Source organism: Hylobates moloch, unplaced genomic scaffold (assembly GCF_009828535.3).
Source record: "Hylobates moloch isolate HMO894 unplaced genomic scaffold, HMol_V3 SCAFFOLD_19, whole genome shotgun sequence".
In the NCBI taxonomy this organism is placed as follows: domain Eukaryota; kingdom Metazoa; phylum Chordata; class Mammalia; order Primates; family Hylobatidae; genus Hylobates; species Hylobates moloch.
Window position 1 is genome coordinate 63,092,570 of NW_026652294.1, and position 129,911 is coordinate 63,222,480.

Genomic DNA, 129,911 nt, shown 5'->3' on the forward strand with positions numbered 1-129,911 from the left:
TATTTTTAGACGGGGTTTCACCGTGTTAGCCAGGATGGTCTCAATCTTCTGACCTCATGATCCGCCCATCTGGGCCTCCCAAAGGGCTGAGATTACAGGCGTGAGCCACCGTGCCTGGCCAGCTCATGGATTCTTACAGTACAAATGATAAGAACTCAATGGCCTGACCTAAATTTTAATTTCCAGATTTTTAATCAACTTTAAGACATTAAACTAATATTAAAATAAATTTATTAACAAATATACTGTAATTACCCAAATTATTTTATTTTATTTATTTATTTATTTTTTTGGAGACTGAGTCTCACTCTATTGCCCAGGCACTCTGGAATGCAGTGGCGTGATCTTGGCTCACTGCAACCTCTGCTTCATGAGTTCAAGTGCCAAATCATTTTATATAAAAAAGAAAACAAAACACTGAACACTAAGCATAACTTTAAATTATTTCTAGGCCGGGCACGGTGACTCGGCCTGTAGTCCCAGCTCTTTGGGAGGCCGAGGCAGGTGGATTGCTTGAGCTCGGGGGTTCGAGACCAGCCTGGGCAATGTGGCACAACCTTGTCTCTACCAAAATTCAAAACAAATTTACCTGGTATGGTGGCATGCACCTGTGGTCCCAGCTACTCCAGAAGCTGGTGTGGGAGGATCACTTGAGTCAGGGAGGCGGAGGTTGCAATGAGCCGAGATTGCGCCACTGTGCTCTAGGCTGGGTGACAGACGGAGACCCCTCTCAAAAAATTAAATAAATAAATAATCTTACACCTTAATTTAATGTATGCACTGGCTATAGATTAGCAAGATGTGCAAATCTTTTTTAATGATTACATATATGTATATATATGTGCCTTTACTTATGCATATATATTATTCAGCCACCTTAAAATGTATTAAAGTAATATTTATTTGTTCAAAGGAAAAAGCATTAGCAATATAGTTCTTGGTATTCTACCTTTTAATTTATCTTGTGTCTGAAAAATTCATAATAGATTACTTTGGTTACAGTTTGTAATAATGAGAACCGTTAAACAGAAATAGGAGTATGCATTCAAAACAATAAATAAGGTATGCCTATCTGTTTTTTAAGGGTATCATTGCAGTTTATAAAGATGTTTATTTAATAACATAATATATACATTGTTTTATTTAATATGCTGATGAAGTTAAATTTTTTTAAGTTAAATATGTTTTTTTTAAGTTAAATATGTTTTAAAGCTACAATTTAAAGCCTTAGTTTAATCACTTGCTGGCATATTTACATATTTGTGTATGTCTCAATGCATATCTATAGAGTTATATAAAAATAAATTCGAAAGAATTATTTAAAATTTTAGCCGGGCACAGTGGCTCACGCCTGTAATCCCAGCACTTTGGAAGGCCGAAGCAGGCGGATCACCAGGTCAGGAGATCGAGACCATCCTGGCTAACACAGTGAAACCCCGTCTCTACGAAAAATACAAAAAATTAGCCAGGCATGGTGGCAGGCGCCTGTAGTCCCAGCTACTTGGGAGGCTGAGGCAGGAGAATGGTGTGAACCTGGGAGGCGGAGCTTGCAGTGAGCCGAGATTGCACCACTGCACTCCAGCCTGCAAAATAAAAATAAAAATAAAAATAAAATAAAATACAATAAAACAAAAATAAAAATTACTAGTAAACACTATTATTTATCGTTGTGTTTCCTATTTGTTACGACCATGTATAGCAGACTCCGTCTCAAAAAAATAAAATAAAATAAATAAATAAATAAAAATTTAAAAGACGAAAGACAAATTTGAGGGCTTACATATCCTTTACTGTAAATTTTAATATGGATTGAAAACAAAAAGTAAAATTAAGATCTGCATTTTCTTCCCTTAACCTAGTTATTCATGCTCAGATAAACAGAAATTATTTTTTATTCCCTAAATATTCTGTTAACTCTCTAGACTTCTTAAACATGATGGAATCATTTTGGCAAGGAATTTTTTAAAGTTAGATGACTAGGAATCAAGGGCCGGGAGCGGTGGCTTATGACTGTAATCCCAGCACTTTGGGAGGCCGAGATGGGCAGATCACGAAGTCAGGAGTTCGAGACCAGCCTGACCAACATGGTGAAACCCCGTCTCTACTAAAAAAATACAAAAATTAGCTGGGCATGGTGGCATGTGCCTGTAATCCCAGCTATTCAGGAGGCTGAGGCAGGAGAATCGCTTGAACCCAGTTGGTGGAGGTTGCCTTGAGCCGAGATCACGCCACTGCACTCCAGCCTGGGTGACAGAATGAGACTCCATCTCAAAAAAAATAAAATAAAATAAAAATAAAAATTACTAGTAATCACTATTATTTATCTTTGTGTTTCCTATTTGTTACAACCATGTATAGCCTTTGAATAAAATGGCTTATGCGTATGTCTAATGTCCTCTGACAACTCTTTTTGATTATGTCTGTTCCAAATTCAGTTCCCTAATTCAGAATAATCAGACTGTAAAGTTTTCTTTTCTTTTTTTTTAAAGATTTTATTATTTTCTTTTCTTTTGAGACAGGGTCTTGCTCTGTCACCCAGGCTGGAGTGCAGTAGTGTAATCTCAGCTCACTGCAACCTCTGCCTCCTGGGCTCAAGCAATCCTCCTGCCTCAGCCTCCGAGTAGCTGGGACCGCAGGCGTGCACCGCCACTTCTGCTAATTTTTGTATTTTTTAGTAGACGTGGGGTTTCACTATGTTGCCAAGACTGGTTTCGAACTCCTGAGCTCAAGCGATCCACCCTCCTCGACCTCCCAAAGTGCTGGGACTACAGATGTAGTTAGCCACCATGCCTGGCCTGTAAAGTTCTCTTATAAATCAAAACTTTCTTTGAATTTACTGGAATAGCCACCAGTTCAGCCAGAGTCAGTTTCTCAATTTATAAAAGAAAAATAGTAGAAATAATTAGGCATGTGTGACATTCTCTAAATTTTAATTACGTGTGGCCAGGCCCGGTGGCTCACGCCTGTAATCCCAGCATTTTGGGAGGCTGAGGCGAGAGGATCCCCTATGGTCAGGAGTTTGACACCAACCTGGCCAACATGGTGAAACCCTGTATCTACTAAAAATACAAAAATTAGTTGGGCATGGTGGGGCGAGCCTGTAGTCCCAGCTACTCAGGAGGCTGAGGCAGAGGAGAATCGCTTGAACTCGGGAGGCGGAGGTTGCAGTGAGCCGAGATCACGCCATTGCACTCCAGCCTGGGTGACAGAGCAAGAGTCCGTCTAAAAAAAAAAAAAAAATTGGAATACATTTGGAAATAAAATTTGAAATAAAATAAAATTTGGAATAAAAAAATTATTAATATTGTTTCATGATTGTGAATGCTTATGTGCTAGTTACCAATTTAATATCATCGCTCCATTGCGAATCTACACTATTTTGCCCTGATTCATGATCAGTCCTGAACCCTATAATCATTTTTTTGCCAACAGATAAAATGTTATGGTTCATCGACAGAGGGCGCTAGAGTGACACTGCATGGCCACGGCTGCGGAAAGACACTTTTCGGTTGGGCTCCAGCCCTCTTATTTTTAGTCTTCAATACACGAGCCTAACAAAGTAGCTCTAGCTGTGCCCTCAGTCTATATAGTCCCTCTTCTTAAGGCGACTTTAGACCAGGTCCAGCTACCTATATCCTCTGGCAACAGCTGACCCTTTCTGCAGACTGGCCCAGCCTGCCTATCCCCACTAGCAGTGGTGAATCACTTTTATAGGCCCCTCTAGCAAGTATCTTCACCATTGCCAGGCTGTGTGGCTGTGTTTGTAGTAAACATGTCTTCTGGCCGGGGCACGGTGGCTCACGCCTGTAATCTCAGCACTCTGGGAGGCCGAAGCGGGCGGATGATCTGAGGTCAGGAGTTCGAGACAAGCCTAGCCAACATGGTGAAACTCCGTCTCTACTGAAAAAACAAAAATTAGCCAGGCGTGGTGGCGCAATCCCAGCTACTCAGGAGGCTGGGGCGGGAGAATCCCTTGAATCTGGGAGGCGGAGGCAGTAGTGAGCCAAGATCGCGCCACTGCCCTCCAGCCTGGGCATCAAGAGCGAGACTCCGTCTGAAAAAACAAAAAAAAACAACAAAAAAAACATGTCTTCTTTGAAGAGGTCTGAATCCCAGCCCTGGGGTGGTGGTTGCTGAGAGGAGCCCTTTCTCCTCTTTATGGTTCATTCTTCTCACCCTAGAGGGATGCGCTGTTTTTCTGCACTTGCTGCTTCTGGATTCTTTAGAGTCCTTGTTTACTCCTTTTTGAATTCACTCACCTCCTGCTAGTTAATAATTCTTTATATTAAACTTTCCCTGCTCAAAAAACTGATGTGGTTTCTGTTTCCTCTGTGGTCCCTGATTGACATATCTTAGAAATATAGTTTTTTCGTGTACAAATATTGGTACAATAATTGTCTCCAAAAAGATTTTGTATCAGGTTATTAAGTTCCAATGCCTTGTCGATCAGGGACCACTGTAATATACCTTGTGGCACAAATTTAAAAGCCCTGGATTCTCCTTCTTTTCACATGCTCCTATTCCCGGGATAATCATTGACTATATGCTTATATATTAATTTTCTGTTACCCCTCAAGAAATCATTCGACTGTCTTCTATTTTGATGATGTTCTGATATTTTTCATCTTGTGGAAGAGACCTCAGAGAAAAATAGCCCTTAAGCCTTAATGAAAAGAACCCATATAAGTTACTATAAACATCTAACACTACAACAAAACTCTGGGGTGTTGATGCTTACAACCATTTCTCTCAAGTAAAGAGATTTACTCATCCTTAAGTTACAAGAAAGCCCTATGGGCCAGAAACCGCAAGATCATGAGGAGACCGTTTCCACCCAAGACTTTCAGATCAAGATGACTGCATGAAGTAGATAGCTTCCATCAGAGACTCACTCAATAAGACCTAGATGACTGGAGTCAGATCGTCAGGCTTGCATCAGCAGGCTTTTGTTTGTTATTGTTCAAGCTATTTTCTTTCTTTCTAGTTACCCTGAAGTTTTGGATTATTAACTTTGATACCTATAAGGTCCTTATCCTTAATAATGTGTTTCGTCTCCTTAATCACTCCTTGGTAAAAGTCTAGTGCTTGGCTATAATTTTTCATATTTGGCTAAAACACAAAATCAAACTAACTATTGGGTTTATATTCTCTTTACAGGTAGGTGCTTTCATTTTCCTTTTATATTAGTTCTGTGTAATAAATCAGTAGTCAAGTTATTCTGCTCTGACAAAAAAAAAAAAAGAAAGAAAAATAAATTAATTCTTTCCTGGTAATTGGAGTCAACCACTAATTGACTTTTTGTTAGAGTAACACAACAGGTCAGACATCCAGAAATACAAAATCCCCCATCATGTTCCCCTCCATGGAAACAATATTCAGGGACTATGTAATAAAAAATTTGGCAATTTGGCAGGTCTTTGTCCCAAGCTCCAGGGAGATATTTCCTTTTTTTTTTTTTTTTTTTTTTTTTTGAGACAGAGTCTCACTCTGTCGCCCAGGCTGGAGTACAGTGGCATGATCTCGGCTCATGGCAGCCTTCACCTCCTGGGTTCAAGCGATTCTCCTACCTCAGCCTACTGAGTAGCTGGGATTGCAGGCGCACATCACCATGCCTGGCTAATTTTTGTATTTTTAGTAGAGACGGGGTTTCACCATATTGGCCAGGCTGGTCTCGAACTCCTGACCTCAAGTGATCTGCCTGCCTCGGCCTCCCAAACTGCTGGGGCTGGGATTACAGGCATGAGCTACCGCACCTGGTTCTCCTTTTTTTTTTTTTTTTGTTTTGTTGTTGTTGTTTTGTTTTGTTTTTGAGACAGGTTCTCACCTTTTTGAGGCAGGGCCCAGGCTGGAGTGCAATGGTGCTATCTCAGCTCACTACAACCTTTGCCTCCTGGGCTCAAGTGATCCTCCCACCTCAGCCTCCCAAATAGCTGGGACTACCGGCACACACCACCATACCCAGCTAATTTTTGTATTTTTTGTAGAGTTGAGGTTTTGCCATGTTGCTTGAGCTGGTCTCAAACACCTGGACTCAAGCAATCCACCCACCTCAGCCACCCACAGTGCTGGGATTATGGACGTGAGGCGCTGTGCCTGGCCCTGGGAGATTAATTTCTAAAACCTTAGAATTGTCCAAGTGATCTGAGTATCTTTGTTATTCATTGTGGGCCCCTCAAATCACACCTGATAATTTCTGTTAGTGAAGTGCTTCAGATGTGGGCTATCCCTGCCAGAAAGACCAACCATGTGATTAGAGGGTTGGAACTTTGAGCCATGTGATATCAGCTTGACCTTTGAGAAAGAGGGGCTGGAGATTCAATTCAACCACATGCACAATGATTCAATCAATCATCCCTGCATAATGAAACCTCAATAAAAACTCTGGGAACTGAAACTTGGGTGAGTTTACCTGGCTGGCAACATGCCTTGATTATTTTCACACTTTGATCCTGGGTAGGTAACACATCCCTGAGGACAACGGAAGCTCTGCATTCGGATCCCTCCCAGATGTCACCTGATACATCTCTTCTTTTGGATGATTCTAATTTATATCTTTTTGCTGTAATAAAATTATAACACATATACAACTTTTAGTGAGTTCAGTGAAACTTTTTAGTGAATTATCAAACCTGAGAGTGGTTGTGGGAACCCGTGAATTTATAGCCAGCTGGTCAGAAGTGAGAGTTGCCCTGGGAACCCCCAAACTTGTGGCTGTTATCTGAAGTAAAGGCAGTCTTGTGGAGAACTGTGCCTACAGACTTTGCAGTTTGACAAACTCATTGTGGGAAACTCTTGCAGGAGCCAGCTTTTGCAACCAAAAGAAATCAGTCCTGGAAAGGATTTTTAAACAGATGAGGTGTATTTAAAGATAATTTCACTTTTACTGATCTTACAAGAAAGGCACACTAGTGGGCTTAAGCACAAGCCTTATTATTATTATATATATATTTTTTTGAGACAGTCTCGCTCTGTCACCCAGGCTGGAGTGCAGTGGCACGATCTCAGCTCACTGCAAGCTCAGCCTCCTGGGTTCACACCATACTCCTGCCTCAGCCTACTGTGTAGCTGGTCTCGATCTCCTGACCTCGTGATCCACCCGCCTCGGCCTCCCAAAGTGCTGGGATTACAGGCGTGAGCCACTGCACCCGGCCTCCCCAAGCCTTTTCGTGTTTGCTTTTTTTTGTTTTTGTTTTTGTTTTTGTTTTTGTTTTTTTTGAGACAGAGTCTCGCTCTGTCGCCCAGGCTGGAGTGCAGTGGCGCAGTCTCGGCTCACTGCAAGCTCCGCCTCCCGGGTTCACGCCATTCTCCTGCCTCAGCCTCTCCGAGTAGCTGGGACTACAGGCGCCCGCCACCACGCCCGGCTAATTTTTTTATATTTTTAGTAGAGACGGGGTTTCACTGTGGTCTCGATCTCCTGACCTCGTGATCCGCCCGCCTCGGCCTCCCAAAGTGCTGGGATTACAAGCGTGAGCCACCGCGCCCGGCCCTTGTTTTTGTTTTTGTTTCTGAGACAAGGTCCCACTTTGTCACCCAGGCTGGAGTGCAGTGGCATGCAAGGCCTCCTGCCTTGGCCTCCCAAAGTGCTGGGATTACAGGCACAAGCCACTGCACCCAGCCGTTTTTTGCTTTAGACCTACCTGGTGATTTCTTTATCACAAATATCATTTCTTGACACCAAACGACACTTATGAAACATTGCAAAATATTACCTCACCATCTGACAACATAGGGGTAACTCCATAGGGGTATTATCACCAAAAACAAGGTTGCTCCCTTGCACCTAGTGTTAAATTGGTGGGACAAAATCTAACTGCTACTAGCATATTGGACACAGATATGTTATTTGACCAACTGATGCCTGCTTTCAGGATAGGCCCTGATATCACCTAAGGTTCATTTTCATCAACAAATTTCCATTCCCCACCCCCTAAACATCTTTAAATAATTTAATTCAATAAGGAGGAAATCTGGGCCTTGATTTGAGTTCAAAACCTAAAAACTGAAGGGGAATTTTTGACTGCTTTCTTCTACACAAAGGCTCTTCATGTTATGCTTTCTTTTTTTTTTTTTGAGACAGAGTCTCGCTCTGTCGCCCAGGCTGGAGTGCAGTGGCGCAATCTCGGCTCACTGCAAGCTCCGCCTCCCGGGTTCATGCCATTCTCCTGCCTCAGCCTCTCCGAGTAGCTGGGACTACAGGCTCCCGCCACCGTGCTCGGCTAATTTTTTGTATTTTTAGTAGAGACGGGGTTTCACCGTGGTCTCGATCTCCTGACCTCGTGATCCGCCCGCCTCGGCCTCCCAAAGTGCTGGGATTACAAGCGTGAGCCACTGCGCCCGGCCTGTTATGCTTTCTAAGAGGCCTGAAAAGTCAGACTAATACTACATGCTATAGTTCAGAAGATAGTAAAGGAGTTCCCTGTCTAAGGCCAGGGCCTTACCTAGGAATTTTATAAAATGGGACAGACAATGTTTCCAAATAGACAGGAATTAGATATAATATGGGTTTCTTAGAGGAGAACATGTTGCTGCCCTGTCTCAAACACCAAGAAGATTTCAGAGTGGAGTTCAAGAAGACAGAGAGTATATAGATCTCAGACTAGTTGCTCTATGCCTTCAACAAAAATGCTTCCTCTTTCTTTTCACTTTTTTTCTTGGTTTTACCTTTCTGACCCTCTTCTCAACTCTAGAGGAAAGCTTTTATTGCCCTTAGGAATGACCAAGCATAGCCTATTTGTAGTGTAGGTTTGGGGCTACGGGTATTTTTTTTGTTTGGAGACAGTCTTGCTCTGTCGCCCAGGCTGGAGTGCAATAGCACTTTCTCGGCTCACTGCAACCTCCACCTCCTGGCTTCAAGCGATTCTCCTGCCTCAGCCTCCCGAGTAGCTGGGATTAATACAAAAAAATTAGCCAGGCGTGGTGACACGCGCTTGTAGTCCCAGCTACTTGGGAGGCTGAGGCAGGAGAATTGCTTCAACCTGGGAGGCAGAGGTTGCAGTAAGCCAAGATCTGTGCCCACTGCCCTCCAGCCTGGGTGACAGAGTGAGACTCCATTTCAAAAAAAAAAGAGACGTTCTTCGTCGAGAGTCGTCGGGGTTTCCTGCTTCAACAGTGCTTGGATGCAACCTTGGATGGAACCCCGCCCCGGCCAGCCGCAAATAGCCGGCCCTCCGTCACCTCTTCACCGCGCCCTGGGACTGCCCCAAGGCCCCCGCAGCCGCTCCAGCACCGCGCAGCCGCGGCCACCGCCTCTCCTTAGTCGCTGCCATGACGATCTCTTCCACCTCACAGGTGCGCCAGAACTACCACCAGGACTCAGAGGTCGCCATCAACTGCCAGATCAACCTGGAGCTCTACACCTCCTACTTTTACCTGTCCATGTCTTACTACTTTGACCTCAATGATGTGGCTTTGAAGAACTTTGCCAAATACTTTCTTCACCAATCTCATGAGGAGAGGAAACATGCTGAGAAACTGATGAAGCTGCAGAACCAAGGAGGTGGCCGAATCCTTCTTCAGGATATCAAGAAACCAGACTATGATGATAGGGAGAGTGGGCTGAATGCGATGGAGTGTGCATTACATTTGGAAAAAAATGTGAATCAGACGCTACTGGAACTGCACAAACTGGCCACTGACAAAAATGACCCCCATTTGTGTGACTTCATTGAGACACATTCCCTGAATGAGCAGGTGGAAGCCATCAAAGAATTGGGTGACCACGTGACCAACTTGTGCAAGATGGGAGCACCCGAATCTGGCTTGGCAGAATATCTCTTTGACAAGTACACTCTGGGAGACAGTGATAATGAAAGGTAAGCCTCAGGCTAATTTCCCCACAGTCGTGGGGTGACTTCCCTGGTCACCAAGGCAGTGCATGCATGTTGGGGTTTCCTTTACCTTTTCTATAAGTTGTATCAAAACATCCGCTTAAGTTCTTTGATTTGTACCATTCCTTCAAATAAAGAAATTTGGTACCCAAAAAAAGAAAACAAAAAATTCTGGCCAGGTGCAGTGGCTCATGCTTGTAATTCCAGCATTTTGGGAGGCCGAGGTGGGAGGATCACTTGAGCTCAGGAGTTTGAGACCAGCCTGGGCAATATAGTGAGACCCCATCTTTATACAAAAAGAAAAAAAAGAACTCAACAACACCATCTTCTAGAAGGATCTAATTGACATTTATTGAATATTCCATCCAACAAAAAGCAGAACATACAATCTTTTAAAGCACCCAAGTAACATCTATAAGATAGACCATATCCTGAGCCAGAAAAGCCCTCAGAAAACTGAAAAATATTGAAATCACACAGAGTGTATTTGTTATCCCTATTTACAGATAACATAACTGTTTATGTAGAAGATCCCAACAGATCTGCAAAACATAGAGAAAGGAAAAGAAAAAGAAAAAAAACCTTCTAAACTTAATTGGTCAGTTCAGCAAGGTCTGAGACACAAGCTAAACTGTAAGAAATCAACTGTATTTCTATATCTAGCAATGAACACTGAAATTAAAACAATCACTCCAAAAAATAAAATACTTAGTTGTAAATCTAACAAAACATGTGTGGGACTTGTAGGCTGAACACTACAAAATGGCAATCAAAGAAATGAAAGAACTAAATTAACAGATATACTGTGTTCAAGGGTTAGAAAACTCAACCCAGTAAAGACCTAAATTTTCCTCAAATTTGTATGTAAATATATATTTTTCTATATCATATATAATTATATATAATTAAATATATATATTTCTATAATGTTTATATATTCTATATAATATGTAATATAGAAATGTATATATAATTAAATTTATAATATATTTATAAATTTAATTCCTATCAAAATCCCAGCAAGCTAGGTGTGGTGTATACTTGTAGTTCCAGCTACTCAGGAGGCTGAGGCAAGAGGACTGCTTGAGCCCAGGACTTCCAGGCTATAGTGCACTATGCTGAGTGATCAGGTGTCCAAAGTCAATATGGTGACTTCCCAGGAGTGGGGGACCCCCAGGTTGCCAAAAGAGTGGTGAACTGGACAAAGTTGGAAATGGAGCAGGTCAAAACTCCAATGCTAATCAGTAGTGGGCCTTTGCTTGTGAGTACCCAAAGCATTCCAGCCTGGGCAACATAGTGAGACCCCATCTCTTACAAAAGAAAAAAATCCCAGCAAAACTTTTACAGATACAAACAAGCTTATTCTAAAGTTTTTGACAAAGGTGAAAAAGCAATTCAAGAAAACAAGAGTAGCCTTTTCAACAAAGGTGCTAGAGCATTCAGATATCCATAGACAAAAAAATGAACCTCCACTTAAACCTTACAAAAATTAACTCAAAGTAGATCACAGCATTAAATATTAGACATTAAACACTAAAGTTTTAAAGAGAAAACAGAAGAAAAATCTTTGGGATCTAGGGCTTAATGAAGAGTTCTCAGACATGACAACAAAAGGATAATCCATCAAAGAAAAAAATCTGATAAGGTGGACTTCATCAAGATGTAAAACTCTTAGTCTGTGAAAGACCTACAGGGAACACGAAAAGACAAGTTACGCATACAGAGAAAATACTTGCAAATCACGTGTGTGACAAAGAACTCTCACCTAGAATATATCAGGAATGCTGGAAACTGGGTCTCTTGCCACAGCAACATGAGTGGGAGCACCAGGAACCCAGGGTTGGAGCAGGATGCCACGGATTGCTTTAGCCCTTTTCCTGTTTAGAAAAAAAAAGGGCAGCTCACTGCCAGTGCTCATTTGATTTTACATAAACAGGCTCTTTGGGGCTGAAGCAAATCTGACTGATTTTTGATGTGAAAATAAAATATAAAAACCGTTCCTGAAGTTATTTCTAAACAGAACTAACATAAAAATAGTCTGAATCATCAGAATCGTCTATTTCGGGAAAACCGGATTTGTCAAATGAATCTTCGGGCAACAACTGTTTGAGAACGATGTTAACATCCCATGTAGGAATGCTATGTTTTCTAGGATCTGGCATTTTCAGTGATCGAGAATCACTATATTTTGCAAATGGAAATACCACTACTAAAAACAAAATGCTATAAACAGAGTGATGTCTTTTGTTTCCAAAGTCAATATTCTAGAACCACGTGAAAATAGTAATAAAAGCGAGATATTTTGTGGCAAAGTTGTGGGTAAACGTTGCAGCCACAAGTGCTGCTGGAGAGTATTCTCAGGGCAAATGGGAAAGGGGTTAAGAAAATGGCACACAAACTGGACCTGGAGGAAACTGCCAGCTTGGATAAGGCCAAGCTGAAGGCCACAGAGATGCAGAAGAACACTCTGCCGACCAAAAAGACCACAGAGCAGGAGAAGCGGAGTGAAATTTCCTGAGAGCCTCGAGGATTCCCTACGCCTGTCATCTGTGAGCCCCCACTTGAGACGTGGAGGAAGAGCCACCTGCAAGGTGGACACGCCCCACGAGCTGCGCTGTGAACCTGGGCCCTCCGCACCATGCCACCGACCTGTGAGTCTCTGAGGGGACCCGCAATGGGACTGACAAATTCTCCGGCTTGCCCCGGGATGTTATAAAAAATTATTTGTGGCCGGGCGCGGTGGCTCATGCCTATAATCCCAGCACTTTGGGAAGCTAAGGCAGGCGGATCACCTGAGGTCAGGAGTTTGAGATCAACTTATCATGGTGAAACCCCGTCTGTACTGAAAATACCAAAATTAGCCAGCTGGATTCCCAGCTACTTGGGAGGCTGAGGCAGGAGAATGGCTTGAACCCGGGAGGCAGATGTTGCAGTGAGCCAAGATGGCGCCACTGAACTCTAGCCTGGGTGACAGAGGGAGACGCTGTCTAAATAAAGAAATAAATAAGTAAATAAATAAATGTATGAAAATTATTTGTATGAATAATGAAAATAAAACACAACTTGTGGCAAAAACAAAAAAGAATGCTTGAAACTCAACCGTAAAAAAAACACTCCAATTAGGAAACGAGCAAAGGACATGAAGAGACATTTCATCAGAGGATGTACAGATGGCAAATAAGCACATGAAAAGATATTTAATATCACTAACCATTTGGGAAATGCAAATTTAAGACCACGCTGTTAGAATAGTGTAAAGAAAAAATAATGACCATACCTAATTCTGGTGAAGATGTGGAAAAACAACATCTCTCGCGGCCGGGCGCGGTGGCTCACGCTTGTAATCCCAGCACTTTGGGAGGCCGAGGCGGGCGGATCACGAGGTCAGGAGATCGAGACCACGGTGAAACCCTGTCTCTACTAAAAAAAATACAAAAAATTAGCCGGGCGTGGTGGCGGGCGCCTGTAGTCCCAGCTACTTGGAGAGGCTGAGGCAGGAGAATGGCGTGAACCCGGGAGGCGGAGCTTGCAGTGAGCCGAGATCGCGCCACTGCACTCCAGCCTGGGCGACAGAGCAAGAGTCCGTCTAAAAAAAAAAAAAAAAACATCTCTCATACATCATTGGAGACAATGTAAAATGGCTTAGCCACTCTAGAAAATAGTTTGGCAGTTTATTTTAAAAAACTAAGTGTGCAACTAACATACACCCCAGTAATGATACTTCTGGCCATTTAACCCAGAGAAATAAAAACTTATATCTACACAAAAACTATACATAAATGTTCATCAAAGCTTTGTTTGTAATAGGGGAAATCTGGAAACAACCACGATGTCCTTCAATAGGTGGATGGTTCCACAAATTGTATACATTCATACCATGGAATCCTACTCAGAAATAAAAAGCAATGAACTATTGATACATAGAAAAACTTGGATGGGTTTTAAGAGCCTTAAGATGAGTGATGAGAGCCAATCTCAAAAGGCCACATACTGTATGATTTAATATATATAATATTCTCAAAATGATGGAATTATAGGGATGGAGAAATGATTAGTGATTGACAAGGGTTAGGAATTGGAAGGAGGAGAAAATGACTCTAAAGGGGTAGCACTAGGGGTCTTCATGGTGGTGTAATAGTTCTGTATCTTGATTGTGGTGGCAGGAATCTACAACGTGTGATAAGTGACAGATAATTATACACACACATCGTTCCAAGATCAATTTCCTGATTTTGTCATTATACTATAATTCAGATATAACCATTGGAGGATATGAGTGAAGGGTTCAAAGGACCTTTCTGTATTATTTTTGCAGCTTTCTGTGAATCTATAATTATTTCAAAATAAAAAGTGAAAAAACACAGATCTACACACTGTAGGTTCGAGAGAAAGTTTTTGTTTAAGGCAAGGAAAATCTGCTTTGTTTATAGATATTATGAAGGTATCGAGAAAAGGATGAGCAGTGACAAATACAATATTTGCAGTGTTTACTCAGCCTTTTTTCTAACACATGGCCCCTACGATGCTTCATTTTCTTCTCTTCATACACCCACAGTGAAGTTTTTTTCCAGAATTCTATTTCCTTGAGTTTGTATTGTGAAAACAAAGGTATAGTAAATACATGATACTCGGCAATATAGGGCATTGCCTTTCCCCCACTCCTCAAAATAGAAAGAATTAACCTTGGACAGTGTGAGGGAAATTCTTTACTTTTCCATCGAGGTAGCAGGGACAAAGAAAGACAGGTACTACTTTGAGAAGAGCTTGATGGCAGATCTTCTCCGTGGGGAAAAGGTTATCTGCTAAGACTGAGGATGATTCAAGGTTAAGTGTGAACTTGAGAAGCATTAACATGACTTGAAAGAGTCATAATGGGTTATACAATGGAGAGGAAACAAAATTTAATGAAGGACCAGTTGAGTGATCTTAAGAGTTCAGTGGAAAAGTGGTAAGATACTTTATTGAGCTATATTAATCTTTCTGATTCTTTACATTTTTTTGCTATCTGTACGGCTACCAAGACATTCAAGGGATCATCCAATCAGGATGCTCTGAAGATGAGGAAGCTTTCATATGTACCCAGCGCAGCACATCAGCCAACTTCTTGTGAACTTCTAGAAGGAGGAAGGAAACCCTACAGTGAGACTGAATTTCCTGCTAGTCAACAGTATTAAAGTCAGAGTTATTTGTCATAATAGATAAAATGTTTCTTATATAGCTGCTTTTGTGAAATATGATTCAAACTTGCCACATTAATATGAATTTTAACTTAAGGGACCTACATGATTTTGCTGCATTCTTTAGCAACACTTGTGGCCTAGGAAAGAGAAAGCAGAAATGGCCCAGTTCTGCCTCTTCTATCTTTTGAATTGTATAAAAAGAGTGAGAGACTCCCACAGGAGCAAAACAAACATAGCATTGATAAGAAATATAGAACATTAAAGTGTTTCTCAGTCTCCCTTCAAATAAACAATTTTGTTTGTTTTGAAACAGGGTCTTGCCCAGTCACCCAGGCTGCGGTACAGTGGTAATCATAGCTCACTGTAACCTCGAACTCAAGTGATGGTGGGCTCAAGTGATTGTCCCACTTCAGACTCCTGAGTAGCTGAGACTACTGCACGTGCCACCGTGCCCTGCCAATTCTTTTAAGATGTTCTCACTACTCATCTCTAAGATTTGTCATTAGAGCTGGTAAATAAATCATCTTTGCACAGATGAAGTGGTATAAACTGGTTAAACTTGATTCTTAAAATGTAACTGGAAAGTTTCCCATGAATACTAAATATTTCCAGATACACTGATTAAAATCCAGGGTAAAAGTTTAAGTGATTCTCTTAAATTGAATGTGTTATTCAATAATACACAGTTGGCCCTCCTTATCTGTGGGGGATTGTTCCAGAACCCCCATGGATACCATAATCCATGGATACTCAAGTTCCTTAGTTAGCACTCACAGGGGGAGGTGGGATGGAAGGGGTGCGGTGAGGAGGTGCCAGATTCTGCATCCGCGGATTCTACCAATGCAGAATGCAGGTACTGTTTTTTCCATCAGGGTTGGGGTTGGTCGAATCCATGAATGTAGAAACTGCTGATAGAGAGCCAACTGTATTTCAAGAACCTATCATCACATAATATTTTTTTCTAGTTTATCTTTATCTTATAAAATGTTTAAGCGAGGCAGTGGTGCGTGCCTGTAATCCTGGCTGACACGAGAGGATAATTTGAGCCCAGGAGTTTGAATCCAGCCTGGGAAACATAGCAAGACCTTATCTCTAAAAAAAAAAAAAAAATGTTAAAAAATTTTACCTTCTAGTAAGAAAAAATTAAAATATCTACCAACTGCCAGACTGAGTAGTATTTACCATCTCTGCCTTTCACTTTCATTAAATATTATACTTAGAAAAAATCTGATCATGACTCATCTGCTTAAGAGAAACATTTCCAATATAATTTTCCTTTTTTTTTTGAGACGGAGTCTCACTCTGTCGCCCAGGCTGGAGTGCAGTGGCGCGACCTCGGCTCACTGCAAGCTCCACCTCCCAGGTTCACGCCATTCTCCTGCCTCAGCCTCCCGAGTAGCTGGGACTACAGGCGCCCGCCACCACGCCCGGCTAATTTTTTGTATTTTTAGTAGAGACGGGGTTTCACTGTGGTCTCGATCTCCTGACCTCGTGATCCGCCCGTCTCGGCCTCCCAAAGTGCTGGTATTACAGGCGTAAGCCACCGCGCCCGGCCTCCAATATAATTTTCATAATGAATAATGTATTAAAATGTGTAATATATGTTGATTTGGTCAATTATATATGACTAATTTTAATGAAAAACAATCTGAGGAAAAAATCTATGTCTTACAATCACAAGAAAAAAGTGCACTTTATAATTTCAATTTATATACATATTACTGTTATAGAGAACTATGATGGGTTCCTCAATAAAGTACTTTCTTTTTTTTTTGACAGAGTTTTGCTCTGTCGCCCACGCTGGAGTGCAATGGCATGATCTTGGCTCACTGCAACCTCTGCCTCCTGGGTTCACGTGATTTTCTTGCCTTGGCCTCCCAAGTAGCTGGGATTACAGGCACGTGCCACCACGCCCGGCTGATTTTTGTATTTTTAGTAGAGACGGGGTTTCACCATGTTGGCTTGGCTAGTCTCAAACTACTGACCTCAGGTGATCTGCCCACCTTGGCCTCCCAAAGTGCTGGGATTACAGGCGTGAGCCACCACACTTGGCCCTAAAGTACTTTCAAATATAAAATGTATTGGATTACAACAAAATTCTACAGGGCAAGTAGAATGGAAATTAGAGTTAAAGGAGAATAAGCAAACATGGAAAATTTTTAAATGCTAATAAATTTTTCTTAAAGAACAAGAATTCTTTATTCCTTAAAATAAAGATGTATTTATTCACGTTTTTCAGAAAATGAATAATAGTGGCTATGAAATCACTGTGGGTATTTATACTACACTTCATGTAACATTTTTATTTTAAAATATCTCTAATGTGCTAGAAACTGCATCTTTTGGAATGATTAAAATGTTGAAAAAATGTTATATTTCAACTTAAAATGTTTGGCAAGGGGAACTATAGCAGCAAAAAAATGTGAAGACTGTTGTCATAGGCATCATGTGAGGCTGGAAAGTGGGATATGCTGAGTGAAGTGGGATGCAAAAATGACTAAAGTCAAGTTAACTGAGAAAAAGAGGTTCAATGGATAGAACAGTGCTGGAGAGTTGCCTGGATTACGATCACAGCAGAAAGCTCCAAGTTTAAAATCTTGGAGATAAAAGAGTTCTCAGTCAAAATATGCAGGCCTATGCTCTAGAGGTATTGATTTTTTGAAATTGTAAATATATGTTCCTTGGAGCAAGGAATGTGTTTAAAACACTACAGATAAAAATGCAAATTTAAAAAATCCATCATATGATTATAAATTATTAATACAAAACTCTCTAAGTAAAAAATTGTATACCACCTAAATGTGCAACATTTGAAGACTATTTAGCTAAACTATAGTATAGCCAGTAAGTCAGTCACTAAAAACAATATTTATAAATAAGGGGATAGAAACAAATCTTTTTCGTGTAAGAATTCCAAAGTATATATAGAGACAGATATTCCCCTATCTAGGAGGTGAAGCTTCATTTCTGGGTGCCCCTGACCCCCGCCGGGAGTGGGCTAGACTTAGCAACTGTTTCCAAAGAATAAGTAAGGAAAGAGAAAAATAGTAACTTTATAGTGGAGAAACCTAACAGCATCACCAAAATCGTGATGAAGGTTAATATTACGCGTTGTGTCATGTTCATATCATATAGCTGATACGATGTGACCAGAAGGACACTTTACTTTTGGGGTATTCTTTCCAAAATCCCATATTACCAGAGTAACCATGAGGAAAACATCAGACCAATTCAGATTAGGGGACATTCTACAGTGTATCTGGCCAGCACTCCTCAAGACTGTCACGGTCAGGAGAATCGCTTGAATCTGGGAGGTGGAGGTTACAGTGAACCAAGATCGCGCCACTGCACTCCAGCCTGGGCGACAGAGCGAGACTCCGTCTCAAAAAAAAAACAAAAAAAAAAAAACCAAAATTAGCCGGGCGTGGTGGCGGGTGCCTGTAATCCCAGCTACTCAGAGAGGCTGAGGCGGGAGAATGGCGGGAACCCGGGAGGCGGAGCTTGCAGTGAGCCGAGATCGCGCCACTGCACTCCAGCCTGGGAGACAGAGCGAGACTCCGTCTCATAAAAAACAACAACAACAACAACAACAACAACAACAACAAAAACCCAAACCAGGCCAGGCACTGTGGCTCACACCCATAATCCTACAGTTTGTGGAGGCCAAGGCAGGAGGATTGCTTGAGACCAGGAGTTTGAGATCAGCCTGGGCAACATAGGGAGACCTTGTCTCTACAAAAAATAAAAATAAAAAAATAGCTGGGGATACTGGTATGCGACTGTAGTCCCAACTACTCCAGAGGTTGAGAGGGAAGGATCACTTGAGCCTAGGAGCTTGAGGATGCAGTGAGCCGAGATCAGGCCATTGCACTCCGGCCTGGGCAACAGAGCAAGACCCTGTCTCAAATAATAATAATAATAAAAGACCAATGCAAGAAGAAGAAGAAAAAAATCCCCGAACAGCAAAGTCAAACCAGTAATTTGTCATCCAGCAGTCCTTAAAAGTGAAGTTTTCATACAGAACTTTTCCCTCTACATCTAGTTGGATTTTAGACCCAGTCATAGCATAACCCTATACATACATGGAAGACACTTATTTTTCCCCCTAGGTTGTAAATATGGCTAAGATACTGATATCATGCACATTATATATTTATGATCTAATTTAATCCTCACAATAGCCCTCCAAGGCAAGTGTCCTTATTCACACTTCACTGATAAGAAAATAAGTACATGAAGTTAAAACAGTTGCCTAATAGCACGTATGGAAAGTAACAGAGCCATGATCAGAACTCACACTTGACTCCAACGCCTGTGCTCTCGTTTCTTATGTCATATCAAAGTTGTAACTATTAGTTTTTTCTCTGTAATTGAACATCGAGCATGTGAGTTACTTTTTCTAAATATTAAGATACATTAAATTTGCATTTAAAGTAAAGCCTCTGGTGTCTGTCTGGCTATCAGAGCTCAACATCACATCCCCTGCTTATCAATGAGCTCATAAGAAAGCACATTGCCAAAATGTTGGATGGTACAATATTTACCATCACTAGTCCTAGGTGACGGTTTTCCAGGAAAAAAGAAAGGGGAGTTCCATTATCAAATAACTTTGGACTTACGGCTAAAAACCCATTTTAGAAATTCATAAAGCAAATTTAATATATTAACAGCTCTGAAATGTCTTACTTTAAAGAAAGCCATGCAACTTTGACTCTGCATTTCTCAAATTCACTTGTCTATAGAATTTCCTTTTCCCTAATTTAGGCCTTTTAACTTCTCAAGCTATACTATTGTTCTCAAAAACACTCTGAGAAAGCTGATTTAGAAGAATCAATGGTACGAAGACAATAAAAGACATCAGTAGGTTGGTAGGTCTACTGACCAGAGCAAGAGATCATTCTACTTTCAAAGCTACACACTTCACACACCAAAATCATGCAGTAAGAACACGGAGGAAAATGAGAAAGAATGTAGACAAAGGAATAAGATGAAGAAGGGAAAAAGGCAAAATCAGGCAGCAGAGTCAAAGAGGAGTACGGCATACACACACGTGGGTAAGAGAAGCCTTAACTGAGACTAGAGATGGAGATGTAAGAAAGAAGCAAACCAAGTATCTGAGATGAGAAGTAATCAGGTCATCCAGTGATTTTTAAAAAAATCCCACTGGAGGTTGGGCACGGTGACTCACGCCTGTAATCCTAGCACTCTGGGAGGCCAGATCACCTGAGGTCAGGGGTTCGAGACCAGTCTGGCCAACGTGGCAAAACCGCATCTCTCCTAAAACTACAAAAAAAATTAGCCGGGCATGATGGCACATGCCTGTAATCTCAGCTACTTGGGAAGCTGAGGCAGGAGAATCGCTCGAACCCAGGAGGTGCAGGTTGCAGTGAGCCAAGATTGCACCACTGCACTCCAGCCTGGGCAACAGAGTGAGACTCCATCTCAAAAAAAAAAAAAAAAGGCTGGGTGCGGTGGCTCACTCCTGTAATCCTAGCACTTTGGCAGGCTGAGGTGGATGGACCACTTGAGGTCAGGAGTTCAAAACCAGCCTGGCCAACATAGTGAAACCCTATCTCTACTAAAAATACAAAAAAAAACAAATTAGCCAGGTGTGGTGGTGGGCACCTGTAATCCCAGCTACTCGGGAGGCTGAGGCAGGATAATCGCTTGAATTCAGGAGGTGGAGGTTGCAGTGGGCCGAGGTTGTGCCACTGCACTCTAGGCTGTGTGACAGAGAGAGACTCCATCCCAAAAAAAAAAAAAAAAAAAATTCCCACTGGAACGGCCCACAGTCTAGGCAGTCTTCACAAAAGGCACCAATAGTACTCACAGGTCAATTGTCAAACTCTGTCTTTGCCTTGCTTCTTTCTAGTCTTTCTAAGGAGCACTCAAGATTCCTTAAGACTTCTCTTATCTTGTGTACTGAAAACAACTCTCTTCTAAACACTGGTAAACCAGCTTAGCAGTAAACCCAGTCACCAGCTCATAAGCTAGTACATCTTGGTTTTTGCCTACCAGGGAGTCAAAGCTTTGAATGCTTATTGATTTTCATGGGAAGCAAGACCTAGATTGGATTTATGACATCCCCAACTAAACTAGCTCTTTGATTAATGCTCTTTATTTTCCCCCATATTCTTGCTAACTTCCCACTATTTCCCTGTCATAAAGATTAACATATAACACATGAGAAAACAGTTCAATGCCTGTTCATACCAATAAATTGAAGGTGCATCACTAACACTGTGTATTAAGGTAGGAAACTGTATAAAAGGTACGAAAGAAGAGATTGTTGCTAATTTTTTAGAATAAAGATCTCATTTAGAAAAATTTTCATTAAAATGGTTAAAATGAATGTATTTGTAGTGAATGAAAAATCTCACTGCTCTTAAAGGGTTAATCTTTAAGTACTGTACAAGAAAAATCCATAAAGTCAAAACAAAAGCACTTCCATGTGTCATACTTACCTGCTTTCTCATCCTAAAGGATTAATGAGTCTGTTGGGGTTTTTCACTTGCCCCTCCCTCTCATTCATTCAGTAAATATTTTTGAAAAGAAATTTTTTTTTTGAGACAAAGTCTTGCTCTGTCACCCTGGCTGGAGCGCAGTGGGGTGATCCTGGAACACTGCAACCTCCACCTCCCAGGTTCAAGGGATTCTCCTGCCTCAGCCTCCTGAGTAGCTGGGATTAACAGGCACACACCACCACGGCCGGCTAATTTTTGTATTTTTAGTATAGACAGGGTTTCACCATGTTGGCCAGGCTGGTCTTGAACTCCTGATCCACCTGCCTTAGCCTCCCAGAGTGCTGGGATTACAGGCATGAGCCACCGCGTCTGGCGCTTTTTTATTGAGTACCTGCACTGATGAATAAGATAGTGCCTACTTCTAAGCAGTTTACAGATTAGTAGGAAAGAGTGTAAATAAGAAACTATGTTATTCTAAGATTAGGTCACATCCTTTCCAGAGGTGATTTTTGGGTTGAGTTTTTTAGGACCAGAAGGAGTTAAACAGAATGGTCTCGTGCTGGGGACAAGCTGGGGAATGGCATGGTGTGGAGGGAGGTTGTTAGGAAATTTGAAGCTGGGAATACTTTCAAGCCCAAAGGCGAAAGGTGGAAGAGTAAGTACTAGGCTGCTTTTCCTTCCAGCATCTTTTTCTAATTATAAGCCACTCCTCCTTCAGCCTTGCTGCCTCCCTGCCCCACCTAGAGGCGACGTGGGATCACAAAAAAGGCATGGGCAAGTAGCCCGAGGGGCTAGAATGTTGCCTCAGCCCCTGGACTAGATGTGTGATCTTGGGCAAGTTGCTTATCTTCTGTGAGCCTATTTTCTCATCCGTGAAATGGGGATAGTGGCACTTGGGTTAAATGAGAGAATGTAGGCCAAGTTCCTGCCTCAACTCATTTGGATTTTCCTGCCCTCTCCCCTTGCTTCAGTTGTTTTGGAAATTATATTCTCTCTCCTTATAACTTTCTCATTGCTCCTCTGATCTCCATTTTGGTATACTTTTTCAAGTATCCCCACTAAGAAGGCTGACTATGGGGGAGGGCTGCACCAAGCATGGCTGGAAAAGATCACAGCTGGAAAAGAGCACAGAAAAGCTCTCCAAGTGGCTAGGATGTGCCCAGCTTTCCTTCCCCGTTCCCTGCCCTCCCCTCCCCCTTTCCTCTCAGATTCAGAACTGTTGCTCCCAGGGATCCTGGGCTTTTGTTCTCTAGAAGCTTAAACCACCACCTGTTTTGCCTTTATTGTTTAAAGGGTTATCTCCTGTTGTCCACAAACTACCACAGGTTGAAACGGACAAAACTTAAAAGGCAGCAGGAGCTAAGTATGGTACTTCCTTTTTTTTAAACAACAACAACAAAAACACTAATACTAAAACATCAATGCTTTTCCATTTTCCCTTTTTTCTTTTCTGAGGTCCCCCCCAACACTAACTACCCCCTCTATACCTGTTAATCCTACCATTAGTACTAATAAAAAGTTATCTTTAACATTAATTATAACTTATTATATGTCTGTTTTCCTTAGTTTGAAGTTCTTACAGTCTGAGGTATCCTCTAAAGCAGTTTCTCAAACTTGAATATGCATGAGAATCACCTAGGGATCCTGTTAAAAGGCAGATTATGATTTAGAAGGCCTGGGGAAGGGCTGAGCTTCACCTGAGCTCCCAGGTAAAGCCCTTGCTGCTGGGCCTTGGACCACACTTGAAGCAGCAAGGCCTTATAGGGTTTAGAACAAATAAAGTGCACACACACACACACAAATGATTGCTGGATGCTGCTTTGGTCTCTCTTACTCTGTATCGTGAGCTTTTCTTCAATACATCTTTTTCCACCTTTTCCTATGCATAATTTATAGCCAACACCTGACAATCATTCCTTTGTATAATTACTTAGTTGTGCTCTTCCTTCCCTTTTCTTAGTCACCATTCTCACTGAGAAATGCGTCATTTCATGAGTACTCCAGTTATCTCCAGCCTCTTTCTACTAACATCTACCTTGAAACATCAAGAACTGGTTAAATAATCATTTTTACCCCTTTCTTGCCCAGCAACCTATAGTAGCTTCCTACTACAAACATTAAATTCAAATTCAGAATGAGAAGCTTCAAGACATTTCACCAGCCCTTCCTTCTCCTCTGCCAATTTCTCTTTTTGCTCCACTTGGAACTCTCTGCATATTGCCCAGGTATACTTAGTTTCTCGAAACTCTTTGCAGGACATTTTACTTTGGAACTGTCTTCTTTCATTCCTTTTTAAAGAGCTGCTGTATTGCTTTAAAAAAAACTCTCAATTTTTACCAATTCAAAAAAAATTTTCCTAATTCATTTCCAGTTGAGTCCCGTATTGAAAACAGTATTATCTAGGTGCTAATACATGTCTTATTATTCTTATTTTTATATGCCTTAACATTATTTTAAAAAATATTTTCAGCCTCTCTAAAGGATCAAAAAATTAATCTTTAAAATCCCTTGACGAGCATTTTAAGAGAGAAAATATTTGAGGTTTAGTAACACTTATACATTGTACCACCTACCAGCTCCTATTCTACTAGGGAAATAAAATTTAGATGCAGCTAAAATTTAGTTAGGGCCCAAACCCACATCCTATCTAAAAGGCTTCTGTTTTCCTGTCATTGTTTTCTACCCTTCGCATTTTGCATTCAGTAGGGTTGCATTTTTAATAGTTCTTGGTGATTCAAATGTAAAAGAAATGAAATAGGGCTCTCTCATACTACAATTTCAAGGAAAAGGAGACTACGAGGCCCATTCAGCGAGGTGCAAGAGGCCTAGATGCAGCACACCCTGCAACCGCCGCATGCTCCAATTTCATCTTTGGGTTTTCGTGCAGCTCCTCTTTCTTGGATGATGCAAACCGCGCAAAAGCAGCATTCAAACCTCCCCACCCTGGGAAACGATACAAGAACATGAAGCTTTACTGCCAGTTTCTCCCTAACACGCAGCCAAGGGGTAGAGGCCCGGATACCCGCCCCCAAACCGCGTCCACAACAATCATTTCCTCCCTCCCCGCCTTTTACATACAGTACACATACAAATACACACACGCAGAGAGGCCAGCAGGGGCGGGCCGGACCCGACCACTCCGCAAACTGCAGGGGGAACTTGCGGCAGGCCGAGCTATTTTCGCCCAATCCTTTCTTCTTCGCTTGCGTCTTCCTCTCCATCTGCATGCACTTGCTACACGAAAGCGAACTTGGGGACGTAGGGTTTTCAGAAAATCCGCTTCAGAGCCACACACCTTCGCCGGGTGCTGCATCATCCCCCCTCTCTCGGTAAACAGTTGGTCGCGCCCCAGTGCTAGCGGGCGCCGAGCGGGAGCCGCGCGGGAGCAGCGCAGCTACGGCGGCGGCAGCGGCGGCGCGGTTGCGATTCCGAGCCGTTGAGACGCCTCTGCGGCAGCTGGTGGCGCAGGTGGCTTGCGTGGACGCGGGTAGAGGCGACCAGCCAGCAACCGCAGCGTCGGCGCCCGCGGCCCCGGCAGGTGAGCGGGCGACGGGGACTCGCCCCGCCCCCCCTCGGTGGCCTCGCTCCTGGCTGCAGCGGGGAAGTGGACGCGGCCCGCCCGGGAGCCAAGGGGGCCGAGGCTGCAGCCGCTGGGCAGCAGGTTGCGGGGGAGGCCTTGCGTGGGCGGAAGGGGGCCGCTTGCCTCTCGGAATCCCTGCCTTTTTCTCTCCCATGTACCCCCTCCCTTCTGGGGCTTAAGCTCGGTGGAAAAAGCCCGGAGAAAGATGGGGCAGGCAGACAGGAGACTTCTGGCCGGGCAGCATCCCTGCCTCAGGTGGTGGCGTCTCTTCGGTGGCGGGGCGGGGGACCTGCCCCAGCTCGGAGGCAGCGCACTGGCGGGGGAGGAGCGGGAGGCGGCCCTCCCCTCGCTCTCCCACCCCCACCCGTCGGCTCCCCTCCCCCTCCCCTTGCGGCCCCTCCCTTCGGGGTTCTTCGCTTTAACCGCCCTCCGTGCTTTCCCTAGCAGGCGCGTCGGGACGCCCCGAGGCATCCTCCCCCGCCCGCGGGCCCGGGACCTGGGCCCGCGTCCGCCGCCCGCATCCCCGCGCCGCCGCATCTTCTCGCCGCTTCCCGGGCTTCGGACCCCCGGTCTCGCCCCCGAAACATGACTCGCGATTTCAAACCTGGAGACCTCATCTTCGCCAAGATGAAAGGTTATCCCCATTGGCCAGCTCGAGTAAGTGATTTGTAGCCCTCGCGCTTAGCAGTGCTACCCTCTTCCCCAGAGGCCTGCTGCCCACCGTGTGCCTTCGTTTTTTCCTCTGTTCTTTCTCTCCCTCGCTTTAGTCTCGTTTGTAACCTAACCTTTCATTTTAGTTTTTTGCCCAATAATCTCCCGTGTAATTATAAAAATCCAGACGTTTCTACATACCTGTGTATTTCCCTATGGTTTATTGGCAGACTTGGACAGATTTTCTTCCTAGGAAATATTTAAATGCGTTGCTAGTTAATACTCCATTGTAGGTGAAATAAGAATGAATTTTTGTTTAGAAATTAGTGAAACATTGACATTTCCGTAGTTTTGTATCAAGTACAAAATATCGATGGAATTTGTGCAGATTACACACAAACTCTTGGATGTCAGAGAAGTGCGTATGTGGTTAAATTGGATTTACAGGGTTAATAAAAAAATGGCTTGTACTTGATGAGGCCTTCTGGATTTGCTTGTTTAATACAGAGATTCAGGACTGGACATTCTTGAAAGTATTACAGTAGTTTAGCACCGAGGAAGGGCCAGAAAATTCATTTCCCCTTTTTTATTTGAGGTGTTTATGACCTTGAAGAAATTGTTTTACCTTTTTGTTTCCAACAGGCAAAAAGGAGGTGTGGACCAGATTCCTCAGTTCACATCTAGTGGTACAGAGAAATGATTAAGGACCCAGGGTTTTTTGTGACATTTAGGAATTGAGACTGTTTAAAGATCTACGCTCCATTTTTAGAAAAAGGGGTCTTTTTGTTTATGGTGGTAACCAGGCTCTGAAACAGTGATAGGAGCTAAGATATGTTGCAATCCATTGGATTAGGTAAACTCAAGATCCTTTAAAAATATACTTACATGGGGTTCTGAAGTATTTTTCCAAACCATTTATTTTCGACTAATTTACTATCCTTTGAAAATGTATTTCTTAAAAATAATTCTGTAGTTTTGGTTATGTCAGCAGGGGAATGGGGGAAAACACCCATTAGATAACGGAGTCCTGTCTAGGAGCTGAGAGTGCCATCCAAGTGTAAAATGATCACTGTTCCTTGACTTTCTTCCATCCAGCTGCTTTACGTAGACTCCTGTTCACAAGTTTCCATCCAAAGCTTTTTTCCTTGCCTATAAAGTCTGCCTTTTCGGTGCAGTCTTACTTGAACAATCCTTAGTCGTAATCCTTGTCTATATATTTGACATTCTAATCTATTCCTTTCGTGATAATCTTTTGTTTTAATTCTTACTCTGTGTATGCTTTGACTTCCAAATACATTGTGAGCCTGAGGGCAACAACCTTAAATGGAATTTCTTTATATCCTCCATAGTCCATAGTACATATGATGCACCTATAAAACACAATTCACGTTCAAATGGAGCCTAGGGAAACTGATCAGGTTTAAGGCCCCTCTAGTATACTTTTTCATGGTTTTCGAGGTATCCTTGTTTATTTTGAGGTGTTTGAAAATCTGAGGTTGTCTAATAGATCTGTATTCTGATTTGCATGCCACAGTGAAGTTAAAAGCCAAATGAAATGTTTAAAAAATCTCCCAAATCACCCTCCCCACGCTCATATGTTAAGTGACTAAGAGTGCTACTGAAAATAAAGTAGGGTAGCCTTTGGAAGACCAGAGTGTTTTCCTTATTTAACAAGTTCTACATTTAACAAGTTCATTTGGATTGGAAGGGAAGTGTTTGTCTTTTCCCTTTTCCCCATCATTTTTTCTGAGAAACACCTCCATTTAGTGTTGGTGTATTTTGTGTCCAACAATTAACATTCCTTTTTCTATCTTCTTCCTTCTTAGAAATTTGAAATCTTTGCTGTAGAGTTTAGAGTACATATTTAAAGTCTGAGCTGTAAAGGTGACACCTCTTGTTGCAATTTTTGCTTTAACATTTCTGTCTACATGTCCCAAACTTCATTAATTTTTAAGTCTTAAACATTCATGTACATAATCGTTTACCAGTAATAATCATTTAAAAAATCAACTCAAATTTTGCCTGGCATTTGTTAAAGGCTGTAGGTGCTAGGTATTTGCATAAACTCTTAAAGCTGTTTGCTAGCAGAAAGAAGCATATGAACTGGGTTAACAGAAATGGTCTCTTAAGGGATTAAGGATTTTTGCAATTATCGGGACCTTCCCACAAAGTTGAGATAACAGGTGTGATCTTCATCATATAAGTGGGGAAATAGGTCCCTAGAGATATTGGGTGGTAATGATTGGTGTGTGAAAGCCTTTAGACTTCCCTCACAACCAGTTCAGTCATCCTCATGGTCTTTTCTGCAACACCGTAATGCTTACAGAGGATAGTAGGTCCTCTGATGGTCAACCCCTTTCTTAACAAAGTCAGCTGATTTTCAAATTGAAGTGTTTTTGAAATTATGAAAATTATCACATTTAAAATAGATATGTTGTTAAGTTCTTATTTGTGTGTGTGTGTTTTTTAAAGACAGAATCTCACTCTGTCACCCAGGCTTGAGTGCAGTGGCGTGATCTTGGCTCACTGCAACCTCTGTTGCCCAGGTTCAAGTGATTCGCCTCCCAAGTAGCTGAGATTACAGGCACCTGACACCGAGCCCTGCTAATTTTTGTATTTTTAGTAGAGACCGGGTTTCACCATATTGGTCAGGCTGGTCTTGAACTCCTGACCTCATGATCCACCCGCCCCGCCCTCGCAGAGTGCTGGGATTACAGGCGTGAGCCACCGCGCCCGGCCGACATGTTGTTAAATTCTAGCTAGATAGTACTGCTTAGTCCTGAGGTCTGCTTTTCCTTTATTGATAAGGGAAAGTAACAAGTATTATGGATATATTAGACGTGACAGCACCTAATGATTTCTTCCTTACATAATTTAAAATGTTGAAAGAGCAGTGAAAAAGGAACAAGTAGCCTCATGTGATTCAGGCATATTAGTGAAGGATCTTTTCATAATAAGTTTTTCAGACTTTGGGGGGTACTGATTTAAACTTTTGTCAATGTCTGCTTTTACATTATTCTGTTATTTGTATAGATTTCCTGCAGAACTAACATTTAGGGTTGTCAAATAGGTTCAGACTCCTTACCTGAAATGATATGATTAATAATTCAGAATTTTGGGATTTTAGGAAGGCAGGGAGAGTATGTATGCCATATATTTTGCTGCTGGTGCGGTCTGGAATAGCATATGATAATCTTAATATTTCTGCAAAGAAACAACAGTGGAAACAGTAGGTGGATAAAAGAAATGACTGATACCCTCAACGTCAGTCCAGGTTTTTGCCACCAAATGAGTTTTGACAGAAATGTTGGTTTTCAGAGCTTCTTGGGTTTCAGATTTGGGGATAGGAGAGTATGGGCCTGCACAGCTGGTCCATTTTATAACAGATCCCTTTTGGATGTTGTGCTCTCGTTTATTCAGGTAAATGTTGAGGTGTGTATGATTTAAAATATTTTAATTTTTCTCACTTTTCTTTTAGGTAGACGAAGTTCCTGATGGAGCTGTAAAGCCACCCACAAACAAACTACCCATTTTCTTTTTTGGAACTCATGAGACGTAAGTCCTGTTAGCTTTAAAGGCAAATCAGAGCTAATTTAACAGGGTTATTGGGCAGTAGACATTAATTCAAGGGGGAAATCGTAACGTAATAGGAAACTTTAAAATCTTTTAACTTTGGAAAGAGTCTTTAAGTCTCTATTTTTAAGGTAGCATTTACAGATGCTATAGGTTTATTTTTTACTGGAATTGATATTTCCTTAACCACAAAGGAAAGTAGAAATTCTCTCAGCAATAAGAATGGTTGATGGATGAAAATATATAAGGAAAGTTTTAATAAGTGATCTAATATTCCTATGCAGTAAAATAAGTCCTTTTTATAAGGACTACTTGGTACCTAATTTTTGGTTTTATGATATCAGATATACAAACTGTGTATATTGTGGGGAAGGTGAGAAGAGGAAGTCTGGCTAGTTCCCTGCGTATGTTTATATGGTCCCTGAAGCTCTGCTGCCTCTCGTGGGTATGTGGGCAGAGAACTGATGTGGTGAAGCAAATTTTTCAAAAATTGCAGCTGAATGTTGACGTATGTTACTGCCAAGTGCATGGGATCACTCTGGAGGCTACCATTAATTTCCCAAAGAGTATTCCTATGTACCTATAATTTAATGGCCTTACAAATACTATATAATCTGGTTGATTTTGGACTTGAAGTTTGGAGTCTGTCATAATTTTGGTAGTCTTGTTTACCTGGGATGAGGAGAAACAAAACTATTGCTATTCTGATTAGAATTATGTATTCCTTTTTTGTTTTTGTTTTTTGAGATGGAGTCTCACTCTGTTGCCCAGATTGGAGTGCGGTGGTGCAATCTCAGCTCTCTGCAAGCTCTGCCTCTTGGGTTCATACCATTCTCCTGCCTCAGCCTCCCGAGTAGCTGAGACTATAGGCACCCGCCACCACTCCTGGCTAATTTGTTTTGTGTTTTTAGTAGAGATGGGGTTTCACCATGTTAGCCAGGATGGTCTCGATCTCTTGACCTTGTGATCTGCCCGCCTCGGCCTCCCAAAGTGCTGGGATTACAGGCGTGAGCCACCACGCCTGGCCTAGAATTATGTATTCCTACGAGTGGCTACAGTGGCAATATTTGGTTTAAAGTTGCTTAGCTAACTTTCACACAATGTCTTTAATAGCTTTATTGAGATGGAATTTAAATACAAAGAAGTTCACCTGCTTAAAGTGTATAAGTCAGTAGATTTTACTAGATTTACTATCATCTTTTGATGATCACTTTCCCCTCTCCAACCCTAAACAACCACTAGTCTACTGTCTGTATAGACTTACCAGTTCTGGACATTTTATTTGAATGGTGTCATACGGTATTTCATAATAAGTTTTCAAAAAAATGCAACTTTGGATCCAGAATTGGTTTGGCCTTCATCATAATTAGAGTTAGGTTCAAGTGTATTCTATATATAACAATAGAATTTTTAAGAAGTGATAAATTTCTGATTCCATGGGATACTCTAAAGAAACTCTTCAGTAAATTTAATAGAGGACAAAAGTATCTTTTAATGGAAAATGGTGCAGTGTATATTAGAGTAGGGTTTTTCAAAGTGTGTTGTCAGGTCTAGCACCATTAGCATCTTGTGGGAACTTTAGTTAAAATGTAAGTCTCTTGGCTGGGTGTGGTGGCTCACACCTGTAATCCCAACACTTTGGGAGGCCAAGGCAGAAGGATGACTTGAGTTCAGGAGTTGGAGACCAGCCTGCAACATGGTGAAACTGTGTTTCTACAAAAAATACAAAAATTAGCCGTTTGTGATGGCACACACGTGTGGTCCCAGCTACTCCACAGGCTGAGGTGGAACCATCACCTGAGCCGGGGAGGCAAAGGTTGCAGTGAGCCAAGATCTCACCACTGCAGACAAAAAAAAAAAAAAAAAAAAAAAAAGGCAAGTTCTTCGGCCTTACACTAGACCTACTGAATCAAGCTGTGAGTGTGGAGCCAAAGACCTGTTTTAATAAGCCTTCCAGATGATTCTGATTTACGTTGAAGTTTGGAAATACTGTAGTAATGTGAATGGACATTCCTTAGCTTTTTTCAGTTTTATAAGCTTAAAATTCTTTAATTCTGATTTTTGCCTGAAATGGAACAGATTTTTTTTTTTTTGAGACGGAGTCTAGCTCTGTTGCCCAGGCTGGAGTGCAGTGGCGCAATCTCCGTTCACTGCATGCTCTGCCTCCTGGGTTCACGCCATTCTCCTGCCCCAGCCTCCCGAGTAGCTGGGACTACAGGCGCCCGCCACCACGCCCGGCTAATTTTTTGTATTTTTAGTAGAGACGGTGTTTCACCGTGTTAGCCAGGATGGTCTCGATCTCCTGACCTTGTGATTTGCCCTCTTCAGCCTGCTAAAGTGCTGGAATGGAACAGATTTTATACTTCTATATATCCTTGTAGTCTTACAGAACACAGAGTCCATTCTTACGTTACTATTTTAAATGTAGAAGAGGTAAGATTATCCCTTCCCCTGCATTTAAAAGGATTTTCATATTATAAATGTATGTACACTTTAAACCAAAACTAAGTAACTAAACTGTTGTTTGGTTAATAGGTAATTAGGTAGTTAATGAAGACAATGAATTACTAATATTCAAGAATTTAGGATATATTCAAGGAATTCAAATGAATTTAACTTTAAAATTAAGCTAACGATACCAAATTTTCATTTCAAAATGCACTGGTTTTTGCCTTAGTGTTCTTATGAGTATACCATTTATCTTTGGAAAAGCAGTGCTGCCCCATATGTATGTTGGTCTGGTGGTGACTTCTTTTGTACTTAAGATTAATTTTTGGGCTAGGCGCGGTGGCTTACGCCTGTAATCCCAGCACTTTGGGAGGCTGAGGCAGGTGGATCACGAGGTCAGGAGTTCAAGACCACCCTGGCAAATATAGTGAAACCCTATCTCTACTGAAAATACAAAAATTAGCCGGGCATGGTAGTGCGCACCTGTAGTCCCAGCTACTCGGAAGGCTGAGGCAGGAGAATTGCTTGAACCCGGGAGGCAGAGGGTGTGGTGAGCCGAGATCGTGCCATTGCATTCCAGCCTGGGCGATGGAGTGAGACTCTGTCTCTAAAAAAACAAACAGAAAAATACTAATTTTTGGAAACTAGGTCTCTGATGATCATTTTTCCCCTCAAAATTTGGGAGCGTAGTTATTTGAAGTTTTTTTTTTTGGAGACAGAGTCTCATTCCATGGCCCAGGATGGAGCACAGTGGCGATCATAGTTGACTGCATCCTTGAACTCCTGGGCCCAAGTGATCCTCCCATCTCAACTTCCCAAGTAGCTGATACCACAGTAGCTGGCTAATTTTTGTATTTATTATTATTATTATTATTTAGAGATGGGGTCTTGCTACATGGCCCAGGCTGGTCTCCAACGCCTGATTTCAAGTGATCCTCCTTCCTTAGCCTCCCAAAGTGCTGAAATTACAGGCTGCTTGATTTTTTTTTTTTTTTGAGATGGAGTCTCCTCTGTCGCCCAGGCTGGAGTGCAGTGGCACAATCTCGGCTCATTGCAACCTCTGCCTCCGAGATACAAGCGATTCCTCTGCCTCAGCCTCCCAACTAGTCGGGATTACAGGCACCCGCCACCACAGCCAGCTAATTTTTGTGTTTTTAGTAGAGACGGGGTTTCACCATGTTGGCCAAGCTGGTCTCAAACTCCTGACCTCAAGTGATCCACCTGCCTTGGCCCCCCAAAATGCTGGGATTACAGGTATGAGCCACTGTGCCTGGCCTGTTTGAACTTTTTAGTTTGGATTTTGCGTAAATAGTTTAGTCTGCTAACCAGGGGTTAGGGAGATATGGGATAGGAAGAACATACAAGAAGAAAAGGGTATTTGGAAATTGTACTAATTCATAACTGGTTTATAGATTAAGATTTTTTAATTGTTAATTTAGAGCAGAATTCTTTTGTTGCGTTCTTTTCCTGGCCTACAAACATCTGATTTTATTTAGTACATTCATAGTAAATGCTCAGCAATCAAGTTTTGAATATTAGACAGTGAGCCCTGTGACCATGTACTAGATATTTTAAACCTAACATATTCAGACAGATTTTTAGTAAGTGGGAATGACATAGACTCAATTCTTGCTGAAGCCAAGTCTTGGTATTATCCTTGATTACATATTATAGTCTTTCTCCTTCCTTTCTACATCTAGTCAGTCAGCAAATCTTGTTCTTTGCCTTTCATATGCATTCGGATCTGTCCGCTCTTGGTCATCTTTGCATAATTCAAGTCCATGCGTAATTACTCCTGTAAATAATGTCCTAAGCTGGGCACACTGGGACATGCCTGTAGTCCCAGCTACTCAGGAGGCTGAGGCAGGAGGATCCCTTAAGCCCAGGAGTTCAAATCTGGCTTGTAACATAGTAAGACCCTGTCTTGGGGGGTAAAAAAATTAAAAATAGTGCCCTTACTCTATGTTGGTTTCAGTTTCCACTCTTCATATACAGTTGGCCTGCTGTATCTGTGGGTTCTGTATCCATAGAGTCAACCTGTCACAGATTGAAAATATTTGGGGGAAAAAGATGGTCATGTCTGTACTGAATATGTATAGATTTTTTTTCCTTGTCATTATTACCTTAATGCAATTTAACAACTGTATATCATTTACATTGTATTAGGTATTATAAGTGATCTAGAGATGATTTAAAGCAGTGGTGGAAGACAGTTTTTTCCAAGGGGGTTTGGGGGGATGGTTTTGGGATGAAAACTGTTCCACCTCAGATCAGGAGGCATTACTTAGATTCGTATAAGGAGCAGTCAGACTAGATCTCTTGCATGTGCAGTTCACAATAGGGTTTGTGCTTCTGTGAAGATCTAATGCTGCCACTGATCTGACAGGAGGCAGAGCTCATGTGGTAATGCCTACATCCTGCTGTGTAGCCTGGTTCCTAACAGGCCACGGACGGGTACTGGTCCTTGGCCCGGGGGCTCGGGACTCCTGATTTAAAGTATATGGGAGGGTGTGTGTTTTATATATATATGCTGTTTTATATAAGGGACTTAAACATCTGTGAATTTTGGTATCTGCAGGGGTCGAGGAAGGATAATCCACAGTCTTACGGATACAGAGGTACAACTGTCTAGTCAGAGAGATCTTTATATCCCAATCAGATCATGTCATTTCACTGAAAACCTTCAGTGACTCCCTATTTTAACATTAGCAATGAATCAAAACCAAAAACTACCTACAAATGCTATTTATAAAACCCTATACGAACTAGCCCGTGCTTACCTCTCCAGCCTCAGCCTCATTACATTTTTCACTGCTTTTTTCTGTTGTACAAATAAGCCTCATCTTGTCTCAGGTCTTTTGTTTTCCCTTTCCGGGGAAGGTTATGCCTTTGGATATTTGAAGTCATTTAAATCTTAGCTCACATCCTCCTCCTCGTGTTTATTTTCCCCATTGCAACAGTGACTGAATTTTTTTTTTCCTTTTTTTTTCACCCACACTCAAAGAGCTGGATCAGCAGAGACCTTGTCTATCTTGTCATCATTAACTTAAGTGCCTGGCACTTAGTAGCTGTTAAATAAATATTTGGTGATTGAAAGCTTTGTGCGCTAGATAAAGTCATTTGTTGATAATGCATTTGCTGTCCATTAGCCAATGTTTATGTAGAGCAACTAGATCAGAAGTTTGATTTTGAATCCTGACTGCCATTTACCTGCTATATAACCTTGGGCAGGTTACTTATATTTGTGTTTTTTCTTTCTCATTCGTAAAGTGGGCATATTATCATCTTGCCTCAGAATCTTGGGATGCAAATAAGACATGACATGAATAATGCTTAGAACAATGCTTGGCATGTATTAAACACTAAATAAATAGCAGCTATTATTTATTTAAAATGTTCAGCTTTGGCAAACTTTTATTTCATTTTGGGAACAAGACTTGTGGGGATTTACCCATTTTTCCAAGATTTCTACTAGTAGTATTTATTAAATTGAAATGCAGCTCAGTTTGAGTTTTGGTGACTAATTACCTTTGCTAATTCAGGGAATATTCCTACCTAGCTTTGTATCTTAGAAGTCTAGAAAATTTAAATAAAGATATTTTGCTGTTTTTTCCTCCTTACTCCTCTTAATTGTCTTAATGCAAAGAAGTTGGGTGCTCAGTTTTAGTAACTTTAAATATACATCACAGGCTGTTTTAAAACCCGTCTAATTTATAGTTTTAGGAGTGAAGGTCAATGCAAAGGTACTGATAGTGGTCACAAGAAGAAAAAAAGTAATGAATCTTAGGATTTTTTTCTTCTACACTAGTTCTTCTATACAAGTTTCATAGCTGCATGTATTGGTGTGGGACTTGTATGATTTCTCTTAAATTTTACACCAAATAATGAGATGGACTGTTTATTCATCTCTTTTTTTTTTTTTTTTTGGAGACAGAGTCTTGCTCTGTCGCCCAGGCTGGAGTGCAGTGGCAGTGGCGTGATCTCCGCTCAAAGCAAGGTCCGCCTCCTGGATTCACGCCATTCTCCTGCCTCAGCCTCCCAGGCAGCTGGGACTACAGGTGCCTGCCACCACACCTGGCTAACTTTTTGTGTTTTTAGTAGAGACCGGGTTTCACCGTGTTGGCCAGGATGCTCTTGATCTCCTGACGTCATGATCTGCCCGTCTCGGCCTCCAAAGTGCTGGGATTATAGGCGTGAGCCACCACGCCCAGCCCTATTGATCTCTTTTTACCAGCAGGTTCATGACAAATAGTGCATGCATATTCAATTGTCTGTTTAATCATTTTTCTATTATAGACTAATACATGCTATTATAAAATATAGAATATTTGTAATAAACTTTCGTATTTTGTGATTTAGTAATGTGGAAATGAAGCAGCAAGTTAGAGTCAATATGTTGTTAAAAATGGAATTTTTCTGTTTAGCAATATTACTTGGCAACACTTAAATGAGTTTTGAGCTTCATATATTTGGCTCTGATTTCCTGTTTTGTGTATGTGACTTTTTTTTTTTTTTTTTTTTTTAGACAGAGTCTCTCGCTCTGTCGTCCAGGCTGGAGTGCAGTGGCGTGATCTTGGCTCACTGCAACCTCTGCTTCCCGGGTTCAAGCGATTCTCCTGCCTCAGCCTCCTGAGTAGCTGGGATTACAGGGACACGCCCCCAAGCCCAGCTAATTTTTGTATTTTCAGTTGAGATGGGGTTTCACCATGTTGGCCAGGATGGTCTTGAACTCCTGGGCTCAAATGATCCTCCCATCTCAGCCTCCCAAAGTGTTGGGATTACAGACGTGAGCCACTGTGCCTGGCCTGTGACTTGTTTCTTTTAAGAGTTCTAGTTGTGTAACAACTGAATTTTTGTGTGTGTTCTTGTGGGTATACATATTATTCACTAAAAGTGAATTAAGAGAGATAACTGTTTGTCTTTGTTTATATACCGTTAGAAAAATTGGAATGCACATGTACACACTTAGGGCTTCAAAGTGTGTGCCATGTAAGAAACACATTGTAGGATTTGAGCTGCCTCAATATTATAAAACCAGTATTGAATTCAGTTAATGATTTCTTGTTTTCTTAGAATGTTTTACATCAGTCTTGACTCTTATAAGCTTTGACATTGGTATTTGAGGTCTGAGTTCGTACATATAGAGAAATAGCATGAATATTTTATTAGGAGATGTTTCAAAGACTGTATTACAATGGTTAAAGGAACGTCCAAAACTTCTTTAAGGAACACTGCAAGTTGAGACTCCGCTGTTTTAATAGGTAGGTGACCTTGCCTGAGTCAGTCTTCTTGAATTTCAGTTTTCTAATCTTTAAAATGAGGTTTTTGGTGATCCCTCAGTTTCCTTTCAGCTCTGGAATTTGGTGGGTAAGTTACCTTGAATGTGTATCTTCTGTTGTTAAAATTTTTAAAAACAATATAAAAGGAAACAAATCCTTTTTATTCCTGTTTTTTAGAAATAATCCCTAAACCTGGTAATATTTTGATGTATTTTTTTCAAACTTGTCTATGCATTTTTTAAAGGATCTTCCGTCGTATATAGTTATGCCCTGCTTTCGTGTGCATGTGTGTGTGTATTAAGCATTTGGTATGTTATTTTAAAGTGGAATGCCCTGAAGAATGAATCAGTCAGACCTACTGTTAACATTTTGATATATTTCAGACTGACTTTTACAATTTTTTGGTATTTGATATTATGTATAATTATATCCTGCATTTACTTAGCATATTAAGGATTTTTTTATATGTAATTTTATTTTATTTTATTTTATTTTTTGAGACGGAGTCTCGCTCTGTCACCCAAGCTGGAGTGCAGTGTTGCGATCTCCTCTCGCTGCAAGCTCCGCCTCCCGGGCTCATGGCATTCTCCTGCCTCAGCCTCCGGAGTAGCTGGGACTACAGGCGCCCGCGACGCCCGGAGAATTTTTTGTATTTTTAGTAGAGACGGGGTTTCACCGTGTTAGCCAGGATGGTCTCGATCTCCTGACTTCGCAATCTACCCGCCTCGGCCTTCCAAAGTGCTGGGATTACAGGCTTGAGCCACCGCGCTTGGCCTTTTATATGTAATTTTAAAGTGGAATGCCTTGAAGAATGAATCAAAACCACAGATGCATAAGGTTGTGCCCTTGGGAAGTAGTATAGTGATGTCCACTGAAAAACTAATCTGGTCCCTGTTCACTAAACCTGTAGGACTGCGTGCCCAAGGAATATATTTTTTTTCCATCTGCTGTCATTTTTGAGTCTCATTAAGAGTTCATCAGTCTTGAGCATATCTTACTCTTTGTTTTTTTGTTTTGTTCTGTGTTTTGAGACAGAGCCTCACTCTGCCACCCAGGCTGGAATGCAGTGGCACGATCTTGGTTGGTTCACTGCAATCTCTGCCTCCCAAATTCAGGTGATTCTCCTGCTTCAGCCTTCCTAGTGGCTGGGATTACAGGTGCATGCCACCACGGCTAGCTAATTTTTGTATTTTTAGTGGAGATGGGGTTTTGCCGTGTTGGCCAGGCTGGTCTCAAACTCCTGACCTCAGGTGATACTCCTGCCTTGGCCTCCCAAAGTGCTGGGGCTGGGGTTACGAATGTGAGCCACCATTCCCAGCTTGACCCGGTTATTCTTAGAATGTATTGTGAAGATAGGTGCAGAGATTGAGCAATATGTTTATTATAGCAGTGTGATTTTATAATATAAAATTTGATATGGAAAATGGCCCAACAATAGGTTTAGCTGTTCGGTGAAATACTGTGTAGGTGTTAAGTAATTGTTGACATAAAAAGATACTCATTTTAATTTGAAGAGATCTACTTTTGAGTAAGTTTGTATCATATACATTGAAATTGCATAGTTATATATGTATATATACAAATAAGTGGGCTGAAAACAGTAGATTTAGTTGGTGAAATTATGGATTAGTTTTCTTTGATAGGATATGTTATTGTCAAAAAATTTTAACAGTTTTATTAAAATATAATTCATTTCTCCAAAAAGAAACCATGTATCCATTAGCATTTACTTTCCATTTCTACCCAGTCTTCTTTCCCACCTTGGCCTAGGTGGCAACTAACCTACTTTCTTCCTATTCTGGGCACTTCATATAAATGGAATCAGCCAGGCATGGTGGCTCACACCTGTAATCCCAGCACTTTGGGAGGCCGAGGCAGGCGGATCACGAGGTCAGGAGACCAGCCTGGACAACACGGTGAAACCCCATCTCTACTAAAAATATAAAAAGTAGCCAGGCATGGTTGCACATGCCTGTAATTCCAGCTACTTGGGAGGCTAAGGCAGGAGAATTTCTTGAACTTGGGAAGCAGAGGTTGCAGTGAGCCAAGATAGCGCAATTGCACTCCAGCCTGAGTGACAGAGCGAGACTGTCTCAAAAAAAAAAAAAAATGGAATCATAGAACGTGTGGTCTTCAGTGGCTGGCTTTTCTCACTTAGGATGGTGTTTTTCAAGGTTCATCCGTGCTCTAGCCTGGATGTGATAGTACATTATTACTTTTTATTGTCAAATACTTCATTATATTGATTTACCATATTGTATTTATTCATCACTTGATAGACATTTGAGTTATTTTTACTTTTGGCTTTCATGAATAATGCTGTGAACATTTGTATCCAAGTTTTTTTGTGAACATAAGTTTTCATTTCTCTAGGAGAAAATTCCTGGGTCAGATGTAACTTCATGTTTAATGTTTTCAGAAAACTCAGACTTTCCAAATCAGCTGCACCGTTTAACATTCCCACCAGCAATTGTATGAGGGTTCCATTTTCTCCACATCCTTGCCAATACTTGTTATTATTTGTTATTTTTTGGCTGTCTGGGTGGGAGTGAGGGTAGTATCTTGTCATTTTTGATTTACATTTCCTGGATAACTTAATGATGTTGAATTATGTGAACTAAAAAAAATGTGTGCGAAGTTAAAAATCTTCTGTACTTAACATGAATTTACATTTGTAAAAGTCTTTTCAGTTGGACATAGATATTTAATTTTTGGTATATTAAGATACGTGAATTTATGTATGACATCAGTTGAACCATAGTGGTTAATAATGCAAGGTACAACTTGTAAATCTGAATCTGGGAGTAGGAGCAAGGGGTGAATTTTTTTAAAAAACCTACTTAGCAAAGTTAAGAATAAAAACCAATTGTAATGAAAAGGTACATGTAAAATGAGGTGGTGTGAATAAAACTAAATGTAAACATTACATTTTATGAATGAGTATAGTTCTGTTAAGACTTTCTAACTGTTTTAATAAACCACTTTGCTATGTCTTATTTTGTGAGACAAAGCTCAAACAAAACAAGACCAAGTAATGATACAATGTCACAAAGAAAGCAGGAATGGCAATACTGCTGTTAAAAGTGGAATTTAAACTCAAGGCTTGAAGAGAGGAGGGTATATGTAGGTAGTCCTTAGCTTTACATAGTTCCTATGGGCACAAATTTCAATTGACATGACTTAGCCAAATAACAGTCCACTAACACCATGGTTAAAATTTCTCCTACCCTGCCATATTAACTGTAATTGCATCAATTACAAAATTTGCTGCTAGTCTTTCAACCCACAAATTAAGATGTAAATTACAGGTGCATATAATGTCACTTTGAAAGTTTCTTGGTGATTGGTCACCATACATTAGTTTCTCAAAATCATGCACAGTGGGTTGTATAGTTGGCCTCTGTCTCCTAATGATGTCCCCATGTGACAGTTTACCAAAATAAACGAGGCAATTGGTCAACAAAGATGATAGTGCAGCAAAAATCACAATGCTAGATGGGAAATTTGAATTTAATATAAATGGAATAATAGAATAAATAGCTTACCTTGTGAATATAGATGGTTTGCAGTTGGAGAGACACTAATTGTCCAGCCAGAGAAACTTAGTGAAGGCAAGCTTATCAACATAAATGAAAAAGGTAGTTGTAATGGAAAATATGAAGATATCCTATTAATAGAAGTGATACCAACAAAAAACATTGAGGATATTTCACATCATTGAAAGCATGAAGGATAAAATATTGGAATGTGATCCAAACTTAGGAGTATGACAATTTGCCAAGGCATAGAAGATAGATTCATTCCATATCATAATTAATATCACTAGAAGAAGGCAAGCACTGTTCAAACTATTCTTGATAGATTTTTTTATACAAAGAAATGATACACTTTAATCTCAGTGTTCCTAATGTTTTAAGTTACAGCATACTAAGTTGGTATTGGTTGTACTATTTCATTTCCTTATGCGTTTACATAACCGTCAGTAATAGACTGCTTAATGTTCTGACAATTTTTAAAGGTCACAGAACAATCGTAACTTTTCCCATTGATTATTAAGATTGCCTTGCATGGTCATTTTTAAGAACTGCTTTTTTTGAGGTTAAGAAAAATGATTCGTGTAAAAAAATTTAGCTTTTATACAGTAACTTTGTGGTAGATCAGTCTTCAGTGGCTTTTAGACTTAGAGCCATACCTTTAAAAAAATATATACACATTTGAGGTTTTAAAACATTTTCCTGTAATTATTTTTGAGGTCTTCCTACTCCTGAAGTTCCTGGTGACCCCAATTTTGAGCCCTTTGGGGATTTTAAATTGTAAATGAGGGTGCTTAAGATTCAACTTCTTTAGTTGTCTTTTTAACTTCCAAATTTTATTTTTGTCTTTGGCTTTAAGAGTTAATACTTTTAAAATAATCTCTTTACTGTTGTTTTTCTGGTTTTTCAGGAGAGAAAATTTGTGTTGCATTGGGTTTGTTCTGACCAGAAATATGTTTTCATGGAGGTTTAACTCAAGTCATTTACTTGGAATTTGAAACCTGTTACATAAGAGGAATGTTGTACTGTTATAGCTAAATGTGTTAATTTTTCTAATTTGAGATTATAGACAGGAATTAATGATGTCTAGTAAAATCTTCGGTTTTTGATGGAATGAGATGATTTCAGTTTAACTCCAAAGTAAATTTGGTAAATTATTGGTTTGCCTTAATCCTAGCATAATAATATTACTTTGAAAATGGGATGTGCAGTTAAAATACATGGATACAATGAATGTTACAGAATTTAAATAATAAAGCTGACTTATATATACCCTGATTTTTTATACATATGTGTATATATAATTTTTTTTTTTTTTTTGAGACGCGGTTTCGCTCTTGCTGCCCAGGCTGGAGTGCAATGGTGTGATCTTGGCTCACCACAACCTCCGCCTCCTGGGTTCAAGCGATTCTCCTGCCTCAGCCTCCCAAGTAGCTGGGATTACAGGCGTGCGCCACCATGCCCGGCTAATTTTGTATTTTTAGTAGAGACAACGTTTCGCCACATTGGCCAGGCTGGTTTCAAACCCCTGACCTCAGGTGATCTGCCCGGCTAGGCCTCCCAAGTGCTGGGATTATAGGCATGAGCCACCACTCCCAGCCATGTTTAAATAGAACTCATAAGTCTTTTAATTGAAATTTTATTTTAGAGCCTTTTTAAAGTTCTAACTAGAATGTTAACTGTACTCATTAGTTGCCTAATTCTTAAAGAATTTTAGCAGATAAGGAATTTGTGATATATATCTAATGATAGTAATAATTTTAAAATTTAGTACATTTTAGAGGAAATAAGTATCAGTTCCATTTTCCTGTTGCTTTGGGGAGTGTATGTCTATCAGCTGTCGTAGTAAAATTATCAACATACTTATGTCTAGCTTTATAGAACTGATAGACTTGTATATGACTCACTGATGTAGGGAGGAGATGTACAGGGTCCGTCCTGGATAATGTATCTAAATATATATGTACAGGTGGTCCCTGACCTACTGATAGGGTTTGGCTCTGTGTCCCCACCCAAATTGCACCTTGATTTGTAATAATCCCCACATGTCAAGGGCAGGACCAGGTAGAGGTAATTGAATGATGGGGGCAATTTCCCAAATGCTGTTCTCCTGATAGTGAGTCTCATGAGATCTGATGGTTTCCTAAGTGTCTGGCATTTCCCCTGCTTGCACTCTTTCCCTCTGCTGCGTCCCTGTGAAGAGGTACGTTCTACCATAATTGTAAGTTTTCTGAGGCCTCCCCAGCCATGCGGAACTTTGAGTCAATTAAACCTCTTTTCTTTATGAACTGTCCAGTCTTGGGTATTTCCTCATAGCAGTGCGAGAACCGACTAATATAGTCAATTGGTACCAGAAAGTGGGGTGATGCTGTAAAGATACCTGAAAATGTAGAAGCGACTTTGGAACTGGGTAACAGAGGTTGGAACAGTTTGGAGGGCTCACAAGAAGACGGGAAAATGTGGGAAAGTTGAGAACTTCTAGAGACTTGTTGAATGGCTTTGACCCAAATGCTGATAATGATGTGGACAATGAACTCCAGGCTGAGGTGGTCTCAGATGGAGATGAGGAACGTGTTGGGAACTGGAGTAAAGATCACTCTTGGTCTGCTTTAGCAGGGAGACTGGTGGCTTTTTGCCCCTGCCATAGAGATCTGTGGAACTCTGAATTTGAGATGATTTAGGGTATCTGGCAGAAGAAATTTCTAAGCAGCAAGGCATTTAGGAAGTGACAGAGCATAAAAGGAAAATTTGCAGCCCGATGATTCAGTAGAAAAGAAAAACCCATTTTCTAGGGAAAAATTGAAGCTGGTTGCCAAACGCTAATCACCAAGACAATGGGGAAAATGCCTCCAAGGCATACCAGAGACCTTCCTAGCAGCCCCTCTCATCATAGGACCAGAGGCCTAGGAGGGAAAAATGGTTTCCTGTGCTGGGTCCAGGACCTCCCCTGCTGCGTACAGCCTTGGGACTTGGTGCCCTGTGTCCCAGCTGCTCCAGTCTTGGCTAAAAGGGACCAAGGTATAGCTGAGGCTGTTGTCTCAGAGGGTGCAAGCCCCAAACCTTGGCAGCTTCCGCATGGTTTTGGGTCTGCGGATGTGCGGAAGACAAGAATTGAGGTTTGGGAAACTCTGCCTAGATTTCAGAAGACGTGGAAATGCCTGGATGTCCAGGTAGAAGTCTGCTGCAGGGATGAAGACTTCATGGAGAACCTGTGCTAGGACTGTGTGGGAGGGAAATGTGGGGTTGGATCCCCGACACCGAGTCCCCACTGGGGCACTGGCTGTGAGAAGGCCACCATCCTCCAGACCCCAGAATAGTAGATCCACCGACAGCTTGCACTATGCACCTGGAAAAGCTGCAGACATTCAACACCGGCCCAAGGTGGGGTGTGTACCATACAAAACCATAGGGGCAGAGCTTTTTAAGGCTGTGGGAGCCCACCTCTTGCATTTGCATGATCTGAATGTGAGAGATGGAGTCAAAGGAGATCATTTTGGAACTTGACTGCCCCTATTAGATTTCCGACTTGGATGGGGCCTGTAGCCCCTTTGTTTTAGCCAGTTTCTCCCATTTGGGATAGGTGTATTTAGCGAATGCCTGTCCCCCCATTGTATCTAGGAAGTAACTTGCTTTTGATTTTACAGGCTCCTAGGTGGAAGAGACTTGCCTTGTCTCAGATGAGACTTTAGACTTGTACTTTTGGGTTAATGCTGGAATGAGTTAAGACTTTGGGGGATGGGGACTGTTGGATGGGCATGGTTGTGTTTTGAAATGTGAGGACATGAGATTTGAGAGAGGGGACGGGCAGAATGATAGGGTTTGGCTCTGTGTCCCCTGGCAAATCTCACCTTGAATTCTAATAATCCCCATGTGTTAAGGGCGGAACCAGGTGGAGGTAATTGAATGATGGAGGTGGTTTCCCCCATGCTGTTCTTGTGATAGTGAGTTTCATGAGATCTGATGGTTTCATAAGCGTCTGGCATTTTCCCTGCTTGCACGCATTCTCTCCTGTGGCCCTGTGAAGAGGTGCCTTCTGCCATGATTGTAAGTTTCTTGGGGCCTCCCCAGCCGTGTGGAACTGTGAGTCAATTAAACTTCTTTTCTTTATAAATTACCCAGTCTCTGGTATTTCTTCATAGCAGTGTGAGAATGGACTAACACACCTACACTGGTTCAACTTAGATTTTTTGACTTTAGAGTGGGTTTTTCATGGTATTTAAATGGATTTCCGACTTTAGATATTTTAGATTTACAGTGGGCTTATTGGGACATAAGAACTGTCTGTGTATATATGTACACACACATGCAAACAGTTGATTCCATATTTTGGATTATTATTTGTGGATTCCATATTTGTGAATGTACCTACTCACCAAAATTTATTTGTAAGCCCAGATCAGTAGTACTTGTTGTACAGGTCATTCACAAACATGCACTGAGTAGCGGAAACATTTGAGTCTCCTGATACAACACATTCTTAGCTGAGGTTGTGCAAGGGAATGCTTGCCTTCTTTTTTCAGCACTCATACTGTAAGCAAGTATCTTTTTTGCAGTCTATTGCCATGCATTTTTGTGCTTTTGTTGATCATTTTGCTATTTAAACTAGCCCCCAAGCATAATGCTAAAGTGCTCTTTAGTGTTGCTAAGTGCGAGAAGGTTATAATGTGCTTTACAGAGAAAGCGCGTGTTACATACGCTGTTGGCTATTTCAGTGTTAATGAGTTAGCAGTCTGTATTAAATAAGGTGTCTTTAAACAGAGACGCACATAAAATGAATTTATGTATTGATTGGTTCATGAAAACCTTGTGATTACAGGAACCTAACCCCGTATTTCCCCTAGGAGCAACGGTTGAGTATTTGCTAATTCAGTTTTCACAGTGACTTTATAGAACATTACTACCACAGATAGCAAGAATTGATATGAATGGGTTATAACATGTCTGATTCCCTCATTGAGTGAAATAAAATTCTTAACATACTCATTGATTATTTTAAAAACACGATAGTTTTGTGAGTTTTATAATATATGAAGTTATTTTGAAGTGAAACTATATTTGGGGTGCAGTTAAATGTATTGATTAATGCTAATGTGTCAAAGTTTGTAGTTTAAAAAAACCCAAATTTATTGAATTAACCTTTTTTTTTTTTTTTTTTTTTTTTTGAGACAGATTCTCACTCTGTCGCCCAGGCTGGAGTGCAGTGGCGCGATCTCAGCTCACTGCAACCTCTGCCTCCCGGGTTCAAGCGATTCTCCTGCCTCAGCCTCCCAAGTAGCTGGGACTACAGGCACACGCCACCACACCCGGCTAATTTTTGTATTTTTAGTAGAGACGGGGTTTCACCATGTTGGCCAGGCTGGTCCCAAACTCCTGACCTCAGGTGATCCACCCGCCTCAGCTTCCCAAAGTGGTGGGATTATAGGCGTAAGGCACCGCGCTTGGCGATGTAACCATTTTTAAGTGTATAGTTCAGCAGTGTTAAGTACATGCACATTGTGCAGCATCTGTGGTTTTACTTAACAGGATTATAGATTTAAATAGTAGCTTGTTACTGAATTTAATAAAAGTATTTGGATTAATTGCCCTTTAACTTATATAAGATTTGTAATGCAGTTTAGGTTATGTATTTTTGATAATTGCATAATAGGGTGTCTTATTTAATAAATTATATATTTGAGCTTGCTTTGCACTCACATCCTCCTCACTTCTTTTTTAGTGCTTTTTTAGGACCAAAGGATATATTTCCTTACTCAGAAAATAAGGAAAAGTATGGCAAACCAAATAAAAGAAAAGGTTTTAATGAAGGTTTATGGGAGATAGATAACAATCCAAAAGTGAAATTTTCAAGTCAACAGGTAAGTCATATAACATAAAATTTGGTATTACTTATTTAATCCTGGGGAATAATCACTATCCTAGCTGTAGGAAAATAAATACTAAAAGCCTTGGGAATTTCATACTAGCTTGTTGTGTTCTTATTTGTGAGGTTGAACCTTAGACATTTTATATCAAAACGAATTGACGAAATCATTATTTTGTGTAGTTAAACAGATCTCAAGAAACTGGGAACTATTCAGTTATTTAACTCCTGATAGAAGGTTTAATACATCATTGAATTTAAAGCTGTATGTACTGTTCTAAATTTAGGTTTTGCAACTTACATGGTGTGTGCCTAAGCTTTCTTATTCTCTTTAACTAATTAATTAAAAAAAAAATTTTTTTTTTTTTTTGAGATGGAGTTTCGCTCTTGTTGCCCAGGCTGGAGTGCAATGGTGCAATCTTGGCTCACTGCAACTTAGCCTCCCTGTTTCAAGTGATTGTCCTGCCTCAGCCTCCCAAGTAGCTGGGTTGCAGGTGCCCACCACCATGCCTGGCTAACTTTTTGTATTTTTAATAGAGACAGGGTTTTGTCATGTTGGCCAGACTGGTCTCAAACTCCTGACTTCAGGTGATCCACCCGCCTCAGCCTCCCAAAGTGCTGGGATTACAGATGTGAGCCACTGCGCCCAGCCTTTGATTTCTAAATCCGTAGAATGGTATTAGAATGTGAACCTCATGAGTTAAATTAGTATGTGACAAATGTACTTATAGCACTATGCAAATTATATTTATTGGTGTCAGCAGCCACCTTATACCTTCTTTTCTGTGGTCTTTCCTATGGGTCCAGAGCTTTTATTAATTTATATGTGATACTAAATTTTCATGGAGTGGTTTGCCTTTATCCAATTTGTATTGTTTTTTTTCCTGCAGAAAATATTGGTTCTCTTACTTTTCCTCTGTGCTGGTATTGATGTGATTTAGAAAAAGATTTTTTTATTTTTTTTGAGAGGAGTCTTGCTCTGTCGCCCAGGCTGGAGCGCAGTGGTGCCATCTTGGCTCACTGTAAGCTCCGCCTCCTGTGTTCACACCATTCTCCTGCCTCAGCCTCTCCGAGTAGCTGGGACTACAGGCGCCCGCCACCACACCCGGCTAATTTTTTGTATTTTTAGTAGAGACGGGGTTTCACCGTGTTAGCCAGGATGGTCTCCATCTCCCGACCTTGTGATCCGCCTGCCTCGGCCTCCCAAAGTGTTGGGATTACAGGCCTGAGCCACTGTGCCCAGCCTAATTTTTTGTATTTTTAGTAGAGACGGGGTTTCACCTTGTTAGCCAGGATGGTCTTGATCTCCTGACCTTGTGATCTGCCCACCTCAGCTTCCCAAAGTGCTGGGATTATAGGCTTAGAAAAATTTTTTATATTGTCGATTGCATTCTTGAATTGTTGCATATATTCCCAAATGAATGTTCCAGAACTCTTATGATTTAAAATAAACAGATGGCTTTATAATAGGATCAGAGAGCTATGAGAGGAGGTTTTTATGAAGATAATTGGGACAGTTTCTCATTCATCAATAAATGTCCTCTGTTTAAGACCTGAGGTCCAAAAACTGGGAAGAGCACAAGTAAACCTAAAGAAGGGAGGTAGCAACAAAGTGGAAATTCTGCAGCTTTTTACTTTTTTTTTTTTTGAGATGGAGTCTCACTCTGTCGCCTGGGCTGGAGTGCAGTGGCGCCATCTCGGCTCACTGAAGCCTCTGCCCCCTGGGTTCAAGCAATTCTCCTGCCTCAGCCTCCCGAGTAGCTGGGATTACGTGCGCCTGCCACCGTGCCTGGCTAATTTTTGTATTTTTAGTAGAGATGGGGTTTCACCATCTTGGCCAGGCCAGTCTTGAACTCCTGACCTCATGATCCACCCACCTCAGCCTCCCAAAGTGCTGGGATTACAGGCATGAGTCACTGTGCCCGGCCTAGCTTTTTACTGTTAAACCGATAAATTGTATTTCTTCACATATGCCGTGCTTTTTCTTATCTTGGAGAACTTTTTAGATACCGTTCTATCTGGAACATATAAATCTTTCATTGATGCTCCAAGGCCACATTAAATGATCATAAGTCACTTCATTACTTCCCAGTACTTACTTGTTAATGCATTCATCGAACCATATCATAATTGTTTCTTTACTTGTCTGTACCTGCTACAGAATATTATGTTGCCTCTGTGAACAAAGGTTTATGTCCTGTGTGCCCAGCATGTACGCATGTGAGAAGAATAGCCAATCACTAAATAATTTGTTGAATGGCTACATGGTTTCTTATCATTATTGCCTTGACTGCGTAATGGGAAGACATCTGTCTAAAGAGACAGAATTGATTGTTTTCTGAAACTTAACATCTTGTAATTTCTTTTTTTTGTTGTATTTTTGGAGACAGGGTCTTGCTCTGTCACCCAGGTTGGAATGCAGTGGTGCAATTTTGATCTTGGCTTGCTGCAACCTCTGCCTCCTGGGTTTAAGCTATACTTGTGCCTCAGCCTCCCGAGTAGCTGGGATTACAGGCGCATGCCACCATGCCTGGCTAATTTTTGTATTTTTGGTAGAGATGGGGTTTCACCATATTGGCCAGGCTGGTCTTGAACGCCTGACCTCAAGCGATTCGCCTGCCTCAGCCTCCCAAAGTGCTGGGATTACAGGTGTGAGCCACAGTGCCCAACTACGTTTTGTAATTTCTCTTGGATCATTTGTCTTGTGATTGCACCTTTATGGTCTTTCTCATCGTCCAAATTGCCAAGCCTTGTCACCATATAGTCTTGGAATTTTTTTTTATTTTTATTTTTTGAGACTGCGTTGCCCAGGCTGGGGTACAGTGGTGCAGTCATGGTTCGCTACAGCCTCAACCTCCTGGGCTCAGGCTGAGGAGGGAGGATGCCTTGAGCCCAGGAATTGAGGCTTCAATGAACCATAATTGCGCCACTGCCTCCAGCCTGGGTGATAGAGTGAGACCCTGTCTCTAAAAAAAATAAAAAAATAAAAAAATAAAGAGTTGTATATATTATTGGGGTAAAAACTTATTTTGTGAAATTAATAGAGTTGATTGCTCACAGGCAGCAACTAAACAATCAAATGCATCATCTGATGTTGAAGTTGAAGAAAAGGAAACTAGTGTTTCAAAGGAAGATACCGACCATGAAGAAAAAGCCAGCAATGAGGTATGTTCTATTTCTCCTAACATTTTAAACCCATTTTGTTTCAAGGAAGAATTAATGAAATGAGTTGGCCATGATTAATTAGTAAGTAAATTTTTTTAAAGTACTTGAAAAGTGAATTAGAAAATATTTAAGGCTTATTTCCTTGTGTAAATATTAAATACAGTATTGTTAAACAATTTATGCATCTTTAAGATGCATACATGTTATTATTTGAAGTTATTTTTATATATAAAACATGAAGTCCAACTATAGGGTGCAGTAGTGTTAAGGATTTTTTTTAAAGAGAAGTGTTGTGGGATGGATGTACTGGAAAAAGCATTAGACTAAATTTTTTGAAACCTAGGTTGATGTCCAACTGTATATGATCTGTGTGTAAAGATCACTCATTTAGCCCTTCCAGGCCTAATGAAATGGTTGTTAGATGATCTTCAAAGTCCCAGCCACCCTTTAAAATTCACAATTCAAATTTATCCACCCCTAAAATTCAGAATTCTAGTGTAGAAAAAGTAGTTTTATAAATTTAAATAGATAGACTTCCTGGTGTACTAGCAAGCCTGACTTACATTTGATCTGACAGTGGAAATGCATTTTTCTCACTTTGTAATGTTGAGACATAATGTTTATAATTTCAGAACTCTACAGAACAAAACAAATTTCCCCAATGCTTTCAGTTAAACGTGCTTGTAACTTTTAGTTTAAGAAGGTTTCTTTCATTCCTGGAATAATTTATTCTGTATTCAATTTTCTTTTTTCTTTTTTAGGATGTGACTAAAGCAGTCGACATAACTACTCCAAAAGCTGCCAGAAGAGGGAGAAAGAGAAAGGTAATTTCAGTGACTTACCAATCACAGGGATCTGAAAAGAATTTTTATTTTAGTTGGGTTGAGGAAGAGTAGATATAATGAAACTTTAAATTTCAGCTTTTATTCTAAACCCTTTAATTTTTTATGGGTTATGTTTTACTTGGCAAAACTATCTGTGTTTCTTTCTTAGTGATATAGCACCCTTAAAATAACTTGAGTGGTAAAGGAAATAAAATGCACTAGTTTTCATTCATTTTAATGACTGTGCTTCAGTTTTCTCTAAAATGGGTAGAAATACATACTCCAAGGTTGTGGAGGATTAAATGATATAACATACGTAAAATGTTTATGCTAAATCCTGATACCTAAACACTAGTAAGTGCTATATAAGTGTTGTCCATTATGTTATTGTTATTGTTACTTCACAACATTGTTGTGAGAAATGAGTGTGAGTGACAGTGCAAGGTTAGGTACATAGTAGGCTTTTAATTAATATGAAATTTTCCTTCCATATACGAAGTTTTGTTCACACCCTTTTCCGACATATTTATGTCTCAAATTTTTATTATATACCAAAGATGCAAAGAAAACCAAAAGTTCAGTATCTCATGAGGAGGTAAACTATGAAAATAAATAATTACAGTGGCTTATTTGTTGTGCAGTATGGGTTGGAGGTGGTGTGATAACAAGATTTTAAAATACAGGCAAAATTTTGTCAGGCAGATGAAGGAGCAGGGAAGGACACATGAAGCCATTTGAATAGCATCTACAGGTACATAGAGGAAATTCCGTTTCAAGCATCTTGAGTATTGTACTTCATTATTAACACACCATAAAGTTTGAGGGAAATGGGTACCAAAAAAACCCGATGTTGTCCTAAAGACCTTGGAACTTACAGAAGTGATGGGAAATGATTGAATTATTTTAAATTTTAGATACCTCCTTTAAAAAATTTTTTTTAAGAGATGGGGTCTCATGCGGTCACATAGGCTAGAGTAGTGCACTGGTGCAATCATGCCTCACTGCAACCTCAAACTTGTGGGTTCAAGGGATTTTCCCATCTTACCCTCCCTAATAGCTGGGACTGTAGAAGTGCGCCACCACACCTGGCTAATTTTTTTTTTTTTTTTTTTTTTGAGACGTCTTGCTCTGTCATCCAGGTTGGAGTGAAGTGGTGCGATCTTGGCTCACTGCAACCTCCACCTCCTGAGTTCAAACAATTCTGCTTCCTTGGCCTCCCAAGTAGCTGGGATTACAGGCATGCACCACCATGCCAAGCTAATTTTTGTATCTTTGTGTTGTTTTTGTTTTGTTTTTTGAGACGGATTCTCACACTGTTGTGCCAGCTGAAGTGCAGTGGCGCCATCTTGGCTCACTGCAACCTTCACCTCCCAGGTTCACGTGATTCTCCTGCCTCAGCCTCCCGATTAGCTGGGATTACGGGTGCACACAACCATGCACGCCTAAATTTTTTGTATTTTTAGTAGAGATGAGGTTTTACCATGTTGGCCAGGCTGGTCATGAACTCCTGGCCTCAAGTGAGCCACCACGCCTGGCTAATTTTTGTATTTTTAGTAGAGTTGGGGTTTCACCATGTCGGCCAGGCTTATCTCGAGCTCCTGACCTCAGTTGATCTGCCCATCTCAGCCTCCTGAAGCTCTGGGATTACAGGTGTGAGCCACCGGGCCTGGTCAGTTTTTTTTTTTTTTTGGTAGACATGGGGTTTTGCTGTGTTGCCTAGGCTGATCTCAAACTCCCAGCCTCTGGTGATCCTCCCAAAGCACTAGGATTACAGATGTGAGCCTCTGTGCACAACTTGATGCCTCTTTTTCTTTTTTTGAGATGGAGTCTCGCTCTGTCGCCCAGGCTGGAGTGCAGTGGCGCAATCTCGGCTCATTGCAAGCTCCGCCTCCCGGGTTCACGCCATCCTCCTGCCTCAGCCTCTCCGAGTAGCTGGGACTACAGGCGCCCGCCACCACGCCCGGCTAATTTTTTGTATTTTTTTAGTAGAGATGGGGTTCACCGTGGTCTCGATCTCCTGACCTCGTGATCCGCCCGCCTCAGCCTCCCAAAATGCTGGGATTACAAGCGTGGGCCACTGCGCCTGGCCTTTTTTTTCTTTTCTTTTTTTTTTTAAATATAAATTTGGTTTTTTTCTTTTTTTTTGGATACAGAGTTTCATTCTGTCACTCAGACTGGAGTGCAATGGCATGATCTTAGCTCACTGCAATCTCCACCTCCCGGGTTGAAGCGATTCTCCTGCCTCACTCAGGCTCCTGAGTAGCTGGGATTACAGACATGCACCACCACGCCTGGCTAATTTTTGTATTTTTGGTGGAGATGGGGTTTCACCATGGTGGCCAGGCTGGTCTCAAACTCCTGGCCTCAAGTGATCCGCTCACCTCTGCCTCCCAAAGTGCTGGGATTACAGGCATCTGCCACCGTACCCAGCTAATTTTTTGTATATTTAGTAAAGACAGGGTTTCACTATGTTGGTCAGTTTTGAACTCCTGACCTTGTGATCCACCTTCCTTGGCCTCCCAAAGAATGTGTCATTTTTTTAAAGCAGTGTGAACGATGGGGATTGGATTGGGGCAGTGAGACCAGTTCACTGTAAAATTCATTCAGAATTTTAGTACTAATTTTACTGGACTTGGCATGGATTTGAGTAGTCAGTAAAGAAGACAAGGTCTTTGTTTCCATTGAACTTACATTTTTTTTGAGACAAAAAATAAATATTTAAAATAAGAGGGTTTAAATGGGGAGTTGAGTTGGCAACAGACTAGGCTACAAAAGGCCTTTCTAAGGAGTTGGCATGAGACTGGAAGGACAAGGATCTTATACCAGATTTTTTAAGTGGTGTAGAGGAGAGATGGGATTTAAGAGCACTTTAAGAGGTGAAGTTGATGGTTGATGAGAAGTGGATGGTAAAGGGGGCAGGGGAGGGACCCAGAATCTAAGGTGGCTCCAAGATCTTTACTTGAATAACTAGTTATTGGGAGTGCAGAGGATGTTGGTTTGGAATCACAGGCATGAGTAAGGGGAAGGTGAAGCACCTGTGGGAATTGGAGTGAAGATATATATATATTGTTCGGGCACCAAAGAGGGAGAAGATGTAAGTTACAGATGCAGTCTCTGGCATGAAGATAGGGTAATAGATGAGGTCAGAGGAGAACTGTTTATTGACAGGATGCAGAAACCAGAATCGTGAAGGAATATAATGGAGAGGGAGGAAGGTTGCTCTGTGAAATTATGGCTGAGAATGACCTGTCAAGAGAAAATCTAAGAGGATATCAGGCTAAACAAGGGAAGGGAGAATGTCCAGAATGAAGAAGTGGTCAGTAATGTCCTGATTTAGAGAGGGTCCGGGTAAGATACTTGCCAAATAGGCTGCTCTAGGATACTTTCAGGTGAACTCCATTTAGTTGAATGGTAAGGACAGAAACTAGATTAAGGGGTTAGAGAATAAATGTTTAATGGTAAAGTTACACTGTGCTTTTTAAATCTTTGAAGGAAAGGAGAATGTGGAAACATAATAGGGATTTTCATGGCTAAGGGAAAGTATTAAAATGACAAAAGACAGTAAATGCCTTAACACTTTTTCTCTGCAAAATTAGGAAAGATCAAAGATGTGGAGTCAGTATAAATTACCTTATGTAAATATGTGTTGGATGAGAGAATGGAGGGGACATTTGAAGGAACTGACTTAACAAGGAGGAGATGGATGTTTCAGTCTCTTAACACTGAAGGGGAGGGATGGAGGAGGCTCCGAAAATTTCTTGGGACACTAGGAAATAAGGGAATTCCTTTCTTACAGCCCTTACTACCTTCTGCCTCATCCACATCAAAGCAAGACTTTGAATGTGGTACAAGTCGGGAAGAATAGATTGAGTGTTTATGCAGCTATTGATGGGAGGAGGAGGCCTGATCAGATAGGGTAAAGTGACTTTGAGATCTCAACTGAGATTGCATAAAATGAATGCATGTTTGTACATTTTTTTTCCAGCAGGCCTCAGCAGCTGGGAATAATAGAACAGAGAAGGTAGAATTGTATAGTAACCTCTCTCTTGAGGATTTGTGGGACAGATATAGCAAAACAAGGATGTGGAGGACTTATGAATGCGTTTGAATAGTAATCCCATGAGGTTTTTGTGTGTGAGGTGGCGTGTTTTTAGTTAAGATCAAGGAAGCTGGTAGAGCTAGCAAGGGGTAAAAAATGAAAAGAAAATGAGGGTTAGATGTCAGAGCAAGTAAAATATGGAAGAAATAAATCTGTAGTCAGTAGTTTAAAATATTAGCATTTAAGATGTTTAAATATTTAAGCATATCCTAAGAGTGGGAAAAAAGTTTTAAATATATATTTCATATAGCTTCATTGGTCCTTTCTTTAGATAAAATATTTCTTATTCTTTGATTTTATTTTCATGAGGAATGGTTCTGACTTGCATGATTTTGCTGTAATAGTCATGAACACACGTGCATGGTAGGGCTGATCTCTTAGTATTAGTGTTAATATCGTTTTAATTATTATTGATGAACTTGTTACACTTATTGGTACCTCCTTAACAACCATCTCTTTTTCCTATAATTCTTTTCTTTTTTTTTTTTTTTTTTTTGAGACGGAGTCTTGCTCTGTTGCCCAGGCTGGACAGTGTGGTAGCAGGATGTCAGCTCACTGCAATCTCTGCCTCCTGGGTTCAAGTGATTCTCCTGCCTTAGCCTCTTGAGTAGCTGGGATTACAGGTGCCTGACTTATTTTTGTATTTTTAATAGAGATGGGGTTTCATCATGTTGGCCAGGCTGGTCTCGAACTCCTGCCCTCGTGATCTGCTAGCCCCAGCCTCCCAAAGCGCTGAGTGGGATTACAGGCATGGGCCACTGCACCCAACCCTACCTACAATTCTTATTCAGTGTTTTATTTCCAAAAGCAGAAAGTGTAAGTGGAGACAGTCTTCTTTGCACCAAAGAATTGATCAGTTATAACTGAATTTTAGACAAATTATGCCCTCTTAACTCCTCAGTAGGAAAAGAGCGCTCAGTCTTGAGTTCTTAAGCTTTGTTACCTGGGGGCTTTATAAAAACACAGAATCCTGGTTCCCTGACTCAGAGCTATTGATCAGGATTGGGGCAGGGCAACTTTGTGAGTTCTTAAAATTCTAGAAATAAAACCTGAGCTAATAATGTTCAGGGAGGAATTTTCAGTGTTCTCTGAGAACAACTCAAGGGTTACCTTAGATGAGTTTTAATAATACTTTTAATATGCTTCATTATGTTTCAATTATTAAAAGAAATGTTTAAAAAACTAATAAAGAAATGGATACATTCATAGAAGTGGAATTGCCATATAAAGGTTTTTTTTTTTGTTTTGTTTTTTTTGAGATAGTCTTGCTCTGTCGCCCAGGCTGGAATGCAGTGGCATGAATTTTGGTTTACTGCAACCTCTGCCACCTGAGTTCCAGCAATTCTCCTGCCTCAGTCTCCTATGTAGCTGGGATTACAGGTGTGCACCACAAGCCTGGCTAATTTTTTGTGTTTTTAGTAGAGAAAGGGTTTCATCATGTTGGCCAGGCTGGTCTCGAACTTCTAACCTCAAGTGATCCACTCACCTTGGCCTCCCAAAATGCTGGGATTACAGGCGTGAGCCACTGTGTCCAGCCCTATATAGAGATTTGCACATTCTATATTGCCAATACTCATTCATAATTATGTGCTTTTATAAAGTATCAGTTTATTGATACCAGCTTATTGATCATTGATAGTCAATGTATGAATGATTCTCCACATGCTTACATCACTGGGCATTATGTTTACAAATCATTGATGAAAAGGCAATTTTTAATTTTTTTAATCACTGAGATTGGATTATGCCTGTTTTTGAATGCCTTCTTGTTTTTATCTTTAGCGATACAGTTAATGCTGAATTCTAAATAGTTGGGGGAGATGGGGAAGGAGCCAATCTTCTCGTTTGGTCTTTCTCTTTCCTCCTTTTGCAGTTATGATCAGTACCAACTGCTGCCTCATGTTTACATTTTGTTTCCAATTTGTGTTCTTAACCTTTGTTCCATGCTAATGCTTAAATCAGTAATACTGATTCTCATTTGGGGCCATTTTCTCCAGGAGAGTCATACCAGCAATTATCAAAGGGCATTAGAGTTTGCAAATGGTCAGGGGATTCCTTACTCTGTTGTAGTAAATCCCTTCTTACGGGAAATAAGAATAACTCCCAAAGGAGAACTGTTAGGTAACAGTCTCAGTTTAGAAATAAAATGTGTCTATATGAACGAAGAATCAGAAATAGCATTGTGTTAGTTGCAGTGTAATCACATACTTTGTTCTCCATACTGCATCAAGAATATTAGCTTTATTTTTACAAATGACTTCATTTCTAAGAAGTTTTTTTTTTTTTTTAAGAATTGTTCACTAGAGTTATAAACTAAATTGTTCACTAGAGTTATAAACTAAGTTTGAAGATGTTACTCTTGAGTTGATTGTTGAAAAATAACAAAGATCATATAGAGGTTATATCTATGCTTGAACTCACGTTACCATAGACTGGCATATTTTTGCCATCGAATTAAACTTTGAGTGCCTACTATTTGCTAAATAAGTTAATTAAATTTTTGTAATTCAGGCAGAAAAACAAGTAGAAACTGAGGAGGCAGGAGTAGTGACAACAGCAACAGCATCTGTTAATCTAAAAGTGAGTCCTAAAAGAGGACGACCTGCAGGTAGGATTACTGATGTTTAAATATCTGTTTGGCTTGTGATTAATATTCCAGTCCATTTAAAGTGTTGCTGCCTCAAATATTTTGGAATGAAGCAAATAGGCAATTGGTTATGTGTAACATACAGATTTCAAAGGAGATAAACATGATTTGTGCTCTGTTTCAAAGTATTTAAATTTGAAATAAACTTCGCTTTGTCTCTGTTATGTTTTCCCTAAATAGTGGTAAGGCTGTGGTGAGGTTAAAATTATCATGAATACTGAGTTTATTTTACCTTTCACTTAAGAGTCATAAGATTTCAAAATGGAGTTATAATCAGAGAATGAGAAATAGCATTTGATTAAAGTCATTAATATTTTAAATTTTTGCGTTCTTTGTTGATAGGGATTTTGATTTTTACAGTTCGCAGCTCTCTTCAGCATTGCCTCTTAAAACTTTTTTCTTAATTTGGCAAATTGGAAATATTTTGGAAAGATCTTCGTAAAACAAAACCAAAATTGAGTGAATTTTTTTTCTACTTTTTAATAGGATTCTTACTGAAAATGGGGGGTAAGAAGAGTAATACCCAGAAAAGAAAAAAGATTTTTATTTACATATTTTGAAGTTTAATATTGCAGTGGATAAAATTAATAGTGCTAGGGAAACTCAGTGAATTTTGATAGGAACTTCCAAAGATATGTAACTGCATAAGTAATATGTATATGAATATTAAATATAAGTGCTGTTTCCTATTCTAAAGTTGAAGTTTGTGACATTACTGTTAAAACGATAGTGAAAAATGTTTTAAGCCCTCTCAGTCATATTAAGGACAAATTGAGGATTACTCTGTTTACCTCTTCATAAATTTTTTGTTGTTGCTTATTTTAACCCTGGTGGGGGAGGTATTATTTTTTAAATTTAGCAATAATTGTATCTGGAGTAAGCTACTAATATTCTTAAATAGTATGTATCATTTCTAATATTTATATCTGAGATTTGTATCTTAAATAGAAACTGGTAGTTACTGATTTTTTTTCCATGTGTATATTAGCTACAGAAGTCAAGATTCCAAAACCAAGAGGCAGACCCAAAATGGTAAAACAGCCCTGTCCTTCAGAGAGTGACATGTGAGTTTATTTTTAATGTATAATTAGTTATACAATAAATGAGACATTTGACTTTAAACAAGCACATATCTCTGTGTTTTTATCAGTTTTCTCTTACAGGATGTTTGTTATTATTTTGATATTTCTTAAAATTACAGGAAAAACTGGAAAAATTTTGTAAAGTAAAAATTGGTAGGAATGGCTATCATTTCATTAATTAAGACTTGGGTATATCAATTTATATAGATACTTAGATAATACAACATAAAATATAGAGAAATTGGGCAAGATGGTATGTTTCAGGAATTTTAGAATATATTTGAAGTAATGTCACAAATTTTTTTTTTTTTTTTTTTTTTTTAAGATGGGGTTTCACTCTGTTGCCCAGGCTGGAGTGCAGTGGTGCAGTCGCACCCTGTAACCTCAAACTCCTGGGCTCAAGGAGCCTCTTCCCACTTTAGCCTCCCAAGTAGCGGGGATCACAGGTGTGTGCCACCACACCTGGCTAACTTTTTTTGATGAGACTGGTCTCATCTTTCCCAGGCTGGTCTCAAACTCCTGGGCTCAAACGATTCTCCCACTTCATCCTTCCATAGTGCTGGGATTATAGGCGTGAGCCACTGTGCCTAGCCTACAAATCTTTTTTTTATCTCCTCCAGAATAGGTGCTTTATTTAAAAATAGGGCTAAAATAATTTTTGTATGTAAACTTAATTTTCAAAGCAATTCAGAATAACTATTCAGTTATCCAGGAAATTGTGAATGTTTTTTGGTTTTTTGCATTTTTCCCTTGCTGCCTTTTCTACTTGGATCCTTTTTACTTTGGCTTTTTGGGGGAATCTTTGCCAGGAGCAATAGAGTATATTTAGACAAAGGGGGAGAAAAACTTTTTATGGCTATTGTGTTTGAAGATTTGAAAGGCTTAAGTGGGGTATGTCTATTAAGCATAGATTTACATTGTTTTGAATGAACTGATTATAGAACATTCTAATTGTAGAACACTATTAGAGAATCGGTATGTTTCAACCAAAATATGTTTAAACAGTTTTACTGCCAGTCTGTATTTACTTTCAAAAATAGTGGCACATAACAATATATTATATACTTGAAAATTACTAACAGAGTAGACTTTAAGGGTTCTCACCACAAAATAAAAATATGTATGTGAGCTGGTATGTTAAATAGCTTGATTTAGCCATTCCACAATGTATACACACATCAAAACATTGTGTTGCACACCATAAACACATAGAATTTTTACCTGTCAATTTTTAAAAACAGTGGCAGAAAAATACAACATTAATTATTATAGTGAAATTAAGAAATTGGATACTTAACAGGTGAGTTTGCAGTCATTATTCCCTAGGAAATCTGAAATTCTGCTGGGAAAATACTGTGAGATCATCTCCTCTGTTTTGGATATAATTAGTGTTCCCTGGTTAGGTCCCAGTTTTCCCCCGGAGTATGCTTCCCACTCCGTTTGTCTCTACTTTTTCAGTATCATCCTTTGTTGCATCTGAAAAGGTCATTGGAAAATACTGTCCTCCTTATCAGCTGAGCAGCTTTCTTAGCTGCCTTCGGACCATAGTGATCTGAGGGCCCAGTGTTCCTTTTTAGGAACTTATCCTTATCTCACTTACTTTCTCTTGATGGAGTCTGGTGTCACTTTTGGTAATGTAATACTTTTGTATGTGTGTTTAATTTTGGTCAGCTTCCTATGCAATTATTGGTAAGCTTTTCTCAGACGTGCTCATCTTTTTGTATTTAATAACAGACACTTTCAGTTTATAGGTTTTTCTGAGAAACCATCCCTCAGGAATCATTTGTCCATCTGAAGGATTAATGAAGTCCAATTTTAATTCTTAAGGATTGCAGCTATACCCTTTATTGGGTCTTTGACCCAGGCTGTCACCCAATTTGAAAGTCCTAGATCCTTACTTGAAAATAGGCTAATCTTTTTTGAGCATGTCTCCTTCTTGAACACTATCAAATTTATCTTGATAGTCATTTCACACTACCAGTATTCTATTTTGAAACCTCTCCACCCAAAGCCACAAGTTCATTGAATATATTTTCTTATTTCTGCTGCGGTCCAACAGTTTTACCCATTGTATAATAATGTATTAGGGTTTCCAGTCCCCCAGCCCTGAAGCAAATGACTACATGTTTTAGGTTTTTGGTCCTGGTGTCAGTTTTTCTATTAGTGAGCTTTTTCCTGAGGCAATGGACAACCCTAAAATAGCAGTAGCCTTTACAACATTTATTTCTTATTCATGCTGTACGTAGGCTGAGTGTGAGCTGTAACTACTCTTGGCTGTGTATCTGGGCACACTGTCAGTGGAGTGCAGAACTAAACTGTATAAGCTCTTTTTAAAGTTCTGCTTTTCACCATTAGAACACCATGTATCTCTTAGCGTCTACTTCTTTGCCACGGGTACTGATGTGACACGACAATAAAATAGAGCCCAGAAGAGCTAAAAACCAACTCATAATCCTCAGAAATGTTTGTTAAAGCCCACTGAAGTACTTAGGGTTGTGTTTGCTTTAGTCTTTGCTTATATTAACGGATTAAGGAATTTACAAATACAACTTTGCTAATATCCCTTGATCTACTAAAAAGGGAAATTGTCACAAGTCTGTATTTCATGGAAGAACCACTGGGAAAAGACTCATTGGTGGCAAGCAGTGATAGTCACGTTTATGCAAATTGTTTTCGCACAAAGATTATTTCACACTTTGAAATAATCTTTTTTATGACCTTAGGATAAATTTTTAAAATAAATCCTTAAAGTCACTTTTTAAAGACCAGCTGCATGGTATCCCACTGTATGTTTTATAATTCTTAAGATCTATCCTTTGTATGGATAGACGATTTTAAAAACATTGTCATCTATTCTTTTGTACATAATGCAAATATATTGGTTAGGATACATTGTTGAAGCAGATTTGCTGGGTCAAATAGTATTTGTATTTTTAATAACTATTTCCTTCCATACAGGTGTAACATTTTGGGAGAAGTAGTTGGCCAGTATTGTTTAAGAGACACAGAAATGCCTTTTTAAATGGGACTCTAGTCCCATATTTAGGAAACTGATTATCAAAATACTTACATCAGTGGAAATCCTGAAGAAAGCAAAGAGTTTCACTTGCATGCTTTTACTTTCATTTATTAAAAGTAAAGGATGGTTTTAATCCCAGAGAGGCTAAAGTTAAAAGGATGAAAACCATAGGACCATTAGAAAATAAGCATACCCAATGATAATTATGTAATAAAAAGTTTCTACAGGGGCAGAAACTTCTCTTCCAGCTTAATAGTTCTTAAGTGGTCAGGGAATCACTTGTCTGGAAAGAGGTTAATGGATTTGGAATTGAGATTTTGGGCTTGTTATTTGACCTTTTGCATCATCATTTTCTCGTTTGTCAAATGGAAGAGGTTGCACTGAATGATATGAAGTCTCTTCGAGCTCTCAAATTCATTGATTTAATTGAATAATTTGAGAAAATCTCAATGAAATTCTTTGGACAGTTAAAGGGTTAGTTTTTAAACAGCTTATTCCAGCTTCAAGTGAAATATTTATTTATAAAGGAATTGCTTTAGAAGAATATATATCAACCATAAAAGTAATTACGTGGTTAGTATTTGCATTATTTGATTCTTTTAGAGCCTATTTCTGTAGTACCAACTTGAATAAATATGCAGCAGTAATTAGGATTATTGAGCAGTTTAGGTAGTTTCTATGTTTTAGTGGTGTCTATGAAATTCAGTGGTGATGGGGATACTTAGGTGCTAGTCAGCACAGCACTGTCTGAAAACATGCTTAATTGGCTATATATTTATCATATGCTTAAGTTGGGATCTTTTTACCCTGCAAAGAATATTTCTTTGAGTTCTAAAATGACTGTGTTTGATTTCATTTCCGCAATTCCATTTGTCCCAGTGTCTACTTTTTAAACATAATTTATTCTTACAAATATGTAGAATTTAAGTTCCATAAGAGCCAGGGATCTGCCCATCTTATATCTTCTAATTTATACCAAAAGGATGTTCTGTGACAGAATTCCTTTTATGATTGGATAATGAAGACACTCTTTTACTTTAGGTTGTTTTAGATTTGCCTTTAAATTAAAAATTATAGCTTACGGATATCTAAAATACTATTCACTTGACTGGGAGAATATAGTTGAATGACAAATATACATTATTATGTTCTCTAAAATAGCATTACTGAAGAGGACAAAAGTAAGAAAAAGGGGCAAGAGGAAAAACAACCTAAAAAACAGCCTAAGAAGGATGAAGAGGGCCAGAAGGAAGAAGATAAGCCAAGAAAAGAGCCAGACAAAAAAGAGGGGAAGAAAGAAGTTGAATCAAAAAGGAAAAATTTAGCTAAAACGGGGGTTACATCAACCTCTGATTCTGAAGAAGAAGGAGATGATCAAGAAGGTGAAAAGGTATAAAGTTTACATATATAAAATGGCTGTTCTATTCTTAGTTTATATATATATATATTTTTCCCTTTTTTTTTTTTTTTTGAGATGGAGTCTCGCTGTGTTGCTTAGGCTGGAGTGCAGTGGCACAATCTTGGCTCGCTGCAACCTCTGCCTCCTGGATTCAAGTAATTCGCCATCCTTAGCCTCCTGAGTAGCTGGAAGTACAGGCATGTGCCACCACTACCGGCTAATTTTTGTATTTTTAGTGGAGACAAGGTTTTGCAGTCTTGGCTAGGCTGGTCTTGAACTCCTGATCTCAGGTGAACCTCCCACCTTGGCCTCCCAAAGTGCGGGGATTACAGGCACCACACCTGGCCATTTATCTATTTCTTAATCTTCCTAGTTTAAGAGCTTTTAATATTTTGGAGGAAGTCTATAAATACCAGTGGCAGTTAAAATGAATTTGTTTACCTTTTTGAATAGACTTGAATTAGCTGTGTTACAAAGCATATTGAAAATGTCCCTTTATTGTCCTCTCTAAATTTATCTTACTATTTTACAATTATGATCTGGAAATTAAGTAAACAGTACCTTTCCAATAACTCCATCTGTCTAGAAAAGGTAGATGAAATGAAATAGGCTGTGGCCGGTGAAGACAAATGTTAAAAGAGGTGGATTTATATAGAGATTTTTGTTATTTACCCCCAAGAAATTCTTAACACTCTTCAGGCCTATTGTACATTTTATCAGTGGTATGTAACTTTATTTGGACGCCATAGCTGTTGGGAATCTCATTAAAGCTGTGTATCCTTTTGTGTAGAAAAATAAAATTTTGTGTATAGCCTTAGAGATTTACAGATCCAGGTCATGCAGATGTTTTGTTTACTTTCATCTGATTTTTGGCTCATTTCTTAATCTTTTAGAAACCAAACATTTTAAATTGGATAGGTCATTAGTGTGCTTGTCAGTACTCAAGTCAAATCACTCTGTAGAGAGGCAAACAGACTGACATACTACATTTTATCCAAAGGACATCACTCCTATAGCAGGACATAAAACAGGATGATTATTTCACGGTCATTAATCAAAGTTAAACTTGCAGAGATAGGTGTAATTCAAAGACTATTTATAGGTTGCTAATTTGAGTATTCATCCCTTTTTTAAAAACTAGCTGCTGCTTCTCCCCCAAGATCGTAATTCCATAAGCGCTAGTCACTGACTTTATAGTTAACTAAAACCATCCTAATTCTCAAAACAGAAGAGAAAAGGTGGGAGGAACTTTCAGACTGCTCACAGAAGGAATATGCTGAAAGGCCAACATGAGAAAGAAGCAGCAGATCGAAAACGCAAGCAAGAGGAACAAATGGAAACTGAGCAGTAAGTATTTTTTTTTTTCTAAATTTTGAGTTCTTTTTAAAGGCTAGCATGGAATTTTTAAATAATAGACTTTCATTTTCCAGACTTTATGAAGCCTTTTGAAGAAGTGACTTTTCCCATGTGTTAGAAAAATCTTCAATATATGATGATGATTTCAGGCTTCATTCTTTTCTGAGAGGATGAAATTGACTGAGGCAGGCACTCTGTTAATTATTTTTGAATTTAAACGAAGTGCAGATAGGATGTAATTGATACTGGCTTTGCAAGAAGTGTACTCATCCTCTACCATTTGTTTGTATAATACATATAGAGGGGCGATAATATACTGGTGGACAAAGAATGCAGGAAATACCCTTATTCATCACACCACCAAGCAGGCCTCACCCTAAAGACCAGCAAAAGTAACAAAAGCACATTTGGAAACCCAGGAAGCCAGTAAAAGTAAATCTAAAGGCTGACAGGGTGTACGTTATTATATATGTGCAATATAAATCAAATTCAAAGCTGTTTTCTCTTAAATTTTGATACTTAGAGACAGTACTTGCCATGGGGAATTTCTTTCCCCTTATTATATAATTTTATTACTAGAAGGAAAAGTAATAGCAATGATAATAATGAACAGACTTCGTGTCTTTATTACATTTGCTTTCCTAGTTACCTTTAGACTCACTTCTGAGTTCTTTCTCTGACATGCTTTTCTTTCCTCGTGAAGCGTCTTACATTCTGACTAAATTTTTGTTGTTGTTGTTTTAGTGAGATGATTTTTAAAACATGCTCTAGGTCAATAAGACAAAGTTAATAATGAGCAGTGAAACGATTCTTGAATAATTTTGTACTTTTTTTCTTATATATCTGTAAGCCAAAGTCTTTCTTGACAAGTACAGCGTTTTACTCTGCTTTCTTAGTTTGGAGGATATACAAGTAGTTTTAGCTCCTTGAGGGAGTAATTTAAATAACTTATCTAAAGCTCAAAAATATATTCCCTCTAATCTGTTAGACTTTAAGCACTTCTGTAAATATTTAAGTTATTCTTTGTCACCTATCATTTTCTATTCTATCTTTTCACTGAAAAGCTGTTGGACTGTTTGTTGCTTTTGACTTTATTGTGTTCCCAAAATTAAGATATAAAATTAGTTGTTACTAGTATATGTAGCCCAACCCTTCTTTAGTATCTTGAAGTTATCTTTATGTATTTCAGTTTCTTTTAAATGTCCTCCAATGTAACTTTCTCAAATTCTAATATTTGTGTTTTCTTTCCTTCTCCTGTTATTACAAAACTTTGTACTTGGACAGTTTTGCTCTGTAAAGCATTTCAGATGCAGCTTGTGTGAAATGCATTATGCAAAATAAAGTTTATTGTATTGTATTCCCAGCCAAACAACATGTAATCTACAGTAATAAAAAATATATCTCATTTTGGGCTCAAAGCATTAATCCAGTTACTGAAAAGAGAATACAAGTGGAGCAAACAAGAGATGAAGATCTTGAGACAGACTCATTGGACTGAATTTCCCCCTTCCCCCCATTGATGGAAGAATGTTCCAGATTCTAAATTGAGGACTTCATTATTAATGGCATTACTGTGTTATGATTGTTAACAAATTTCCTGTAAGGTACACACTACATACTAAGGTCGGCCATCATTCCTGTTTTTTTTTTTTTTAACCAAGCTTAAAATGAAGCTTTGTGTTTGAAAGTAATAACAAGCTCAGACAAAGATGGTGGTTGTACATTATTCATTTAGAAAATATAAAAATTCATTTTGTTTTGAAGCTAGTTATTAAACTGGAATAGCAGTTATATCCCTGAGAATGGGGCCCTTCTCTTGACATTCCTTTGTTGTTTAATTCTTTAGAATCTTAATAAATGTTTTTTTAATCCTGAGAGATTAAACAGTAGTAGACTTGTTAAGAATGAAACTGTAACCAAAATTTTAAAATAAAGTTTTTTTTTAAAAAAAAAACCTGATTTTTAGATATTTTTTGTTCTTGTCTATTTGAATTGGTTCATAATATGGCCTGAACTCTAAGCCAAGGTACTAGAAATTAAGATTTCAATTTTAAGTGGTTATTTTTGTGATTGACAATAAAATGGTACCTTTTGTGAAATGTTAGTGAACGTTACTGGACGTCATTCAAGTTTGATAAATTGGCCAAAATTAAAAAAAAAAGATATCTTAAGTCTATTTAACCTTAAAGCTAACTTCAAAACTCATTAATCTACTTGTTGCATACACAACGATTAAATTGGTCTATTTTAACATGCAGCTTTAAAAAAGAACTGATGTAGAATCCATTAAATATTTATAGGTATCATCTTCCCATTGTGGCCTATTTGTCCAGTGACCCTGAAATTGGTCTTCTAGCAACACACTATTTATGATGTCACTGAAAAGTTAGATGAGATTTAATTTAGCATGTTAATTAGAGTTTTGCTTATATTTATGCTATGGAACTGCACCATTCTAAGAGCTATAGTCAATTCCTTTGCAGTCTAGGCTATTGACTTATTTTAAGGAAAACATTTTTAGCTTTTACATAGGGATTGTGGGCATTTAGTCACAAAGTTCCAATGTTTTAAAATATTTTTGTTAACATTTGATAGGCAGAATAAAGATGAAGGAAAGAAGCCAGAAGTTAAGAAAGTGGAGAAGAAGCGAGGTTAGTTATTTCACTTTCTAAGATACATAAAATTATACATGGAAAGGCAGACATAACTTTTCATGTATTGGTTTTGGAATAATTTTATACTCATATCCTACAAATATACTTTTTCAAATCCCTAATGGGCTTTATATAAATTGCATTGTATTTTAAGCATAATCAAGTGAACTTGCTTGTTTGTTTAATGCTCATTAATTATTTGATGGTGTCAAATTTTAGTACACTTGCTGAAAGCTGGATGCTTTCCCATTTCAGACAAATCCCTTGGTTAAACATAAGGAAAAGCAGGTGTTTGGGGACTGGAGAGCAGAGGAGTTATCGTATGCAGACTATTTATTTTAGAAAAAACGCAGCCAAGTGGTGGTTTTGTGCTTTTACACTGCATGTTGCTTTTCTCATCCAGACACTAAAAATGGCAATAAGTACTTATTCTTAGTTAAGCTATTGTGCATATCTTTGAGCTTCTTAGTAAAGATTACTAAGAACATTTTTTTTAAGTCCACTAATTCATTATACTTAGCCTGTATACAGAAATACTGGTTTTGGAAAAACTGTTCACTGTTTTTCACATATTTTAATTTGTAGAAACATCAATGGATTCTCGACTTCAAAGGATACATGCTGAGATTAAAAATTCACTCAAAATTGATAATCTTGTAAGTGTTTAACTTCATTTAATACTACAGTAGTGCATTTATAGCTTCATCTTTTATTTTCTCACATGATCTTATGAGTATGTAAATTTAACATAAGGGATAATTAGTGGTCATTTTGCACTACCTTTTTTTTTTTTTTTGAAACGATCTTTAGAAACAAGTGTTAAGATAATTAACAGCTATGAAATTACTGTTTTGTCATGAAGGATGTGAACAGATGCATTGAGGCCTTGGATGAACTTGCTTCACTTCAGGTCACAATGCAACAAGCTCAGAAACACACAGAGATGATTACTACACTGAAAAAAGTAAGTGGTTTCAAGTCATGTAGATTCTTTGAATTTTGTCATTCCTTCATTTAAAAATTGTTTTAAAAAATCAGTTAGGAAAACAATTATGACGAATGTATATTGTTTTCTCAGATACGGCGATTCAAAGTTAGTCAGGTTATCATGGAAAAGTCTACAATGTTGTATAACAAGTTTAAGAACATGTTTTTGGTTGGTGAAGGAGATTCCGTGATCACACAAGTGCTGAATAAATCTCTTGCTGAACAAAGACAGCATGAGGAAGCGAATAAAACCAAAGATCAAGGGAAGAAAGGGCCAAACAAAAAGCTAGAGAAGGAACAAACAGGTATGTGGTAAAAAGCCAACAATTTCACGCCAGTTTTTAAACCATTTGCCAGGACTGCTTTTAAAAATGGCTTTGATACATAGTTTCACTGTGTATACACCACAGAAAAAGTATACATAGGTAAAATGGTGAAAATGTGATGGGCCTATTAAAGGACTAGAGCAATGTGCATTGAGAACAAAAAATCAGGTCAGTTTATATTCGACTTCTAAGGCAGAAACAATTGCTCATGAGGCAGATGACTCTGGATAAACATTTTTAAAAAGCCATCCATCACAATGCCTCCTCATTCCTAGAGGACCCACTTCCTGGTTGCTCAGCTGCTTCTGATGTTTTCTTCTCACCTAAAAGGTAAAATAGCGTACAGTAGCCTTTTAAATTAAAACAGCCTCATAGGTGGAGACTATACCTGCCATTACTTGATACAGGTATTCTGATGATGCTGCTGAGTTACCCTGAGCAGACTTCACTGTATTAATGCCATGTCATTTTTTTTTTTTTTTTTTACTATGAAGTACTTATATAAGTTTACAGAAAATGATTTCTCATTGGTAGCATATAAATTCAGTCAACAATGATGGTGATGTCAAACAACCACAGATTGTCCACACAGGTGGCTAAGAAGATAATACCTTTGCTTTCTATTGGTTCTCAATGTACACAAACTTTCATATATAAAATTATTAAAATTATTGTGTGAAATTACCTTTAGGCTATATATATAGGTGTGTACAAAACATAAATTTCATGTTTACAGTTGGGTCCCATCCCCAAGTTAAACTCACGTATATGCAAATACTTCCAAAACAATTCTGTGTCTTACCTACATTAAATGAGAAAGTCATTTTTTTTTTAAATGATGGAGTTTCGCTCTTGTTGTCCAGGCTGGAGTGCAGAGGCGTGATCTCGGCTCACCACAACCTCCCTCTGGGTTCAAGCGATCCTCCTGCCTCAACCTCCAGAGTAGCTGGGATTACAGGCATACGCTACCACACCTAGCTAATTTTGTATTTTTAGTAGGGACAGGGTTTCTCCAGGTTGGTCAGGCTGGTCTTGAACTCCCAACCTCCGGTAATCCATCTGCCCTGGCTTCCCAAAGTGCTGGGATTACAGGCATGAGCCACCGTGCTTGGTGATAAAGTCTTAGAAAGCACTTAGATGTGTAGCATATATGTAAAGCACTCAACCTTAGCTTCTACTTTTTTCACTAATTAGCAGTAGTTAAATCCTGCTAGTACTTACTACTTAAAAGTAGTTATTTTCTTTTCATTTGTATTAGGAAAAATTTATAACGTACACAAATAGAAATAACTTCTCATGTCCTTGTCATCCAGCTTTGGCAGTTCAGTTTATGATCATTGTGCTTTTGTAGCCCGTAAGCTTTCTCTATGCCCCTCTTGAAAGTTTTTACGAAAAATCCCTGACCTATCATTTCACGCATAAACATTTCAGAATGTATGAAAGACTCTTAAAACAGAATCATAGTACCATTATCAGCTCCTCCAATCTTGTTATTAGACATCTTAGTGGCAGCTGCTTAAGGTAGAAGCTAGCATTTCAAAAGCGGTTGGTTTTTTGTTTTTGTTGCTTTATTGGGGAATGACATGGGGTCCCCTTAGAGAATTATTAATATGACTTACAGGAAAACCCCCTTTATTGGGCACAAAATTATCAATTAGGAAATACTCATTTAGCACTTTGTTCTTAAATAATAAATTTTAAAATTTGATTCACATTGCTTTTTCTTAGTAGAATAAATCAATATGCTTAGAATTATAACACCCTGTAGTCTTCCTGGTAATAGTAATAACCAGAATAATCAGATTAATAATCCACTTCCTGTACCCATAGATAACCAACCTGCTTTTTATGGTACCTTAGCTACCCAAAGCCTCTGGTGGTTATCTGCTCCCCTTTTTGACAAAGCATCAAAACCCAATTCTAACATTCAAGAGAGGGCTGTATTACAATGTAATTTCAAATAAAAGACATTAAATAGTAGAAACACGAGGGCCATGTTGTATTTTGATTTTGGATCTTTAGTAGACACCTTCAGTTATTATTTTGTAAGCTTTAACAAAGTTTTTCCATTGGATTCCTTCTCAAGGGTCAAAGACTCTAAATGGAGGATCTGATGCTCAAGACGGTAATCAGCCACAACATAACGGGGACAGCAATGAAGAGAGCAAAGACAACCATGAAGCCAGCACGAAGAAAAAGTGAGGAATAGGTTTTAATGGGTCTTGTGTGTTTTTATTATTCAGGTTTTTAATCACATTTGTGTTCCAAGGTTATCTTAGTATAATAAGCAGTTATCTTTTGATTACCCAATTCCTGAATTCAGTAAGCAAGTTATAATTCAAAAAGGAAGAAGAGTAAAAACCTTTTATTGACAGTGACTTTGCCACTGAATTCAAGGGAATGGAACTAGCTGGGAACCCAGTTAAAAAGAAAATATTTGCTCCTGGACTTTTTACTGAGATACTATCAGTAATGACTTGCATTCACACTTTCTTGAATTGTGAGAGGATAATTGTAAAACGTTGGATGGAGGATCACAGTTTTTTTTGTTTTGTTTTTTCTTTTTTTGAGACAGAGTTTCACTCTTGTTGCCCAGGCTGAAGTGCAATGGCATGATCGTGCTCACTGCAACCTCTGCTTCCTGGGTTCAAGCGATTCTCCTGCCTCAGCCTCCCAAGTAGCTGGGATTACAGGCGCCTGCCATGATGCCCATCTAATTTTTTGTGTTTTTAGTAGAGACGAGGTTTCACCATGTTGGTCAGCCTGGCCTCGAACTCCTGACCTCAGGTGATCCACCCACCTCGGCTTCCCAAAGTGTTGGGATTACAGGTGTGAGCCAACACGTCCGGCCATCAGGCTATTTTCTAATACCCACCCTAAAATAGGCTATGGAGCCATAGTTGAAGTCTTGGTTTGTTCCACTGTGTATTTGAAGGACTTAGATTGAAGCATCCCTTCTAATTCTGAAATTGAGGGAAATCTTGTTGTCTATGTGTGTATCAACCTCTCTTTTTATTAAGATTTTGAAATATGTTGGTATCACAGATATAAAACATTCTCATGTTCTTTAAAGAGAATTCACTTTTAAGCTAGAAATGATGGAAAAGGCTTGGTCCATGACACTTTCCTGAGTTATTTTGCTTCATCTGCATATTACTTTGGGAAGAAGATACAACATGGTAAATTAACAGTTTTGAAAAAGAAAATAATGACTGTTCTAATAACAAGTCAAGGTTTTTTTTGGTTTGGTTGGTTTCAGTCTTTTCATGGGTTTAAAAAATATAATGCAGACTTAATGTCTTTTTTTCCTTCATCAGGAGAAAATCCTAATTCCAGTTGTACCTTTCCCCCTTTTCTTCAGGCCATCCAGTGAAGAGAGAGAGACTGAAATATCTCTGAATGATTCTACACTAGATAACTAGGTTGACATACCTGGAATATAGAGAACACTTGAGAAGTTTGTAATGGTTTTCATTTGAAATAGACTGCTGAAAGTTTTAAATTTTTATAAGCATAGGTTTGATGTTGAAAACTTGTTTTGAGGGAGAAAGTCCCTTTATCTTTGTTTTAAAGTAAACATTATCGCTAAGTAAGTGTACTTGTGCAGTATTAACAGCTACATTATACAGTAAATGTGGGATAAAATCCATTTAGAAAATGTTAAACTGCTTTTCCAGACATGGTTGTAGCATATTTTCAATTAGTGTGTGTATGTTAATGTGTAATTGATAGAACAAAGTTACATTTTTAAAACTGCTACTTGTATAAACCTTGCCTCTTTTCCCAAATACCGTGGGTTTTGTGCATAGTTTTTACAAACCTTGGATTTACCAGACTGTCTTTTCACTGTTTGTGGGTTTTGTAGAAGCTACGCATTTTTATGGTAGATAAAATGTTACTTCTATACAAGTACTCACTCCCTTTTTATGAAAAGTTAATTTTAATCTCACAAGTCTACATTGTGCTACATTATCCAGCTTCTTTGGAACAATGTGTGCTCTGTATATGGTTTTTTTTGGTATGACAACTAATCAAGCAACTGACATTGAACTGACTAAGAATTCTACAAACTATAAAACATTGTTAATTTCTGAAGGTAATTTAGTTTTGTGGCTGGGCATTCAGTGAAGTCTTAGGACTTCTCTGCAGATAACTGACTGGGTATATATAGGAATGAATCTGGCTTTAGGGTTAAATCATTTAAGGTCCTTTTATAGACAGGCACTAGTAACTAAAACTGAAAACTAAGTTTATTTTTGAGGAATGTTGTTAAAAACGTCTTTAGGAAGTCACTAAATAGTACTTAATTGGAAGAAAAAATCATGATGCTTATACAATAAATATAAATAAATGCTATATAAGGAAACTTACCTATTTGAAATCATGGCTATATCATTTTTATTTTCTAGATTCCAAAAATACAAACACTAGTTGTTCCAGCATTGTACTTTGATAGTCTAGTCTGTACTTTGACGTGCATGGACTAAATCCAGGGTGAAACCAATGTTACAAAATTTAAGGGTATGTTAACTAAAGGATAGCATTTCTAAGATATTTTGAATATTAGGTCATTTGCCACTTTTCAATAAGTAGGATACTTCTCATGTTTTGAAATTATATGAATATGGAAAAAAATGGCTTAAGACCAGCGTCTGTGTATGACATTGTATGGCTGACCTTCTGAGATAACTGTTTTCATCTACAGAATTGCATTTTTGCATTTACGAGGTCTTATAATGGAACTAGGAATCACCGTTTTAAGAGAACCTGCATATATACCAGTCATTATCTGTTTGGTCCTTATACAGTTTTAACTTAGATTTATTCTAGTTAAGCCATAAGTTCAACGTGTAAACTTGTTTTGATTAAAGAATTTTTCTATCAAACTCTGCTAGTAAATTACTTTCTTGCTATTTACAAGAGTAAGTGATGGAATTCTGGTTTTGCTGCCAAGGAAATAATTTCTTAGTTAACTGGTCACAGAGATTGTGTTGTTTTGGGAACGGTGTAACAGTAAGCTCAAGATGATAAAAAATAAAGGAAATATGTCTCTTTTGTTCACCCTCCCTTTCTTCCCATGACCCACCAGATCTATAGTTTTACAAAGCCACAGAATATTCAAATTCTAGAGATACAGCATCATTCTCATAATTTATGTCAGTTTGTACAGGCTGACCTTGCTCTAACTAGTTGATGTATGTTCGCTTCAAGCATAATTGCCGTTTCTTTAATCGTAACTCTCAAGAAATGTGCTTGGTCATAGGCTGATTTACAGATAACTTCTCAGAACGCCTGATAATTATTCGTAAGACTTAAGAACTTTCAGGATCACTGAAATTGTTCATTGGCTCAATTTGTGTGTGTGGTCAAAACTCCACAGCTTGACAAGGCACCAAGAGGTAATTCTGAGACAGATAGCCCCCACCCCACTCCTCCAAAAAGTACATGTAATATGTATGTTTTAACACCTCTTTGGGACTAGTATGTGTGTCTATGTACGTATAGGTTTTTTGTTTTTTTTTTTTTGAGACGGAGTCTCGCTCTGTCGCCCAGGCTGGAGTGCAGTGGCGCAATCTCGGCTCACTCCAAGCTCCGCCTCCCGGGTTCACGCCATTCTCTTGCCTCAGCCTCCCCAAGTAGCTGGGACTACAGGCGCCCGCCACCACGCCTGGCTAATTTTTTGTATTTTTTAGTAGAGACGGGGTTTCACCGTGGTCTCGATCTCCTGACCTCGTGATCCGCCCGCCTCGGCCTCCCAAAGTGCTGGGATTACAAGCGTGAGCCACCGCGCCCGGCTCGTATATGTTTTGATTACTGGATAAAAGAGTCATACATCAGCTGGGCACAGTGGCACGTGCCTGTAATCCCAGCTACTTCGGAGGCTGAGGCAGGAGAATTGCTTGAACCCGGGAGGCAGAGGTTGCAGTGAGCTGAGATTGCCCCACTGCACTCCAGCCTGGGAGACAGAGCAAGACTCCATCTCAAAGTCATACCATGACCAAGCAGAACTGACTACTGAAGGTTTTCTTAGCTGCTTGGAGAAACTGCAGATACATCCATCTGAATCTGAGAACTGATTGGGATTTGGTATGTGAACAACTGGAGAGAACCATACACTTTATAATTAATACTATATCCGGTGATTTCAAATAATATGATAGATTCTGCTGATACAGTACTGCTGTCTGTTCCTACTCACATACACTTACCTGGTTACAGATGTCAGGTCAAGATGAGGTCTGCATCTAATCCTGTATAAGAGCAAAGATTTTTCATAGGGTGCTGTGAGGGCTTCGCTAACTTTATTTTGTCCGATTGGCCAGAAAAATGATGCTCTAATGGAAATAGCAAACCTGTATCATTAAACTCTTTAGAAACAAAGAAACTGGTTTAATAGGCAGAAATGTGTTTATGTTTGTGTTGTGTAATTCTGCAACACAATGTTAGAGATGACTGACCTTTCTCCTAGTAAAACTAAAATGTCTAATTATCCTTAAATGGTACTGAGGCCTGAAGAATGTTTGTTTAAAGAAATAGCTATTGCTTCTCTAGTGACTTTTGTGCATGTGTATCCACTATTATATAAAAGTCAAATTCAACTACCAAGCAGGTTGATTGACATGTTCATGACAACATTTTCACATTTGCCTATCTTCATTAGATAATGTGTTACATGTACTTTGACAGGCGTGTTACATTTGATTGAAATAAGCATAAAGAAAAGCTGTCTCGAAAAAAGAAAAAATCTGTCTTAAATCAGGGGTTTTATAGCTCCAGAAATACACAAAGTTAGGAATTTCTTTTGACTTGAACTTGGTGGGATACCTGTATAACTGATACATAACACACGGGCAAACTGTGGGGGTAAACTGGTTGATTAACTTTTCTCCTCAGTTTCACCAGGAAACAATAATAGGTACCCAAGTCTTGGATGAAAAAGTTAACCTTAAGAACTAGCGCAATAACATTCTCAAGTAACAAAAGAAGAATCACAGTAGCAGAAATGTTTTAACTGGCATGTTTCTTCTTTGTCCATTAAAATGAATTGACACCACACACGGAATAATGCGTTACGACAATAATTAACTTCTTGAAGTTTGGTGTTTTGAGAGTATGAAATGAAAATGAATAAAATAAAATATCCTTGCATATGCATGTAAGACCTATAAGGAATGCCATATTAAAAATAAAGGAATCAAAGTTTTTACCCATGGAATTTCAGGGTTGGGTAGATCACTCATTTATCTTAAATCTATGGTTTGCTGGCAGTTATCAATGTGCTCAATTATAGCATTGTTGTATACAAGAAAGTAAAAATTTAGGTATAACATAAGCCAGCCTTTTGAGTTCTCTATACTGATTATCTGTGTACTGACTGAATCAGTGAATGAGAACACTAGACATACCAGAAACACGTGCTTGTCATCTCCAAGCCAATGGACTTAACTGTGGCATTTAAGTCCATAAAACATACTTCACTGTCAAACACATAGGCTTATAGATTTCATCAGTTTTCCATGTATATGATAAATGTCTGTTCTTAGCCATCCAGATATTTGGTCAAATTTAAATACAACCTAGGAGAGAGAAAGTGGAGTTTATTTATTTTAAATGATGCATTTGAAATCTATAGTCTTCCTAAAAGTCTTTTAAACAGTATTAAATTTTCTACCCGTAAAGGTTTCCAGAAAATATTTGAATATAGATACCTATAAATCTATCTGATGGTCTAGACCTGAAAATAAAGAGTTTGTTTTGCTGGGCGCTGTGGCTCATGCCTGTAATCCCAGCACTCTGGGAGGCCAAGGCGGATGGATCACTTGAGGTCAGGAGTTCGAGACTATTCTGGGCAACACAGTGAAACCCTGTCTCTACAAGAAATAAAATTAGCCCGCCATGGTGGCCTGTGCCTGTGGTCTCAGCTACTCAGTAGGCTGAGGTGGAAGGATCACCTGAGCCTAGGGAGGTCAGGGCTTCAGTGAGCCAAGATCACGCCACTGTACTCCAGCCTGGGTGACAGAGTAAGACCCTATGTCAAAAAATAAGTTTAAAAAGTTTTTTTTTTCCTCAGAATAAGATGAGAGTAACTAGGATTACTATAGTAAGGGGACCAGAAGAATGGAAGACCTAGGCCAGAAAAACTTATTTTTTTTCTTTTTGCTTATATAATTTTGGTATATATCCAACAGTATCATTACCAGAGAATAAGTGAGCCAGAGCTAGCAATCAATAGGATCTTGATTTTTCCATGTCCCCACAGTCATACAAAATCTGCTATTGTTTTTTAAATCATAGTATTAAATTGACATATTTTAAACTCATAGCATTCATAAAGCTTTTGTCAAGAAATAGAAAGCTTTAAGTTAATGTTATTTCTGGAGTTATGAGTATATACTCAAGATATTTTTTAATTCATTATTCACATAGTCTTATTAACATGTCTTGTACGCCTAGTTTCCTTCAAAATAAAACCTAACATTACTAAACAGCACAGTAAGATTAAATTCCCCCAAAGCAGCTGGGCGCAATGGCTCACACCTGTAATCCCAACATTTTGGGAGGCTGAAGCAGGAGGATCACCTGAGGTTAGGAGTTTGAGACCAGCCTGGCCAACATGGTGAAACCCCGTCTCTACTAAAAATACAAAAATTAGCCAGGCATGGTGCCAGATGCCTGTAATCCCAGCTACTCGGGAGGCTGTGGCAGGAGAATCACTGGAATCCGGGAGGCGGAGGCTGCAGTGAGCTGAGATTGCACCATTGTATTCCAGCCTGGGCAACAAGAGTGAGACTTTGTCTCAAAAAAAAAAAATAATAATAATAATCCCAAAGCTATTAATTTTGTCTTATTTGTAAATAATTCATTCTCCCTAATTTCCATTACAGATATTTGAAGGATCTTTACCTTGGAAGCCTCATGGCAGAAGGTGTAGCTCTCACATTCTTCAAAGAATTTTCAAAACACTTCCACTACTTGATGTATCGTTAATTCTATCTTTAACAAAACACTTTGGACAGAGAATGAATAGGGAAGGCATGGATTGGGAGAAAGAGTATGTGTGTGTGACAAAGGATTTAAAGTCAATACATAAAGTACTACAATTCAACTCAAAATGTGTAAAAAACTCAATACTATTTGGAATAAATATGAAATTAAACTATGTTATAAACATTTAAATACAATCATTACTTTATAAGAAAATCTGTGATTTGGACTTTTTTTTGGTAGCTTTAGCGGACTGTTCAAAGTAGATCCTGTTCCTCAGTGGTGTTTCTTAGAAATAAGGTAACCATCCAAGAGAACAGTTATTTCATGAGGGGGTACTTTTGTGAGTGTAGCTATTCTTAATTAAAGGTTCCAGGATCAACATAAGGATAAGCAAGGAATTCCCCCAGTTTGTTGCCTTCTGAGTCATAGTGGAGCATTCGGAAGCAAACATCACAAAAGAAACATGGGTCCTCTGGTGCAAAACTGTCATTGTTCGTCACCCATCTGCAGTTTTTTAAAAAAGAAGTACATCATTACAATCAAATTTGCCATACTTGAACATGCTTTAAGTTATGACCTGTAGCAATATGTAAATATCTCATTCCATTTCCTTATCAGTCTGTTATTAATGCATAATAATCCTTTAATTTTGTATACATCCATACAAATACGTCACCACCAATACTCTCTCTACAAAGCAAAAGGGCATCTAACATTAAGAAACACTGCAGAATGCTGTTTCTCTGTAACACTTACCCTTAAAGGAAGAATATAAATCTATTTGAAAGCATCACACATTTGCCATGACATACCTATCCTCCAAGTACGAATATAGTCATTGTCTTCTAACAGACCATCTTGAAAACCCGTGGCAAAATTAGATGCTACAGATCTGATACGCTTTTGCTTAATATACCTTCTTAACTGATAAATGAGTACTGGTTAATTTGAAAACTATGTAACTCTTTTTACCTAGAACTCAAGATTATGTTATAAAGTACATACAAATAGCAATATGGGCAACACTATTCAACCAAAATGTTGAATGGCATGAAGATACTATTGTATGGTATGTTTGAATTCTGCATCTCATGAAATGTTTGCTTTTAACACATTATTTTCACTTTGATTTATCATGTTTTCCTATTGATCTTTTAGAACAGAGTATTGTGGTGGGGTGGCGAAAACAAACTGAAGATACAAGTTGAGTATCCTTTATCTGAAATGCTTGGGACCAGAAAGAAGTATTTCAAACTGCAGATTTTTTTCAGATTTTAAAATATATTATGCATATATTTGCCGGTTGAGCATCCCACTGAGAATTTGAAATCCAAAATGCTCCAATGATCATCTGAGCATCAGATGTTGCCACTCAAACACTTTCAGGTTTTGGATTTCTGATTCTTGAAATTTGGAATGCTCAACCTCTACTAAATTTCCTTTCCTCTGAGTGGCTTTCAGATGTTTTTTTTTTTACATGTTTTTCATAGTTATTGCGTGTTGTCCAGGCTGGTCTCCAGGCCTCAAGCGATCCTCCCACCTCAGCCTCCAAAAGCAACACATTTTTTTTTACTGACCCACAGTAAGAAATGCCTTATAATCTAAACATGTAGAATCACATAAAGTAAAAATTTTATAAAACTGTATTTTAACTTCATGTGATGTGCTGTGGTTTTTTTTAATTGATGAAGTTTTATTGATGAAGCTGATTATGCAAATTATGTGGACAAGAGGCAGAAAGAACATGGCTCTCAAGCATTTTGGATTAAACAAGGTTTTCTTTTGTTAGACTTCCCAAATCCCTTTATGGTAATGCACACTGTGACCCTCTAACAGGGAGTTATTGTACAGAGCTTTTCTTGACTGTATTCTATCACAGAATTCGTTGCTTTGCTTAACACTAGTAATTTTTATTTTTATTCACCTAGCTGTATACATTTTACAAGCCTGAAATTTGACCTACCCCTGGACTCGTGTACATATAATATTTCCTTACTATTTAAGAATGTTAGTTTTAACTCACTAAACTGATTTTGTGGCACTTCCCTACTAGATGATACTTCATATTTATAACCTAAAGTACAAATATTCTTAGATCCAAAGTGGAAAACAAATACCAAAAGTCAAAACTACCATTTCTTAGAGAAAAAAAAAAAATACATTATCACTCACCTAGCTGTATACATTTTACAAACAAAACATTTTCTGGTCCATAGCCAATGCTTCTTGATAAGGAGGGGATACAGTGTCCTATCCAAGCAGTCATCATGATGCACAAGCCTTTTGTTCATGGGAAAATAAAGATATTAAGGTGACAAATATTAAGTGACATATTTTTATGAGCTATTAAATATATCTGTACCTGAGTATTAGGAAAATAGATACTTTCAATTTTTGCTTACAAGATGTTGCTGAATTACTTGTTATGCCATGTTTGACCAAACTGTGTTCCACAAAATACTTTCTCCAAGAGCATTTTGGATTAAACAAGGTTTTCTTTCCTTAGGCTTCTCAAATCCCTTTATGGTAATGTACACTGTGATCCCCTCCTAAGAGGGAGTTACTATGTAAAGCATTTCTTGAATGTATTCTACCAGAGAATCCTTGCTTTGCTTAACACTAGTACCTTTTATTTTTATTTATTTGAAATGGGGTCTTACTCTGTTACCCAGGCTGGAGTACAGTGGCATGATCTTGGCTTACTGTAGCCTCAAACTCCTGTGCTCAAGCAATCCTCCCACCTCAGCCTCTCCAGTAGTTGGGACTACAGGCATGTACCACCACACCCAGATAATTGTTAAAGTTTTTGTAGAGACACGGTCTCACTATGTTGTCCAGGCTGGTCTCAAACTCCTGGCCTCAAGCGATCCTCCCACCTCAGCCTCCCAAGGTGCTGGGATTACAGCAGTGAGCCATGATACCTGGCTAACATTTAGTACCTTGTAGGAAAACATAATTTGGGCAAAGCTACTCAGTGATATTTTACGTAGATTAACTGGTTGTTACCATGTGGCTCTTGTTTTTTTAATGTCTCCTTTATTAAAATCTAATCTTGACTCCTGGCACAGTATGAATTGGTAGAATCTTAGTTTTAAGTATCAGAATTATGAAACCTTTAAGAAGTTTCATAATTTTTATTAAAAAAGAAATGGAAGTCAATCTCTACTCTGCCACTAATCAGCTCCATGGCTTTGGGTAAATCCTTTAAATCATGACAGACTTCAGATTCTTCTGAAAGATGAAAGGACTACACAAAATTGTTCTAAAGGTCTCTAACAATTCTAAAATTTGATTTTTTTAAAATTAAAACTTTCACCATCAGAAAATAACCTTTTGATAGTTGGTATTATGGAATGGCAATGAATGATTAAATCCACCTGTAAGATAAAAATGACTTCTCTAAATTGCCTTTTAAAAAGCCCTACATTACATACTCTTAATAAATGTAAACTGTTGAAAAAAAATAAAAGGGCAGACATGGTGGCTCACACCTGCAATCCCAGCACTTTGGGAGGCCAAGGCAGGAGGATCGCTTGAGCTCAGACCAGCCTGGGAAACAAAGTGAGACCCTGTCTCTACAAAAAAATAAAAAAAATGGCCAGGCATGGTGGCATATGCCTATAATCTCACCTATGGGAAAGACTGAGGGAAGAGGACTACTTGAGCCCAGGAGGTCGAGGCTGCACTGAGCCATGATTTTGCCACTGCACTCTAGCCTGACCAACAGAGTGACATCCCCTCTCAAGAAAAAAAAAAAAGTGTAAATTGTTTTTCTTTGACATTCAAACAAATCATGTTTCTTTTGTTGATCACTGTATCAAGAAGTTACCATGAGTTTAATGGTCATGTTTTTATCCTTCAGCCTTGGAATCATGTTGTTTATAGAAATAGGCCTACACTATAAGAAGTGTATGGAAAAGGCCAGGCGCAGTGGCTGATGCCTGTAATCCCAGCACTTTGGGAGGCCGACGTGGGCGGATCACCTGAGGTCAGGAATTTGACACCAGCCTGGCTAACATGGTGAAACCCCATCTCTACTAAAAATACAAAAATTAGGCCGAGCGCGGAAGGCTCATGCCTGTAATCCCAGCACTTTGGGAGGCTGAGATGGGCGGATCACCTGAGGTCAGGAGTTCGAGACCAGCCTGACCAACATGGTGAAACCCTGTCTCTACTAAAAATACAAAATTAGCCGGGCGTGGTGGCACATGCCTGTAATCCCAGCTACTCAGGAGGCTGAGGCAGAAGAATCGCCTGAACCTGGGAGGCAGAGGTTGCAGTAAGCCAAGATCATGCCACTGCACTCCAGCCTGGACAACAAGAGCGAAACTCGGTCTCAAAAAATAAATAAATAAAATAAATAATACAAAAATTAGCCGGACAAAGTGGCAAGTGCCTGCAATCCCAGCTACTTGGGAGGCTAAGGCACGAGAATTGCTTCAACCTAGCAGACAGAGGTTGCGGTGAGCCAAGATCATGCCACTGCATTCCAGCCTAGGCAATAGAGCGAAACTCCGTCTAAAAAAAAAAAAAAAAGAAAAAAGAAAAGAAAAATGTACGAAAAACAAGGCCATCAGAGAGAATAGGGGATTGCCTTCCATCTTATGTTTATTACAAGGCCAGCACATTTTCCCACATTTGAAACGAAGAGCAGGCAGAACAGTTTATATAATTTTTTTTTTTTTTTTTTTTGATACAGTCTTGCTCTGTCGCCTAGGCTGGAGTGCAATGGCACAATCTTGGCTCACTGCAACCTCCGCTTCCCGAGTTCAAGTGATTCTCGTGCTTCACTCTCCCAAGTAGCTGGGACTACAGACACCCATCACCACACCTGGCTAATTTTTGTATTTTTAGTAGAGACAGGATTTCACCATTTTGGCCAGGCTGGTCTCAGACTCCTGACTGCAAGTAATCTGGCCACCTTGGCCTCCCAAAGTGCTGGGATTACAGGCATGAGCCACCGTGCCAGGCTGCTGATACAAAATTTTAATAACATCAAAGACATAAAGGTACTGTCTATAATTTTAAAAGTCATATAAATCCAAGGTTTATGTATTCTTCTGGCTCTTGCCTCCCCATTCTTCTTCCCTAGGGGCAACTGTTTTCCATTCTTAATTGTTAAGAATTTAGCTCCTCAACTTCTCCCCACAGAACTACCATAATTTTGGTTAAACAGATATTTAATTCATGACGAATTAGTGCTACTTCTACCTAAGCCACACAGTTGACATCTACTGGGTGACACTTTGTTTTGTAGCTATTAACCTATTAATTCTCTCCCATTTACATTTGCTTAATTTTCTTATTTATTTATTTATTTATTTATTTTTTTTTTTTTGATACGGAGTCTCGCTCTGTCACCCAGGCTGGAGTGCAGTGGCACGATCTCAGCTCACTGCAAGCTCCGCCTCCTGGGTTCACGCCATTCTCCTGCCTCAGAGCCTCCCGAGTAGCTAGGACTACAGGTGCCCGCTACCATGCCCGGCTGCTTTTTGTATTTTTAGTAGAGACAGTTTCACTGTGTTAGCCAGGATGGTCTCGATCTCCTGACCTCGTGATCTCCCCGCCTTGGCCTCCCAAAGTGCTGGGATTACAGGCATGAGCCACCACGCCTGGCCCATTTGCTTAATTTTCAATGTACCTGTCATGAATTCAGTCACCTATTTTCTGACAGAACAGTGAACAACCGGGAGTCTACCAGTTCTATTTTTCCTCCCAGACAGCCTTCCTGAGTTCTGTATGCTCCTGGCTCCAGACCCTGGATCAAATCTCTGGGTCTGGTGTAAAGCTCTCACACTGGGCTTTCACTTTTCCATCATTCTGAGAATCCCTTTTATGTCTATTTAACCTATTCTGTGTTGCATTCCATGTCTTTCTTGTTCATGGTTTACACTTCCTGTGAAGCACTTTTACATCTTCTGGTAGTTTCCTGAGACGGAGTGCATGGGATACAAAATTTTGGAGCAGAGTCAGTAGGACCAAAAATGGAAGCAGAGACTTTCTGAAAGCATCAGCTTCTTTCTTTTTTTTCTTTTTTTTTTTTTGAGATAAGGTCTCACTCTGTCACCCAGGCTGGAATGCAGTGGCATGATCATAGCTCACTGCAGCCTTGACCTCCTGGTCTCAAGCGATCCTCACGTTTTAGCCTGAGTAGCTGGGATTACAGGCACGCACCACCCATGCTCAGCTAATTTTTGTATTTTTTGTAGAGAGGGTTTCACCGTATTGTTCAGGCTGGTCTCGAACTCCTGGGCTCAATCTGCCCACTTCAGTCTCCCAAAGTGTTGGGATTATAGGCGTGAGCCAATGCGTCTGGCAGGCATCAGTTTCTATTAGTGGTATAATAAATTACTAATTAATACCAGTAATTACTGGTTTCTAATTACTGGTCAAACATAGGTATATTATTGTTCCACAAAAAACTTTTAAATGGTCTCTCATAAGGAATCAAACCAGCAATGGAGCAGGGTTTATTTATACATAGTATTCCTTCTTAAACTGTGATTTCCTAAATAAAGAGGAAATGAATAGCCTTACTCATAGAATACAGCTATTAGCTGTCTAAAATTTATAACTCATCCCTAAGTCTCATTTTAGACTATCTTAGCTCCTTCCCAATTTAAATCTTTGTCAAAGCATTAAGACTTCACATTTGTCAAATATTAGAATTACTCTTCCTCCAATTCCCTTTTATCTCCTTCAAATTTTGGCAAAAAGACAAACCTAAAAACAAACTTGCAATATTATATATAAATGGATAAGTACTATCTGAATAACAGCTATTTAATACAAAATGGAGATACTTTTTAAAGTATTAACAGATTTTTAACCGTCTAACAGTAAAGTATTTCTTAAAGATTTTCCGAAATAATGAACAATAGAGGATGCAAATGGATGGAAAGAGTTGGTATTTGCATGGAAAGAAGACAGTATTTTTGCTGCTCCCAAGCCAAGTTGCAATGGTTATTACTTTTACTCCTCATATTTTTAAAAAAACTATCTCTGCTTTTGTACTCTGAGATAAAGAAAAAAAAGGTAACAAAATGTCCTAAGTGCTGTCACCTACCTTATGTCAGTAATGACAATGACATGTTCACAGTCTCCCTGGTGACAGTATAAGTAAGGAAAACCCAGTTTAATACACAAGTCATTGAAGGTGAAATCTTCCATTCTAGCAGTCTGAAACTTTCCATAGCCTCTATCATGGGACTCTGACCACTCGATGATAGTTCTGAGGGGGGAAAAGGCAAGGATATATTATTTTTCCACAAAAACTTAAAAACTACAGAAAACAGTTTGTGACTGCAGTAATTCACATTAACCTAGCTCACAAAACTAACTGGACAGTTGCCATCTTGAGATGAAGACCAAAATGTTTGACACATGTTGAGATTAGGAATGCTGAATTTTCATAAGGGATCAGTTTTCTGCAGGTTACATGATGTGCATCACTTTAGCTTAAACGCAAAATGTGTAACAATGCCACTCATTGTGTTTTGAAAAATATTTTTCACAAAATGTTAGTATGTAATGAGATTTAATATTTCAAATACTTATTATCAATGTTTAATATTATAAATATTGATAGTTATAACCCACATAAGCAGTAGCTCATCGGGGTCTTCAATTATTTATAGTATAAAGAACTGCAAGGCTGGGCACGGTGGCTCACGCCTGTAATCCCAGCACTTTGGGAGGCCGAGGTGGGCGGATCGCTTGAGGTCGGGAGTTCGATTCCAGCCTGACCAACATGGAGAAACCCCATCTCTACTAAAAATACAAAATTAGCCAGGCGTGGTGGTACATGCCTGTAATCCCAGCTACTGGGGAGGCTGAGGCACGAGAATCGCTTGAACGCGGGAGGCAAAGGCTGTGGTGAGCCGAAATCGCGCCATTGCACTCCAGCCTGGGCAACAAGAGCGAAACTGTCTCAAAAAGAAAAGAAAACAAAAAAAATGCTGAAACCAATAGGTTTGAACTGTTGGGTTAGAATACAGATTAAAAATGGCTACAATATGCTGGGCACTGTGGCTCATACCTGTAATGTTAGCAGTTTGGGAGGCCGATGCAGTCGGCTTACTTGAGGCCAGGAGTTCAAGACCAGCCTGGCCAACATGTCGAAACCCTGTCTCTACTAAAAATACAAAAATTAGCTGGGCATGATGGCACACACCTGTAGTTCCAGCTACTTGGCAGGCTGAGGCACGAGAATGGCTTGACCTGGGAGGCAGAGGCTGCAGTGAGCTGAGATCATGCCACCATACTTCAGACTCGGTGACAGAACGAGACTTTTTTTTTCTTTTTTTAAAAAAAGGGCAACAATAATATATATACTTATATACTGTAATTGCTAAGACATTGATAATGAAAGTATGGTCTCATTAAAATGAGCTTATAGATTTTTCCTATATTATGTACTTAAGCAATATATATATCACCATCACCTAGGGCAAACAATAGTATATACTGGATAGGCAGAAAAAATAGTGAAAGGTTAATTTGCCACTATTACTTATATGTAAAGGCCAGAGACTAATAATGCATGTTAAGGGGATTTAATTTTTTTTTTTTTTTTGAGAGACAGAGTCTTGCTATATTACCCAGGCTGGAAAGCAGTGGGTATTCACAGGCGAGATTACAGCATGCTATACAGCCTTGAACTCTTGGCCTCAAAAGATTCTCCTGCCTCAGCCTCCGGAGTGGCTGGGACTACTGTGCCTGGCTAATTATTTTTGGATGTATGTAATGCATAAGACAAGATTTATCAATAATTCCTCGGCAAAGGTCCTTAATAAGCCAATAATAGGATTTGTGGAGATAACACCACTTTGATAACTAGAAATAGGAAAGACTTTGGGAAGATTTTTGGAAACTATACCTGCTCAAATCTCTGCATTCCGGGTATCTTTTATCATTATAAAATGTTCCTTCAAAATAAAAGAAGGCTGATTTGTATAGGTCCTACAAGAAAACAGATGGTATTGAGAGAAAGTCAACTGTTAACAATGATGAAATTGCTCTAAGTATTAATTCAAAATATATATATCATAAAATTACACTAATTTGTTACAAAAACTGCTACTACTTTCAATTTTACCCTACTGCTGTTTTAATCACCACGTTTGATTTAAATGTGTATATTCTCCTGAGATTCATGAAAGGAACCCAATTAGAAATCAAATAAACATCATTATTTTAATATACTTACACAGCAGTAAGTAGTGTTGGATACTAGAACTAAAAACTAAACAAAGTCCTATCTTTAATGTTTCCCCAGTGATAACAATGATCATTGAGCTACGTTTTTCTGGCATTTTTTTGTATTTGCAATGTTTTTACAAAAATTCTCTCTTTATATTTTCAGTAACTCTTAGGCAGACAGAATCTGAATTTCTATTTTTACTCAAGCAATCTTGCCCCAGGTACCATAGTTGTACCACAACTGGTTGGAACCTTCAAGGTTTCTTAACTCATTCTACCACAGTTTCCGTCAAAGGAGTGGCTCTCAATCTTGACTGCAAAATCAAATCACAAAAACACCAAAAACCAAGTGTCAACTCAGACTCATTAATTAAGAATCTTTGGGGATCAGTATTTTTCCAAAGCTCTCTAGAAAAAAAACATGCAACCAGAGTTGAGAAGCACTCTGTTAAACTGGTCCTTCACCTTCTATTTAGACCCCTGAATGAGGGTCAGAAGACCTGAGTTATTTTCCTTAACCTACCACTTACTAGCTTTTGTGATTCTGCTATGTAGCAATCACTTCTCAGACCTGTTTTCTCATCTGTGAAATGAGAATAATAATATCTGCCACGATGTCTTACAGGATTGTGGTGAAGATCAAAAGCAATTTATGTATAGGAGATATATGTTTCAGATACTAAAATAATTTTACCCTAATATTTTAATTTTTCTCCTACTTCTTTGAAGCTTCCATTTTTCTTTCTTGTCTTCATTCCCCCACTTGCAGATCATCTTGTGTTCGCATCAGACACTCTTGCAAGACTGGCTATGTTGTTTCTTCTTGGACCAGTCACTAAATCTCACTCACCCTCTGTTTTCCGATGTAAAATGTGAGTAAAGCCTTTACCTTCCTCATAGGTTGTTATGGAGATTATGTACATTAAGTATAATGTACTTAATGTCATATGACTAGCTGCTACAATACAAAATCTGCCACTTAATATACTTCTACACCCTCAAAGAGGTAAGTAGGGTCCAAAATTAAGGTTCTAAAAAAATAACTATTGACTTATTTTGGAAACAAAATGAAGTTTAATATATATCATTGTGTTTTACAAAACACTTCCATAAAAATTCATCTTAGGTGATTTAAGCAACTTACTATCTTTTGGCATAATTATTAATTACAAGGTGAACTCTGAAAGAACAAAAATGTTTTCCACTTGAATCAAAAGTCATCCACTAATAAACTTACCTGACTGGCCTGGTGGCTCACGCCTGTAATCTCAGCACTTTGGGAGGCCGAGGTGGGCAGACCACTTGAGGTCGGGAGTTCGAGACCAGCCTGACCAACATGGAGAAACCCCATCTCTACTAAAAATACAAAAATTAGCCGGGCATGGTGGTGCATGCCTGTAATCCCAGCTACTCATGGGGCTGAGGCAGGAGAATCGCTTGAACTGGCGAGGCAGAGGTTGCAGTGAGCCGAGACCGTGCCATTGCACTCCAGCCTGGGCAAGAAGAGCAAAACTCTGTCTCGGAAAAAAAAAAAAATAAATAAATAATAATAATAATAGAAGAGACAGAAACAATATAACAGTAGATATGTAAATATTTTAAAATACAATTATGGGTTATTTAATCCCTGCTTAGAAAACTTCTGAAGCTATCAGCACCAATGTACAGAACAAGTAAATTGACAAAGCCTGGTTAAAACCTTCTCCTGGGCAACACAGTGAGTTGTTGCCCAGAATGGACTTGATCAAAAAACAGACAGACAAACATTCTCCAGGGTTTCCTGAAGGTAAGACTGATTCCCAGATCTGACTCAAATTGCTTTGAGCAATGTTCAGATGGTTAGAGTGAAGAGGATGAATTCAGATTTTTCCTCTTAGACTGATCTTATTATTTAACAGTTACATCTTATGTTTTTTTTTGACAAGGTTAAAAAACTTTGCAGAAGATTGCCACTGCTGCTTTAAAGAAAAGATAAATCTTGGCCAGGCACGGTGGCTCACACCTTGTAATCCCAGCACTTTAGGAGGCTGAGGCGGGTGGATCACCTGAAGTCAGGAGTTCGAGACCACCTTGGCCAACATGGTGAAACCCTGTTTCTACTAAAAAATACAAAAATTAACTGGGTGCAGTGGGGCCACCTGTAATCCCAGCTACTTGGAAGGCTGAAGCACGAGAATCACTTGAACCTGGGAGGTGAAGGTTGCAGTGAGCTAAGATTGCATCACTGCACTCCAGCCTGGGCAACAGAGCCCCATCCAAAAAAAAAAAGAAAAAAAAAAAGATAAATCTCATATTTCCTGCTGCGCATAAAGTTTTGAAATTCTACTTTTCTTTTTATCCTATTGTTTCTCTCCAAAAGCACTGAGATGGCAACCTTGAAGAACCTAAATATCTAAAAACCATTTTCACCATAACTCAACAGGTACTTAAGTGAAATCTACATGTGAGCCATGATGCTAGTCTCCACACTAGTCACCAAAAACTGGAATATAGTCAGCCTGTGGAGCAGACACACACACATTACACTGAATCAGCATACTGAAATACATATTACAATGGACAAAAGAAAAGGTGCCAGGGTAACAAAGAAAAGAGTCAAGAAAAACTGCATATAATTGGTGAGTTTTGAGCTGGGTTTGGAAATCTGAGAATGAACTCATAAAATGGATGGAAGTAGGGAAACGGCTTCCTACCATGTTCAAATACTCGGAGACATGAAAAAGTATGGCACACTGATGAAAATACACAAATTCACTATGGATGAATGAGGTGTAAAGGCAGCCAGTAAACAGTACAGAAAGTTAATTTGGGAAGCATCATTACCAAAGGCCTTATATGTCAGCCTAGGGAGAAAAAAAAAAAAGTTAACATGAAACCTAAATTATACCAACATTTATGTGGCTGGTGGAACAGGACCCGGGAAAAAAGGAGATTGTGTTGGTTCTTGTCCAAACACTATCTCCATCCTTGCTGTTCCAAATATCTTTTTACTTATCTCTAGGAGATGCTGTCCCTCCCCTGAAATGGCCCTGTAAACCTGAGGCCCTCTGCCAGAGTTGTAGCAGGTTTAGTTCAATCCTGCCCTATGATGAAATGTGGAAGGGATCAAGGCCCTCCTGCTTCATTAGGTAAACGATCCTTTCTGAAAACATTGTGGGTAGCCAGTCTACCACACTGCTCCTTTCCATCCTTATCCAGGGGGTATGCAGGGCTTCTCTTTCCTTTTGAGAGCAACACATTGGGGAAACACCAGCAAGGACGAACTTCATATGCTCTCTCCTTGTTGGGTATTGGTCCTTGGGCAGCGAAAGGTGAAGAATGGGTGCTATTTGACGCTCTCAGGTCAACTCCAGCCTTTTGCTGGGGGCAATCATGACAGATCGCAACTCTGACAGAGCTTCAAACAAGAGTGAATGAACAGCAAAGTCATATGCTATAGTGAGGTCAAGTGATATAAAAATGGAAAAGTAACCAACTGCTTAGAAAATTAGGTGGTCACTATTGAGCTGAGATCGTGCCACTGCACTCCAACCTGGGCGGCAGAGCAAGATTCCGTCTCAAAAAAACAAAAAACAAAAAAACAAAAAAGAAAATTAGGTGGTCACTATTAGCCCAGAAGGAAAAGTCTCCATACAATAGTTTAGAAACAAATCAGAGATGAAGAAATCAAAACAGAGTCTAGCCTCTTCTTTGGAAAAGTTCCGGTGATAAAGGGAAGGAATGAGATAGTGTAGTAGCCTGATGGAATCCCACAGGAGAAGAAAAGGATTTACTGGGACATTTATGAGCCTGCTAGAGTAATCACTATTTTCTTAGCTTGTTATTTCCTTTTGTTTTATGGGAGGAAATCACCTTACTTTGCTGATGTGCTCAGGGGCTTGGTCAGGAGTGTTGCTGAATTCACCACCAATCTGGAGGTCACTGACACAGCGAATTGAATCCCTCAGTTCTGTGAGTTTTTGACTGCCCAACACCAGCATTGTTTGGTATGGTTTGTGTTCTTTGTGCTAAAAGTCAAAGAATAACAAGTGTTCATTTAGAGACAAAGCGATAAAACTACAAATCCTGTCATGACTAGATCAAAATTAAATTGCTGGTTTTCTTAAGTTTAAATTGACCCCATAACTTGATGTTCTGTATTTTCACATCCAATAATTACAGGGCCAAACTACGGTCAAAATTGTTTACATCTCCCCTGTGATCCAGAGCTACTCTGAAACCACCTCCTTTATCACACACCAAGCCACTATTCCCCCTGGTATTCCCTCAACCTCAATCCACCCAGGGCCAAGCACCAGGCTACAAGGGACAGCCCCTCTGCCCCCAAACCTACTGGAATTATTCAAACTAGCCAATCCTAAACTATTTACTCTTCCCTACCTTGTCTTTCCCACAGAAACCCCAATAAAAACTGTGGTCTATGCCTTCCTCTCTCCCCTTTCAGCCTCCTAAATGAGAATGATGCTTCTTCCTGTGGCCCTACATGGTGTGCCCCCTCTTCTAAGGAAATGTAATAAAAATCTTCTTTCAAAGGCATTATAGCCTCTCCATGTCATCACTCAGTCATCTCCATAAATTAGAATAGCATGGAATGGCCAAGCACAGTGGCTCATGCCTGTAATCCTAACACTTTGGGAGGTCGAAGCAGGAGGATTGCTTGAGCCTAGAAGTTCGAGATCAACCTGGGCAACATAGCAAAACTCCATCTCTAAAAAATTTACAAGTTAGCTGGGCGTTGTGATACATGCTTGTAGTCCCAGCTACTTGGGAGGCTGAGGTAGGAGGATTGCTTGAGCGAAGCTGCAGTGAGCCGCGATTGTACCGCTGCACTCCAACCTAGGCAATGGAGCAAGGCCCTGTCTCAAAAACAAACAAACCAACGAAAATCCCATGGGTACAAGTGACATACTTAGCCGTGGAAATTTCCTGGTTTAAACTAAAGTTTATAATCAAGATGATACCAAACTGACATGAGCATTAAGAGCCACTGGAATGTAACTTCATTCAGCAAGACTGTCTCAAAATTTCCTCAAAGTTACCTCACTGAGGTCAGCAATTTATACTGTAACCTGAGGTTATAAACCCAGATTCATTACTTTGGTTTGGTTTGTTTTTATGATTGGTCATTTGGGATCTTTTTCTGGGGAGAAGGGGGTGGCAGTGGGGGACAGAGTCTCATTTTGTCACCTAGGCTAGAGTGCCATGGCATGATCTTGGCTCACTGCAGCCTTGACCTCCCGGACTCAAGCAATCCTCCCCAGTAACTGGGACTACAGGCACACACCACCACACCTAGCTAGTTTTTGTATTTTTTGTAGAGATGAGGTTTTGCCGCGTTGCCTAGGCTGATCTTGAACTCCTGAGCTCAAGTGATCAGCCCACCTCAGCCTTCCAAAGGTGCTGAGGATATAGGTGTGGGCCATTACACCCGGCCAGCAATTTGAGATCTTAATCAAATAAGATAATTAGTACTAACTACATCCCAGATGCTTCGTAAAAGCCTATTTATTCATAAGTGCAATTTATATATACTAATATTTCAATGACAGCTCATCAGAATTTATGATACATCTATTTAAGGCATCAAGAATATATACACTCTGGCCTAGGAAAGAGTTCTTTCTCTTAAAAGATTCTTGGATAGCCTTGACTTAATAACGTTCTGTATTTTCATCAAAGAAGAGCTGTCTCTGGTTAGTTCAATAACTTCCCAAGTATTCTAAATTAGTGAACATAGGTCACTCCATTCCTCCGTTAGCCACCTATTCTGCAAAAATCCCTCAAGAATTTGTAGAATTAGAATCATTATGGATTTACATATACTTTCAGTTGCTTCTAGTGCAGAAATCAGGCATATATTTCAATACTATACCTGTAATCCTATTGGATGAAAGGTTGTTTGAAATTTGACCTTATTTCCAATATTCCTTATTAGAACAGATGACACAAGATTATAGATTGTCAACTCTAAAAATAAGACATCAGATAGGCAGCATATGCTTGCATTTATTAGACAGGGTCTCACACTGTCTCCTAGGCTGGAGTTCAGTGGTGTAGTCATAGATCGCTTACAACCTTGAATTCCTAGGCTCAAGTGATCCTCCCGCCTCAGCCTCCCAAGTAGTTGGGATTACAGATGTGCACCACCATGCCTAGTTAATTTTTTTGATTTTTAGTAGAGACAAGGTCTGACTATGTTACCCAGGTTGGTCTCAAACTCCTGGCCTCAAGTGATCCTCCTGCCTTGGCCTCCCAAAGTGCTGAGATTACAGGCATGAGCTACCACGCCCAGAGCATTTATTTTTAATATAAGCATAGGAATATGACTCTTCAAATAATTAAACACTTTTACAAAAGTTACTATTATCCATAAAATCCAAAAGGTTTTACTACTTACCTTATGAAATATAACAGGGTACAAGATATTCACAGATAGGATAAGCTCCCCTTCTTCAATCATGTCTGCTGAATTTTCAGGCTTTTTTCCTATGGCATGTGACTCCTGAAGAAAGACAAAGAGACACTGAAATCAGATACTATAACTCAGAAAAGATGCAGTGTGGTACAATGGCTATCAGCAAGGGATCGAGTCAAGCAGCCTTGGGTTTGACGCCTAGTAATACTCCGGGAAAACTGTTAAGACATCTCTAAGCTTTAGTTTCATCTTGTTTCAATAAACAAACAAAACCAGAAAATACTTACTGTACTGTTGCTGGGAATGTGTGCATAATGCATCTGATAAGATATGTGGTACTGAGTACTTAGCAGTTGATGAGCAAACAGGAGTATCAACTAATGCTGGTATAACACTGGCATTTCCAGTTACATTTTTACATTCCTTATCAAATATTCCTGTGAAAGCTATTTTACAGATAAAGCTCAGGGTTCAGTGATTTACTCTAGGTCATACCAGAGTTAGGACGCAAATACAAATTTGTTTGGCTCTAAACCCTAGGCTTTTTATAACACCATGACATCTTTAATATACTTTGATCTTTTATGTGTGCTGAATTAATATAAAATAGGGGCCAGGATGAACTGGTTTAGATGCAGGATGTTTTAAAAATAAGTGGGAATGATGTCACAAAATAGAGTAGGCAGCTCCAGGGCCCAGTCCCTCTAACAGAAGCAACCAGTAAGCTGGAATGACAGACTGGAATAAACTACTTTGGAACTCTGAAACCTGATGGGACACTTACAACAATCAGGGGAGTGTTTGATGAAGAGAGAAGTTGCTGCTTTTCATTAGTAAGCACTGTGTGCTAATCAACTACCACCCTCACTCCTTCGCCCCTCTGCCGATGAGACGGCAGCTCGAATTCCTGGAGAAGCTAGCTGGTGCCAAGGCAGGCAGTGGGGACCTGTTCTCTAAGAACTGCGGATTTTATGTTTTGGTTGGTCTGGTGATGCCGAGTGCCTGGCCCAGATACGTGCATTGGTTTTGACCCTCTTGGTGGCAGCAGCTTCCCCCCGCAGGATCTATATTGGAAGACTTACAGACAAGATGCTTTTTTTCTTTTTGGAGCCAGGTATTTAAGGAAATCTTTGTCAGATCACTGATTGACCGCAGAGATAATGAAACAGAAACATCAGTGACCACGTACAAGTAATACACATACTACAATAATCGTTTGGGAAAGTCACAGGCAGCTCCAGCCATGCACAAGAAAAAATATACCTAGAATGTCTAGTTCCCAAAAACACATATAAAACATACAATAGAGGAAAGTATGGACGATTCTTAGGAAAATAAGAATTTGACAAAATCCACCCTGAGGAAGCCCAGACATTGGAATTACTGTCAAAGTGTCAATTAATTATTCCTACAGGCAATAGCTACGTTCGCACATAAATAAAAGTTCACTAAACAAAGACGTTAAAGCAACTGACTTAAATGTGCTCAGTGAGTACCCCAGAAATTTGTACAATCATTATCTATCAACTTTAAAAATGTGTTCAATCAGCTAAAGGAAGCCAAATACTTAAAGAAAATCAGATTCCTTCCTTCCCTCCTTCCTTCCTTCCTCTTTCTTTCTTTTCCCTCTGTGGCCCAGGCTGGAATCTACTTGGCTCACTGCAGACTCCCTGCCTCCGGCTCCCGTGATTCTCCTGCCCCGGCCTGCGGGCTGCCTCAGATTGCCGGCGCGCGCCACCACCGCTGCCTGCTTTTTCTCCTTTGCTTGGAGGCGCGGTTTCGCCATCTTGGCCAGGCTGGTCTGCAGCTCCTGACCCCGAGTGCTCTGCCCGCCTCGGCCTCACAAGGTGCTGGGACTGCAGACGGAGTCTCACTCACTCGGTGCTCGGTGTTGCCCGGGCTGGAGTGCAGTGGCATGGTCTTGGCTCGCTGCAGCCTCCGCCTCCCAGCCGCCTGCCTTTGAGCCCTGCCCGCCCCCGCCCGGAATCAGGAGCTTGCCCGCCCATCGTCTGGGAGTAGGGTCTGTCCGGCCTCGCATCTGCCCGGCCGCCCCGTCTGGGAAGTGAGGAGCGCCTCTGCCCGGCCACCGCGTCTGGGAAGAAGTGAGGAGCACCTCTGCTCGGCCGCCCCGTCTGGGAAGTGAGGAGCGCCTCTGTCCAGCCACCCATCGTCTGGGAAGTGAGGAGCGCCTCTGCCCGGCCGCCCCGTCTGGGAAGTCAGGAGCGCCTCTGCCCGGCTGCCCCATCTGGGAAGTGAGGAGCGCCTCTGCCCGGCTGCCCCGTCTGGGATGTGGGGAGCGCCTCTGCCCGACCGCCCCGTCTGGGAGGTGTACCACGGAAGCCAGAAGCAATGTGGGGGCTGGACGCGGTGGCTCACGCCTGTAGTCCCGGCGCTCTGGGAGGCCCAGGCGGGTTGATCACTTCAGGCTAGGAGTTCGAGACCAGCCTGGCCAACATGGCGAAACATATGAAAAATACAACAGACAAACCAACCAACCAACCCAGCGACAACAAAACAGGTCTACCCTGGAGTCATACTCTAATTTTTTCTATTTTCCTCCCTTTCTGATCCTTTATCCCACTTTCTTTTTCTTCCTCTTCCTTCTCCTTCTTCTTTGTCAAATAGAGGATTGAGTTATTATCATTGATCCATACAAAGTCCCTCTCATTCATTTTCTTTAATTCCCACTCCCCATTTCTATTCCCCGTCTTCCCATGTGCACCCTTCCTAATATGTTTGATACACATCTTTTTGTTTGTATGTATTTTTAGAAAATGTTTATTGTTTTGTGTGCAAAAAAAATTAATAAAAAATTTAATAAAAAAAAAAAAGAAGAAAATCAGATTCCTCAATAAGATTAACAGGAGTTTTCTCATCAGAAACCATGGAGGTAAGAAACCAGAGAATGGGCAGATAGATGGATAGACTGACTGACTGATTTTTTTTTTTTTTGAGACTGAGTCTCGCTCTGTTGCCCAGGCTGGAGTGCAGTGGCGCTATCTCGGCTCACTGCAAGCTCCACCCTCCCGGGTTCACGCCATTCTCCTGCCTCAGCCTCCTGAGTAGCTGGGACTACAGGCGCCCGCCACCGCGCCCGGCTAATTTTTTGTATTTTTAGTAGAGACGGTGTTTCACTGTTAGCCAGGATGGTCTCAATCTACTGACCTCGTGATCCGCCCGCCTCGGCCTCCCAAAGTGCTGGGATTACTGGCGTGAGCCACTGCACCCGGCCCTGATTTTTTAAATCAATCTATCTATGTAGCCTAGATTGGCCTCAAACTCTTGGGCTCAAGTGCTCCTTCTGCCTCAGTCTTCTCAGTAACTGAGACTATGGGAACCCACCACTGTGTTCAGCTTTTAAATTTTTTTTACTTTTGTTTTTCTTTTTTGGGTGACATATTTAAACCCATGAAAGAAAAAAAAAAAAAAAACCTGTCAACCAAGAATTCTGTATTTGGCAAAACTATCCTTCAGGAATGAAGGAGAAATTAAGACATTTGCAGATAAACAAAAGCTAGGGGAATTAATTACTACCAGTAGACCTGACCTGTAAGAAGTGTTAAAGAGGATTCTTCAGGCTGAAATGAAAAGACACTAGACAGTAAATTGAAGCCATAAGAAGAAATGAAGAATACTGCTAAAGGGAACAACATAGGTAAATACAGAAGCCAGTATTATTGTACTTTTGGTTTGTAACTCACTCCTCTATGATTTTTCTGTTTTTCCTATATGATTGCAAAATAAACGGATTAAACAATACTTATAAGGTTATGTTAATGGACACACAATATATAAAGACATAATCTGTGACAACCCAAAGAGGGACAGACAAAGACGTGGAAGCAGAGTATTCGAATACTATAGAAACAAAACTGACACAAATGTTCAACAATGATGGGATTATGCCCCAATAAACCCCATAAATAAAATACATCACAAGTGGAAAATGCATTTAAGACCCCAATAAACCCATCATAAAGTCAAAACATCCTAAGTCAAACCACAGTAGGTTGAGGACTGTCTGTATAATTAAAAGTAAGTTGTTTCAATTTTAAGATTTAATTGTAATCCTGGCTGGGCACAGTGGCTCACACCTGTAATCTCAGCACTTTGGGAGACTGAGGCAGGTGGATCACTTGAGGTTAGGAGTTCCAGACTAGCCTGGCCAACATGGTGAAACCCTGCCTCTACAAAAATACAAAAATTAGTCGGGTGTGGTGGTGGTTGCTTGTAGTTCCAGCTACTCGGGAGGCTGAGGCACAAGATTCACTTGAACCCAGGAGGCAGAAATTACAGTGAGCCAAGATAGGGCCACTGTACTCCAGCCTGGGTGACAGAGTGAGACTCCGTCTCAAACAAAAAAAAAACGAAGTAATCCTTAAGTTACAGAAAAATAAGATGTTTTGGCATGTGTTTGTAGTCCCAGCTATCAGAAAGCTGATGTGGGAGTATCACTTGAGCCTAAGAGTTTGAGGCCAGCCTGGGGAACATAGCAAGACTCCATCTCTAAAAACAAAACTTTTTAAGGTTTCAACAGACAAAGAAGGATATTATATATTGGCAAAAGATGCCATCCAGCAAGAAGATATATACAATTATAAACTTATATACAGCCAACAGAACTCTAAAACATAAGAAGCATGGGAGACCAAGGTAGGCAGATTGCTTGAGTCCAGGAGTTCAAGACCAGCCTGGGCAACATGGCAAAACGCCATCTCTACAAAAAATACAAAAACTTAGCTCAGCATGGTGGCACAAGTTTATAGTCCTGTCTACTCGGGAGGTGGAGGTGGGAAGATAACTTGAGCACAGGAGGTTGAGGCAGCAATGCGCGGTGATGGCGCCACTGCACTTCAGCCCGGGCAAGAGAGCAAGACCCTGTTCTCAAAAAACATAAGTAAAACAAAATATATGAAGCAGAAGCCAACAGAATTGAAGAAACAGACAGTTCTGTGGTAATAGTTGGAGACTTTAATACCCCACTTTCAATAACGGGTAGAACAACTAGACAGAAGATCAATAAAGAAACAGGAAACTTGAACAACTGGAACAATTAGACCTAACAGATACACAAAGAACTCTCCCAACAACAACAGCTGAATACAGGTTCTTCTCAAGTGCATATGAACCATTCTCCAGGATAAACCAACAAATCTTAAATTAAAAAAAATTAAAGTAATAAAGGTAACTTTTCTGATCATTAAGTGAATATTAGAAATCAATAACAGGAGAAAAATTGGAAAATTCACAAGTATATGGAAATGTAACAACACTCGACAAAAATCACAATATAGGAAATTTAGGGAGATGCAGTAAAAAGAGTGATTTTAAAAAGTTATGGCTGTATAACTTTATATAAAAGAACAATCTCAATAACTAGGCAAGGAATTAAAAAAGAATAAACTAAACCCAAAGCTAGCAAAAAAAGAAGAAAATTATAGAGTGGAGATAAATGAAACAGAATAGAAAATATAGAAAAATCAATAAAAACAAAAGCTGGTTCTTTGAAAACATCAAATTTGACAAACTTTTACTGCACTCACAGAGAAAAAAGGAGGCTCAAATTACTAAAATGAGAAGTAAAAGTGGAGATGTTACTACTAATTTTACAGGAGAAAAAGGATTAGAAGAGAAAACTATGAACTACTGTTTGCCAACAAATTGGATAACCCAGATGAAAAGGACAAATTCCTGGAAACATACAAACTATCAAAACTGATTCAAAATGAAAAAAAAAATCTAAATAGACCTGTAACAAGTAAGGAGGTTGAATCAGCAATGAAAAACCTCCCAACAAAGAAAAGCCCAGAACCAGATAACTTCACGGGTAAATTGTACCAAACATTAAAAGAATTAATATCAGAGTTTCTCAAACTCTTTCACAAAATTTGAAAAGGAGCAAACACTTCCTAACTCATTCTATGAGGCCAGCATTATCTTGATACCACAGTGAGACAAAGACACTACAGGAAAACTACAGGCCAATATCCGTTTATAAATAGGAATGCAATAATCTCAACAAAATACTAGCAAAGCAAATTCAGAAGCATATTAAAAGGATTTTGTCGAATGTGTTTAATTTTTGTGAATTTTCCAATTTTTCTTCTGTTATTGATTTCTAATGTCATTCAGTTATGATAAGAAAAGGTACTTCTCATGATTACAATTTTTATTGAATCCCACAACCAATTGGAATTTATTTACCCTCAAAATGCAAGGGTAATTCAACATTAGCAAGTCAATCAATATAATACACCACACTAATGGAATGATGAGGTAAAAAAAAAAAAACACATCATTACCTCAATTGACACAGAAAAGCATTTGCCAAAATCTAACACCCTTTCATGATAAAAACACTAAATAAAACAGGAACAGGGCTGGGTGCGGTGGCTCACGCCTGTAATCCCAACAATTTGAGAGGCCAAGGTGGGTGGATCACCTGAGGTCAGAAGTTCAAGACCATCCTCGCCAACGTGGTGAAACGCTGTCTCTACTAAAAATACAAAAAGTAGCCAGGCATTGTGATGGGCGCCTGTAGTCCCAGCTACTCAGGAGGCTGAGGCATGAGAATCACTTGAACCCGGGAGGCGGAAGTTGCAGTGAGCCGAGATTGCACCACTGCACTCAGCCTGGGTGACAGAGCGAGATTGTCTCAAAAAAAAAAAAAAAAAAAGGAATTAAGAAAACAATTTCACTTACAATAGCATTCAAAAGAATAAAATGTTTAGGGATAAATTTAACCAATGAACTGAAAGGGTTGTATACATAAAGAGTATAAAACACTGCTGATAGGCCGGGCATGGTGGCTCATGTCTGTAATCCCAGCACTTTGGGAGGCAGAGGCGGGCGGATCACCTGAGGCCGGGAGTTTGAGACCAGCCTGGCCAACACGGAGAAACCCCGTCTCTATTAAAAACACAAAAAATTAGCCAGGTGTGGTGGCACGCACCTGTAATCCCAGCTACTCAGGAGGCTGAGGCAGGAGAATCGCTCGAACCCGGGAGGTGAAGGTTGCGGTGAGCCGAGATCGCACCATTGCACTCCAGCCTGGGCAACAAGAGCAAACCTTCGTCTCAAAAAAAAAAAAAAAAAAAACTGCTGTAAGAAATTAAATATCTAAATAAATGGAAAGAAATCTCATTCATGGATTGGAAGACTTGATATCATTAAGATCTCAACACTCCCCAAAGCAATCTATAGGTTCAATGCAATCCCTATCAAAATCCCAATGGCATTTTTTCCAAAAAAAGAAACACCCATCCTAAAATTCACAGGGAATTTCAAGGGACTCTGAAGAGTCAAAACAATCTTGAAAAACATGAATAAAGTTGGAGGACTCACACTCCCTGATTTCAAAATTTACTACAAAGCCAAAGTAATCAAAACAGTTTAGTTCTAGGTTAGAATCCAGACCAATAGAACGTAACAACGAAACTTATATGGTCAACTGACTTTGGACAAAAGTGCCAAGATCATTCACTAGGGAAAGGACAGTCTGCAAAAAATAGATAGGTATATGCAAAAGAATGAAATCAAACCCTTACATCATATATAAAAATCAACTTAAAGTGGATCACAGACAAACTTACAAGCTAAAGCTATAAAACTCCTAGAAGAAAACATATGGGAAAATCTTCATGACGCTGCATTTGGCAATGTTTTAAGTATGACATCAAAAGCAAGGACTACAAAAGAAAAAGATAAACTGGACTTCATCAAATTTAAAAACTTTTGTACATCCGACAGTATCAAGAAAGTAAAAAGGGCCGGGCGCGGTGGCTCACGCTTGTAATCCCAGCACTTTGGGAGGCCGAGGCGGACGGATCACGAGGTCAGGAGATCGAGACCACGGTGAAACCCCGTCTCTACTAAAAAAAATACAAAAAATTAGCCAGGCGTGGTGGTGGGCGCCTGTAAGTCCCAGCTACTCGGGAGGCTGAGGCAGGAGAATGGCGTGAACCCGGGAGGCGGGGCTTGCAGTGAGCCGAGATCGCGCCACTGCACTCCAGTCCGGGAGACAGAGCAAGACTCCGTCTCAAAAAAAAAAAAAAAAAAAAAAAAAGAAAGTAAAAAGGCTGAGTGTGGTTGCTCACGCCTGTAATCCCAGCACTTTGGGAGGCCGAGGCGCACGATCCCCTGAGGTCAGGAGTTCGAGACCATCCTAGCCAACATGGTGAAACCCCATCTCTACTAACGATACAAAAATTACCTGGGCGTGGTGGCGGGCACCTGTAATCCCAGCCACTCGGGAGGCAGATGCAGGAGAATCACTTGAACCTGGGAGATGGAGGTTGCAGTCAGCTGAGATTGTTCCATTGTACTCTAGCTTGGGCAACAAGAGCGAAACTCTGTCTCAAAAAAAAAAAAAGTAAAAAGACGACATACAGAATGGGACAAAATACTTTTAAATTGCATATATGGTAAGGGTCTAGTATCCAGAATATACAAAGAACTCTTTTTTTTAGACAGAGTTTCACTCTTGTTGCCCAGGCTGAAGTGCAATGGCACAATCTGGGCTCGCTGCAACCTCCGCCTCCTGGGTTCTAGTGATTCTCCTGCCAGCCTCCAGAGTAGCTGGGATTACAGGCGCCTGCCACCATGCCCGGCTGATTTTTTTTTTGAGACAGAGTCTCATTCTGTTGCCCAGGCTGGAGTGCAGTGGCATGATACTGGCCCATGGCAACATCCACCTCCCAGGTTCAAGCAATTCTCCTGTTTCAGCCTCCCGAGTAGCTGGGACTACAGGGGCATGCCACCACGCCCGGCTAATTTTTGTATTTTTAGTAGAGACAGGGTTTCGCCATGTTGGTCAGGCTGGTCTGGAACTCCTGACCGCAGGTGATCGACCCGCCTTGGCCTCCCAAAGTGCTAGGATTACAAGCGTTAGCCATGGCACCTGGCCAAGAACTATTTATAACTCAACAGGATAAACAACCCAATTTGAAAATGGACAAAATATTTCAATAGATCTTTTTCAAAGAAAATATACAGATGGCCAAAAAACAAATAAAAAGATGTTCAGCATCACTAGTTATTAGGGAAATACAAATCGAAACCACAATGAGATACTACTTCGCACCCACAAGGATGGCTATTATTAAAAAAAGCTAGAAAACACACATTCAATGTTCACAAGTACATGGAGAAATTGGAACCTTCATGCATTACTGATGGGAATGTAATACGGTATCATTGCTATGAAAAACAGGTTTCTCAGAATTAACCATACAATCCATCAATTCCACTCCTACGGGTAGATGCAAAATAAATGAAAAAGGACTTAAAAAGATATCTGTATACCAGTTTTCATAGCAGCATTATTCACAATAGCCAAAAGACAGAAACAACCCAAATGTCAGGCCGGGTGTGGTGGCTCACGCCTGTAATCCCACCACTTTGGGAGGCTGAGGCGGGCAGATCACGAGGTCAGGAGATCCAGACCATCCTGGCTAATACGGTGAAACCCCATCTCTACTAAAAATATGAAAAAATTAGCCGGGCGTTGTGGCGGGCGCCTGTAGTATCAGCTACTCGGGAGGCTGAGGCAGGAGAATGGAGGGAATCCAGGAGGCGGAGCTTGCAGTGAGCTGAAATCATGCCACTGCACTCCGGTCTGAAGACTGTGCGAGACTCCGTCTCAAAAAAAAAAAAAAAAAAAGAAACAACCCAAATGTCTATCAACAGATAAATAGAACAAAATGTGGTATATACATACAATAGATATTATTCAGCCATAAAAAGGAACGAAGCTCTAATACATGTTACAATATGGATGAACCTATAAAACATTATGCTACATAAAATATGCCATAGGCTGGGTGCCGTGGCTCACGACTGTAATCCCAGCACTTTGTGAGGCCGAAGTGGGCAGATTGCTTGAGGTCAAGGGTTCAAGACCAGCCTGGCCAACACGATGAAACCTTGTCTCTACTAAAAATACAAAAATTAGCCAGGCATGGTGGCAGGCACCTATAATCCCAGCTGCTTAAAAGGCTGAGGCAGGAGAATCGCTTGAACCCAGGAGGCGGAGACTGCAGTGAGCTGAGATGGCGCCACCACCCTCCAGCCTGGGCGACACAGCGAGACTGTTTCAAAAAAAAAAAAAAAAAAGCCATACAGAAAAGGACAAAAAAGCATTCCACTTACATGAGATATTTAGAATAGGCAAATTCATAGAGAAAGAAGGTAAAATAGAGGTTAGCAGGGGCTGCAGGAGGGAAAACTGGTGAGTTATTGCTTAATAGGTATAGAATTTCTGTTTGGGATGACGAAAAAGTTCTGGAAATAGTGGTGATGATTCACAGCATTGTGAATGTACTTATTGCCACTTAATTGAACACTTTAAAATGATCAAAATGGTAAATTTTATGTTATGTAAATTTCACCACAAAAAAAGTAAAATAAGTGGGAGAGACAACAGGTGCCTGTATGCATGATCAAGTGCCAGCACAGTGCCTAGCACATTGATTCTGAACCCATCGTGTCTACTAGCTCCTAATTCCTCAAGAGTCATCATCTTAAATTTTCCCGAAGTTTTACACAAGAGGTAATAGATGAGGATTGAGAATGTGGTTAAACCAAAATTAGGAGCAGAACAAAAAGACCAGAAATAGGGTAGTGAAAAGGCATAAATTTAGCATAACACTGAAAGCAAGATAAAACCAAACAAGAATAAAGGCAGAGATCTGAAAAAGTCAAATATGTGGTCACTCGAGTTCTAAGGGCCCTCTTCTCTCACTAGTTCCCAGACTCAAAGGAGTTTCTCTAGTTTGTTTTCAACTAAGCATATCCAGTATAAAGCTACCATACTGTCATTACTAACTCTCAGCCAATGTTGGTTTACTGTTTTAAGAGAAAAGGGTGAAAAAGATGAGACTCTTAATTACCATCTCATAAACGAATGTTTCTTGTCTGCAGGCTCGATCTATTGTAATGGTTTCTTCCCGATGTTCCAAGAACCTTTTTCTAACCCTGTTGTAGATGTAAAAGAAAAAAAGAAATCAAAGTTCAACATTTGTTATTCGGGCTTCAAAAACATATTTAACATTCAAGTTTTTTTATTTTGAACTAATTTTAAGTAGCAAAAGCAGGAAAAAGTTCCCTTCTATCTCTTGTTCAGCTTCCCTTACGTCAACATGTTACATGATCATGAGACAATTATTAAGAACAGGAAATAAATTCTTATACAATATTATTAGCTATAGGCCTTTTAAAAATTTCACGCAATTTTTAATTTACTCGTTTTTTTTTTTTCTGTTCCAGATTCCTATCCAGGATCCCATATGGCATCTGTTATTTTTCCTTAGTCTCCTTGAGTTTAAGTTCTTCAGTCTCTCCTTATCTTTTTTTTTTTTTTTTTTTTTTTTTTTTTTTTTTTTGTCGCACAGGCTGGAGTGCAGTGGCGCGATCTCGGCTCACTGCAAGCTCCGCCTCCCGGGTTCACGCCATTCTCCTGCCTCAGCCTCTCCGAGTAGCTGGGACTACAGGCGCCCGCCACAACGCCCGGCTAATTTTTTTTTGTATTTTTAGTAGAGACGGGGTTTCACCGTGGTCTCGATCTCCTGACCTCGTGATCCGCCCGCCTTGGCCTCCCAAAGTGCTGGGATTACAAGCGAGCGTGAGCCACCGCGCCCGGCCCTCTCCTTATCTTTCATGACCTTGACAATTTCAAAGAGCTCTAATCAGTTATTTTATAGAATGTCCTTCAATTTGGGTTTGACCGCTAGTTCCTCATGATAGGAATAAATTTAGCATTTTGATAAGAATACTACAATGATGTCCTTCTCAGTATATCATATCAAGAGGTTCATGATATTAATATGACATCTTACTAGTGATGTTTAGCTTGTTTCTGTCTGCCAGGTTCCTGCACCAGAAAGACACCTTATTTTCTATGAACTTGGTAAATATTTCGGGGGAGATACTTTGACACTATGCAAATCTTGTTTCTCCTCAAACTTCACCCATGAATTTTAACATTCATTGATAGATTTTGTCTGCAACATTTATTACTGTGGTGTATGCCTAAATAGCAATTCTGTCTTTACTTTCTCTACATTTATTCATTGGAATTATATTTTGAGGAAGACCTGCCTCTTTCCTCCCATCTGTTTATTTCATCATTTTAGTATGAACCTACAGATGATTGTTTTATTCTGGGGTTAAAATCTAATACAATCATTATTTTGTTGTTCAAATTGGTACAGCTTTATCATTAGGAACTCCCATTCTTTCAGCAAGTCCTCTCCTTTTTAAAATTATTTTTTATTTTTTGAATATTCCCTTACTTTCTGGCACCACAAGATGCTCAAGGCCCATCCTGTATTTTTCTTGTCTCATCCCTGGAATCAACCACTTGTAAGAGCCCTAGTTCCTTTACTGGAAAAAGGTGTTTAGAGACCAGTATCTGGGTTCTAGGCGTTCTCATTGTTACTGGAGTCACTGCTTCTAGGCCTCTCAGCTGAGACAGGCAGGAAATATATGTATGTATACTAACCTATGCATCTATAAATATCTGTATTTCTGTATTTTACTGTTAAACATTTAAAAGTGTGAGTTTATACTGATACTTCTGATCCCAAACTAAAACCACAGGATTCATTTTAGCCTTTCACATTTCCTTGTTTATAACTTCTTTCTCCACAAGTGAGAAATCCAGCTTTCACTGTTGGCAACCTATGATTTGTTCAATTCTAGTACATACATAAAATAGTTACAGAATTGCTAACCTATACCCCTGTGAGAAACACTAACTTACGAACAGTTCTGTCTTCACCTTTACATTATATCAAGATATGCTTTTGGTAGCATTTTATTATTTAAAAATCGGAACAATATATTTAAGATTAGCACGGCCCCTGCACATGGATGATATGCAAATTCATGAAGTGCTCCCCAAAAAAAGGCAGGCTTTAATACAGACTTTAGTTCTTTCTTCCCCACCCTTTTCAGTGGTGTTATATTACACATCTGTAATACAACTAGCCTTATTTTTTAGTTTTTGAATTCAGTTTTGGGTTCCCCCTACATCCTAGTTGGTTTTAATTGTCTGATTACATTTGGGGTATGCGAAAAATGTGTGACACATCACTATGATCCTAAGAGTCAAAAGTGTCACTCCCTTTTTGTCCCTACTAACCTGTTCCCATTCCCTCCCTTCTTTCCACCCCTTTCCCACCCACCCCTGCAGGCAATCAGTCTCTATAGTTTTGGTTTATCCTTTCCATTTCCTTTGTTCGAATAAACAGATATTTATGTATACTCTTCTATCTCCTTCAGTATCAATCTGAGTTCACTTACGAAGAAAAAAAGAACAGCAATTTGAACAAAGGTTAAGGATTCAATAACTTTAACAGAGGAATGGAAAAATGAGGGATTGGCAAGGAAGCAGTAAAAGGGAACACTAAAAATAGCAAATAGAAGGAGCACCCTACCCTTAGGGCTGAGAAAGAGCGCAAGGAAGTCCTTTTTTCTTCCCAGGACTGAGATCCAGACCAGCTGGAGAAAGAAGGTGCTATGGTACTGCATCAGTGGAACTTGCTGGAAATCCACCCTCAAGGGCACTAGGAAAACCTGTTCAGGGGAGCTGTGGAGGGGAATGGGGTTGGCAGGAAAGCTGCTGGGTGCGGGGTGCTTCAGACTGCAGTGTATTGCAGGAACTGGGCACTGGGGAAGCTGTGTGCACTGCAGGATCCTGCTGAGCCAGCACATCAGATCAGGAAGCAAAACCCTTGAGAGCCCTGAAAAGTCTCTCCATCGCCCTTCAGTGACAAAGCTTAATGATGTGCTAGTTGGCAAAAGAAAAGTATTTAAAAGGCCAAGGTCCATTTTTACAGAGCAAGAAAAAGTGGTAAATTTGAAGGTGAGAGCCAATAAACTACACCTGGCACACCTTTCTTACATGAAAGGTGGCATATACTTTGGGACTTTGCTTTTTTCACTTCATAGAATGTACTGGAAATTACTCTGAGTTAATCCTTCCTCATCCTTTATTCTAGCTGCAAAATATTACAGTGTGGACTTCCCATAGCATATTCAACACTCTCCTCTCCTAAGTCTGTATATTTAAGGTATTTCAAGTATTTTGCAATTATGAACAATACTTCAAGGAACAACAAGCAGATAGACACAAGCTAAACATCACTAGTAAGTATTGAATACATGTATTTTCATATTGTTGGAGGGGTATCTTTGGTATAAACTACTAGAAATGGGATTGCTGGGACAAAAAGTATTATTTTCCTCATTAATTTCTGTTATCTTTATTATTTCCTTTCTAGTATTTTCTTTTCACTTACTTTGTTGTTCTTTTCTTCTTTTCTGAGCTGGAAATTTATTTTCTTTTCTTTTTTTTTGACAGGGTCTTTTTCTGTTGCCCAGGCTGGAGTGGAGTGCTAAAATCAAGGCTCACTTCAGCCTCAATCTCCTAGGCTCAAGTGATCCTTCCACCCGGCTTCCTGAGTAGCTGGGAGCACAGGTGTGTGCCACCACAGCTGGCTAATTGTTTTTATTTTTTGTAGAGCAGGTTCTCCCTATCTTGCCCAGGCTGTTCTCAAACTCGAGGGCTCAAGCAATCCTTCCACCTTGGCCTCCCAAGTGTTGAGAGTACAGGCATGAGCCACTGCACTCAACCTGTTTGTAATATTCTATTTTATGAATGTCACTGATGTTTCCTTTGTGACCTAATACATAATCAATTTTTGTGAACATGTCATACAGTTCTCATTAGCAGGGATCAAATTTTATGCATACGTACCTCCATAAGATATAAATTTAAAAGTGTCCTTTATCATATGTAATACTTTGAGGCTTGAATACTATTTGTCTGATATCAGCATCACTACTCCTGCTCAATTTTTGTTTCCATTTACTTGGTATACTTTTGTCTAACCCTTTATTTTTAGCTTTTCTGAATCATTTTACTTTAGATGTGTCTCTTGTTGCCCCAAGATTTTTGTTTTACAAGCCAAATTGAAAATCCTTTTTTAATACGTTGCTTAAGACTGATGTATTTGGTCTCAACTCTATCACAATGTTTTCTAATTATTTGTATTTTGTTGTATTAGCTGTTTTTCATTATGAAATGTGTACCCTTCTTTTCCATGTATTTTTTAGAAATTGAGGGGGAGTTGGTATTTCTATTAGTGTTCTACTGGTTACCTTTGTACTCATATTTTTTAAATCCTATAGTTACCCATTTTCTTATTTAACACTTTACTATCTAGTCTGTCAGGTTTTTTTTCTTCTGCAGTAGTCTTTAAAACCCATCTATTGCCCACACATTATCCATTTTTCTCCTTCCATCATTTTAGTTGCAATACTGTACTTTGTTACAGTACCCAACAGTTACACAAATCTTCCACCCTCATCCTCTCTGTATTAGTCCTTTTGCTGAAAATTTCCCAGTCATCAACTGGTTGGATAAAGCTCACTCTCTTGTATATTCCTCAGAAATGGCCAGCAGGTACAGAAATTACCCAGGTTTTTGTATGTCGAAAACTCTTTTTCTATAACCTTGACATTTGAGGACATTCAGATATAAAATCCTTAAATTCACACCTTCATTGAGCTTTAAAAAAGAACACTGCTCTATGTTGCCTTGCTTTGTATGTCAGTTTTTCAACATGTGATGCTTTCTGTAAGTTTGCCTTTAAGTTATGTGTTCTTTTTGCACAGAAGACTTGATGATTTCATTTTTATCTCTGAAATCTAATAGTTTTACTAAAATATATCCCAAAAGTCAGTAAGTCTGGGTTAATTTTTCCAGGTACCTAGTGAACCCTTTCTAGATTTAGTTTTTTTTCCAATTTCTGGAAACTTTTGCTGGATTATGTTTTTAAATATGAATTATGTTCCATTTTTTTTTCTTCTTCAGGGACTCTGATAATATGAATATTATGTCTTTGCCTATCTACCTACCATTCCCTACTTTCTCGGATTAATCTTACTTTTTTCTTTGTCATTTTCAATTCTCTTGGTTGTTTTTATGCCTTTCTTCATTGCCTCCTGCTTTCATTTCAGTCTATTTTCCCTTAGGTATCTTACAATTTATTCACTTACGAGGTATTGTCTCTTTCTTCCATTTCTTCCCTGTGTTTCATCAACTCTTTTTTCATTTCTCCTTTAGTCATCATTTCCATTCTTATTAATAGTTTTAAAAATTCTAAGCCAAGGTAAACCTTTTTATACCCTCAAATGCTTATTTGAGTATATTCAATTCTGTTTGGAGTATAGACTTACAGGCTTTCTCTCTTTTTTTTTTTTTTTGAGGCAGAGTCTCGCCCTGTCGCCCAGGCTGGAGTGCAGTGGCGTGATCTCTGCTCACTGCAAGCTCCGCCTCCCGGGTTCACGCCATTCTCCTGCCTCAGCCTCCCCAGTAGCTGGGACTACAGGCCCCCGCTACCACGCCCGGCTAGACTTACAGGCTTCACCTGTTTCCAGGTGGAAACAGGTAGTCTCCGAAGTTGATCTGTATAAACAGTTATTTCCTGATTATCTACAATAAGCTCTCGTTAGATTTTATTTCCTCGTGCTCATTTTTGTAACATCTGGAGCACAGTGATAGTTTACAAGATTCCCAGTTTGATGGTGCTCTTTTCTGTCATTCTAGTCAACTTCAGATATATGAGAGTTGTTTTTTTTTTCCTTTTTTTTTTTTTGGGGGAACAGAGTCTCGCTCTGTCACCCAGGCTGGAGTGCAATGGCGCGATCTCGGCTCACTGCAAGCTCTGCCTCCCAGGTTCACGCCATTCTCCCGCCTCAGCCTCTCCGAGTAGCTGGGGCTACAGGCGCCCGCCACCACACCCAGCTAATTTTTTTTTATATTTTTAGTAGAGACGGGGTTTCACCGTGGTCTCGATCTCCTGACCTCATGATCCGCCCGCCTCGGCCTCCCAAAGTGCTGGGATTACAAGCATGAGCCACCGCACCCGGCTGAGTTTTTTAAAAAATCATTTGTGGTTGGTTTGGTGGGATAGGAGTTTTGAGTTCTCCAATTTCCTGGTTCTTTTGTTTTTTGTTTTTGCAGGACTCTGTAAGTTCCCTTTGTTAGCCTTTAAACAGTACATCCTGGACCTGTAAACAGTGCTTTCTTGGTCACAAAAGTGAGGGGGATGGGCAGAATAATCTAAAATTTCGATTGTATTCAAAGTAATGTTGCTGAAGGGCTGGGCGCAGTGGCTCAGGCCTGTAATACCAGCCCTTTGAGGCAAGGCTGGCAGATCACTTGAGGTCAGGAGTTTGAGACTAGCCTGATCAAAATGGTGAAACCCTATCTCTACTAAAAATATAAAAAATTAGCCAGGCATGGTGGCACACGCCAGTAATCCCAGCTACTTGGGAGGCTGAGGCAGAAGAATCACTTGAGCTCAGGAGGCAGAAGTTGCAGCGAGGAGAGACTGAGCCACTGCACTCTAGCCTGGGCAACAGAGTGAGACAGACTCTGTCTAAAAATAAATAAATAAGTAAATAAATAATGTTGATGAAGCTTTTGGAATCACAAGTAAGTTTTAGCAGCACCCATGTATTAACAATTATCTCTCCTATTCCTAGGAATTAAAACCAGCTAAGTAGTCAAAAAAAATGTCAAAACTGCCGAAGCTATGTAGTTTGCTATCGATTAAGGGAGCAACATGTATCAAGGAAGAATCAATATCTACCAACTACCTTTGGTCCCTTATATACATAAAAGGAGCTCTTTCATTTGATGTGGGAAAGAAAAAGTACCAGAAATTTATTTTATGTCATAATAAAGGAATGATGTACTTATGTTGTATTTTTATAATAATGTTAAATTATTGGTGGGGAGAAAGAAGGTTCAGAGAAAGATAAAGCATAGAGATACAAATTTAGGCTTTTGCCACAAGTCTAATTTTTTTTGGCAGGACCATTAAGGTTAACAATGGTCATTTATTAAATACACTAGCTTCACAGTATATCAAAATAACCCCAGTTGAAGAATACCGTACTGATTTACATTCGATTATATATAATTCTACCCACAAATCCTGTTTGGAGGGACCAGAAGATAACCAAGGAGATCTAGTTGACCTAGTAGTGCAAAGTAGTCATGGGAAGTAATGTTTAAGTAGTCTTAAAATTACTATTTAACATGGCTTAACAAAATTACTGTAAATCAATTAATATATTATTAACTATAGCAAAAAGAGTCTGCTTTAATATGATTATCATCAACGTTCTTTCTTCAGTCTATCTCTAAAAATCACTTCCTGAGTCTTCTGAAAGTTTCATTTATTCCACTCATTCTACAAATATTTGTTGGCTCCCTACTATGCACCACAGTTCTAGGAATTGGTAATATAGCAGTGAGTGTGGCAGATGTAACTTAAGGAACTTTCAAGTGTAGCTAAGAAGACCGAAAATTAAACACGTATATTACAGATGTGATGAGCATTTCAATAGGGAAGCATAGGGTGCTACATGAGCGTACAAGATGACCTAAATGGAGTCCGTAGTCCTTTAGCTGACTTGCAGGATGAGTAGAAGTCAGCAAGGTCAGGAGATAATCAAGAATGACTGTTTTGGGCAAAGGCCTGGAGTGAGAGAGCACATTTGAGGAACTGAAACACAGTGCAGTGTGGGTGGAACATTGCAGAGAGAAAGCTGAAAAAAAATCAGCAAGGTCAGCCGGGTGCGGTGGCTCACATCTGTAATCCCAACACTTTGGGAGGCCGAGGTGGGCGGATCAAGAGAGGTTGGCCAACATGGAGCCTGACCAACATGGAGAAACCCCGTCCCTACTAAAAATACAAAGTTAAGCGTGGTGGCGCATGCCTGTAATCCCAGCTACTTGGGAGGCTGAGGCAGGTGAATCACTTGAACCCAGGAGGCGGAGGTTGCCGTGAGCCGAGATCGCACCATTGCACTCAGGCCTGGGCAACAAGAGTGAAACTCCATCTCAAAAACAAAACAAAACAAAACGAAAACAGCAAGGTCCATTCCTTAGAGGCCTTTGCGAGCCACTGCAGCCTCAGGACTTCAGCCTAAGGGGCATCAAAAGGTTTTAGGCAAGGGAGTAACAATCAGATGTGCATTTTAGACAAATACAACTAATCAATCAACAATAGTTACAGAGCACCAATTGGAGCAAGGCAGTATAGTAGGCCTAAGAACGATACATAGATGGGAGTTTGGACTCTCACTGAGCCTTCAAGGACTTTAGAAATGTTAAGAGTTTAAGGCAGTATAAATGCATCTGTTTCCTAAGGGAAAGATGTGTTGTGGTCATCTGGAATGGAATCTTTGGGTTTTTAAAGTGCTATGGGCCAGGTGTGGCAGCTCACGCATGTAATCCTAGCACTTTGGGAGGACGAGGTGGGCCGATCACATGAGGTCAGGAGTTGTAACTAGCCTGGCCAACGTGGTGAAACCCGTCTCTACTAAAAATGCAAAAAAGTTAGACAGCCGAGGGTGCAGGCACCTGTAATCCCAACTACTCTGGAGGCTGAGGCAGGAGAATTGCTTGAACCCAGAGGCAGAAGTTGCAGTGAGCAGAGATCACGCCACTGCACTCAGCCTGGGCAACAGAGTGAGACTGCATCTCAAAAAAATAACATAACATAACATAACATAACATAACATAACATAACATAACATAACATAAGAAGTGGTATGTTTCAGATGGGAGAGAGGCCACATGCATCCTGGGCCATCTGAAAGAGAAAGTGGTTGAAAATAAATCTGGAAAGGCAGATTTGGGATATATGTGGAAGCCTTCAAATGTCTAGCTAAGGAGTTTGAAATTTTTCCATATAGGAGATGTAGGCCATAGACCATTTTTAAGCAAAATGACATTTTCAGGCGAAAGCATAATAGATAAATCAGTGGGAGAAACGACTGTACTTATCAAAGACAGTTAAGAACCTTGCATAGTGCTCCAGGTGTTGCTGCTGTAAAAGTTAGCAGTAGGGACTAAGGGAACAGATTTGGCAGTTATTATGAAAGGAAACCCAAATAGAGTTGAAATGACTGCCTGAATATTTGAGGGGGATAATAGCGTATGATCAAGAATGACAGAACATAGCTGAGGTGGTATGAAATAAGTGGACTATAAATTGGAAATTATAAATTTCACTATTACATGCACAATTTCTGTATATTATCATATAACAGTGCCTCTCAAAGAGTGGTAGGCAGACCAGAATTCATCTATGACCTATTTGTTAACCAATCTGTACAGAAAATGCCAGTAAGCATTTAGAAACTTCCATTATCATTGACAGTAATTTTAAGTCTATTAAATTTAATTAAAAATTTGAACTTATATTGTGTTTGTCTTTTTTAATTCCATTTTTCTAGTAATTCTTTTTATAGTATTTTATCAAAGTATAAATCTGTCAAAGATTAAAAATTTTTAAAAACAAAAACTGTCCTTTACCACAAATAGTTTGAGAAACAGTATCAGAGTATTTAGCTTGCCCCCCAGATCTAAGTAGATTACCTCTATAAACACATTCAAAAATATTAAAAAATAAACACAAGTTTGAATATGGACTGAATATTACAGATTATGTATTTACGGTTTTCTTAGGTATAATAATACCACAATAATTATGTAAGAGAGTGATACTTTTAGAAGCTATATGCTTACGTATTTAAGGGTAAATTATCATGTCTAACTTACTGAATAGGGGATAGCAAAATGACAAAACACACAGCAGGCATCCCATACACACGGCTAAAGTAAATATGGTCAAATATTAAGAATAGCTGAATTTAAGGGGTGGGTATACAGTCAACAATCAATACTGTACTTTCAACTTTTCAAAACATAATGTTGAAAAAATGTTTAAATAAATAGGTCATAAAAACCAAGTCCTCCATACCCCAAAGTCACCAGGTCAGTATTCTCCGGAATGACTTCTGGATCCTCACCGTCCTCAAGGCATTTCAGTTTATCAAGGCTAAAACAAAAAGGAAAAGCAATACTTTAAGGTCGACTCTGCAACTGGTTCACAGCGAGTTAGGGTTGTTTTCCTAAATACATTACTGAATTATGAAGTCAGATAAAATCCAGCAGGCGGCTCAGAGAGGCCAGAACTTAAGACAATGATTCCTGTGATTATATTTTATAATGAAAAGGCCGATGAAAGCAGCCAGTACTGTTAAATGGAGCAAGAGATTAAAGTTATTTTTATATTTTCATCCCCAAATAAGGCACTTTTAAGAAATATTTCAGTAACAGAATACCCGGAAGGTCCCCAAAAGAAACCAGTGAGTCGGGGTTTTAACACTCCTCTGATGAAGTCTCCCGCAGCTTCACCATTACTCAGGTTCCTCCATTGTCAAAGTGTCTTGTCAATGGCAGGTACACGTCGCTGTTGCCCTGATTGCTATTCTTTATTAACAAGCACTCTTAGAATAAGCAAAAGGAAAAACTAGTCTTTGATGCAGCTGTCTTGTCTCTTTGCTCCAACTCGTAGAAACTGTGCATTCGGGTCCCAGGACTTCTCCTGGTGTCCCAGGAAGGCTCCAGCGGGTTAAAAGCTTTGAAAGGGTAATACTCCTAACCCAGGTCTAAACCACAGGCCCTTCTCAGGGATGAATCCCAGAGGAGCGCACGAGCAAGGCTGCACCCTGTTTGACCCCAAGCTGCAAGAGCCCCTTTGCTCCGCACTCACCCGCACACCGCCCTCAGCTCAGCCGCCGCCTCCAGGCTGCAGTCCAGATCCCTGGCCACCGCGGCATCCTCCCGGTCGGAGTCAGCAATCCCCTGGCTCCCAGGCAGAGCGGATGCCGGCGGCTCCCTCAGCGACAAGTCCCCGGCCCCGCGCAGACGGCCCCGCCACAGCTCCCCAAAGGCGCCCACATGGAAAGCGCGCGTATTTAGCTCGGGAAGCTCATACTCTGGAAAGTTGCAGCCGCCACTGCCGGAGACTGGGTCCTGCCTGCCACCCACCCCGCTACACGCTGGGCCACCTCGGCTTCCTTCAGCCATGTTCGCCCCACTCCCTTCCCTGCAAAAGCCTGGAGATCAAGGCCTCGCAGAGCGTGATGGAAGTTGTAGTTGCTTGGGGCGCCCGGCCGGCGAGCGGCGGGGCAGCGCGGGCGGGGCCTCAGAAACTACATTTCCCGGCAGGCCATGGGCAGGCCCGCCCCAGGGCGCGGCACCGCGAGGCTCTACGTGCAGGGCGCAGCATTGTTCTCCGACCCGGGCGGTGCGGGAACCGTTGCGGCTGTCGGTTAACCGCAGCGCGTGGGGCTGGGTTTCTGGTCCCCGAGTTACGTAGCAACTGCCTCTGCCGGATAGGGCGGCCTCGCCAGGCGCTTAAGCCCCGCTCCTTGCGGCTCTCGGACCAAGGGGTGCAAGGTTTTTTTCTTGACTGGGGTTCAAGGGCTGCTTTGCTGCCTGCTTGCTTTAGAGCCTGAGAAACGAGGGCTAGGGCCGAGACCAGGGACACGACCAGCCCTCCAGATCTGGTTCTTTGACAACCTCCCCAGAGGCCCATATTCGTGTGCGTGTGCAGCAGTGTTTCAGAGCGTCTGTGTATCACACACTACATGATTAACCCTAATGTATGTTTTTAGTGTTTTTAAAAATTAGAACAACCTTTCCAGATAGGGCGTGTCACCCCGTGTTGCTGTTGAGGAAGGATTTACCTGCGGGGAAAATAGAAGCAGGATCGGAACTCAGTCTGGCTTCGGATAGAGTTCTCTCCATTTCTCAGAGGCCCTGAAGGATACAGCAGGACATACTATTTATTTATTAGACTGTAATCACATGCCATATAATTCACCCATTTGAAGTGTTCAATTATTTTTAGTATATTCACAGGCTTGGGCAACCATCACCACTATTTGAGAGCATTTTTACCACTCCAAAGAAGAAACTTGTACCTTTTAGCTATCACCCCTGATCCTCCCAACTCCTCCAGCCCTAGCCAACCAGGAATCTACTTTGCCTCTCTAGATTTAACTAATCTGGACATGCAATATAAACGGAATTATATGGTCTTTTGGTGGCTGGCTTAATATTTGCAAGGTTTGTTACAGGTAGTTAGGCATGAGCAGGGCAGGAGAGGGCTCTTCCCTCACCCACTAGGAATGTGGGGTGATGGTTAGGCATTTATCACATTGCCTCTAAAAGTGATAAATTGGCAGCCGGTGCCAGGGAGAGGCCATTTCCTGATGGCCCACACCTGTTTCACTAAAGTGCTCATTGAATGCAGGTGACAGGGAGAAGCAACTTCCTGGGCATATGCATTAAGAGACAAAATCGGGGAGTAGGACCTTCCAGGGGGACTCTATCGGAAAAGGGAAGAAAGCCTCAGATGGGCATGCATACAACTTCCTACATGCTGCGCTGTGCTCACTTCCCAAGGGTAAGGAGGGCACTGCGCATGGAGGCAGCCCACCCTAATGGAAGAATCATGGGAAAGGAGCCAGCCTATAAAGTCCTAGGATCAAGGTCAATATCACAGTTGACCTCAGTGACAGCTTGGGACTCTTCCGAGCGTGCTTTCCTTTCTTTCCTAAAGGCCTTTAAAAATAAACTTCCACTCCTAGGCCGGGCGCGGTGGCTCACGCTTGTAATCACAGCACTTTGGGAGGCTGAGGCGGGTGGATGACGAGGTCAGGAGATCGAGACCACGGTGAAACCCCGTCTCTACTAAAAATACAAAAAAATTAGCTGGGCGTGGTGGCGGGCGCCTGTAGTCCCAGCTACTCGGAGAGGCTGAGGCAGGAGAATTGCTTGAACCCGGGAAGTGGAGGTTACAGTGAGCTGAGTTCGCGCCACTGCACTCCAGCCTGGGCAACAGAGCGAGATTCCATCTCAAAAAAATAATAAATTTAAAAAATAATAATTCCTACCACGCAAGTGCCTTTAACTCAAAATAGTATGCCACTACTTTGGGGTGGCATATTCTTAACTCCTTCACTAGTAACTTTTTATTTATTTTTTAAATCTTAAGCTAGTTTGAGTTGAATTCTCTTGCAACCTAAAGTCTTCTGAGGTCCTGAAATACTTGACCCAAATTCCTCAACAGGAGGCGCCCTCGCTCCAGAGAATGAGGTCATGTTTCAGGTAGAACTGGTCTAACATATTATCTGGCGATTTAGTAGCATTGGCTTCAGGAGTGGTGACCACATAGGTTCCTGGGCAGCAGTGGGCAAGGGCAGGATCAGAATGGCTGTAACCAAGGGAGGTGGTTCATTGTCACCATGAGGAGTAGCACTTGGGAGCAGCAGCTTCAGAGGTGGGAAATGCAGGGATCAGTGGGGAAAGAAGAATTCATGGTGAGCATCAGCAGCAGTCACAACAACATGGCAGTCATTTGGGTCTTAGCCTCCATGTAACGCCCCTACCTGGAAGCAACCATAATCATATCAGCAGCTGCCCTTCTTGGGATAAAGTCATGGCAAAGGCAGCTTCTAGCTCAGTGGCAAATTTGGCAAAAGATGGGGGTGTTGCAGGCCTGGCACTAGTAATAGCAGCAAAGAAGTGGAAAGATTCCAAGGTCCTGGGATAAGTATAGTCCCTGAAATTCTGGATGAGCTTTCTATAATTCTTGGGGGGGGAACCCCTAAGGTTTTCTGATTATGGTTATTGGACCTAACCACTAGGTTGGGGTAGTGGTGTAGAATTTAGAATCAGGAATGCTGAGTAGTGGCTCAAACCAAGATGATTATGGAATATTATCTGGCTCTTGATTTCCCAACTCTGCTTATTGAAGAAAATATTAAAAATTGGGGAGTAGGAAAAGGGGCCACGAACTCTTACAGTTGGCCTCTGAACCAGCTTCCTCACCTGAGATACTTATATGGGCTCCGCAGGTGATGAAAATGAGAAACACTGGCTGGTAGGAACTATGGGAAAGTGGGGAGTACTCTATCCGCTGTCTAACGGGGGCAGCTGTGATGGTGCCACGTGAGAATGCGGGCCTCGCCTACCAGAGTTTTCAGAATTTCAAAAGATCCCCGAGTTAAACCATAGAGGTCTAAAAAAAAAAAGAATTTCAAAAGAAGTCAGATAGCCATTTTGTTTAAGTGTGAAATCTCTGGATCTTAAAATGTTGGCAATTAATTTATAAAAAATTTAAACACAGTATTTCCTTCCAGGCTAGTCTGAGCAACATAGTGAGGCTGTGTCTCTAAAAAAAAAAAAAAAAAAAATTAAAACAATAGGCCAGACACAGTGGCTCACACCTGTAATCCCAGCACCTTGGCAGGCTGAGGTGGGTGGATCACCTGAGGTCAGGAGTTGGAGACAAGCCTGGCCAAAATGGTAAAACCCCGTCTCTACTAAAAATACAAAAATTAGCCAGGTGTGGTGGTGCATACCTGTAATCCCAGCTACTCAGAAGGCTGAGGCAAGAGAATCACTTGAACCTGGGAGGTGGAGGTTGCAGTGAGCCGAGATCATGCCAATGCACCCTAACCTGGGTGACAGAGCGAGACTGCATCTCAAAATAAATAAATAAATAAATTAATTAATTAATTAATTAATTAAAAACAACGTTATGCAGTATTCAAGCCAAACACAACTCACAGGCATCTGGCGTTTGTGATCTGTGATCTATACTGTGATTTCTGAACTATTGTATTTCTGAAATCCATCCAGCTCCCAGTTTATGCAATTCCACATGTAAAATTATTTCAGTTTGTTTTCCAAAGTAATTCTGCCACTGCCGTAAGGCCTTCTTTCTTGTAATAAGGCTACAGGTACCTGGGAGCCTTACTGGGATTGAGGTCATGTGTGTATCCCACCATTTCAGCGTTGGCTATCCAAGTTGTTTCCGGTTAGTTTCCCCTACTGTCTAAATCTTTCTTATAGATAATTTATTTTATTATTCTCTGGCTTCAGTTTCTTTTTCTCTGAGTGTAGAATTGGTATAGATTTTTAAAAATTATTTTTACCAGCTTGGGCAGCATGGCATTTAGTATTTTTCTACTAAAAGTACAGAAAATTTGCCTGGTGTGGTGGTTCACACCTGTAGTCCCAGCTACTCAGGAGGCTGAGGTGGAAGGATTGCTTGAGTCTGGGTGACAAAGCCAAGATTGCACCACTGCACTCCAGCCTGGGTGACAGACAGAGACCCTGTCTCAAAAAGAATTAAAAAAAAAAGGCCAGGCGCGGTGGCTCACGCTTGTAATCCCAGCACTTTGGGAGGCCAAGGCGGGTGGATCACGAGGTCAGGAGATCGAGACCACGGTGAAACCCCGTCTCTACTAAAAATACAAAAAAATTAGCCGGGCGTGGTGGCGGGCGCCTGTAGTCCCAGCTACTCGGAGAGGCTGAGGCAGGAGAATGGCGTGAACCCGGGAGGCGGAGCTTGCAGTGAGCCGAGACAGCGCCACTGCACTCCAGCCTGGGTGACAGGGCGAGACTCCATCTCAAAAAAAAAAAAAAAAAAAAAAAAAAAATACGGCCGGGCGTAGTGGCTCACGCCTGTAATCCCAGCACTTTGGAAGGCTGTGGTGGGAGGATCACAAGATCAGGAGATCAAGACCATCCTGGCCAACATGGCAACACCCCGTCTCTACTAAAAATACAAAAATTAGCTGGGCATGGTGGCACGTGCCTGTAATCCCAGCTACTCAGGCGTCGTGGCGGGCGCCCATAGTCCCAGCTACTCGGGAGGCTGAGGCAGGAGAATGTCATGAACCCGGGAGGCGGAACTTGAAGTGAACCGAGATCGCGCCACTGTGCTCCAGCCGTTGAGATGGAGTCTTGCTCTGTTGCCTAGGCTGGAGCGCAGTGGCACGATCTCGGCTCACTGCAAGCTCCACCTCCCGGGTTCAAGCATGCGCCACCACACCCAGCTAATTTTCGTAGTTTTAGTAGGGACAGGGTTTCACCATGTTGGCCAGGATGGTCTCGATGTCTTGACCTCATGATCCACCTGCCTTGGCCTCCCAAAGTGCTGGTATTACAGGCGTGAGCCACCATGCCTGGCCAAAGATACCAAGGTATACAGGTATACAGGCAACAAATATCATGATGACTGGAATGATACCTCCCATCTCAATAGTAACATTAAATGTAAATGGCCTGAATGCTCCACTTAAAACATATAGAATTAGACTGGAGTGCAGTGGTGCGATCTCGGCTCACTGCAGGCTCTGTGTCCTGGGTTCATGCCATTCTCCTGCCTTAGCCTCCTGAGTAGCTGGGACTACAGGCGCGTGCCACCACGCTCAGCCAACTTTTATATATATATATATATACACACACAATGGAATACAACTCAGCCAAAAAAAGCAATGAATTAATGGCATTTGCAGTGAGCAACCTGGATGAGATTGGAGACTATTATTCTAAATCAAGTAACTCAGGAATGAAAAACCAAACATAGTATGTTCTCACTCATAAGCAGGAGCTAAGCTATGAGGATGCAAAGCATAAGAATGACACAATGGACTTTGAGGACTCAGGGGGAAAGAGTGGGAAGAAGGTGAGGGACAAAAGACTACAAATTGGGTGCGGTGTATACGGCTCAGGTGATGGGTGCACCAAAATCTCACAAATCACCCCTAAAGAACTTACTCATGTAACCAAACCCCACCTTTTCCCCAATAACCTATGAAATAAAAAACAAACAAACAAAAACGCCGATCCTGTCTAGTAACATTCACAAGCCCATTGCTTGGGGGAAAGTAATTACTTTTCAGCCTTGTATCTTATACTCTCTACAAGGGAGGCTTCTAAAGATCAAAATTTCAGATTTTTAAATTGCAAGATGACTTTAGGGTATGCAGTTGCTATGGTCTAAATGTTTGTTTCCTCCTTAAATTTGTATGTTGAAACTCACCAATGTGAAGATATTAGGAAATGGGAGGCCTTTGGGAGGTTATTAGGTCATGAGGGTAGATGCCTCATGAATGGGATTAGAGTCCTTATGAAAGAGCCCCCAAGGCCAGGTACAGTGGCTCTGTAATCCCAGCACTTTGGAAGGCCAAGGTGGAGGATAGCTTGAGGCCAGGAATTCAAGACCAGCCTGGGCAACATGGTGAAACCCTATGTCTACTAAAAATACAAAAATTATCCAGGCATGATGGCACACACCTATAATCCCAGTTACTTGGGGGCGGAGGTAGGAGGATCACCTGAGCCCCAGATGATGCCCCTGCAATCCAGCCTGGGCGTCAGAGTAAAACGCTGTCTCCAAAAAAAAAAAAAAAAAAAGGAAAAGAAAAAGAAAAGAAAAATGAGCCCCTGGAGAGCTGCCTTGTCCCTTCCACCAGGTGAAGACACAGAGAGAAGGTGTCATATGTGGAGCAGGAAGCTGCCCTCACCAGACATGGAATCTGCAGGCATCTTGCTCATGGACTTCCCAGGCTTCAGAACTGTGAGAAATATATTTCTGTTGTTTATAAGCCACCCAGTCTATGGTATTTTGTTATGGCAGCTCCAGAGTAAGAAAGTAGTTTTATTTGTTTTCTTTTCCTAGTGTTTTCAATTAAAAGTCTTCACAACTTTTCAGGAATAAGGCAGAAAGTGTTGTTTAAATGGAATGAATACACTCACATAAGAAGAAATAAAATTTCTCCTTCCAAATCTGTATTGTAGATTTCCCTGCCAATATATCTCTTTCTCATCAGCTTTAGATCTCCACTCACACCTGTGTTTCTAAAGGTGCCCATTCTCATACTATGTAATTGCTGTGAACATATAGCTATTAGAATTATTATTGCCCACATGAGAGGGAGGTGAAGCAGAACATTCTCCCTTGCTTTCTTTTGCCAGCAAGTTCCTAACTCATAATACAGTCTTTAAAATGTGTTGTCTTCTGAGTCTTGCATCTAACTTTGGTGTTTCTTTGCAATGTATTCTTTGAAAACAATCTTTAATTGATGGTATTCTCACTTAGTTCAAAAATTTAAAAAGTTAGCATTGAGTGAAAAGTTTCACTTTCACTTTTTTCACTGTCTTTTTAATTCTCACCACCCCATACCTAACAGGAACCACTTTTACCAGGTGTATATTACTCTTACAGCTTTTAAGATAAAAATGAACAAATACAAATTATATTTATATTTTACCCTGTTTAAGACAACAGGTAGTATTGTTCTAAACCTTTCTTTTTCTTTCTCTTTTTTTTTTTTTTTTTTGAGACAGAGTCTCGCTCTGTCACCCAGGCTGGAGTGCAGTGCCTCGATCTCGGCTCACTGCAACCTCTGCCTCCTAGGTTCAAACGATTCTCCTGCCTCAGCCTCCTGAGTAGCTGGGATTACAGATGCACGCCACCACGCCTGGCTACTTTTTGTATTTTTAGTGGAGGCGGGGTTTCATCATGTTGGTCAGGCTTGTCTCAAACTCCTGACCTTGTGATCTGCCTGCCTCTGCCTCCCAAAGTGCTGGGATTACAAGTATGAACCGCTGTGCCTGGCCTAAACCTTTCTTTTTTAACTTAGCATCGTGTCTTAAAGATCTTTCATGTTGGTAAACAGAGATCTTCCCCATTTTTTATAGTTGTATAGTTTTCCATCAAGTGGATATACTGTATTTACATTGTATTTACATAACCTGTGCTCTATTAATTTACATTTGGATTGGTTTCAGTCTCTTACTCTCGCAAACAGTACTTCAATATTTAATTTGATGCATAAGTTGTTTGTCATATATACAAATACATCTGTAGAATAAACCCCAGAAATGGCATTCTTAGGTTTAATAGTTAACAAATTTGTCATTCTTGTGGTGTGTGTGTGTTTTTAGAATGCAATACTACTCTTCTTCTCTTCGTGAACTCTTCCTCATTGTCCAATACTCACTTTAGTTACTTGTTGAAGACTTTCTTGCTTTCTTTGTGAGGCTTGTTCCCACCTCTGTTCTCTCATTTCTCCATATTTGTAGCTCCATTATAGTTCTTAGCCCTTTGTACTGAGATTACTTGTTGGTATGGCAGTCTCCTCTACTGGTTTGTAGTGTTGAAAAGCAGGGATGCTGTCTGCTATATTTTTTGTAACCCCAGGACCACAGACAGTGCCCAGTGTGTTGTAGATGCTCAATATGGATGGCTAGGTGGATTCATGGATGGATTATAGATGAATAAATGAATACAGCCAATGACATTACTAGGACTGGGGTAAATTTCAAAAATTATTTTCCTATGGAGAACCTGGGACAGGTGTCAATGTTAAATATCAGTGTGTGTTGTTATGCTTTAGTATTTGGCCTGCCTGGGTGAGTTGACTCAGAGGTACTGAACCAGGAGCAGGACACAGGAGCTCAGATACGTACTGGATTAGGTTCATGTTGGAAGCAAACACCAGAAATGGATCTTCCATCACTTAAGCAAAAATTTGATTGTGGAAGCTTACAATAGAAGGCTTGAACAGGCAAGTCTCAGGAAGAATGGTAACAAGGCCAGGGCTTCTGAAACAGGAAGAGCTGTGGGCTTCTTTTCTGAGCCTTTCTGGAGGCAATTCAGCTCTTACTATTTCCTGTCTCTGATTAGGTTCTCAAAATTCTTAGGAAAGAGCCAGATACGTCAGCAGCTCCTTCCCTTGGCTCATTTAGGCATACCTAAAGGACAGAATGGGTCAACACAGGCAAGACCTCTCAGGAAATCACTATGTGCTGGGCAACCATTGCAATTTTTAACTACTAGAGGTGCCAAGGTGACAAGTAGATGGGCTTCCTATTGGTTATGTGTGGTAGAGTGACAAAGAAGCCAGGGCAAAGTAGAAAGCAGGTTAATGGGTCAGGGACTCAGATGGGAGAGCGAGCAGAAGTCCAGCCACCAAGAGGTTAGCAATAGATTGGGATTAGACCGGTAGCCAAATGTGGAATAGGAGTCAACTGAACACATCTGGCTCCAGGTCAAGATTGGCTCTGGGAACTAGAAGACTGAGCTTGCCCTTGGGAGATGAGTGTTCAGCTTGGAAGCCAACCTGGGCCTGGCATGCATCATTCCTTGGTACAGAACTTGAAGCAGACCTATCCATGCATGCATCTAAATTCACCCATCACCACTATGAAGGACAGGGGCAGCCTGCCTTAATCCTCACAAAATATACCAACTAAACATCTATGTATTTCATTGTCTGCTAACTACTGGTGCTTCTTATTTTTTTTCTAGTTCGTGTTACTTGACCTTGAATCCAACTTGTAGGCTGGTGTGACTCAGACAGGGGAGGGTACTAGCATTCATTTCACACCTACTATGCTCTAGACAGAGTTAGTGGTTCAGATCTCATACACATTATTACATTTTTATTCCTCAAAATAGCCATTTGAGGGCAAATTTTAGCATCTTTTAAAAAAATGCGCTTTTTTTTTTTTCTTGAGACAGAGTCTTGCTCTGTCTCCCAGGCTGGAGTACAGTGGCATGATCTTGGCTCACTGCAACCTCCGCCCCCTGGGTTCAAGCGATTCTCCTGCCTCAGTCTCCCGAGTAGCTGGGATTACAGGCGCCCACCACCATGCCTGGCTAATTTTTGTATTTTTAATAGTGACAGGGTTTCACCATGTTGACCAGGCTGGTCTCGAACTCCTGACCTCAGGTGATCCATCTACCTTGCCCTCCCCAAGTTCTGGGATTACAGGTATGAGCCACCATGCCCAGCCTAAAAATACACTTTATTGAGGTATAAGTGACACACAAAAAGCTGTACATATTTAATGTATACAATTTAATGAGTTTGGTGATGAGTATACACCCGTTAAAACATCACCACAATCTATGCCATAAATATATCCCACCTCCAAAAGCTTCCTTCCAGGATTAGGACTCTTTTTTTTTTTTTTTTTTTTTTCTGAGACGGAGTCTCTCCGCCTCCGTTCAGCCTTCTCCTGCCTCACCCCCTCGATAATGGACTACAGGCCCCGCCACCCCCGCTAATTTTTTGGGTTTCACCGTGGTCTCGATCTCCTGACCTCGTGATCCACCCACCTCGGCCTCCCAAAGTGCTGGGATTACAAGCGTGAGCCACCGCGCCTGGCCGATTAGGACTCTTTTGATAGATAAATTAATCTAAGCAGACGAAGGTAAAGTAACATGAACAAAATTATCTGAGCCTCCAGTGATCACATTTTCCCTATCACAGCGCCCTCTAGGTCCTCTTGAGTCTCATCACATGCACGCAGGGCCCATGGTACCTGTCTTGATAGTGACTACAAGCCAGCCAATGAGGGACAATAGAATGCACTTGGAGTCAGGAACCCTCCACTCTAACTCAGCTGTGCTGTTAATTAGCTGGTGGCTTTGTATCTCATCTGTAAAGGGAGGGATTGATCAGATGATATTTGGGCTCTTTCATTGCTCTAAAAATGCCTTGCCTCTGGTTTTACAGCCTTTAAAGCTATTAGAGGCCGGGCGCGGTGGCTCAGGCTTGTAATCCCAGCACTTTGGGAGGCCGAGGCGGGCGGATCACGAGGTCAGGAGATCGAGACCACGGTGAAACCCCGTCTTTACTAAAAATACAAAAAATTAGCCGGGCGTGGTGGCGGGTGCCTGTAGTCCCAGCTACTTGGAGAGGCTGAGGCAGGGGAATGGCGTGAACCCGGGAGGCGGAGCTTGCAGTGAGCCGAGATCGCGCCACTGCACTCCAGCCTGGGTGACAGAGCGAGACTCCATCTCAAAATAAAATAAAATAAAATAAAAATAAAGCTATTAGAGATCACTTCTGCCTCAGAGAGCTTTAATTTGGTCTGCAGATCTATGCCATACTGTTGCCACATTTTGTTAGCCTCCACAAAAATATGCCAGTATCCTTGACATTCTTCTCGACTTCTTTGCTTTTTTTTACACATAAAATATGAGATTTAATGAAGCAGAATTGAGTGCCACACCAGTGTGATTCCCAAGGAAACTTGCAACTTACCTATAGTTTCTTTCTTTTTTTTTGAGATGGAGTTTCGCTTTGTCGCCCAGGCTGGAGTGCAGTGGCGCGATCTCAGCTCACTGCAAGCTCTGCCTCCCGGTTTCACGCCATTCTCCTGCCTCAGCCTCCTGAGTAGCTGGGACTACAGGCACTCGCCACCATGCTTGGCTAATTTTTTTGTATTTTTAGTAGAGATGGGGTTTCACCGTGTTAGCCAGGATGGTCTCAATCTCCTGAACTCATGATCCGCCCATCTCGGCCTCCCAAAGTGCTGGGATTACAGGTGTGAACCACCGTGCCTGGCCCCTATAATTTCTAAAGTATAATTTGGCATATTGTCTTCTATACTTCTCTGGTCTATAAAAGTTTTTATACTACCCCCCTCCCAATTTTTGGAAATGAAAACCTTTTTTTTTTTCAAATGATGTACTTATTCAGAATTCCAAAATGTAAACCAAATGTAAATGAGTAAGAAAGAAAGTTATACCAACAACTCAGAAAAAATATCCTTCTGGGAAAAATTTTTGTGTTTGAAAAGACCTTTATGGATAGAATGTGAGGCAAACTTTTGTGCATAAGAAATTAACAGAATTGTGAAGGTACGGGGATGGCATAGAAATGGGTAGAGAGGGCTCAGCAGCAGAGTGGTGGGCTGGAGCTCAAGGTTCCTGGAATTAATGGAAAGACCTTTTTAAGGAGTAGATGTGTCTAATATTCAATTTTAAGGTGTTAGGTTTCTGTGATTTAAATCCTGCCCATTTCCTCAGCTTTGCTACATACACTAACACCCTTGTGTAAGTTGGGCATTTTGTTTGTTTGTGTAGGGTGGGTAGTAGGGGTGCAAAATAAGGAAAAGGACTGGTTCCATGAAAACTAATTCATTGAAAGCAGAAACTATCATTTATCAAGTGCTTCTGGGTTCCAGGCAATATATCTGGTACATTTAATCTTCTAAACTATTCTAGGAATTAGGTCCTATTATTATTTCTGTTTTCTTTTTTTTTTTTTGAGAAAGTAGTAAGGATTTTTATTGTCAAAACAAGAGATCATAATAGAAGACAAATAAATTAATTGTTCTCATAATTTTAGACTCCAGGGTCTCTCTGTGGAATTATTTCTGTTTTCAAGATGATGAAACTAAACCTTGGGGAAAATACACATTATTTGTACCAAGTTATCCAAGGAGCAAATGCTGAGAGTAGGACTTGAATTCAGATTTGCCTGACTCCAAACTCCATTTCTCACCCAGTGATTGCTCTCTATGGCTGCCTGTGTGTTACAGGAAAGACACAGGACTGTACAGAAGAACGTCCTTTCAAATTGGAAAGGAGTCAGGAGACCAAAGAATGATCCATAGAAGTCTAGTTATTCTTAATTAGGACTTACGGACAGGGCATTCCTGGGCAGCAGCAGGACATCTCCAGAGAACTGCTCTGCCACCCATCTGTAAACTGCTTTTAAGCTATTTTTTTTGCCCTTTGCCTACTGTGCGCAACAAGACTGTTTTTTTTTTGGTATGTTCCCAGACATGCTCTGGAATGTTTAGTTTCTTAGGGACACTTTCTTTTCAGCTGGTCATCATGGCCTTGGCTCACTGCCCAGCCTTCAGGGCTCAAGGAGTGGACATATACCCTTAAGTAACCTGGTGGGGATCCATCACCCAAAACCATGACGGACAGGGATTTAGTCACTGGAACTACAAAAACCTGAAACTAGTAGCGAGTTATGCTTTCTACTCTTCTTTATATTATTCCTTCTGAGTTGGTTTTGTTTTTGTTATTGAAATATTTTGCATGTCAAAGTCCTAGCTGAGTTTGCTGGCTTATACCTGTAATCCCAGCACTTTGGGAGGCTGAGGCAGGAGGATTGCTTGAGGTCAAGAATTTGAGGCCAGCCTGGGCAACATAGAGAGATCTTGTGTCTATTTATAAAAGATAAAGTTTAAAAATATCTAAACAAAATATATGAAACAACTATTTTCCGGCTTAGGATGACAGATATGGGCTATAATCCTTTAAAGAAGGGAAACCAGTGAGGTGAGCTCCAAGTTTATCTGCCGGAGCTCTCTGGACTGCAGAGTAAAGAGCCCAAGCAGAGAAGAAGGGGCTTCTGAAGCTGCTGAAATAGTTGGAATTTGTGGGACAATGAACCATTGAGGGGGCTCTGCACTTGAAGGAGAATGGAGAAGAAAGGGGCCAGAAATGTTTGTGGGGTAGCTCCTGTGGGCTTCTTGGCTGAGGCTGAAATGCAGGTATGTAAGGCAAGGATCTGCAAGGCCCAGCAAAAGCAAAAAGTTGAAGAACTGAAAAGGGAAGTAGATAAGTTCAAATTACAGCTGAAGATTTCAACTACTCTTTCAATAATTGATAGGACAAAAAGACAAATTATCTTGGATATGGAACATTTGAACAATACTATTAGGTCAACTTGGACTAATTAACATTTAGAGAACACTAACCCAAGAACTGCAGAGTGTACATTCTTTTCAAGTCACTTGGAATGTTCAGCAAGATAAACTATATACTGGGCCATAAAATATGTCTCAAATTTCAAAAGATGGAAGTAATGCAGAGTATGTTCTCTGACCACTGAAAAATAAAACTAGAAATGAGTTGCCATAGATATCTTTAAAAAAAATAAAGCCCAAGCTGGACATGGTGGCTCATGCCTGTAATCTCAGTACTGAGGCAGGAGGATAGCTCTAGCTAAGGAGTTTGAGACCAGCCTGAGCAACATTGTGAGACCTTGTCTCTACAAAAAAATTAAAAAATTATCCAGGCATGGTGGCATGTGCCTATAGTCCCAGCACTTGGGAGGCTAGGGTGGAAGGATCACTTGAGCTCAGGAGATCAAGGTTATAGTAAGCCATGATGGTGCTACTACACTCCAGCCTGGGTAACAGAGTGAGACCCTATCTCTAGTAAAAAAACAAACAAACAAACAAAAAAGCCCAAATATTTTGGATATTAAATGACATACTTCTTTTTTTTTCGAGACAGTCTCATTCTGTCATCCAGGCTGGAGTGCAGTGACGTGATCTTGGCTTACTGCAACCTCCGCCTCCTGGGTTCAAGTGATTCTCCTGCCTCAGCCTCCTGAGTAGCTGGGACTACAGGCCTGCACCACCATGCCTGGCTAATTTTTGCATTTTTAGTAGAGACAGGGTTTCACCATGTTGGCCAGGATAGTCTGGATCTCCTGACCTCATGATCCGCCTGCCTCAGCCCCCCAAAATGCTGGGATTACACGCGTGAGCCACCGCACCCAGCAAATGACATACTTCTAAACAACATACAGGTCAGAAAAGAAATTCCAAGAGAAATTTTAAAGTATTTAACACTGAATGATAATGAAAACACAACATATCAAAATTTGTGGGATGTAGCTAATGCAGCACTTAGGGGGAAATTTATAGTCTAAAATGATTGATTATATTAGAAAATAAATAAGTCTTCAAATTAAGGCTCTGAGTTTCCACCTTAAGAAGCTAGAAAAAAAAAATAAACAAAAAGTAAGTAGAAGAACCAGTAAGAATGGAAATCAGAAAGATAAATCACAGAAAAGAGAGATCAAACTATTAAAGCCAAAAGTTAATTCATTGAAAAGGTTAATAAAATTGAGAAAAAACTATAAAGAAAAAACAGAGAAGAGACAAATTAAAATTATCAGGAGTCAAAAAGGGGACATCACAAGAAATCCTATAGAAAGAAAGGAAATAAGGGATTATGATGAACTTTATGTTAATAAATTTAACAACTTAGAGAAAATGTACAAATTCTTAGAAAAACCTGTTTAACCAAAACTGATGCAAAAATAAATAGAAAATATGTATAACTCCATAACTGCTAAATAAATTGGATTTGTAATTTTACAAAACCTCAAGCTGAGCACAGTCATATCTGTAGCCTCAGCTACTTGGGAGGCTGAGGTGGGAGGATCACTTGAACCTGGGAGGTTGAGGCTTCAGTGAGCCATTATTGTACCACTGCGCTCCAGCTTGGGTAACAGAGTGAGAGCTTGTCTCAAACAAAAGAAAACAAAAATCAATCAATATAATTCATCACATTAACAGAATAAAGGGAAAAAAATTATATCTCCATAGATATAGAAAAAGAATTTCACAAAATCCAACATCCATTTTTGAAAAATTTCAGCAAACTATGAAAAAAAGAGAATTCTCTTTTTTCTTATTTATTCTTTTTTTTTTTTTTTTGAGACAGAGTCTTGCTCTTTCGCCCAGGCTGGAGTGCAGTGGCGCAATCTCTGCTCACTGCAAGCTCCCCCTCCCGGGTTCACGCCGTTCTCCTGCCTCACCCTCTCTGAGTAGCTGGGACTACAGGCGCCCGCCACCACGCCCGGCTAATTTTTTTGTATTTTTAGTAGAGACGGGGTTTCACCGTGGTCTCGATCTCCTGACCTCGTGATCCGCCCGCCTCGGCCTCTCAAAGTGCTGGGATTACAAGCGTGAGCCACCGCGCCCGGCCTGAGACAGAGTCTTGCTCTGTCACCCAGGCTGGAGTGCAGTGGCGTGATCTCAGCTGACTGCAAGCTCCGCCTCCCGGGT

At 40.2% G+C, this 129,911-nt stretch overlaps 5 protein-coding genes and 1 non-coding gene across 13 annotated transcripts; 4 read left to right on the top strand and 2 right to left on the bottom strand.

Moving 5' to 3' along the window:
* Window positions 1-9,264: 9,264 nt before the first annotated feature.
* LOC116459309 (ferritin heavy chain-like) lies at window positions 9,265-9,978 on the top strand. The gene is made up of 2 exons (XM_032139702.2): window positions 9,265-9,720; window positions 9,840-9,978. Exons 1-2 carry the CDS (start codon window positions 9,265-9,267, stop codon window positions 9,906-9,908), a joined length of 525 nt encoding a protein of 174 aa, XP_031995593.1. The 3' UTR covers window positions 9,909-9,978.
* Window positions 9,979-10,867: 889 nt separating this feature from the next.
* On the bottom strand, window positions 10,868-25,383 carry LOC131382011 (dapper homolog 3-like). Its single transcript, XM_058431725.1, has 2 exons — window positions 24,571-25,383; window positions 10,868-11,704 (listed from the first exon to the last, which is right to left on the bottom strand). Exon 1 carries the CDS (start codon window positions 25,203-25,205, stop codon window positions 24,753-24,755), a length of 453 nt encoding a protein of 150 aa, XP_058287708.1. The 5' UTR covers window positions 25,206-25,383; the 3' UTR covers window positions 10,868-11,704; window positions 24,571-24,752.
* On the top strand, window positions 12,214-12,345 carry LOC116459310 (thymosin beta-10). Its single transcript, XM_032139703.2, has one exon. The coding sequence runs from the start codon at window positions 12,214-12,216 to the stop codon at window positions 12,343-12,345; it is 132 nt and encodes a 43-aa protein (XP_031995594.1).
* On the top strand, window positions 24,882-73,009 carry PSIP1 (PC4 and SRSF1 interacting protein 1). 6 transcript variants are annotated; one of them, XM_032139705.2, is made up of 16 exons: window positions 24,891-25,009; window positions 25,496-25,708; window positions 29,181-29,257; window positions 46,252-46,390; window positions 49,456-49,560; window positions 50,322-50,384; window positions 56,995-57,091; window positions 58,119-58,194; window positions 62,393-62,621; window positions 63,859-63,977; window positions 66,582-66,637; window positions 67,226-67,296; window positions 67,503-67,604; window positions 67,719-67,932; window positions 70,040-70,151; window positions 71,315-73,009. In XM_032139705.2, the coding sequence occupies exons 2-16, from the start codon at window positions 25,637-25,639 to the stop codon at window positions 71,373-71,375; spliced, it is 1,593 nt and encodes a 530-aa protein (XP_031995596.1). In that variant the 5' UTR covers window positions 24,891-25,009; window positions 25,496-25,636; the 3' UTR covers window positions 71,376-73,009. The 6 variants fall into 6 exon arrangements, with proteins under 6 accessions (XP_031995598.1, XP_031995597.1, XP_058287706.1 ...); XM_032139704.2 differs by having other exon boundaries at window positions 24,895-25,009; window positions 25,499-25,708; XM_032139707.2 differs by lacking the exons at window positions 66,582-66,637; window positions 67,226-67,296; window positions 67,503-67,604; ... (1 more) ...; window positions 70,040-70,151; window positions 71,315-73,009 and adding an exon at window positions 64,061-65,941 and having other exon boundaries at window positions 24,882-25,009; window positions 25,499-25,708.
* A 609-nt stretch (window positions 73,010-73,618) lies between these two features.
* SNAPC3 (small nuclear RNA activating complex polypeptide 3) lies at window positions 73,619-114,614 on the bottom strand. 3 transcript variants are annotated; one of them, XR_009211155.1, is made up of 11 exons: window positions 114,199-114,614; window positions 113,404-113,481; window positions 103,447-103,531; window positions 92,540-92,644; window positions 90,000-90,149; window positions 85,820-85,902; window positions 84,008-84,172; window positions 79,114-79,221; window positions 76,858-77,445; window positions 75,360-75,530; window positions 73,619-74,288 (listed from the first exon to the last, which is right to left on the bottom strand). XR_009211155.1 is itself a non-coding variant. In XM_032139709.2 (9 exons), the coding sequence occupies exons 1-9, from the start codon at window positions 114,513-114,515 to the stop codon at window positions 77,298-77,300; spliced, it is 1,239 nt and encodes a 412-aa protein (XP_031995600.1). In that variant the 5' UTR covers window positions 114,516-114,614; the 3' UTR covers window positions 74,699-77,297. The 3 variants fall into 3 exon arrangements, 1 of the variants encoding a protein (XP_031995600.1); XR_004245514.2 differs by lacking the exon at window positions 73,619-74,288 and having other exon boundaries at window positions 74,699-75,530; XM_032139709.2 differs by lacking the exon at window positions 73,619-74,288 and having other exon boundaries at window positions 74,699-77,445.
* On the top strand, window positions 105,355-105,462 carry LOC116459584 (U6 spliceosomal RNA). Its single transcript, XR_004245622.1, has one exon. It is a non-coding gene; the product is annotated as a U6 spliceosomal RNA (small nuclear RNA).
* Window positions 114,615-129,911: the final 15,297 nt, after the last annotated feature.

Coding starts and splice junctions, on each gene's coding strand:
- LOC116459309 (XM_032139702.2), top strand. CDS start 9,265: ATGACGATCTCTTCCACCTCACAGGTGCGCCAGAACTACCACCAGGAC. Junction 9,721..9,839: donor TCAAAGAATTGGGTGACCAC/GTGACCAACTTG, acceptor ATTTCCCCACAG/TCGTGGGGTGACTTCCCTGG.
- PSIP1 (XM_032139705.2), top strand. CDS start 25,637: ATGACTCGCGATTTCAAACCTGGAGACCTCATCTTCGCCAAGATGAAA. Junction 29,258..46,251: donor TTTTTTGGAACTCATGAGAC/GTAAGTCCTGTT, acceptor CTTCTTTTTTAG/TGCTTTTTTAGGACCAAAGG. Junction 66,638..67,225: donor GAAAGTGGAGAAGAAGCGAG/GTTAGTTATTTC, acceptor TTTAATTTGTAG/AAACATCAATGGATTCTCGA.
- SNAPC3 (XM_032139709.2), bottom strand. CDS start 114,515: ATGGCTGAAGGAAGCCGAGGTGGCCCAGCGTGTAGCGGGGTGGGTGGC. Junction 92,645..103,446: donor AAACATTCGTTTATGAGATG/GTAATTAAGAGT, acceptor GTCTTTCTTCAG/GAGTCACATGCCATAGGAAA. Junction 90,150..92,539: donor ACCCTGTTATATTTCATAAG/GTAAGTAGTAAA, acceptor TTTGACTTTTAG/CACAAAGAACACAAACCATA.
- LOC116459310 (XM_032139703.2), top strand. CDS start 12,214: ATGGCACACAAACTGGACCTGGAGGAAACTGCCAGCTTGGATAAGGCC.
- LOC131382011 (XM_058431725.1), bottom strand. CDS start 25,205: ATGGGAGAGAAAAAGGCAGGGATTCCGAGAGGCAAGCGGCCCCCTTCC.